This window comes from Odontesthes bonariensis, chromosome 8 (assembly GCF_027942865.1).
Source record: "Odontesthes bonariensis isolate fOdoBon6 chromosome 8, fOdoBon6.hap1, whole genome shotgun sequence".
NCBI classification, from domain to species: domain Eukaryota; kingdom Metazoa; phylum Chordata; class Actinopteri; order Atheriniformes; family Atherinopsidae; genus Odontesthes; species Odontesthes bonariensis.
The window spans coordinates 29,766,809-29,910,987 of record NC_134513.1 but is presented as its reverse complement, the minus strand read 5'-3'; the positions used below and the strand labels follow the sequence as shown (position 1 = coordinate 29,910,987).

General features: G+C 43.9%; 22 non-coding genes across 22 annotated transcripts; 20 read left to right on the top strand and 2 right to left on the bottom strand.

The window, feature by feature from the left end:
* Positions 1-6,510: 6,510 nt before the first annotated feature.
* trnag-gcc (transfer RNA glycine (anticodon GCC)) lies at positions 6,511-6,582 on the bottom strand. Its single transcript has one exon. It is a non-coding gene; the product is annotated as a tRNA-Gly (tRNA).
* Positions 6,583-6,864: 282 nt separating this feature from the next.
* On the top strand, positions 6,865-6,936 carry trnae-cuc (transfer RNA glutamic acid (anticodon CUC)). Its single transcript has one exon. It is a non-coding gene; the product is annotated as a tRNA-Glu (tRNA).
* Positions 6,937-7,696: 760 nt separating this feature from the next.
* Positions 7,697-7,768, bottom strand: trnag-gcc (transfer RNA glycine (anticodon GCC)). The gene has a single exon. It is a non-coding gene; the product is annotated as a tRNA-Gly (tRNA).
* Positions 7,769-12,506: 4,738 nt separating this feature from the next.
* On the top strand, positions 12,507-12,579 carry trnam-cau (transfer RNA methionine (anticodon CAU)). The gene has a single exon. It is a non-coding gene; the product is annotated as a tRNA-Met (tRNA).
* A 3,419-nt stretch (positions 12,580-15,998) lies between these two features.
* Positions 15,999-16,071, top strand: trnam-cau (transfer RNA methionine (anticodon CAU)). The gene has a single exon. It is a non-coding gene; the product is annotated as a tRNA-Met (tRNA).
* Positions 16,072-25,663: 9,592 nt separating this feature from the next.
* On the top strand, positions 25,664-25,736 carry trnam-cau (transfer RNA methionine (anticodon CAU)). Its single transcript has one exon. It is a non-coding gene; the product is annotated as a tRNA-Met (tRNA).
* Positions 25,737-26,307: 571 nt separating this feature from the next.
* Positions 26,308-26,380, top strand: trnam-cau (transfer RNA methionine (anticodon CAU)). The gene has a single exon. It is a non-coding gene; the product is annotated as a tRNA-Met (tRNA).
* A 10,537-nt stretch (positions 26,381-36,917) lies between these two features.
* Positions 36,918-37,006, top strand: trnay-gua (transfer RNA tyrosine (anticodon GUA)). Its single transcript is given in 2 exon segments — positions 36,918-36,954; positions 36,971-37,006. It is a non-coding gene; the product is annotated as a tRNA-Tyr (tRNA).
* A 1,266-nt stretch (positions 37,007-38,272) lies between these two features.
* trnay-gua (transfer RNA tyrosine (anticodon GUA)) lies at positions 38,273-38,361 on the top strand. Its single transcript is given in 2 exon segments — positions 38,273-38,309; positions 38,326-38,361. It is a non-coding gene; the product is annotated as a tRNA-Tyr (tRNA).
* Positions 38,362-39,652: 1,291 nt separating this feature from the next.
* trnay-gua (transfer RNA tyrosine (anticodon GUA)) lies at positions 39,653-39,741 on the top strand. Its single transcript is given in 2 exon segments — positions 39,653-39,689; positions 39,706-39,741. It is a non-coding gene; the product is annotated as a tRNA-Tyr (tRNA).
* Positions 39,742-41,005: 1,264 nt separating this feature from the next.
* trnay-gua (transfer RNA tyrosine (anticodon GUA)) lies at positions 41,006-41,094 on the top strand. Its single transcript is given in 2 exon segments — positions 41,006-41,042; positions 41,059-41,094. It is a non-coding gene; the product is annotated as a tRNA-Tyr (tRNA).
* Positions 41,095-50,064: 8,970 nt separating this feature from the next.
* On the top strand, positions 50,065-50,137 carry trnar-ucg (transfer RNA arginine (anticodon UCG)). The gene has a single exon. It is a non-coding gene; the product is annotated as a tRNA-Arg (tRNA).
* A 503-nt stretch (positions 50,138-50,640) lies between these two features.
* On the top strand, positions 50,641-50,714 carry trnai-aau (transfer RNA isoleucine (anticodon AAU)). The gene has a single exon. It is a non-coding gene; the product is annotated as a tRNA-Ile (tRNA).
* Positions 50,715-72,882: 22,168 nt separating this feature from the next.
* trnal-uag (transfer RNA leucine (anticodon UAG)) lies at positions 72,883-72,964 on the top strand. Its single transcript has one exon. It is a non-coding gene; the product is annotated as a tRNA-Leu (tRNA).
* Positions 72,965-74,322: 1,358 nt separating this feature from the next.
* On the top strand, positions 74,323-74,404 carry trnal-uag (transfer RNA leucine (anticodon UAG)). The gene has a single exon. It is a non-coding gene; the product is annotated as a tRNA-Leu (tRNA).
* Positions 74,405-75,422: 1,018 nt separating this feature from the next.
* On the top strand, positions 75,423-75,494 carry trnam-cau (transfer RNA methionine (anticodon CAU)). The gene has a single exon. It is a non-coding gene; the product is annotated as a tRNA-Met (tRNA).
* Positions 75,495-75,762: 268 nt separating this feature from the next.
* trnal-uag (transfer RNA leucine (anticodon UAG)) lies at positions 75,763-75,844 on the top strand. Its single transcript has one exon. It is a non-coding gene; the product is annotated as a tRNA-Leu (tRNA).
* A 1,018-nt stretch (positions 75,845-76,862) lies between these two features.
* Positions 76,863-76,934, top strand: trnam-cau (transfer RNA methionine (anticodon CAU)). The gene has a single exon. It is a non-coding gene; the product is annotated as a tRNA-Met (tRNA).
* A 268-nt stretch (positions 76,935-77,202) lies between these two features.
* On the top strand, positions 77,203-77,284 carry trnal-uag (transfer RNA leucine (anticodon UAG)). Its single transcript has one exon. It is a non-coding gene; the product is annotated as a tRNA-Leu (tRNA).
* Positions 77,285-79,735: 2,451 nt separating this feature from the next.
* Positions 79,736-79,807, top strand: trnam-cau (transfer RNA methionine (anticodon CAU)). Its single transcript has one exon. It is a non-coding gene; the product is annotated as a tRNA-Met (tRNA).
* Positions 79,808-81,175: 1,368 nt separating this feature from the next.
* trnam-cau (transfer RNA methionine (anticodon CAU)) lies at positions 81,176-81,247 on the top strand. The gene has a single exon. It is a non-coding gene; the product is annotated as a tRNA-Met (tRNA).
* Positions 81,248-81,515: 268 nt separating this feature from the next.
* On the top strand, positions 81,516-81,597 carry trnal-uag (transfer RNA leucine (anticodon UAG)). The gene has a single exon. It is a non-coding gene; the product is annotated as a tRNA-Leu (tRNA).
* Positions 81,598-144,179: the final 62,582 nt, after the last annotated feature.

Genomic DNA, 144,179 nt, shown 5'->3' with positions numbered 1-144,179 from the left:
AAAGGAAAAACCCACACAGTCACATGTGAAAGTGCTCCTAAATATGACAGATTTTAAGCCTTTACTTTGAAATAACTGGCCTCTCTGTTCCATAATCACTTGTATCACAGTGGTGGACTTTTGGTGGAGGACATGGGCGTCAATTGGGTATGGCAAGGTATGGCGGCTGCCACACCTTGGCTCCAGGGCAAAATGTAAATGTTCGTTTTTCTTTTTTTTTAATTAATTCATGGAATTACTCTGTGTCAATTTGAATTGATTGTTTTGTTATTTAATACATATAGATGAACTACAAATGAAATTCTGAAAAACACAATCAATTGATCTAAGTATCATCTTCCCTTTTGAAATGTGGTATCTCCCAGCCCCCCCCCCCCCCCCCCCCCCCCTCCCTCCCACGAGATGACGGAGCCTGGAGGTCAAAGCTGATGTTATTAGCGGGATGTTGTTTGCTAATTAATGTAAAATATGAAAAGAAAGCAGAAAACTTTAGATTTATTTATCACCAAAAAAAAGGGCAGGTGATGATGGGTCCAATGTTGCCCCAGCGGCGGAGAAAGGAGGACCAGGTAGTGAAGGCGGGACTGGCTGTTAACGAGGCTGTCCACTTCAGCACCTCCGCCGCTAATGCTAATGCTAACAGGGAGACGGAGACGAGTCCATTGTTATGTTAGCGGCTATGTGAGTGAGACTTATGCTGCGTGTACACCAAGAGCGACCTACGCTACCTGGTAGCGGAGGTAGCTGAAGAAGCTTCGCTTGAGAATTTGCTTTGGTAGCTTTGGTAGCTCGTGACGTCACATTTAGAATGTTCAATTCTTAAAGGCCCCGCGGCTGTGCAGCACCCCCGCGAGAAAAAAACATGAGGAAAGAGAGGGCAGGGACACGAATAAACGTGTTGTTATTTACAATTTGTTATACAAGATATACATCACGTTACAAATTATGTAAAACTACATTAGGTACACCTGAGAAGAGCAGGAATAGCAGAGGCAGCTGTGAAAATAAACTAAATTTGAAATAAAACTTAATTGCAGTGAGAAAGGTATGCGTGGGGTTACTACACTATTGTATTGAAGCACTCGACATGGCAATTGCAACAGTCTCAGGATTAAACGACTATTGTTTGGATAGGGACCAAAGTTTACACGTTTGTTTCCGCGAACCCCGCGGATTGTCGGACCCCTACAATCTGTGGATTGTCATTGGTTTTCGCCGAACCGCGTCATAGCTCATTACCATAAAGTTAGCTTGAGTTTAATCGCTTGAATCCGCTCTGGTCGCTCAGGTAGCTTCGCCACTGGAGAATCCGCTCTGGTAGCCCAGGTAGCTCACCCTCCATAGAGAAATAATGATTTCCGGCGCTCAGGTAGCGTAGGTCGCTCTTGGTGACACGCAGCATTAGGGTTGCCACCCGTCCCTTGAAATACGGAATCGTCCCTTATTTGGCAACAAAATGTTGCGTCCCGTATTGAACCAATACGGGACGCGATTTGTTCCGTATTTTCACAAATGTCCAATACACTTGTCTGTCCCACACGCATCCACACAAAGCCCCACTTCCCCGGCTGCGCACCTCTGTGAGCCTGGCACCACCTACCGTTATTTTAACTTTAAGTTACAGTCAGGGAGGAAAACTGTTAAAATCTTACGATCCTGGTATGTTAAATTAATAATCATATCTCGCTACTTTCGTGAAGTTCTCGTTTGGTTGGACAGACATTACGTAAAGAAAGCATACGACACAATCTGTGATTATAACATATATATAGATATATGAACTATTTATTAAAATGATATGACCAAAACATGAACCTTTAAAACAAACAGGAGATGCATTGAATATGGGTGATTATATAAAACACTTAGTGAATGGAAAATAAAATATGGGGAATAGAGAGATACTGGATGTTTTCAAATAGTTTGGGTTGGCTGACTATTTGACGCTAAATACTGACATTTCGGATTAATTTATCATTCTGTGAAAGCCTCGAGACATCCATCAAACCCACTTTAAGGTGAAAACGGGTCGGTCTTACTGTGCTGAAGTTCTGCTTAGTCAGCTCGGAACACGGCAGCGGCCACGCGGGGTCCGAGGGGATTTCTCTTCCGCTCTCTGGGCCTTCCTGGTTGTGGTGGCTGACTTTAGCGGACTTCTCAGTTGCTTCTTTTCACCGGGAAACGGGAACGATGGTGCCGAGGGCTGTGGTTAGATGATCGAATCTTCTGAGTGTCAGTGGGTCCGTTGCTTCTCTGATGAAGTGAACTTAAGTTCACAGAAGATTAATAAAAGGTTGCTTGGAGTTGGCTTTCTGGGTAGGAAAACTTCATTCTGTTCTTATCTTTGTTCGGGTCTTTCTTTCTCGTCTCCGGGGTCTCACTGGGTTCTGGAGGGTCTCCTCCGGTCGTCCGCTGCATCGTTATCCTCACGTCCTTCCGCTCTCTCCTGAGATTATGGGAAAACTCCCAAACTCTGGTGAGCTCTTCTCTCCTTCTCAAATCATCTCCAAAACTCTCTGAGCAGCTGTTCTCTGCTCAAATCTCCTTCTGAAACTCTGGTTGGAACTCTTCTGGAACAAGAGGCAAGAGGCAAGAAGCAAGAGAGAGCGAGTTTTTCGCGGGCTCCGGGTTTTGACTCTCGGAGGCAGGGCCTGACGTAAGCTTACACTACTTTTTCAGCCAATGATATGCTTGAACTGTGTGCATGTCTGCCTGGGTGTCTGTGTAAGATGATCTGTTTTTATATGGGGATTTCTGGATGAGACAAAGAAACTCTTATTTCTCCATTACTCTGTCTCATAGAACATTTATCTCGGTGATTCTGAAAACACCACATCTTGTTAAGATATGCAGATTAAAGATATACATAGACTTGTAATATAAAGACATCAAAATAACACACAACGTAATTGATGATTATGACTTTCAAAATTCAGATGAATATCTATGAAATCGTGACATATGAATAGTGAACCACACAATGTTAATTATCTGTGTTAACAATGGGGATACCAAACAAATACCAAATAGATACCGAAGGGACATCGTTAGAAGTTAAAAGTTGCATATATCTTGTCCATTTTACTGAGTCCTCTGGGATTTAAATGTTCAACTAATCAACACTGCAGACCACTAGGGGGCAATGTGGTTCCATCAGGCAGGTTGGGCATTTTCCACCAAAATCAGTTCTTTGTCAATATTTAAGCCAGAATCGTACAAATTGTCTCTATATGCGTCTTGTGATCAAGCTGGAAACCTGAAAGAAATTGTAAACGGTTATCAAACACATTTAATATAGTTTTAAAATTCGACTAAAAGTGAGTCTTAGTGAAGTCTTCTCAGTTCGTATGTAGCCATCGGTTTGCTGGTGAAAAGGGGTGTTAAAGTGTCAACTTTTGAGTTATGGTCCAGATAAGATAGTAAGTGTCCCACTTTTCCAAGAGTGAGTTCTTTGTTTGTTAGAGCTTATTCCAATTTATGGCAAGTGTCTGTTGCTTATTTTTCACTCCCAAAAGCTCTTAAGGGTGTTGTAAATTAGGCAGTTTTCTGTCTCTCTTTCCTTTGTGGAAAGAAAATGAAGATCTGGTTTATATCCACATACGTAAACATCCCCCACAGGAATGTTGGTTTTGTCAAAGTTTCTTAATCCACACGGCACTGTGACTGCTACATGAGTATGCTGAGGTGATGAAGACAATGATGAAAATCAAAAATTTTCTTGTCAGCATTGCAGGCTCAGGGAATTTCTCAGAGGTTGATGCAAACTCTGATCTTTTGCTCCACAACAATGTGAGATGGCTCAGCAAAGGCAGGGTGCTAGAGCGATTTTTGGTCAATTAAACGTGAAGTAACAGCTTTCTTGGAACAACTGGAAAGTCAGAAAGCAGCCAACTTTTCTGTCTTTCTAAATGACGAGAAAAACATGGATATCATAGCTTTTTTGGCTGATATCATGTCACACCTGAATGGGCTTAATTTGCAGCTGCAGGGAAAGATCAATTCCATTTGTGATCTGATGACAGCTGTCCGCTCATTTCAATGAAACTTCAGGGGCCTCATGTACAAAGACTTGCGTGGATTTCCTACTGAAACATGGCGTACGCTCAAACCCAAATGCCCTCCAACGTCGGATGTATGAATCTGTGCGCACGCATCAATCCAAGCACATTTCGTTTGTACATCCCAATCAACGTGGAATTGAGCGCACATGTCGGAGCACCCAACTCCTCCCTGTCCACGCCCCTACTTAAATACTCAAATCATATTTAAAGGGATAGTTCGGGATATTTGACATGAATCTGTATGGCATCATCATAACCAGTGTCGTGCATTCAAACTGACTTACCCCCGACAGTGTCCTGTGAGCCGAGTTCTTGTCCAGTGTTGGTCAAGGCGAAAGTAGTCCGGCTTGTTTGCTGGGGTCAAGAAATTAGCGCGTTTTTCTTCCCAAAACAGTACGTGTGCTAAAGAGTGATTTATTTTATCACAAAAACCGAAGCCGGCAAAAGTAACTCCTCGTTATCACATGGGCCCTATACTGTCTCTCTCATTGTGTATCACTGCGCACGTCATTCTGACCGCGAGCTGTGCGCAGAGTCTTGCTGTTCTTTGGCAGTGCTCAGCAGGTAGTTCTACCTAGACCAGCAACGCAAACGAGCTAGCTCTAGAGATAAGTCTATCGGCTTTTACTCGCTTTGTAAACACCCCCTCGTTATGGTCAACGCAAACACCCATACCATTCCAAAAAAAAGTATCCAGCCTCATCAACTGGTAAAATATTGCATTTTATTAAAGCACTAAAAATTCATGGCAACAAGGGTAGCCTATACATTAGGCCTGGTGAACTCATGCGTGTGATGTGTCCCACGTCAGCTGCATCAGTCGAAAGTAATCACTAACAAAACTAATTAAGAATTAACTAGGCTACATGCTGCGCGGAGGTAGCTGCAATAACAGCATCGTCGAAAATAACTCAAAACTCAGAAAAATAACTATGCGTACATTACTACTCGGCGGCAGCTGGCTTAACAGCATTTAAAAAAATTAGGCTATATAGAGAACAGAATGTTGCTGGGCTGAACTTGTTGGCCACACCTCCATCGAGGGTCTCTGTGGATGACGAGCACAGACAGACAGACAGACAGTGGACATTAAACCAGAGGTGCCATAATATCATAAACCACGTCTCATTCTCAGCCTCCTCATGGAATGAGCCTACACGCAGGAGAAGGACTCGCGTGCCGCACGCGAGTCCTGAGTCTTAACTTTATTTTTGTTTAACCTTTTTTTTTTACTATTTTATTATGTTTATCGATGCATTTGTAATGGATGAAAAACTAGCAGAGAACAGTCGAGTCTAAGCATAGGCTACATAAGTAAACCGCGCTGTCTCGCATTACGGAGTAGCTACAGATCTCAATAGCAACTTTGTAGCGGTAGACCGGAGCAATGGCTCAGTTGGTAAGAGACGTGCTTCCGTTGCTTGAGTCGGAACGTTTGTGTTTTGAGACGTGTGTTGAAATCCCGATCGGAGGAGACTGTACAATAGGTTTTCATGAAATATATTTTTGTTAGCTCCCCACCATCTCGCAATGCACATTCAGCAGGGGGTGCAGCCGCACCCCCTGCACCCCTAGTTCCCACGGCTATGCTCTACCGTGTGCACAGCTTTCAGGTCCCTGATGGTCTAGTGGCTACGATTCGGTGTGCTCACCGCCGTGGCCGGGGTTCGATTCCCGGTCAGGGAATGAGGTAATCAGGTTTTGGCACTGTGAGTAGCGTAAACCAAAGACATTACTGCTGTTGTTTTTCCAATGACATGAATAGAATGTCAATTTAATCGAGCCCTGTCACAAATTCAATAGGACGTTGGTTTGTAACGAGTCATCCTATGCGCACTACTTGATTTGAAATAACACTTTACAGCCAGCAGATTTACTACTTCTTTTTAGAGAAGGGCTCGCTTAACTCTTTCCAGCAGCTCTAGGACCGTTGTGGCTTTTAAATACTAAAAGAATGATCAAGTTTTTCTGATACTTTGATGTGTAACACGGTGCTTAATAACATTTTGAGCTGCAAAGAGTAATGCCATTTGTCATTAAATGACATGGGCATCCACGAATGATACGGAAAAAGAGAAATTTCATGGTCTATTGTTGGACAAAATGTTTTTGTCCGCGGAATTGGAGCATTTGGTGATCTGGCAGGTGCTGGCCGTCCGTTGGTCCTTCCGTCTTGGATCGAGTTTGAGGGAGGCCCGTTTTTTGTGTCGTATGGCACTGTGGAATCTAATCTTCCCCACTTGCTTTGTAGAGGAGGAACTTAGAATGCACATGAGAAAACAGACCATCACTTTAACTGAAGAGTCATAGCAAGAAATGCTTCCTTGGTTGAAGAGTTGCTAGAGTGCATTAGCTTGAGACTGTGTTTTCCCTACAAGCCACCCATTGTCTGAACAGAGGTGGAGATAGCAAGGTACATTTGAAAGCTGATTATACAAGGAGCAGAGAATGCATTGGCCGGGAATCGAACCCGGGTCAACTGCTTGGCAAGCAGCTATTCTCTCCACTATACCACCAATGCCCTGACAGACCATTATTTAGTCATCTATCAACTGTTTTTCTTGCAGGGCTATGACACACTCACTCTTACTCAGGAATCTTTCTATTTCTCCCTGAAATAAGAGAGAAGTCTAAAGCGTGAAAATTGTGCTTGCTTGGATTCATTCTCCAGATACGCACAATTGCTTTCATCTAAGGCTAAAATGTTCACAACATCAGTACAATGCACTATGCCAATTAATTTGCCAGTCAGGAATGAGTTTACCACAGTCTTGCAACCTGTACCGTGTGCACTGCTCTCGGGTCCCTGATGGTCTAGTGGCTAGGATTCGGCGCTCTCACCGCCGCGGCCTGGGTTCGATTCCCGGTCAGGGAATGAGGGAACCAGGTTTTGGCACTGTGAGTAGCGTAAATCAAAGACATTACTGCTGTTGTTTTCCAATGACATGACAAGAATTTCAATTTAATCGAGCCCTGTCACAAATTCAATAGGACGTTGGTTTGTAACGAGTCATCCTATGCGCACCACTTGATTTGAAATAACACTTTACAGCCAGCAGATTTACTACTTCTCTTTAGAGAAGGGCTCGCTTAACTCTTTCCAGCAGCTCTAGGACCGTTGTGGCTTTTAAATACTAAAAGAATGATCAAGTTTTTCTGATACTTTGATGTGTAACACGGTGCTTAATAACATTTTGAGCAGCAAAGACAAATGCTATTTGTCATTAAATGACATGGGCATCCACGAATGATACGGAAAAAGAGAAATTTCATGGTCTATTGTCGGACAAAATGTTTTTGTCCGCGGACTTGGAGTATTTGGTGATCTGGCAGGTGCTGGCCGTCCGTCCGTCCGTCCGTCTTGGATTGAGTTTGAGGGAGGCCCGTTTTTTGTCGTACGGCACTGTGGAATCTAATCTTCCCCACTTGCTTTGTAGAGGAGGAACTTAGAATGCACATGAGAAAACAGACCATCACTTTAACTGAAGAGTCATAGCAAGAAATGCTTCCTTGGTTGAAGAGTTGCTAGAGTGCATTAGCTTGAGACTGTGTTTTCTCTACAAGCCACCCATTGTCTGAGCAGAGGTAGAGATAGCAAGATACATTTGAGAGATGATTATACAAGGAGCAGAGAATGCACTGGCCGGGAATCGAACCCGGGTCAACTGCTTGGCAAGCAGCTATTCTCTCCACTATACCACCAATGCCCTGACAGACCATTATTTAGTCATCTATCAACTGTTTTTCTTGCAGGGCTATGACACACTCACTCTTACTCAGGAATCTTTCTATTTCTCCCTGAAATAAGAGAGAAGTCTAAAGCGTGAAACTTGTGCTTGCTTGGATTCATTCTCCAAATGCGCACAATTGCTTTCATCTAAGGCTAAAATGTTCACAACTTCAGTACAATGCACTATCCCAATTAATTTGCCAGTCAGGAATGAGTTTACCACAGTCTTGCAACCTGTACCATGTGCACTGCTTTCGGGTCCCTGATGGTCTAGTGGCTAGGATTCGGCGCTCTCACCGCCTCGGCCCTGGTTCAATTCCCGGTCAGGGAATGAGGGAACCAGGTTTTGGCACTGTGAGTAGCGTAAACCAAAGACATTTCTGCTGTTGTTTTCCAATGACATGACTAGAATGTCAATTTAATCGAGCCCTGTCACAAATTCAATAGGACGTTGGTTTGTAAGGAGTCATCCTATGCGCACCACTTGATTTGAAATAACACTTTACAGCCAGCAGATTTACTACTTCTCTTTAGAGAAGGGCTCGCTTAACTCTTTCCAGCAGCTCTAGGACCATTGTGGCTTTTAAAAACTAAAAGAATGATCAAGTTTTTCTGATACTTTGATGTGTAACACGGTGCTTAATAACATTTTGAGCTGCAAAGAGTAATGCCATTTGTCATTAAATGACATGGGCATCCACGAATGATACGGAAAAAGAGAAATTTCATGGTCTATTGTCGTACAAAATGTTTTTGTCCGCGGACTTGGGGCATTTGGCGATCTGGTATGGGGGAAATTTTGGGTAAAAAAAATGTATATAAATATGAACGATTTTATAAATGTATATATAATTAATATAAAAATGTGATCGAGATATATGTGAGTAAAAATGAATATAAATATGAACGAATTTAAAAATGTATATATATTTAATGTAAATACAAAAATGTGACACACAAATAAATGTATATATGTATATAAATATACATACATTTGTAAATATATTTTCGAGATTTTAAAATAAATATGCTTGACTTTGTGTGTGCAGTCTGGCAGTTTGCATTTGTGGATCCATTTTTTGCATTTGTGGATCCATTGTTTGCTCTCGTGTCCATGGCGTAATTTTGACACATTCGTACCGTGCTGCGAGTTGCACAAACAAATGCATGCTGATTTGAATGTGAACAGCGGCACAGCCCTCTAATCACGGAGCATCCACCAGATGGCAGTTTGCAAGGCACAGGGCAATGGCAGTGCCTCGCAGTCCAAGACAGAGGCTTTGGACGATCAATATGGAGTCGACAAGTGGAACAACTGGATGGGTATGACTAGCAGTTTAATCATTTATGACTTTTCCTAAATCCCTTTGGCTAGGCAGAATGAAAGGTAAACTGTATTAAAGGGGCACTAGGTAGCATTTTCACCTAAATTTATAGCCTTCAGGAGTTTACCAATGGTTAACCAAGTCAATAGTAAGCGAATGAAGTCTGTCTCGCTCCCAACAGGGGTCTGTATGCTGAGAATCCCATATGTAACTTCTGCAGGACCGACCCACTTCTGAAGTCTCGCGATGCGCGAGAAGAGTCGTTTGTGTTTACGGCACTTAGCTAGGTACTGTCTGCTAGTTGTAGTTTTGTAGCTTATTAGCAGTCATTTGCGAGCGGTGAAAGCGTTTGGGTCATGGCTGAGCCACCGAGGAAGACGCCGAGAACCGATGACTTAAAGTGATGGTTCAGAGTATATTCACCCTAGGGTCATTTGAACCGTGACATCCAGCCAAGTAGCCCATCCGAAGTTTTTCCGATATTGGCTGAACATCAGCCGAGTGACTGAGTTATTCCTGATAGCTTAGTACAAGCGCTGACGGACTCTGGCAGTATCTCCAAAATTACCACACTAAAATCACATGCCATGACACAAAACTTCTACAGTAGCACAAATATGGTCTGTACTCACAAAACGATGCATTTGGAAGTTTGTACATAGTCCAGGAGTTTATTATTATCAACACAAGCATAATAGCTTCTCTGCTGCTAAAGCTGCGTCGACGTCGCTTCCTTGATCTGGGAGCTTCAAAGTAAGATGAGGGTTCATCTACTACTGTAGACAACAAAGCAAGGCTGCTCAAATTCTCCATTGATAAAATAAATTCACAACTCTACAACATACAAATTCATAAAAATTCATGTAGAATATAGCATATACTTTGTTGTCTACAGTAGTAGACAGTTGTTTTTATGAGAGATATTACAATTGTATTGTAACTGGTAATCTTGCTGTATAGCACCTCCTACTTTTCGGTTCAAGTTTGACATAGATCAGCAGCAGTTCACTCAAGTCTCATCACGCAAAAATACAGAACGCTTGTATCTTCCGACATGAGGGGGCAGTCAAGCTAGACACCACGCCCACTGCCAAGAAAAGCCAGACACAGTCTCTGTGGCGCAATTGGTTAGTGCGATTGGCTGTTAACCGAAAGGTTGGTGGTTCAAGCCCACCCAGGGATGCTCAGACGTATGCATATTACGTGAGTTAACGCAAACATTCTGCTGCCAAAACGCTCTCCTTACGCATTATACACGCTCCTTGGCAAAATATTTCTCCAAGGGTGACAACAATATTACTGGGCATGTATTGTTGTAATGTTTTAAATACTTGAACGCAGTTTTTCTAGAGAAGATAATTGCTTTGTATTTGGGAGTATCGTCCATTGACTCTTTTGGGCTTTCACATGCGCGAGCATACAAACAACAGGTAAGTGACATGCTGTTTATAAAGTTGTTTTGTAACGTCCCCATGCCAGTAATGTGAGAACCATGCATATGGTTTTGATGGTAAGGCTTGTGACTTTATTGTCGGATGGTTTATAAAGTGGTGTGACGTTTCTGCAGTGTGCAAGTTGTTGTTTTACGTGGAAGGGTTAGCACTGAGCCACCACGTATTAGCCTCGCATGACAGGCTGCGCAAACAGCGCAATCTCCGCACAGGGAGCGCCGATTTGCACCTGTGTGTGTCCTACTATCAGTATTTGACAACCTCTAGCAATGGGATTGCGCTTCAAATGCCCCGGAGTTCCCCTTTAAGTGCAGTGTAATGCATGACTCAACCTGGAGGCTCCTCTGTCTTTTGTCAAAATTGCACAAGCAAAGTTAAAAAAGAACCTTTTTGTCATATTGCTATGAAAGTCACACACAAAACAAAAAAAATTTCAAAAAGCCTGAGAGACCTAATGAGGGAACCTGGGAAAAAATTTGACATCAAACCTCTTTCTTTAACAAGTCAGACCAGGAAGTTATTGACTACTTGTTGTGTGCTACTTTACTTGTTACCTACTCAGCAGATATCAACCTTATGACAAACATAAAGAAATCGAACACACACTCTGATGATGGGGTGAGAGGTGGTAATGATCGAGGCCACGCCCACAGGTAACTACAGCAAGTCTCTGTGGCGCAAGCGGCCAGCGGGTTCGGCTGTTAACTGAAAGGTTGGTGGTTCGGGCCCACCCAGGGGCGAGTGTGTGCACCAACAAATCTACCGGTGAGCTACAGGTTGTAGGTTGGGTAGCAAATCAAAAGATGTACTGGGTAATACCATCGCTCTTTTACGCTAGTCGTCCATTGTTCCGTCAACGCAAGCCGTATCCAACGCATTCAGTTAATTTTCAATGAAATCCGGCCGATCGTTGTCGCCGTGCTCGCAAAGCATGCTGGGATTCTGGCACAGCGAGCTGGGGACCTGCGGCACCTCAAAAAGTTGGGCTCGCTCGAAGTTTATGCAAATTTGCCACAGCAGACGTAGTGCGCTACCCAATGACAGTAGATCATGTATTTTTTTTTCCCTTTGTTTATTCACCACTGAACATTTCGGGTATTGCTCATGTCATTGCTATTGCGGGCAAAATGAACAGCAGCAGTGGCCAGAATGGCTGTGCTAAAACGATTGTAGGCGAATAAAAACACCTAAAACATCAGGCAATTGTGAGCATCTCCACTTTTGCAGTAAAGTAATGACCATCAAGGAATAGAGGTTCAATCCAGTGCATCAAATTCTTTCATGGGCAGAGGTGGAGTAGTGGATTAAACGTTATCAATAATTGTGATAGGCATTCATTTCAACAAAGGAACCAAATCACACCCATGGCCATGTTTTCACAAGGTGTCTTGTTCATGTTTCATTTTCAAATCAGAGAAAAGGTGCAGGGACAGGTGATGCAGCGAGAAGGAGATCTCCTGTGTCGCTGCAGCAGCACAATAGCAGCTCTCCTCACTCGCAGATCCACATCCATGGTGCAATATGAAATAATGTTCCATTGCTGACGATTAATACACATTAATTTCCCTCCGAAACTCCGAAACTTCGGTTGATTGAAATCACAAGTTATTTACTCTACCCCGTTAGAGCGTTAGCGTTAGAGATGCCTTGCAATCAGATATTTGTCGCCTTTCAGTTTCTGCTTCCTTTATTATCTACTTAAACTTGTCATGTCAGACACATTTTTCTTCGGTTTTGCCGTTCTCGCCCCCCATAGGTGTCACAGGGGGCTACAGATTAGAAGATCTTATTTCCTACCATCCACTTATTTGATTGCCATGCAATCCATGTGAGCTGGGCAAGTGGGCATCACATACCTTTAGCAAAGTCTGCAGGACCAATGAATGGGTGTGGGAAAGTGAGCCTAGGGTGACAATACATGCATATTTCTGTTTTGCAGGCCTCGTTGGCGCAGTAGGCAGCGCGTCAGTCTCATAATCTGAAGGTCGTGAGTTCAACCCTCACACGGGGCAGTTGATTTGATGGGGTCTTTATAGCACTTCACCTCAGTTACAGCTGGAAACTTGCTGGGCACAAGTGGCTCCGATTGCTCTCTGCTGCAGAAAGCCCACTCGGAAGCTCACTCACTACAAAGTGTGGAAAGTGTCAAACGCAACTTACGGGCATTCGAACCATCTCTCTTTTAGAAAAGCAAGTTGCACCCTGGCCAAGACCCATGACAAAGGATAGGAAGTTCATCACGCTGACATAATAGAATACGCTGTGTGACAAAAGCACCTTTGCAGACTCTCCTTGTCTTGACATAGACTGACATGGGACAATTCAGTCAAGTTTATCCCACGTGAGACTATCTCTTTCGCAACTTTCCATAAACTTTCAAAATGAGAATGAAAGCTAGATAAAGAAACTTGTGAGTTGATTGTTTAACCTCAAGTCCAGACAACAGGGGCCTCATGTACAAAGACTTGCGTGGATTTCCTACTGAAACTTGGCGTACGGCCAAACCAAAATGACCTCCAACGTCGGATGTACGAATCTGTGCGCACGCATCAATCCAAGCACATTTCGTTTGTACATCCCAATCAACGTGGAATTGAGCGCACATGTGGGAGCACCCAACTCCTCCCTGTCCACGCCCCTACTTAAATACGCAAATCATATTTAAATGAGCCCTGCACCTGCGATTACCCTCTCTGCACATCAGAAAACAAAGAAAATAAGCATGAGTAAGACGGGAAAAAAAAAAACTATACTGAAAGTGAATTGGAAGTGCTACTGTCCAAAGTGGAGGCGCGCAAAAATGTACTGTTTGGCACGCTCTCATCCGGCATAAGCAGCAGACGGAAGAGGAGTGGGTGGGAGAGCGTGTGCCAGGCGGTGAATGCTGTGGGGTCTGAGAGCCGCACACCTGCAGAGATAAAAAAAAAGTGGTCCGACATAAAGGTGGATGTTAAGAGGAGACTGGCTGTCCACCGCCGAAGTGTGGCCAAAACAGGTGGAGGGCCAGGAGTGGAGGTGCCCACCGTGTTCGAACAGCGCGTCGGCGCAATTATGGGTGACACTGCTGTCTCAGGGGTGGTCGGAGCACATGTGGGTGACTCCGATAACCCCCAAGGTAAATACCTGTATATTTCAGTATATTTCAACTTTACAAAAAAATGTATTTATACAGTAGCCTGTCCAGGTTCATCTGTAAATGCTGCATGAGGTTGGAAATCTGTTAAATTCAAGCATTCCCTCATATCAAAGACTTGAACTCATGTTTGATTACTCAATTTATTTTTTGGAACAGGAGAGGACACGGAGTTGCAGCCATGTGCCACAGGCTCCAGTGGCTCATCTGACGTGCCCAGCGTCTCCGTCGCCAGTACAGCACAACCACCACCAGCTGCTGCAGTCCTCCCGACCGGTCGCGTCCTCACCCGTGCTGTCCTTGAATCACAAGAGGAGATTGTGAGGGCAATAGGCGGCATAAATGATCGTTTAGATCGACTCATTGGCGTCCTCACAGACATGGGGGAAATCAATAAAATCATTGTCGAAGTAGTGAATTTTGCGTTGCCTCTTTTACATAGTTTCAATCAAATGTTGTCGGGCCCGAATGGCCTCCTGGGTAGGACACACATTAATGGGCCCATCTTCTGGTTCGTCTGGTGGGGGGATATGCTGCTCTGGCAGTGGTATGGTGTGCCACATTGTGGAGGACATCGCACGCCATCACAATGCGGCACACCTTCTCAGGACTGTAAAGCAGCATACCCCCAGTCCTGTCCAGGCAACGCCACCGTCCCTTCAGCAGACCAATAGCCCTCTCAACGACTGACCTACTGCGGGAATGGAGGTCATTGTACCTCCGCTCTTGGTCGGTCTGAGGGTTGGTGAGAGGGGTCATCAGCCAGGTTTTGAGTGGATACCCACGGTCACCTGGGTCAATTGAAAGTAGACAAAGTTGACTGAATATACAGATTCCATTCGTTATTCTACTTGCATATGGATCACATACTATTTTTGCGCATAAGTGCGCCGGGGAAAAGGTGAGGCTGCTTTTACGCACGGGGTTATTAACATAAGTGCTGTGCACAGACTTTGCACTGTGACACAGATGATCAGGAGTCACGATCTTGCGCTGTAGTTTAACCACACACACCAAAAAAATTAACCTTAACCAACGATTAGTACTGATGCTGTGAAGACTGGATATAAATTAGAGGCGCACATGCTCAATGCACGTCACGGGGAATAATAGTCGGACAAAATTTACAGGAATAAAGGTACTTACCAAGTAGCCACCCATCGCGCACAGTGCCACCTTGTAGTCTGTCCCCAACAATGCTGTTACTCAAAATGTATGAGTCGTGCGTTGAACCAGGCCACCTCGCCACAATGTTTGTCAATTGCATTTGCGCATCACATATGATTTGTACATTTATTGAATGATATTGCTTCCTGTTTACGTAGACAAATTCATCGTGCGATGGCGCTTTTATAGCAACATGTGTGCAGTCGACAGCTCCGATTACATTTGGAAAACCGGCTCTCGCTGCAAATTACGCTTTAATGTTGGCCTGTTCAACTGCATTGTATGGGAATTTAATATACCTGGCTGATATACGGATGATTCCGTCCCACACTGCTGGCATGGCTCGGCTCAGGGTTGACTGGCACAGTCCCGATCGGTCGGCCAGCTCCCTCTGGAATGCCCCAGTTGCCAGAAACCCCAAGGTGGTCATCACCTGTATGGGCACAGGCAGTGCATGGCTCCTTGCTGTGTTGCGCTCCAACTCCGGCCGGAGCTCTGCGCATAGTTCGAGGATGATTGCCCTCGGGAACCTGAAACGGCTGATGAGCCAGTTGTCCTCATGTAACAGCAGGTCCTCTCTGTCTTTAAAGACACGCTCTCTCCTTATTGCACCATTTGCCAGGTCCTCGAGTAATGCCAAAGCAGCCATTGTTTTTTATGGTATGCATTGCACCACTTTGCGCATGATTTTATATCCACTCGTGTAATTGCAATTGAATTGTTAATCAGTGTTAATTGTTCATGTTTCTCAAATGTGCACATCACTGTCTGAGGACTAATTGTTTTCACATTTATTTATTATAACAGTTTCCCAACATCACCTTAGGTGTCGCCAAAGAATCAACAGCTGCAGAAACGTGCGTACGCCAGCCCTGAAGCTGCCGTGAGGCACCGCACATTTCCACGGTCATTTCGTTCTTGATACATCTGATCGTTGACGTGAAAAGGTGCGTACGCCACTATTTTGTGCGTATGCACGCTTTGTACATGAGGCCCCAGGTCTTTTGAACAAGTAGGTACGTGCTCAACAGGCCATGTCATCACATACCTTTAGCAAAGTCTGCAGGACCAATGAATGGGTGTGGGAACGTGAGCCTAGGCTGACAATGCATGCATATTTTTGACTTTCAAGCCTCGTTGGCGCAGTAGGCAGCGCGTCAGTCTCATAATCTGAAGGTCGTGAGTTCAACTCTCACACGGGGCAGTTGTTTTGATGGGGTCTTTATAGCACTTCACCTCAGTTACAGCTGGAAACTTGCTGGGCACAAGTGGCTCCGATTGCTCTCTGTTGGAGCTGCAGAAAGCCCACTCGGAAGCTCAGTCACTCCAAAGTGTGGAAGGTGTCAAACACAAGTTATGGGGATTCGAACTATCTCTCTTTTTGAAAAGCATTGCAATCAGATCTTTGTCGCCTGGTGTCAAACCCAAGTTATGGGGATTCGAACCATCGCTCTTTTAGAGATGCCTTGCAATCAGATATTTGTCGCCTTTCAGTTTCTCCTTCCTTTATTATCTACTTAAACTTGTCAAGTCAGACACATTTTTCTTGGGTTTTGCCGTTCTCGCCCCCCATAGGTGTCACAGGGGGCTACAGGTTAGAAGATCTTATTTCCTACCATCCACTTATTTGATTGCCATGCAATCCATGTGAGCTGGGCAAGTGGGCATCACATACCTTTAGCAAAGTCTGCAGGACCAATGAATGGGTGTGGGAACGTGAGCCTAGGCTGACAATACATGCATGTTTATGGTTTTCAGGCCTCTGAAGTTCGTGACTTCGACCCTCACACGGGGCAGGTGTTTTGATGTGTTTATAGCATTTCACCTCAGTTACAGCTGGAAACTTGCTGGGCACAAGTGGCTCCTATTGCTCTCTGTTGGGGCTGCAGAAAGCCCACTCGGAAGCTCAGTCACTCCAAAGTGTGGAAGGTGTCAAACGCAACTTATGGGGATTCAAACCATTTCTCTTTTAGAAAAGCAAGTTGCACCCTGACCAAGACTCATGACAAAGGATAGGAAGTTCATCACACTAACATAATAGAATACGCTGTGTGACAAAAGCACCTTTGCAGACTCTCCTTCTCTTGACATAGACTGACATGGGACAATTCAGTCAAGTTTATCCCATGTGAAACTACCTCTTTTGTAACTTTCCATAAACTTTCAAAATGAGAATGAAAGCTAGATAAAGAAACTTGTTAGTTGATTGTTTAACCTCAAGTCCAGACAACAGGGGCCTCATGTACAAAGACTTGCGTGGATTTCCTACTGACATTACGGTCATTTTGCAGACGCTTTTAACCAAAGCGACTTACAATAAGTGCGTTCAACATCGGTAGGCAAAAGAACTTCAGGTCACAAGAAATCATAAGTGCATTTCCTTCTAATACCAAACAGCTAAGAGCAAAACTAGTGCTAGAGTAAGTGCGATAACCAACCAGCCTCTCACCAACTGCACACCAGTCACAGCGGGGTGGGGATGCAAACCCTGGTTCGGGTAGGGGAAGAAATAAAAGAGGTAAGAAAAGCAGGTCTGGGATGCAAACCCTGGTTCGGGTAGGGGAAGACATAAAAGAGGTAAGAAAAGCAGGAATGGGATGCAAACCCTGGTTCGGGTAGGGGGTAATGAAAATATAGAGGGTGCCAGTGGTGGAGGAAACAATAAGTGCGTAAGGAACTAGGACGGCGCAGATGCTGTCCTAAGAGGGCGGATCAGGGTAGTTTTTCCTGAAGAGGTGGGTTTTCAGCCAACGGCGAAAGATGGGCAGCGACTCAGCTGTCCTGATATCTGTCGGGAGATCGTTCCACCATCGGGGGCCAGAACAGAGAAAAGCCGTGACCGTGTCGATCGTGCGCAGGGACCCCTGAGTGACGGGGCAGCCAGGCGCCTGGTGGCTGCAGAGCGAAGTGGTCGGGCGGGGGTGTAGGGCTTGACCATAGCCTGGAGGTATGAAGGAGCTGTTCCTTCCACTACTGAAACATGGCGTACGCTCAAACCAAAATGCCCTCCAACGTCGGATGTACGAATCTGTGCGCACGCATGTATCCAAGCACATTTCGTTTGTACATCCCAATCAACGTGGAATTGAGCGCACATGTCGGAGAACCCGACTCCTCCCTGTCCACGCCCCTACTTAAATACGCAAATCACATTTAAATGAGCTCTGAACCTGCGATTCCCCTCTGTGTACGATCAGAAAATAAAGAAAAAAGAATGAATAAGTCGGGAAAAAAGAACTTCACGGAAAGCTAGATGTCGGTGCTACTTACTGAAGTGAAGGCCTGCTAAAATGTGTTCTTCGGCACGCTGTCCTCCTCCGGCATGAGCAGCAAACTAAGAGGAGTGGGTGGGAGAGCCTGAGGCTGTCAATGCTGGGGGGTCTGAGAAGCCTCACAAGCAGAGGTGAAGAAAAAGTGGTCCGACATTAAGGTGGAGGTGAAGCGGAGACTGGCTGCCCACCACTGCAGTGTGGCCAAAACAGGCGGGTGGGGGGGGTGACCGACTCTGTTTTGAGAGTCGGCGCAACAATGGGTGACACTGCTCTCTCATGGGGTGGTGGGAGCTCATGTGGGTGACTCTGATTATCCTGAAGTCTAAGAATAAAACCAATTTATAACACCCCCAAGCTAAATACCAATGTTTTTGTGTAACTCACAACAACGTGTTCATACAGTAACGTGCAGAAGTGCGCCGGGGAAAAGGTGAGGCTGATTGAGACATTTCACACTTTACGCACGGGGTTATTTACATTTGCCCACAGAGACGATCAGGGGCTTGTTAGAAAGATCTTAAACTGAAGTTTAACCAGCAAAAAACAGCAAGAAACTAACTTTAACCACCGACTAATATATATAATATAATAATGATGCTGTGAAGACGGGATAGAAACTGGGGGCGCACATACTCAATGCGCGTCACTTGAATAATATTAGGATCATTACAAGAATAAAGTTACTCACCAAGAAGCCAGCCATCACACACAGTGCCACCCTGTAAGTCTGTTCCCAACAATGCTGTTACTCAGAATGTATGAATCGTGCGTTGAACCAGGCCACCTCGCCACAATGTTGGTTAATTGCATTTACGCATCACATATGAATGAAAATGTTTCCTGTTAACATACAAATTCATCATGTGATTGCGCTTTTATAGCAATGTGTGTGCAGTCGATAGCTCCGATTACAAAACCGGCTGTCGCTTCAAATTGAGCTTTAATGTTGGCCTGTTGGGAATTTGATATACGTGGCTGAGATGCGGATAATTCTGTCCCACACGGCTAGCATGGCTCGGCTGGCACAGTCCCAGTTGGTTGGCCACCTGCCCCTGGAATGCTCCGGTTGGAACCCCAGTGTGCACATCACCTGTGAGCACAGGCAGCGCATGGCTCCTCGCTGTGTTGAGCTCCAACGCCGGCTGCAGCCCTGCGCAGAGTTCCAGGAGGATTTCCCTCAAAACGGCTAATGAGTCAGTCGCCATCATATGCCAGCTAATACTCTCTGTTGTAGTGAACACACGCTCTCTTCGAATTGCACCATTTGCAAAGTCTTCTAATACTTTTAAAGCAGCCATTGTTTTTAATGGTATGCATTGCACCACTTTGCGCTGCTTTTATATCCACTCATGTAAATGGAGACACATGGGTGTACTAATTGTTTATCAGTATTAATTGTTCATGTGTCTCAAATGTGCACATCACTGTCTGAGGACTAATTGTTTTCACATTTATTTATTATAACAGTTTCCCAACATCACCTTAGGTGTCGCCAAAGAATCAACAGCTGCAGAAACGTGCGTACGCCAGCCCTGAAGCTGCCGTGACGCACCGCACATTTCCACGGTCTTTTCGTTCTTGATACATCTGATCGTTGACGTGAAAAGGGGCGTACGCCACTATTTTGTGCGTACGCACGCTTTGTACATGAGGCCCCAGGTCTTTTGAACAAGTAGCTACGTGCTCAACAGGCCATGTCATCACATACCTTTAGCAAAGTCTGCAGGACCAATGAATGGGTGTGGGAAAGTGAGCCTAGGCTGACAATACATGCATATTGTGATGGTAAATTTGATGTCTGCTAATCACTTGTCTTTTAAAAGACACCTTGTTGTAGACCCAATGTCTGCAGACCATGTGTCTGTGGATTAACACATTGACAATAATCATTCAAATGACCATTGTCTCCGGATTCTGCATCTCCCCAAAGTGCGAGACTTTCCCCCAGGGGGGGTGTGGCAAGGAGACAGTTGGAGAATACACACGGTGTGTTCTTTCAGGTGTCACCTGAAAGTCCAAACCCTCCTCTTTCTGTATAAATGCTTCTGATTTCCTTTGTTCTGGGTCTCTTCTTACCACGAACGCTGACTGGTGAGGATTGACCTCTTTTGCAGAAGAAAATAAACACGTGGCCGGCCGGCACAAACATTGAAAGTCTATATTTCACTTCTCATCAGATGTAATAGGATGGTAAGCAAAATCTTAATAGGGAGTTAAGACAATAATTTCCACGACAGTTTTGGCGTTGTCGGCAGGACTCATGCGCAATCGTCCGGGGCAAAGACACGGGAAGCGATTGGCCGTCCTGAATTATATAATTCAGCCTCTGAACGTCTGTTTAGTTTTTAAGACGGGAGGGCTAACTGTGTATTTGTCCTGAATCGTTGCCGCTGAAATCCAACGAACATAGATCAGCGAAAAACCATCTGGTGAGTACTGAAATATTGACTTCTAAATTATTATTTCAAATTTGGGTTTTAGCATTTCCATTTCTCATGATGCAGGTGGCAAAGTTTTTTGCTGCTTGTAAACTTAAGAAGACGAAGCAGAGGACGTTAATATGTTGTAAATGTTTGTCTAACGTAGTTTTTTGCTGCTTGTAAACTTAAGAAGACGAAGCAGAGGACGTTAAAATGTTGTAAATGTTTGTCTAACGTAGTTTTTTGCTGCTTGTGAACTTAAGAAAAACGAAGCAGAGGAATGTTAAATGTTGTAAATGTTTTTATAATGTAGTTTTTTGCTGCTTGTGAACTTAAGAAAAACGAAGCAGAAGAGTGAATGTGTAATGGTGAATGTGTTTGTTTGTAGTTTTTTGCTGCTTGTAAACTTAAGGAAATCGAAGCAGAGAAGAGTTAAAGAATAATCAGTCGTACGACGCTTCCTAGTGGGGTGGGGAGCAAGGTCTCCGTTTGAGGATGGCGCAGCCTCCGGGGGAGCCACTTGTTGACGTTATGAGAAAGGAAATGTGGGGAAAAAGGTTAAAATATCTAAATGGTTGGGTTCCCAATAGGGGGTCCCTTAGTTTCAAAGTTAGAAGAAAAACTGAAGAAAAGGAAACGGGAAATAATAAGACAGAACAAAATTCAAAGAGATTGTTTACAAAGGACAGAGGCAGAGACACGAGGTGAGAGATATACACAGATACAGATTCCATTTAAATGCGAAGGAGTTGAAACCAATGGCGGCTGGATTCTAATCTCAACGCACCAACTCCTTCACACACCTCGTCTACCACACCCTGAACATGACTTTTGCTAACCAATGGAAATTGCAAACTTTAACATGCTTCTGAGTTTTGTTTCAGCCAAGAAAAGCAAACGACTTTAAGACACCAGAGGACCTGGAACGCATTCCTTATGTGCCACCTGATGATGAAGGCTGGTTAAAGGAGAAGTTTGACAAATTCGCATTGAAACACATTTATTGGACACAACATAAATGTGCTGCACTAGTCTCATTCAGGCCCACACATCCCACAGGAAAAACACACATCAGATAGTTGGGAAGATTTAAGCCCCGTTATGAAATCATGTAAGCGTGCAGCCGATTAGCAAGAAAATCTGATCAATCTGGTTTGTTTCTCACCTACACTGCAGTGGTACAAAAAAAAAAATAAAAAAAAAGAGAAAAAGAGACATCTGTGTGCACACCCAAAGGAAAATCCAGCTGGTAACTAAAAGCACTTCTAAAAAACTTTTGTTGTTTGTCCAAAGAAAACACTGTACTCAAATAGCCTTACAGGAGGTCTTCAAGTCACTGTGGACTGTCGGTAAGTATGATGTTTTTCAAAGTTTGTGAAAATGTTATCATCACTCCAAAATCAGACTTTAAACTTTGTAATTCAGTTAAACAAGAAGCCATCGATGGAAAACCACCATTCTTTGAGTCTCTTAAGACAGCAGGAGTCATTGTCTCAGATGATGATTCTCCAAAACACACACCTTTATTTCCTGATAAGAAGATAGAAGAGATAAAAAAATCAGCCAACACAGTGGTGTGTTTTTCAGGGTCTGCAAGCAGGTAATGCAGCCAATTAATACAATATTTGTATCAATGGTCAACTTTTTCATACATCTAATTTGAGGCTCCAGGTTTACACAGGAAGCTAATTCTGGTTTGCTTTCAACTTCAGCACACGAGGCCATAAATTCACACGTCTGTTTCAAGAATACTGTGAAAGCCAATGAAGCGCTCAGACAGTCTTGAATCCTTTGTTTTCTCTCCAGACACTACTTCGTTACAATATGCTGATGACCTAAAGATTTGCATCCCACTTTGCAGGTCTATTCTGATGTTGATATTCTATTCTCACACTAACAACTCAGATCCTGTCTCTTTCAGGAAATGCAGGCGAGGATGCCGCTGGCTGCAAACAGAGCGACATTCCAACACACTGATTTTGTATCAATTCCTGTTACCATTTCCAACTTTCTTACAGCAACACAGCCCTTCGCCACACCACAGGAAAAGACGCTCCAGTGCCACACAGAAAAGGAAGCTGTGTGATGTGGACCTGACGATAAATCTTTCCTGCCTGAACATTTCTTTCCTCACTTGGCATAAGTGACACATGGGTTGAACCATGTGTCAAAAGGGGGGAAGAATAATGCTATAACCCAACATTGTTTTCACTAAAGGATTTTCAGATTTTCTTCAAGTTTCATCAATCATGAATGGTTTGTGCAACGCATAACAGGTAAAACAAAACGATCACACCCACTCACCCACCACAGACAGACCATTTGAACACCTGACGATAGATTTAATAATTGCTTAGTAATAGATCGACATGTGGTCGAACTGAATTGAAGTATTCCCAGCAAAATACCAAAAGAGGCTCTGCTAACAGAGATTATTCCCAGCTCACTTTGTCAATTCTGTAATAACCCAAATTAATACATTTCTTGCTATTAACCTCAAACAACATTGTTTATAACACCCTGCCAGAAAATGACACTCTAAAATCAAATTAGCGTAGTGTTGTGAGGAAACAGGACTGCCATGGACAAAAGCCTATTGTCCTTATGCATATTAGAATAAGGAAAACATTTAACATACACATAAGACCTTTTACAATTCTTTTACACACGGAGTCTGTAACCAGACCACTCCATTCCACTCACACAAGGAAATATGTTAAAATATTGCAAAACTTATTCTGTCTCTCTGTGTCAGCAGGTAAAATCACCACCAGCTTCCACTTCACGCCATGACTTCCAGCCTGACGACTGAGTGGGGGTGGAGGGCCTGAGAAGGAAGCACCGGCATTCCAAATGGTAACGAGATCCATCCCAGGGCCTTATGATGACGCATACCGCTGTGAAGATGGCAGAGAAACGACGCGGGTTCACGCCAACCACTGAAGGAAGATCCCCGAGCCAACGGAGGAGCCAAGCTGCCAACCGGAACGACAGAGGAGGAGCAGACGACACAAGAACGAACGACGAGGAGGAACAACACGAGGACGAATGGTGCAAGGACGCACAGACGCCAGAGAGGACGACGCAAGGAATCAACTCAATAAACGCCAACTAGACGTGTTTCAACAAACTACACCATGGCACGTATTGGTGTGGAATTAAATATCCAAGCTCGGGTATACACAAACAACTCAGTTTTAGTCAATGGGTCACCCGACCCACATGGCTCCCAACTTAACATGCTGTTAGATTTTAAGACGGTCAAGCGGACCTCTGGAACTGAAGACAACCATTCTGATGAATATGAGAACATTACCAACATATGCAAGATGCCATTCAACCCCCACCAGCAGTGAATGACTTTCTAGGCTAAAATCTTAGAGCCAAGGATGGCCATCACGGTTTTTAATAATAATTTTCTTTTTGCTCTGCATCTTAATTCCATGCGTGTTAAAATGGCTGTTTGATGTGCTCATAACAAAGATGATTTACTCCTCCATGTATGTTCATGTGTATGCCAATAATGCCGACCAAAATTCAACCTCTGTTCACATTCCTGACACCAAATCAGACTCTGTTGATAACATTTTGTAAATGTTTATTTTTATTTTCTTTGTTTTGCTTTGTGTTGGTTTGGTTTTGCTTGTTTGTTTTTATATTCCCATTATTACTTTCTCTCTTGTAGACAACCGCCAGGATGATATATTTTTCAATCTGTGTGAATTAGTGATAATCAGATACTTAAGTGGTGACTATTTTTAATTTTGTTCCCTTTCATTTTTTTTTTTTAATTCCTTTTTATTTTTCTTTAAGGTTGTTTTGTTTTCTGTTAGTGATTAGTTCTACTCAATTGAAAGAAAGTGGTTGATGATTTCTAATTTTTATCTTTTTAAAATTCTATTTTGATATTGTTTTCCCTTATTTTTTTTACATTATTTCATTTTATTCTTTTTATTTTTTCTTAAGTTTGTCTCCTATCAGTGATTAATTGAATCAAAAGAGGGGAATGTGATGGTAAATTTGATGTCTGCTAACCACTTGTCTTTTAAAAGACACCTTGTTGTAGACCCAATGTCTGCAGACCATGTGTCTGTGGATTAACACATTGACAATAATCATTCAAATGACCATTGTCTCCGGATTCTGCATCTCCCCAAAGTGCGAGACTTTCCCCCAGGGGGGGTGTGGCAAGGAGACAGTTGGAGAATACACACGGTGTGTTCTTTCAGGTGTCACCTGAAAGTCCAAACCCTCCTCTTTCTGTATAAATGCTTCTGATTTCCTTTGTTCTGGGTCTCTTCTTACCACGAACGCTGACTGGTGAGGATTGACCTCTTTTGCAGAAGAAAATAAACACGTGGCCGGCCGGCACAAACATTGAAAGTCTATATTTCACTTCTCATCAGATGTAATAGGATGGTAAGCAAAATCTTAATAGGGAGTTAAGACAATAATTTCCACGACAATATTTATGTTTTGTAGGCCTCTTTGGCGCAGTAGGCAGAGCGTCAGTCTCATAATCTAAAGGTCGTGAGTTCGACCCTCACATGGTGCAGTTGTTTTGATGTGTTTATAGCACTTCACCTCAGTTACAGCTGGAAACTTGCTGGGCACAGGTGCCTCCGATTATTCTCTGTTGGAGCTGCAGAAAGCCCACTCGGAAACTCAGTCATTCCAAAGTGTGGAGGTGTCAAACACAAGTTATGGGGTTTCGAACCATCTCTTTTTTTTAAAGCATTGCAATTAGATCTTTGTCGCCTTGTGTCAAAGCCAAGTTATGGGGATTCGAACCATCGCTCTTTTAGAGATGCCTTGCAATCAGATATTTGTTGCCTTTCAGTTTCTCCTTCCTTTATTATCTACTTAAACTTGTCATGTCAGACACATTTTTCTTGGGTTTTGCCGTTCTCGCCCCCCATAGGTGTCACAGGGGGCTACAGATTAGAAGATCTTATTTCCTACCATCCACTTATTTGATTGCCATGCAATCCATGTGAGCTGGGCAAGTGGGCATCACACACCTTTAGCAAAGTCTGCAGGACCAATGAATGGGTGTGGGAAAGTGAGCCTAGGCTGACAATACATGCATGTTTATGTTTTGCAGGCCTCGTTGGCGCAGTAGGCAGTGCGTCAGTCTCATAATCTGAAGGCCGTGAGTTCGACCCTCACACGGGGCAGTTGTTTTGATGTGGTCTTTATAGCGCTTCACCTCATTTACAGCTGGAAACTTGCTGGGCAGAAGTGGCTCCGATTGCTCTCTGTTGGGGCTGCAGAAAGCCCACTCGGAAGCTCAGTCACTCCAAAGTGTGGAAGGTGTCAAACACAAGTTATGGGCATTCGAACCATCTCTCTTTTAGAAAAGCAAGTTGCACCCTGGCCAAGACCCATGACAAAGGATAGGAAGTTCATCACGCTAACATAATAGAATACGCTGTGTGACAAAAGCACCTTTGCAGACTCTCCTTGTCTTGACATAGACTGACATGGGACAATTCAGTCAAGTTTATCCCATGTGAGACTATCTCTTTAGCAACTTTCCATAAACTTTCAAAATGAGAATGAAAGCCAGATAAAGAAACTTGTGAGTTGATTGTTTAACCTCAAGTCCAGACAATAGGTCTTTTGAACAAGTAGCTACGTGCTCAACAGGCCATGTCATCACATATTTTAGCAAAGTCTGCAGGTCCAATGAATGGGTGTGGGAAAGTGAGCCTAGGTTGACAATGCATGCATAGTTATGTTTTGCAGGCCTCGTTGGCGCAGTAGGCAGCGCGTCAGTCTCATAATCTGAAGGTCGTGAGTTCGACCCTCATACGGGGCAGGTGTTTTGATGTGTTTAAAGCACTTCACCTCAGTTACAGCTGGAAACTTGGCTCCGATTGCTCTCTGTTGGAGCTGCAGAAAGCCCACTCGGAAGCTCAGTCACTCCAAAGTGTGGAAGGTGTCAAACACAAGTTATGGGGTTTCGAACCATCTCTTTTTTTTAAAAGCATTGCAATCAGATCTTTTGTCGCCTTGTGTCAAAGCCAAGTTATGGGGATTCGAACCATCGCTCTTTTAGAGATGCCTTGCAATCAGATATTTGTCGTCTTTCAGTTTCTCCTTCTTTTATTATCTACTTAAACTTGTCATGTCAGACACATTTTTCTTCGGTTTTGCCGTTCTCGCCCCCCATAGATGTCACAGGGGGCTGCAGATTAGAAGATCTTATTTCCTACCATCCACTTATTTGATTGCCATGCAATCCATGTGAGCTGGGCAAGTGGCTATCACATACCTTTAGCAACGTCTGCAGGACCAATGAATGGGTGTGGGAAAGTGAGCCTAGACTGACAATACATGCATGTTTATGATTTTTAAGCCTTGTTGGCGCTACCTCGCTCACGTTAGTCTAAATCTCACCTCCAATAGGCTTTGCACTTCTCCATTCTCACATTGAACGGTTTAGCCAATGTCGCACCAACTCGCAATGAACCGAGCCTATCATTGTGTGAGCACTACAAGTCAAAATGTTTAGATGTTTTGTCACTATGGCATAGGACTACCTAACAGAATACAATAGTGTATAAAACTGAAGGAAAAAAGTTTCACAGTAAGAGTAGCCTCAAAGCACACACAATACACTCATACCAACCATTTTTATTCACACAAATACTGTGAAGTACGTAACTTCCATACAGTATAGTATTGTAGAAGGAAAAGAAAAATATACATAGCACACATATACTGTAATATAAACACAAACAAAAAACAAGCAAAATTTTGTGGCTATGAATGATGACATGATCTATAATTATGGCCCGAATTTCATCTGGGACAGCACGGTGTCTTCGTGCTCCTCGGCCTCTTCCCCCTATTCCACCACTGCGCATCCTCACTCCTCCTTTTCTTCTTCTTCTTCTTCTGCTGGTGAGAGGAGTGTGAGTGGAAGAGCTGAGAGAAAGGCTGAGAGAAAAAGTGTTTTTTGTGATCTTTATTCTCTATCCTTGGTTTTCTTTGTTTCAATGTTTCATTAGTTGTGTCTTTCTGAGTACTTTGTCTTGTGTGTTGTGAGTTTATTTTCGTTTTTTTTGTCGCGTTTGTTGGGTGTGCTTCCCAGCACTGCTATGAAGCCGCAATGGCGTCGGGCGGCTTCTCCGCGCTGTCCAGGAAGCACGGCATCAGGGTTGGTGCCGGCTCCCTTTGCAGCGTGGAGGAGGTGGCGCTGGCTGTCGGCCAGGTGATCGGGCACAGCTCTGTCAAATCTGCTGCCCGCATGAACAAGGCTGTGGTTATATTTGTGGCGAAGGTGGAGCAGGTTAAGGTGCTGGTAGAAACGGGAGTCACAGTGAACGGGATCTTCAAGCCGGTGATGCCGCTGACGCAGCCGGCTTCGAAGATCGTCCTGTCCAACGTGCCCCCGTTTATTAGTGACGAGTTCCTGATAAAGGAACTCTCCAGGCACGGGAAGGTGGTTTCCCCGCTGAGGAAGGTGCTGTCGGGGTGTAAATCCCCGCTGCTGACGCATGTGGTGTCTCATCGCAGACAGCCGCTCATGATCCTCAATGACAAGTCGGGGGAATTAAACTTGAGGTTTATTGTGCGTGTGGAAGGGTTCTATTACACACTGTTTGCCACTTCCTCCACAATGAAGTGCTTTGGCTGTGGCATAGAGGGCCACCTGATTAAAGTTGTCCCGGCCGAGCCGCTCCGGCGGGTTCCAGCGGAGCCGCGGCTGCCGAACAGCCCGCTCCTGGTGCCGCGGGGCGGGGGGGTGATGCTCCCGCCTCCGGCTCTGATGGAGCCGCGGCTGAGCGTCCGGGTGGGCAGACACAGAGCGAGCAGGGGGAAAGGGAGAAGGGTGAAGTTAGAGGTGAGGTAAGTGAAACAGGTAAGGTAAGTGGGACAGGTAAGGTGTGTGAAACAGGTAAGGTGTGTGAGACAGGTGGGACAGGTAAGGTAAATGAGACAGGTAAGGTAAGTGAGACAGGTGGGACAGGTAAAGTGTGTGAGACAGGTAAGGTGTGTGAGACAGGTGGGACAGGTAAGGTAAATGAGACAGGTAAGGTAAGTGAGACAGGTGGGACAGGTAAAGTGTGTGAGACAGGTAAGGTAAGTGAGACAGGTAAGGTAAGTGAGACAGGTGGGACAGGTAAGGTAAATGAGACAGGTAAGGTAAGTGAGACAGGTGGGACAGGTAAGGTAAATGGGACAGGTGAGGTAAGTGGGACAGGTAAGGTGTGTGGGACAGGTGAGGCGAGTGTCCTCCCTGCAGCGTGTACAGGTACTTTAGCTGCTGAAGCTGGACTCATGGAGACCTGTGAGTCTGGGGAGAACTCTGTTCCTGAAAAGCGTTGCAGCAAGCGCAAAAATGTGGTGAAGGTTGTGGGGGGCTGTAAAACCGGCAGGCTGGAGGCTGGAGTGAGCGACGCAGGCAGCAGCAACAGCGAGGGCGGTGTGTCTGACTGCAGCGAGCTGTCCCTCAGTCAGACAACCGTCAGTCGGGAAGGTGACCTGTATCCTGCTGAGGTGTTCCAGACCTTCCTGCAGCAGACCAAGGGCATGAAGGGCCTGCGTCTAGAGCAGCGTTTTCCAGATCTGCTTAAATTTTACGTTTCAGCGAGACACCTTATTCAACAAAAGGCTACCTCAGGTCTCACTGATCGGGAAATTTACAGGCTCAGAAAACAAATGATCAAAGTGAGAAGTCAAATCGGACTTTAACGATGAGGGTTTTAGAACTGGTTTTACTTCTCCATTTTACTGTCTTTGGTTTTAACATCTCTTTTACCATGAACATTTTAAGAATGGGGACGTTAAACGTTAACGGAGCCAGGGAGGCCAGAAAAAGGGCTCTGGTTTTTGACACAGCACGGAGAAAAAAGCTAGATGTGCTGTTTTTACAGGAAATCCACAGCGATGGCAGCAACGAGGCAGACTGGAACAGGGAGTGGGAAGGTGAAGTGTTTTTAAGCCATCACAGCACTCAGAGTGCAGGAGTAGGCTTCATCTTCTCCAGAACATTCCCTCCGTTGTCTCTGGAGGTCGAGCACATTGTACAAGGGAGGTGCCTTTTAATCAAAGCAAAGTTTGAACACCACACACTGTTTTTTGTAAATATATATGCTCCGACCAATGGTCCAGGGAGGGAGAGCTTTTTTAATCAGGTCAACGACGGACTGAACTGCTGTGGCTCGGAGGACTTTTTATTTCTTGGGGGGGGATTTTAACTGTACTGGAGACGCGGTTTGAGACCGTAACCATGCAGAGCCTTATCCAGCCTCCCAGCTCGCTCTGAGGCGGCTGGTCTGCTCCCACGGCCTGGTGGATGTGTGGAGAAGGACGCACACAGACTGCAGGCAGTACACATGGTCCCACCTGACAGACAGTAAGATCTCCTCAGCCAGGCTTGATCGCTTTTATTGTTTTAAACATCATTTTAATGTTTTTAAGGGCTGTACGATCATGCCAGTCGGTTTTACTGACCACTCTTTGGTTTTATGTCATGTTGTTCTAAAGAATGTTTTACCCAGGAGTGCGTACTGGCATTTTAATTCAGCGCTGACGTTTGATAAAGGTTTTAAAGAAGCTTTAAGTTATTTTTGGGCCATTTTTAGACTTAGGAAAGGTGATTTTACGTGTCTCAGGCAGTGGTGGGACCATGGACTGAGATAAAACTCTTGTACCAGCAGTATACTCTCAATGTTACACGGGATGCCAGTCGATCTATACAGGACCTGGAGACTGCGATCGTGGAACTGGAGACAGTTGCCACTTCCACAGGAAATCGAGGATGTATTGAAGTCCTCAAATCTAAAAAGATGGCTCTGGCCAACCTGCTGGACACAAAGGTGCAGGGTGCACTGGTCCGATCCCGGTTCCTAAACATCTCCGAGATGGATGCTCCCTCTAGCTACTTCTTCGGCCTGGAGAAGAAGCGAGGTCAGGCCAAGGTAATCCACTCTCTGCTCTCCGACACAGGGCAGGAACTCACTGACACCGCAGACATCAGACAGCGAGCTGTGGATTTTTACGCATCCCTCTATGCGAGTGCATACGAGGAGAATGACGCCCTGTTTGAGGAGTTCTGTGGTGAGCTGAGGAGACCAGCGCACAGCTGGAGCAGCCCTTACAGCTGGTGGAGCTGCAGGCTGCTCTGCAGGGCATGCAGGGACGGAGGGCCCCCGGCATCGACCGTCTGACTGTCGAGTTTTATAAGGCCTTCTGGCACATTTTAGCACCCGATGTTTTAGCGGTTTTTAACGAGAGCTTGGCTTCGGGTTCCCTGCCACTGTCCTGTCGCAGGGCTGCTGTCACCCTCCTGCCAAAGAAAGGCAACCTTCAGGAGATAAAGAACTGGCGCCCTGTGTCGCTCCTGTGCACGGATTATAAAATCCTGTCCAAGGCCTTGGCGAACAGGCTGAGGAATGCTATGGAGCAGGTCATCCACCGGGATCAGACCTATTGTGTACCTGGCAGGTCTATGGTAGACAATGTCTACCTGATTCGGGATGTTTTGGAGGTCTCCAGCTCATTGGGCACTGATACTGGTCTCATTTCGTAGACCAGGAAAAGGCTTTTGACCGCGTTGAGCACAACTTCCTCTGGAAAACCATGGAGAGGTTTGGGTTCAGCGCTGGTTTTGTAGCCAAGATCCGGGTGTTATACTGTAACATTGAGAGTATGCTGAAGTTCAACGGCAGTCTGTGTGCTACTTTCAGGGTGCATAGAGGCATCCGGCAGGGCTGTGCTCTGTCTGGGATGCTCTATGCACTCTCCCTGGAGCCCCTCCTCTGTAGGATTCGCACACGCATAGATGGCCTGCTTTTACCTGGTTTTAAACAGAGCATTGTGTTGTCTGCCTACGCAGATGACGTCATTGTTTTGATCGGATCCCAGAAAGAAGTAGATCTTTTAGTTGAACTAGCCGCTTCCTTTAACACTCTGTCCGCAGCGAGGGTGAACTGGAGGAAGAGTGAAGCCCTTGCTGTGGGCAGATGGTGTGATGGCCTCCCAGTTCTCCCTCAGCACCTGCAATGGAGCAGAGAGGGGCTGAAGTACCTTGGCGTCTTCCTCGGGTATGAGAAGATGACCAGGAGAAACTGGGAGGGCGTCACAGAAAAGGTTGTAGGCAAACTACAAAAATGGACATGGCTGCTCCCCCAGATGTCTTACAGGGGTAGAGTGCTGGTGCTGAACAACCTAGTAGCATCTCTGCTGTGGCACCGCCTGGCCTGCGTGGACCCGCCGTCAGGTTTGCTGGCTCAGGTCCAAGCAAAACTTATTGACTTTTTTTTGGAATGGCCGGCATTGGGTGCCACAGGGGGTGCTGTTTTTATCGAGAGAGGAGGGGGGCCAGGGCCTCATCCACCTGGCCAGCAGGGCCTCCACTTTCAGGCTTCAGTTTGTCCAAAGGTTTTTAACAGGTCCGGCGGACTTGGTGTGGAGAGAAGTGGCCGGCTGCATTTTTAAACGTGCGGGTGACCTGGGACTGGATGCTGTTCTGTTTTTAACCAATTGCACTTTATTAAATTTAAACGGGTTGCCTCCTTTTTATCACAGTGTTTTTAAGTCATGGGTCCTTTTTAAACTTGACTCGCGACAAAGCTCTGCCTCCCTGTTCTGGCTGCTGCAGGAGCCACTGGTGCACGGGGCCCGTCTGGACGTGTCCAGCGGAGCTACGCCTGGACTGGGAACAGCGCTGTGCAGGAGAAAGGTTCTGGTGTTCCAGCAGCTGGTGGACACTGCGGGGCCGGCGCTGACGGACTCGCAGGCCGTGGGCTCTCTCCTCGGCATCAGGTCCGCCAGTGTGGCAGAGCAGGTACTGGAGCTCTGGAGGCGGAGGCTCTCTGGCAAGGAGAAAGGCCTCCTCCAGGACTACAGCAGAGGGGTGGAGCCGGACCATGGGGACCCTTTTCCTGGGGTCAACGTGAGTCCCCAGCTTGGGGAACTCAGTGGGCCTCTACTCGGGGACCCCGGGAGCATCAACTTCTGCACGGCTGGAAGGAGGACTCTCTACCACCTCTGTGTGACAGTGCTCAACAGGAGGGGGCTCTGCGACAGGGAGCCCACCGTGTGGACCGGCAGGTTGGGAGCCGATGGAGCCGGTCCACAGTGGCGAGTTCTCTACAAGCCTCCCATAAAGAAACGGACTTCCGACCTCCAGTGGAGGATTTTACATGGTGCCATCGCCTCCAATGCTTTTATCTCTGTTTTAAACCCGGCTGTGTCTAACCAGTGCCGCTTTCTGTCTCCTTCGGGAGACGGTTTATCACGTTTTTAGCAAGTGTCAGAGACTCACAGTGCTCTTCACTCTTTTAACCACAGTGTTTAACCTGTTTAATGAGTCTTTTAGCATCACACGTTTTATCTATGGCGCAGGATATAAAAAAACAGACAAACAGAAGTTTCAGCTTTTAAATTTTATCTTGGGTGAAGCTAAGTTGGCTATTTATGTTTCCAGAAAGAACAAAGTGAAGGACAAAGCGGGTCAGGAGGCGGCCTCTGTGTGGTGCTGCAACCTCAGGTGCAGACTGAGGCTGGAGTTTAGCTTTTACAAACTCACAGACGATCTCCAACGTTTTAAAAGCATCTGGTGTTTTAATGATATTCTTTGTTCCATTGATGATAATAATGAACTGCAGTTTACACTTTTTCTTGAACACTAATTTATCCTGTTTTACAGATTGACACAGTGTGATGTATTATGTTAAAATGTGAATAAATGTTTTGGTAAAAATAAAAAAAAATCTTCTGGCGAGAGGAGTGTGAGTGGAAGAGCTGAGAGAAAGGCTAATTGTGAAAGTGGTTTTTCTAACCTTTGTTCACTATCCTTGTCTTCTCTGTTGAATGTTTCATTAGTTGTGTTTGTTCTGGTACTTTGTGTAGTGTTGTAAGGTTAATTTCGAGGTTTTTTTCGCAATTGTTTGGTGCGCTTCCCGGCCGCAATGGCGTCTGGCGGCTTCTCCATGCTGTCCCGGAAGCACGGCATCAGAGTTGGTTCCGGCTCTCCGTGCAGCGTGGAGGAAGTAGCACTGGCCGTGGGGCTGGTTATCGGGCACGGGTCGGTAAAGTCCGCTGCCCGCATGACCAGCGCGGTGGTTTTGTTTTTAGCGAAGGTGGAGCAGGTGCACAGCCTGGTGGAGGCGGGCATCACGGTCAATGGGCAGTTTGAGCCGGTGATGCCGCTGACGCAGCCGGCTACGTGCCTCCTTTTATTAGCGATGAGTTCCTCATTAAAGAACTGTCGAAGCACGGTAAGGTGGTATCTCCCATCAGAAAGGTGCTGTCGGGATGCAAGTCCCCGCTGCTGAGACACGTGGTGTGGTGTTCATGATCCTCAACAACCGGAATGAGGATCTTGACTATCGCTTCCGTGTCCGTGCGGATGAGTTTGAATATATTTTGTTTGCGACATTGTCCACCGTGAAATGTTTCGGTTGTGGTGAGGAGGGACATTTAATTAAGGCCTGTCCCGGCCGCGCTGAGCCGGCTGCACCCGCAGAGCGGCGGGCGGCGGCCATTACCGCCACCCGCCGCTCAGCGGGGCTGCGGGTGGCGGCCGCCGCGGGGCCGGGGGCTTCTGCGGGGTCGTGGGCGGCGGTCGCTGCTGACCGGTTGGCCTGTCTGGACCCTCCACCTGGACTGCTGGCCCAGATTCAGGCCAAGATGGTCACCTTTTTCTGGGATAGGTTTCATTGGGGGCCTCAGTCTGTTTTGTTTTTATCCAGAGACGAGGGGGGCCAGGGCCTGGTCCACCTGGCCAGTAAGACAGCCACCTTCAGACTCCGGTTCTTTCAGAGGTACCTGACTGGACCGAAGGATCTGGTGTGGAGGGACGTGGCCAGCTGCATACTCAGGCGTGTTAACGCTGGATGCTGCTCTGTTTTTACCGATTTTAATTCTCTAAAGTTAAGTGTGTTGCCTCCTTTTTATCGTGGTGCTTTTAAGTCCTGGGCGCTGTTCCACACTCGAAGAAGTGATAAGTGTAACTCTCTGCACTGGATGTTATAGGAGCCTTTGATCTGTGGTGCCAGGCTGGACGTCTGCTGCAGTGCTGTGCCCGGTCTGCAGGGGGCGCTCTGCAGGTCAAAGGTCATCTACCTGCATCAGCAGGTGAGTGTTGCAGGTCCAGCACTCACGGACAGCCGAGCTCTGGGCTCCGTTCTGGGGGTGCGCTCCCTCCGCCTGGTGGAGAGGTGCCTGGAGCTGTGGAGGGCGAGGCTGACGGAGAAGGAGAGGGGCAGGGGAGAGGCGGAACCTGACCCCAGGGACCCGTACCCAGACATCCACCTGAGGCCTGGGTTGGCAGAGCTGAGCGGGCCTCTGCTGACGTCCTGCAGTGCGGTGAAGCTGAGCCTGCACTCGGCAGATAAGAAGGCACTGTACATATCCTATGTTAAAGCCATCCAACAGAAGGGCCTGTGCGACAGGGCAGAGTGTGTGTGGACCGGGAGGCTGGGTGGGCTGAGCCCACAATGGAGGGTCCTGTACAAACCACCTCTGAAAAAGAGAACAGGGGATCTCCAGTGGCGACTTCTACATGGCGCCATCGCGACAAACGCCTTTTTATCTAAGTTTAGTCCCAGTGTTATCAATGTCTGTCCTTTCTGTAACCTGCCCGAAACCCTCTTCCACGTTTTCACTGAGTGCAGCAGATTAACAAGTTTCTTTAGTGTTCTCACTCATGTTTTTGGTTTGTTTGATGTTCTTTTTACTGCACCCATCTTTATTTGTGGAGATAAGTATTGTAAAACACAAAAGGGAAAGTGTACACTCCTTAATTTTTTAGTTGGGGAAGCTAAGTTGTCCATTTATTTAACTCGCAGAGACAAGCTGAAGGGTGAGCCGACCCTTGCCCCGGAAACTCTGTGGAAGTTCCATGTGAAGGCCAGGTTAAAACTGGAGTTTTGTTTCCACAGGCTCACCGGGAACCTGGATGTTTTTGTACAGCAGTGGGCTAACAAAGAGCTTTTGTGCCGAGTAGCTCACGGAAAATTATGATTTGCATCCTTTTTGAATTACTTTGTTGCCTTCGCTGTCGTTGACAATGTTATTTGCATCCTTTTTGACCTGATTTATTGACTGAGCTGCCGTTACCGCTGTGGCTTTCAGTAATTAAATGTAAATAAAGTTGTGTTTTTAAAAATAAAAAAAAACAATCTTCTTGGGTTATTATGGAGGTTGGCAGCTTAACGAAAAAGGTGCATTACCGCCACCTGCTGGACTGGGGTGTGGATGCAAGAGAGCCTACTCTAAAGCCTGGTTTATAGTCGGTAACGCAAGACGCAAAGCAAGACGCAAGAAGAAACGCAAGCCCTTGCGCGGTTGCAAGCCCCCCATTGCGAGCTTGCGTGTGTCACCTCAATTTTCTAAACTTCACGCAAGAAAAGACGCAAGCCTACTACTTGTAAACGACATACTCATCGATCAGACAGCATGCAGAGCATTTACACACAGTGCACTTCACTCCTGCCCGAGCCGAAATCAGCCAGCCTGAAAAGCTGATTTCGCTTAAGCTATAAACTCTGTAAATATATAACTTTAGCAACATTTGAAACATTTTCAGGCGAGAAAGTAGTCGTTTAGACCCCCAAGGTGTTGAAAATCTGACAAAATACCGGCTATTTACAAGAAGAAGAAGCATGAATCCACTCGAAGAGGTCCTGGCGGTAAATTTCCTTTCATCATAGTAGGCTTGTCATTGAAAAAAGCCGCTACTCCACCTACTGTCCTGGTGGTGAATCGCCACGCAGCACACGCAAGCGCCGGCAAAGCTAAATGAAGTATAAACGTCTCGAGCCATTAACATACGCGCAAGAAGAAAGCGCAAGGGCAGTTAAAAGAAGCATAACTCAGCCTTAATGCTAGACTGGGGCTGCACGCTTTTTGGACTTCAAGAAGGCCCACGATCTTTTTTTTTTTTGTCCCGCCCACTTCAAATAAAACCGTGATTGGTCAATTTTCCCATCACTCTCCAAACCAAAATACATAGCTTGGCCTTCCCCGAGATGCGTGAAGTCCTAACCAATTAATGAGCCGGTTAATCTTGCTTCGATAGAGATGGACGATTCTGATTGGATAGTATGTTTCAGGACAGTAACCCTTTCATTGCCGATGTGAATTTGACTGTAAACTTAACTTTGGAACATAGATTAGCGAGAATGTGGTATTAAATGTATTAAATTAATTGAGAGTGATTGAGTTTTTTTTATGTATACATACATTATTATTTAATACTAATATGTTTTTGTTCTGAATTTTTTAAGGCCTTCTCTGAAGGCGTAGAAGGCCCTGAGGGTTCCCCTCTGATGATACGCATCTTAAGCCTGGTTACATACATCCATACAGGATTCATGAAAAGGATGTTGGCTTTGCTCCCTTCGATAGCTCAGTTGGTAGAGCGGAGGACTGTAGGTGCCCAACAACAGTTATCCTTAGGTTGCTGGTTCAATTCCGGCTCGAAGGATGTGCCAAGCTTTGGTGCACAGAGGCTCTTTTGGCCAACTCCGTCAATCCTTTCAAAGCTTTTGGAATATGCTGTTTTACGAAAGCCTGTACCACTCACTATCAGATCTGCTAAGGGCTAGTGGTGCAATGTATATTGCGTCTGACTACGGATCAGAAGATTCTAGGTTCAACTCCTGACTAGCTCGGCACGCTGGTTTTAGTGTCTCACTTCTCCCACTGCTATAGAACAGGATCGCTTTAAACCTTCTACTCCCTGGGTATCCCAGCTCACTTACGCCCCAAAGATACCTCACAGTGTGTCGTCTTGCAACACATGTGGCTGACCCCACGCCGTAAGGAAAGCTCGTCTTCCTCTTTATCTCTGCTGTCAATGATTTTGCTCCAAACACACAAAAAAAAACATGCCTGCCAGCCACATGCCGCAGAGCTACATATGCTATCCTTGGGATACAAAGGTGTTTCGGATCACATCAAAGCCACACACGACAACAACCCACAGCCGGCCGTGATTGTATAGTGGTTAGTACTCTGTGTTGTGGTCGCGGCAACCCCCCGACCTAATTTGTTTGCCTCGCTGAAAAAAGATTCCACTTTCAACTCACATTTCTTAAACTTAAAAAAAAAAAAAATTTGTCTACAGGCCTCTGTCCCGTATCAAAGGTCTTAAAGAATCAAACAGCACAAATGCAGAAGGTCTGCCCATTTAAAGAGCATAAAAGGGGTCAAAGTATCAAACAGGCCCCAATGAGAAATAGTGCCTTTTTAATGAGTCGCCAAGGCCGCATATGCTATGTGTTTTTTAGCTCTTCTAAAGGGAGGGTTTTCGCACACCGCCACACCCAAAGTATAAACATCCTAACAACAGAAGATGAAAATCGTGTGCCAAATGAATGGATGGATAGACCTGACAAAGAAAGAACCAAACAAAAAGGCTGGACTTTTGCGCTGGACAATGTGAGGGTATATTGAGGATCAACATCTGTGTTGGACTATGTGGAGACTTTCCCAGATAGATGCCAGATATGTTTTTGTAACGACTAAATGCATGATAGAAACTGAGGCTGATTTGATCTGAAACGCATCTGAAACTGATGGTTTCTCATCACTTTTTGTGTTTATTTAACTGATAAACAGGCCCAAGCCCCTGGCTCCCTTCCATAACTCATTTGGTACAGCAGAGAACTGCAGGTGTCCCATGATACGCATCTTAAGCCTGGTTACATGCATTCATACAGGATTCATGAAAAGGATGTTGGCTTTTCTCCCTTCGATAGCTCAGTTGGTAGAGCGGAGGACTGTAGGTGCCCAACAACAGTTATCCTTAGGTCGCTGGTTCAATTCCGCCTCGAAGGATGTGCCAAGCTTTTGTGCACAAAGGCTCTTTTGGCCAACTCCGTCAATCCTTTCAAAGCTTTTGAAATATGCTGTTTTACGAAAGACTTTTCCACTCTCTATGGAAATTGCTAAGGGCTAGTGGCGCAATGGATAAAGCGTCTGACTACTGATCAGAAAATTCTAGGTTCAACTCCTGGCTAGCTCGGCACTCTGGTTTTAGTCTCTCACTTCTCCCACTGCTATAGAACAGGATCGCTTTAAACCTTCTACTCCCTGGGTATCCCAGCTCACTTACGCCCCAAAGATACCTCACAGTGTGTCGTCTTGCAACACATGTGGCTGACCCCACACCGTAAGGAAAGCTCGTCTTCCTCTTTATCTCTGCTGTCAATGATTTTACTCCAAACACAAAAAAAAACATGCCTGCCAGCCACATGCCGCAGAGCTACATATGCTATCCTTGGGATACGAAGGTGTTGCGGATCACATCAAAGCCACACATGACAAAAACCCACAACCGGCCGTGATCGTATAGTGGTTAGTACTCTGCGTTGTGGTCGCAGCAACCCAGGTTCGAATCTGGGTCAAGGCAACCCCCCGACCGAATTTGTTTGCATCGCTGAAAAAAGATCCCACTTTCAACTTAGATTTCTTAAACTTTAAAAAAACAAATTTTTGTCTACAGGCCTCTGTCCCGTATCAAAGGTCTGAAAGAATCAAATAGCACAAATGCAGAAGGTCTGCCCATTTAAAGAGCATAAAAGGGGTCAAAGTATCAAACAGGCCCCAATGAGAAATAGTGCCTTTTTAATGAGTCGCCAAGGCCGCATATGTTCTGTGTTTTTTAGCTATTCTAAAGGGAGGGTTTTCACACACCGCCACACCCAAAGTATAAACATCCTAACAACAGAAGATGAAAATCGTGTGACAAATGAATGGATGGATAGACCTGACAAAAAAAGAACCTAAAAAGAAGGCTGGACTTTTGCGCTGGACAACGTGAGGGTATATTTAGGATCAACATTTGTGTTGGACGATGTGGAGACTTTCCCAGATAGATGCCAGATATTTTGTTGTAACGACTAAATGCATGATAGAAACTGGGGCTGAATTGATCTGAAACGCATCTGAAACTGATGGTTTCTCATCACTTTTTGTGTTTATTTAACTGATAAACAGGCCAAAGCCCCTGGCTCCCTTCCATAACTCATTTGGTACAGCAGAGAACTGCAGGTGTCCCATGATACGCATCTTAAGCCTGGTTACATGCAATCATACAGGATTCATGAAAAGGATGCTGGCTTTGCTCCCTTCGATAGCTCAGTTGGTAGAGCGGAGGACTGTAGGTGCCCAGCAACAGTTATCCTTAGGTCGCTGGTTCAATTCCGGCTTGAAGGATGTGCCAAGCTTTTGTATACAGAGGCTCTTTTGGCCAACTCCGTCAATCCTTTCAAAGCTTTTGAAATATGCTGTTTTACGAAAGACTGTTCCACTCTCTATGGAAATTGCTAAGGGCTAGTGACGCAATGGATAACAGGTCTGACTACGGATCAGAAGATTCTAGGTTCAACTCCTGGCTAGCTCGGCATGCTGGTTTTAGTCTCTCACTTCTCCCACTGCTATAGAACAGGATCGCTTTAAACCTTCTACTCCCTGGGTATCCCAGCTCACTTACGCCCCAAAGATACCTCACAGTGTGTCGTCTTGCAACACATGTGGCTGACCCCACACCGTAAGGAAAGCTCGTCTTCCTCATTATCTCTGCTGTCAATGATTTTGCTCCAAACACAAAAAAAAACATAACTGCCAGCCACATGCCGCAGAGCTACATATGCAATCCTTGGGATACGAAGGTGTTTCGGATCACATCAAAGCCACACACGACAAAAACCCACAACCGGCCGTGATCGTATAGTGGTTAGTACTCTGCGTTGTGGTCGCGGCAATCCCCCGACCTAATTTGTTTGCCTCGCTGAAAAAAGATCCCACTTTCAACTTAGATTTCTTAAACTTTTAAAAAAATAATTTTGTCTACAGGCCTCTGTCCTGTATCAAAGGTCTGAAAGAATCAAACAGCACAAATGCAGAAGGTCTGCCCATTTAAAGAGCATAAAAGGGGTCAAAGTATCAAACAGGCCCCAATGAGAAATAGTGCCTTTTTAATGAGTCGCCAAGGCCGCATATGTTCTGTGTTTTTCAGCTCTTCTAAAGGGAGGGTTTTCACACACCGCCACACCCAAAGTATAAACATCCTAACAACAGAAGATGAAAATCGTGTGCCAAAAGAATGGATGGATAGACCTGACAAAAAAAGAACCAAAACAAAAAGGCTGGACTTTTGCGCTGGACAATGTGAGGGTATATTGAGGATCAACATCTGTGTTGGACGATGTGGAGACTTTCCCAGATAGATGCCAGATATGTTTTTGTAACGACTAAATGCATGATAGAAACTGGGGCTGATTTGATCTGAAACGCATCTGAAACTGATGGTTTCTCATCACTTTTTGTGTTTATTTAACTGATAAACAGGCCCAAGCCCCTGGCTCCCTTCCATAACTCATTTGGTACAGCAGAGAACTGCAGGTGTCCCATGATACACACCTTAAGCCTGGTTACATGCATTCATACGGGATTCATGAAAAGAATGTTGGCTTTGCTCCCTTCGATAGCTCAGTTGGTAGAGAGGAGGACTGTAGGTGCCCAACAACAGTTATCCTTAGGTCGCTGGTTCAATTCCGGCTCGAAGGATGTGCCAAGCTTTTGTGCACAGAGGCTCTTTTGGCCAACTCCGTCAATCCTTTCAAAGCTTTTGGAATATGCTGTTTTACGAAAGACTGTTCCACTCTCTATTGAGCTTGCTAAGGGCTAGTGGCGCAATGGATGAGGCGTCTGACTACAGATCAGAAGATTCTAGGTTCAACTCCTGACTAGCTCGACACGCTGGTTTTAGTCTCTCACTTCTCCCACTGCTTTAGAACAGGAGCGCTTTAAACCTTCTACTCCCTGGGTATCCCAGCTCACTTACGCCCAAAGATACCTCACAGTGTGTCGTCTTGCAACACATGTGGCTGACCCCACACCTTAAGGAAAGCTCGTCTTCCTCTTTATCTCTGTTGTCAATGATTTTGCTACAAACACAAAAAAAAACATGCCTGCCAGCCACATGCCGCAGAGCTACATATGCTATCCTTGGGATACCAAGGTGTTTCGGATCACATCAAAGCCACACACGACAAAAACCCACAACCGGCAGTGATAGTATAGTGGTTAGTACTCTGCGTTGTGGTCGCAGCAACCACGGTTCAAATCAGGGTCACAGCAACCCCCCAACCGAATTTGTTTGCATCGCTGAAAAAAGATCCCACTTTCAACTTAGATTTTTTAAACTTTTAAAAAAAAAATTTTGTCTACAGGCCTCAGTCCCGTATCAAAGGTCTGAAAGAATCAAACAGCACAAATGCAGAAGGTCTGCCCATTTAAAGAGCATAAAAGGGGTCAAAGTATCAAACAGGCCCCAATGAGAAATAGTGCCTTTTTAATGAGTCGCCAAGGCCGCATATGTTCTGTGTTTTTTAGCTCTTCTAACGGGAGGGTTTTCACACACCGCCACACCCAAAGTATAAACATCCTAACAACAGAAGATGAAAATCGTGTGCCAAATGAATGGGTGGATAGACCTGACAAAAAAAGAACCAAACAAAAAGGCTGGACTTTTGCGCTGGACAATGTGAGGGTATATTGAGGATCAACATCTGTGTTGGACGATGTGGAGACTTTCCCAGATAGATGCCAGATATGTTTTTGTAACGACTAAATGCATGATAGAAACTGGGGCTGATTTGATCTGAAACGCATCTGAAACTGATGGTTTCTCATCACTTTTTGTGTTTATTTAACTGATAAACAGGCCCAAGCCCCTGGCTCCCTTCCATAACTCATTTGGTACAGCAGAGAACTGCAGGTGTCCCATGATACGCATCTTAAGCCTGGTTACATGCATTCATACAGGATTCATGAAAAGGATGTGGGCTTTGCTCCCTTCGATAGCTCAGTTGGTAGAGAGGAGGACTGTAGGTGCCCAACAACAGTTATCCTTAGGTTGCTGGTTCAATTTTGGCTCGAAGGATGTGCTAAGCTTTTGTATACAGAGGCTCTTTTGGCCAACTGTGCTACTTGACCAGTGGATGGAGGAGATGAAGAGGAAGAGGGCAGAAAAAAAATGTACTCATTCTTTTCATTGACTGTTATTGTGTGTGTGTGTGTGTGTGTGTGTGTGTGTGCGTGCGTGCGTGCGTGCGTGAGTGCGTGCGTGTGTGTGCGTGCGTGTGTGCGCTTGTGTGTGTGTGTGTGTGTGTGTGTGTGTGTGTGTGTGTGACATTCCTATTATCCCAAAGGTGAGTGCTGACACTTCCATTTAAAGTGGGCATCTCCTCATAATTATCTTCTCTAAATCAAGCTTGGCTCAAAGAAAGGTCATATTAGATGGATTTATTAACATTATCAATGTTAAACCTCCAGTCAATGACTAGATACTGAAAGCTCCAAAAGTTTGCAGCCATGTTGTTAAAGGACAGAAGATTTTATTTCGAAGCATCAGCAATCACCCTTACTCCACCGCAGAAGCACCTGCAGTCAATCAGTTCATTAAGCACTGATTGGTTGCAGGTTGAAATAAATACCAAATCACTGCTGGGTACACATGCAGAGCAGGTAGCTTTAGGGGAGTTAGGCTACGGTTTCTTTGACTGGACTGTAGGCGCACAGAAATGACTTGTGGCCTTGGTTTGGGGTAAGTGTTTGCGGCCATGTTTAGAAGTGATGAGTTGTCTTTCTTTTAACTGTAGTGTCTTATTTTCTGTGCAGGGTCTTGCTGGTTTTAGCTCAAGCAGAGCATGTATGTTGTCTATGGGCTTCAGAAGGTGAGCACAACACATTTAACCTGCTACTGTAACTCCCTACAAAAGTAGACTGCTGTCTCTTTCTGTCCTACAGCACAGAGCTCCCTAAATGGCAACAAATTTGCTGGCTTTACTCAACAAGCTGGCAGACTACGACATGTTGGTGTCTATCCCCAGAATCAAGTCAGACAAGTAATGGTTTCTCCACGCTCTGTCCAGAGTAGTAGCCTCGACACACAAGCTGCAGCCAAAAGAGGTTCTCGCCAAGGACTTTCAGCTAGTAGCTATACACAAGCTCCTTCACAGCCAGCCCAGAGTACAGTGAGAATACAGAGCAGCTTGGTGTCAAAACCTAACTGGCAAAGCCCATATTCAAACGGGGTTAATGCTCAAACTGTGCCAAAGCAGTCGTTTCCACTTTCTGCTGCTATCTCAAGTGGATCTTCTGTGAGTCAGCGCAGTCAGAACCAGAAGGACCTCCGTCAGAAAAGAATTCAGCCAGTCCAGCAGGGTACACCGCGTACCAACAAGTATCTATCCAGCAGCCCTACATCTGTTCGTAGTCCTGGGAAAGGCTTCTCCAGTTTGTCTTCTGCTAAAGTTCCTCATGGTCAGCTGAGCTCATCCTCCACACTATTCAGCCCAGTTGGTGCTGCACCACCAGGAAGCTCTGTGAGGATCCAGACATATGCTCGTGCCCCTGCAAGAAAGGTGTCTTTAGGCCGTAGAGCTGACAAACCAAAGCCCAGAGGCTTCTCTTCTCAGGTTTGGATGGGAGAACTGCACATGAGCCAGCCACATTCTGGGACTGGTGCAAAAACCCAAGGAAGCTACAGATCCCGCTCTGCTTCCACTGTGCAGAACCCCAGCAGCAGGTTCTCAGTTCAGGGAGCTCACAAACTCCCTGTTCCCAGGAGGAGCAGCACAGTGGGAGCTTCTGCTCCAGGCTTTGCCCCGGTCTCCACCTACGAGATCCCTCAAAGCTTCGGTGGTGCAACTATAAGACGGCTGAGAGAACCTGCTGACCAGAACAAAGTGAAGGTCCAAAAGCCGCAGCAGATGGTGCAATACAAGCCACAGCTCCCAGGTTTTAATCCAGAATCCAAATGGAACAGGGTCAGCCAGCGCCACAGAATAACTCTGTAGTTTCTGTTCAGTGACCAACCCATTTGTATCTGTCATTCTAATGGTTCAAGAAATCCCCTTGTATACATTTATTTTAAATGGATAAGAATAAAATTTAAATTTTATATTCTAAATCCTGCCTCGAGTCTTGACTCTCCCTCCTGGTCATGTACTGTGACAAATCTCCTCATTACACTTTGTATGCTGTACTATGTGCCCTGTGACTGCCTCCATGCAAGCATTGTAAAACATCCTATCCATAGCGTGCTATACAGTCGGAGGGCTAAACTGTAGTGATGGCAAAACGAGGCTTTTTGAAGCATTGAACCATTGTGTCAAAGTGGTTCACTACTCGAAGCTTCATTCAATTCCCTTGGGTGACATCTACTGGCGTAGCAATTGTTGCACCATATGAAGCCCTGCCAATGTGATGCATATAATAACACGTATGTAGGGGTTTGTAATACCTCATTAAAGATTGATTAATTTACCCATGAAATAATAATTTGCCCTCTCCGGGTCGGGAATGAGATCCTGCCTCAAGTATCTCGAGGTCTTGTTCACGAGTGAGGGACAAATGGAGCGGGAGGTTGACAGGCGGATCGGTGCGCCATCAGCTGAGCCAGAAAGCGAAGCTCTCGATTTACCGGTCAATCTGTGTTCCTCCCCTCACCTGTGGGTAGTGACCGAAAGAACGAGATCGCCAATACAAGCGGCCGAAATGAGTTTCCTCCGCAGGGTGTCTGGGCTCTCCCTTTAAGGCTGAGTTATACCTCTTTTAACTGCCCTTGCGCTTGCGTCTTGCGCTTGTGTTAATGGCTCGAGACGTTTATGCTTCAATTTGCTTTGCCGGCGGTTGCGCGTGCTGCGTGGCGATTCCCCGCCAGGACCGTAGGTGGATAGGGAGAAGCTCGGTCATCCGGGAGGGGCTCGGAGTAGAACCGCTGCTCCTCCGAATCCAGAGGAGTCAGATGAGGTGGCTCGGGCATCTGGTTAGGATGCCTCCTGGACGCTTGGTGAGACACGTCCCACTGGGAGGAGACCCCGGGGAAGACCCCGGACACGTTGGATCTCTGGCAGGGGAACGCCTCGGGGTCCCCCCAGAAGAGCTGGAGGAAGTGGCCGGGGACAGGGACGTCTGGGTCTCTTTGCTCAAGCTGCTGCCCCCGCGACCCGATCCCCGGACCAGCGGAAGATGGATGGATGGATGGAATAATAATTTAAAAACAATGTGAAAATGTTTGGTTTGTCATTCATATTTTCTTTGGGAGTGTGCTTGGTGTAATAAAGAGGGTGCTTGTGTTACTTCAGGTGTTTTTATTCAAGAAAAGTAGTTTTTGCACAGTAGAAGGACTCAAACGGTTTCTTTTTTTTTTTTTGTCAATTTCTCCAGCTTTGGAAAATACTCTGTCACAGGGAACAGAGGAGGCTGGTGTGCTGAAGGAACTGTTTGGGTCGAAATATTCCCACACTTTAGAACGCTTCCTCGATGGTTGCTCCATGAGAGAATAATCCAAAACTCCGAATATCAAAAAACGTGAGCTGTTCGTAACGTATAATACGTGTAGAACGGGGACATGAACCGGGGTTTCAGCCATCTTGAATACACTGAATCGCGGCAAATGTTCAAAGCTCCGCTATCAACTCGAAGCAGTCAGCTGACTCGGTCTGAATGAAGCAGTGAAGTGGTTCAAACGTCATCAGTGACGTCACATGAAGCAAGCTCCGGCCCACTGCTTCACTATAACTACCCCGTCGAGTTTGAAGCGTGCTTCGGAGCTTCGGTGTTGGAGGTAACATCACTACTATCTACCTGACCTGTTTGGCTTCCATGCATGATTCCTGTTTGTTCCATGTTCCTCGACCCTTCCCAAGTTAAGTATTTATTCCATGCCATGCTTAGTTCTTTGTTTATTTTTCCACAGTTAAAGTGATAGTCCAGAGTAGATTCAACCTGGGGTCATTTGAACCGTGATATCCAGCCAAGTAGCCCACCCGCAGTTTTTTCGATATTGGCTGAACATCAGCTGAGTTACTGAGTTATCCCGAATAGCTTCGTACAAGGGTTAATGGATCCTGGTCCGTATCTCCAAAATTACCACACTAAAATCACATGCCATGACACCAAACTTCTACAGTAGTACAAATATGGTCTCTACTCACAAAACGAGGAGTTTATTATTATCAACACAAGCCTGATAGCTTCTCTGCAGCTAAAGCTGCGTCGACGTCACTTCAGGGAGCTTCAAAGTAAGATGAGGGTTGATCTACTACTGTAGACAACAAAGTATATGCTATATTCTACATGTTTTTTTTATGAATTTTTATGTTGTAGAGTTGTGAAATTATTTTATCAATGGAGAAATTGAGCAGCCTTGCTTTGTTGTCTACAGTAGTAGATCAACCCTCATCTTACTTTGAAGCTCCCAGCTCCCTGAAGTGACGTCGACGCAGCTTCACTGTGAAAAGCTTATGTCATAGCCCAACTCGGGCTCTGAGAACCTCAGGAAGGGGTCTCCTGCTGGTGCCCAGAGTCAGAACTAAACAAGGTGAGGCTGCGTTTCAGTTTTATGCTCCTAAAATCTGTAACAGTCTTCCAGAAGATGTGAGACAGGCCTCAACTCTGACAATGTTTAAATCCAGGCTGAAAACAGTTCTATTTAGCTGTGCATATGACACCTGAAAGTATTTTATCTGCACTCTTCACTTTTTTTTTAAATCAACTAATGATTATTTTAATGGATTTTTAATTATTATTATTTTTTATTTTATTTTTTAATGATTTTATTGCCTTCTTGTGATTTTATGTAGCTGTGAAGCACTTTGAATTGCCCTGTGTATGAATTGTGCTCTATAAATAAACTTGCCTTGCCTTAATAGAAATTAAAACATCATTTGTCTTCCTATTATCATTTTTGACCATATAGGATCATTTTCATATTTTACAGTGATTATAGTATTTAATTTCTTTAACAGATCATTTCCAGCATTGTTCCAAATGAGGGGCAGAGGAAAGAGGCCTTTGCCACGTATTACAATTCCAGTTGGCAAACAACTGGAATTGAATTTCTGTCTGTTACCAGAAACAACAGACAGAACTCCAAAAGATGATTCCAGGCTCCTCAGGGCAGGACTTGGAAAACGCACCATAAGCATTAATGACAATGCTGACCACACAGGTATTACATTTGTATATTTTTTAGCTAAAACATACATGAGTAAAATTCCATGGTGTTCTGCTCACTTTTTGGCACCAGACAAGGTATTGCAATGTTATCATAATGTTTGGAAAGATACATGTTTAGTTAACTATACTATGTAAACTTCAGGAATGCATCATAACAAAAATATATTCTTTTCATTAATTATAAATACCTTTTGCCACTTTGTGTGGCATAAGAATCTGATTTGGCCCATGCATGAGCTAAATTGTGTATGTCCAAAATTGGGAGAAAAGCAGGGAGAGTAAGCACAAAAAAAACTTATGATTTTCATGTCTATCTGAATGTAGATTGCCAGAGCCCTGACTGAAACATACCCCAAAATGAGGGAACTGACGGGAGGTTGGCTGCTATATAAAGCAGGAGCTATGGAATATTTCTGTATTAATGGTTTATTAATGTATTGTAATGTAATGTGTGCTCACTGATACACCCAGCAGTTTGGAAATACAGGGCACAGAGAGGTCGATTTCAATCAAATGCTGGAGGTGGTCTTTGGAAATAACCAACTTTGGACACCCCCATTCTCCAGCAGTCCTGTCCACTACAACTGCTTTTCTTCTCCCATCTAATTCAGTGCTGATGAGGGTGTGCAGCTGGAAAAGACCTTCAAATACCTAAAAGAAGGAAGAACATTTTCATTTGTCAGTGGACCTTATTCATCAAAGTGGTGTAACATTAAATACAATAGTTTTATATCTTTGGCATCTAACTTCTATCTGTGGACTGATTGGAACGTGTGAACAAGATACATAAATGTCTGAATTGGCTGTAAATATTAGACCAACCTGGGGGCTTTCCATGACTATTGCAGGTTTTATCAAAACCTAGGAACCCTGCAGAATAACCAAGCCACATCGCACAAACACCATTTAACTTAGCTCCTGTGTGAAGTCTACGTGAGCAGAGAGTGACATAATCAGAGTCATTTCACTCATGCAGATGAACTCGAGATAGTCCAGGTCCAAGGGCAGTCGCTGCAATGCCTGCTCCAACCTGGACTGCAGTCGGTCCAGAATATGCCTGCCCACCATCACGTCCTGCCATAGAGAAATTGAAGAGGTTATCATTTATACATCCCCCATAAGCAAGTGTATAATACATTCTGTGCAATTTATGAACTCCAAAAATATACAGATGTAGCCTATCTATCATAAAATCTAAACATTAGCAACACCAAATAGACTCCTGTGGGAGTATCCATCACAAAAGGTACGCTGCCTGTCAGGTAGGGATATAACGGTCAAATCTTGTAAATATAACTCTGCAGAGTGATAAAAAGTCATTTTGAGACCAAAAAGAAATATCCAGTATCCAAATGTCTTTATAAGCCTTAATGTAAGCCAGATATAAATCACCATCTATCCAACAACGATAAACACATAAACACAGATAAAAAAAATAACATAATTTGATGATTATAGTCAACACACGATCGTCATTATCGTCTCACATATATGAGCCACATACCAGTGTTTCTTCATTCCGGTCCTCGGGACCCACTGCCCTGCATGTTTTATGTTCCCTGCTCCAACACACCTGATTCAAATGAATGGCTCCTTATCAGGCCACTGCTGAGCTTGATGGCGAGCTGATCATTTGAATCAGGTGTGGTGAGTGGAGGAGGGAAACATCGAAACACTGAGCTACGCTTTTCAAATTGAACAGACTGTGCGCGCTCCCGCGTGCCGGAAATCAATTTCTGGTAGCAATCAACTTTTGGCACGGCACCTGTCATTTCACATCGTTAGGCCTACATGACCGCTTATATGACGACGTTGAGAAACTTTTGCTACATCGTGAAATTGCCGATATCTTTAATTAACTTACCTGAGCAGAAGCGTTTGACTCCATCCTGTTTTTCCTCCATCAGTACCAACGTGTGCCCACTGAGTGTCGTTGGCCGGCAGAAATTGCTGCTCCTTGATTGGATGGTTGGTTGGCGCGTGGGTGGGCACCGGGTTGATTGGCAAGTCAGTAAGTAACGTGCTGATTGGCTATTCACTCAGGCGTCAAAACAGGGTCAAAATTCGAACTCGTAACTTGAGTTTTGTAAACTTGTAACTTCAGGGTCGTACTTGACGGTGAGAAATTTGTGTGTCCGTCGGATTTAGTTTAACACGTGCTTATCACCCTGATCCAAGAGGGTGAGCCTAATCACCACAGAGTGGAAGATGATTTCAGCCCTTATGCATTCACAATCTCATTCATTTAGTCACCACTCATAAGGAATGACCAGAGGTGAGCGTTGGAAGGAAGATCGACTGGTAGAACGAGCTCCTCCAGTCGTGGTCAAAATGGTCTGATCCCTAAACTCTTCCACTTGAGGCAGCAACTGGTTCTAAGCAAGGAGAGGGCCCTCGACCCTTTTCCAACTGAGGATCAGAGCCTCAGACTTGGAGGTACAATTTTATTCCTGGCTGTTTCAGACTTGGCAGCAGACCACCCCTGTACCGGCCAGATGACTCAGGTGAGACCATGTGGCCTAATGGACAAGGCGTCTGACTTCGGATCAGAAGATTGAGGGTTTGAGTCCCTTCGTGGTTGTCTTGTTTAGTTGTATGCTGTCATTACTGTACAGATATCAAGAGCACTGTACTAAGTACTAACCAAATAAACACATGGTGAAAGCTGGTAAGTACTTTGCTAGTTGTACTCCATGTCAGAAATCCTCTGAATGGCATGCCATTAAAGTCGGAGGATTTTACCAGTCTGTTACTGGTAAAAAAATCCAAAGTTAAGCTGATGATTGCGCAGTGATCTTGGCTTCCCCATATTGCCAATACTCAAGCGATACAAAAGAAGAGAGACTTGAATGAGTAAGTTTTATTACGTCGAGTCATTGTAGCATATAACAAATGATAAAATAATTGCATTGAAAGCATTTTTTGAAGAACTAAAAGTCTTTCAACTCACCTGCTGATAATATCCAAATCCGCAAAACCAAAGGCAAGCTGTATAGAATGTTTGTGTGACTTAAATAGGTAACAGAGAAAACACTGAGAGCACTTATTCTTGAAAAAATTTGCTTATAGGGCTACTCAAAAATTGGCCGATTAGCTCAGCTGGTCAGAGCATGGTGCTAATAAAGCCAAGGTCATGGGTTCAATCCCCATACTGGCCAAAGCTTTACCAACAACAGCACATGTGTAGGCGCCCTTCCATAACACATGACTTTTAAAGATATATCAATATATTTGATGCTGCTTGTCCTGGACCGGATCACAGGGGAAGCGGTGTGTGAGCAGACATCCCTCGCCCCTCTTCTCACAGGACATAATCTACACCTCTTATCGGGTGGACACAGAGAGATACCAATGCAAGACCAGCAATATGGGATCAAATAAGGGTCAGAAAGATTTTGTACTTGTACAATGATGTTCACGTGTAACAAAGTTTTGAAGTTGTAAAAACATTTTGAGCATGTGTAACAAAGTTTTGAAGTTGTAAAAACATTTTGTGCATGTGTAACAAAGTTTTGAAGTTTTAAAAATAGTTTGTGTATGTGTAAGAAAGTTTTGAAGTTGTAAAAATAGTTTGTGTATGTGTAAGAAAGTTTTGAAGTTTTAAAAATAGTTTGTGTATGTGTAAGAAAGTTTTGAAGTTGTAAAAATAGTTTGTGTATGTGTAACAAAGTTTTGAAGTTGTAAAAATAGTTTGTGTATGTGTAACAAAGTTTTGAAGTTGTAAAAACATTTTTTGCATGTGTAAAACTAAATCCGACGGACACACAAATTTCCCACCTTCAAGTACGACCCTGAAGTTACAAGTTTACAAAAACTCAAGTTACGAGTACGAATTTTGACCCTGTTTTGACGCCTGAGTAAATAGCCAATCAGCACGTTGCTTACTGACTTGCCAATCAACCCGGTGCCCACCCACGCGCCAACCAACCATCAAATACAGGAGCAGCAATTTCTGCCGGCCGGGATCTGAGCGCCAACGACACTCAGTGGGCACACGTTGGTACTGATTAGTGATGCTCCGATCGATCGGCTGCCGATCATGATCGGCCGATAATGCCCAAAAATAGCCTGATCGGCGATCGGAAAAATATGCTGATCAAAATGCCGATCACGTGACGTAAATTACTAGCAACCACTTTCTAATGTGGTACGGGACGTGTGTACAGAACCGAACAGGCAAAACCTCTACAGTGCATCTCGACAACATGACCTCTCCTGTCTGGAATTTCTTCAAAGTGTGTCAGAAAGATGTGAAACTTACTGCGGTCACGCCATCTGCGTTTCGGAGAGGCACGGTCGCACTAGCTACACTTGAAAATCGAGTGCCCGTTTCCATCGGGTCGTACGGTAAAGCGTGTGAGCGATTTATGGTGCATTTAAGTGCACCCCGTAAACTCAGAAATCTATATCGAAGTTGATTTTCATTTGTTGGAATACATACACCTGTCATAACTTGGTTGTTTTTTTACTACATTCTTTTTAATGATTAAAACAAAATGATAGAACAAAATTATTGAAGCATATTCAGAATCAAACTAATTTCTGCATAGTCAGATTTGAAAACTTCCTTTAGAACCAAATCAAAATGTTCTCTGCCGACTCCACCAGATTCTTCTTCTACATGTCCCCAGCTACCTCTGGCGGTTTAATTTCTATAAATGGTGCACTCTCTGCTAGATGAAAGGCATGGAAATGTCCGATTCCTTCCGTGATCGGCAGTGATCGGCAATCGGGCAGATCATGATTTTGGTGATCGGTCCAAAAAATGCTGATCGGAGCATCACTAGTACTGATGGAGGAAAAACAGGATGGAGTCAAACGCTTCTGCTCAGGTAAGTTAATTAAAGATATCGGCAATTTCACGATGTTGCAAAAGTTTCTCAATGTCGTCATATAAGCGGTCATATAGGCCTAACGTGAAATGACAGGTGCCGTGTCAAAAGTTGATTGCTGCCAGAAATTGATTTCTGGTACGCGGGAGCGCGCACAGTCTGTTCAATTTGAAAAGCGTAGCTCAGTGTTTCGATGTTTCCCTCCTCCACTCACCACACCTGATTCAAATGATCAGCTCGCCATCAAGCTCAGCAGTGGCCTGATAAGAAGCCATTCATTTGAATCAGGTGTGTTGGAGAAGGGAACATAAAACATGCAGGGCAGTGGGTCCCGAGGACCGGAAGGAAGAAACACTGGTATGTGGCTCATATATGTGAGACGATAATGACGATCGTGTGTTGACTATAATCATCAAATGATGTTGTTTTTTTAATCTGTGTTTATGTGTTTATCGTTGTTGGATAGATGGTGATTTATATCTGGCTTACATTAAGGCTTATAAAGACATTTGGATACTGGATATTTCTTTATGGTCTCAAAATGATTTTTTATCACTCTGCAGAGTAATATTTACAAGATTTGACCGTTATATCCCTACCTGACAGGCAGCGTACCTTTTGTGATGGATACTCCCACAGGAGTCTATTTGGTGTTGCTAATGTTTAGATTTTATGATAGCTAGGCTAGCCCCCCCATGAGCTGTCACCTTACCGTGGTGGGGGGGTTTGCGTGCCCCACTGAGTCTGGGAGCTATGTTGTCCGAGGCTTTAAGCCCCTGGTAGGGTCACCCATGGCAAACAGATCCTAGATGAGGGACCAGACAAAGAACAGCTCACAAGAACCCCCTATGATGTTTAAGAAAAATGGACACCGTGTACCCTTGCCCGGACGTGGGTTACCGGGGCCTCCCCCTGGAGCCAGGCCCAGGGGTGGGGTTCGCTGGCGAGCGCCTGGTGGCCGGGTCTGTGCCCGTGGGGCTCGGTCGGGCACAGCCCGAAGAAACTACACGGGTCCCCCTTCTGACGGGCTCACCACCTGTGGGAGGGGCCAAGGGGGTCGGGTGCTTTGTGAGCTGGGCGGCAGCCGAAGGCGGAGACCTTGGCGGTCTGATCCTCGGCTACTGAAGCTGGCTCTTGGGACGTGGAACGTCACCTCTCTGCTGGGGAAGGAGCCTGAGCGGTTCCGGCTAGATATAGTCGGACTCACCTCGACGCATGGCTTGGGCTCCGGAACCAGCCTCCTCGAGAGGGGTTGGACTCTCTTCCACTCTGGAGTTGCCCGCGGTGAGAGGCGTAGAGCAGGTGTGGGCATACTTATTGCCCCCCGGCTGTGCGCCTGTACATTGGGGTTTACCCCGGTAGACGAGAGGGTAGCCTCCCTCCGCCTTAGGGTAGGGGGATGGGTCCTGACTGTTGTTTTTGCTTATGCACCGAACAGCAGTTCAGAGTACCCACACTTTTTGGAGTCCCTGGAGGAGGCACTGGAGAGTGCTCCTCCGGGAGACTCCCTCGTCTTGCTGGGGGACTTCAATGCTCACGTGGGCAATGACAGTGAGACCTGGAGGGGCGTGATTGGGAGGAACGGCCCCCCCGATCTGAATCAGAGTGGTGTTTTGTTGTTGGACTTCTGTGCTCGTCACGGACTGTCCATAACGAACACCATGTTCAGGCATAAGGGTGTCCATATGTGCACTTGGCACCAGGACACCCTAGGCCGCAGCTCGATGATCGACTTTGTGGTCGTATCGTCGGACTTGCGGCCGTATGTGAAGAGAGGGGCGGAGCTGTCAACTGATCACCACCTGGTGGTGAGTTGGCTCCGCTGGTGGGGGAGGAAGCCGGTCAGACCTGGCAGGCCCAAACGTATTGTGAGGGTCTGTTGGGAACAGCTGGCGGAATCCCCTGTAAGGAGGAGTTTCAACTCCCACCTCCGGCAGAGTTTCAGCCATGTCCCGGGGGAGGTGGGGGACATTGAGCCCGAATGGGCCATGTTCCGTGCCTCCATTGTTGAGGCGGCCGACCGGAGCTGTGGCCGTAAGGTGGTCGGTGCCTGTCGTGGCGGCAACCCCCGAAACCGCTGGTGGATACCAGTGGTGAGGGAAGCCGTCAAGCTGAAGAAGGAGTCCTATCGGGCCTTTTTGGCCAGTGGGACTCTGGAAGCAGCTGATTGGTACCGACAGGCCAAGCGGAACGCGGCCTCGGCGGTTGCTGAGGCAAAAACTCGGGCTTGGGAGGAGTTCGGGGAGGCCATGGAGAACGACTTCCGGACGGCCTCGAAGAGATTCTAGTCCACCATCCGGCAGCTCAGGGGGGGAAGCGGTGCACCGTCAACACGTGTATGGTGAGAGCGGGGCTCTGCTGACCTCAACTAGGGACGTCGTGAGTCGGTGGGGGGAATACTCCTCAATCCTACCGACACGCCTTCCGATGTGGAAGCAGATTTGGGGAGCTCGGGACGTGGGGCCTCCCATTTCTGGGGCTGAGGTTGCCGAGGTGGTTAAAAAACTCCTCGGTGGCAAGGCCCCAGGGGTGGATGAGGTCCGTCCTGAGTTCCTCAAGGCTCTGGATGTTGTAGGGCTGTCTTGGTTGACACGCCTCTGCAGCATCGTGTTGACATCGGGGGCAATGCCTCTGGACTGGCAGATCGGGGTGGTGGTCCCCCTCTTTAAAAAGGGGGACCGGAGGGTGTGTTCCAACTATAGGGGGATCACACTCCTCAGCCTCCCTGGTAAGGTCTTTTCGGGGGTACTGGAGAGGAGGATCCGCCGGATAGTCAAATCTCGGATTCAGGAGGTGCAGTGTGGTTTTCGTCCTGGTCGTGGAACAGTGGACCAGCTCTATACCCTCGGCAGGATCCTGGAGGGTGCATGGGAGTTCGCCCAACCGGTCTAAATGTGTTTTGTGGACTTGGAGAAGGCGTTCGACCGTGTCCCTCAGGGACTCTTGTGGGGGGTGCTCCGGGAGTATGGAGTGCCGGACTCCTTGATATGGGCTGTTCGGTCTCTGTATGACCGGTGTCAGAGTTTGGTCCGCATTGCCGGCAGTAAGTCGGACATGTTTCCTGTGAGGGTTGGACTCCGTCAGGGCTGCCCTTTGTCACCGATTCTGTTCATAATTTTTATGGACAGAATTTCTAGGCGCAGCCAAGGCGTTGAGGGGGTCCGTTTTGGCGACCTCAGAATCGGGTCTCTGGTTTTTGCGGACAATGCGGTTCTGTTGGCGTTGTCGGGCCGTGACCTTCAGCTCTCACTGGAGCGGTTCACAGCCGAGTGTGAAGCGGCTGGGATGAGAATCAGCACCTCCAAATCTGGTCCTCAGCCGGAAAAGGGTGGAATGCTCTCTCCGGGTCGGGAATGAGATCCTTCCCCAAGTGGAGGAGTTCAAGTATCTCGGGGTCTTGTTCACGAGTGAGGGACGAATGGAGCAGGAGATTGACAGACGGATCGGTGCGGCGTCTGCAGTGATGTGGGCTCTGCACCGGCCTGTCGTGGTGAAGAAGGAGCTGAGCCAGAAGGCGAAGCTCTCGATTTACCGGTCAATCTATGTTCCTACCCTCACCTATGGTCACGAGCTGTGGGTAGTGACCGAAAGAACGAGATCGCGAATACAAGCGGCCGAAATGAGTTTCCTCCGCAGGGTGTCTGGGCTCTCCCTTAGAGATAGGGTGAGAAGCTCGGTCATCCGGGAGGGGCTCGGAGTAGAACCGCTGCTCCTCCGCATCGAGAGGAGTCAGATGAGGTGGCTCAGGCATCTGGTGAGACTGCCTCCTGGACGCCTCCCTAGTGAGGTGTTCCGGGCCCGTCCCACTGGGAAGAGGCCCCAGGGAAGACCCAGGACACGTTGGAGAGACTATGTTTCTCGGCTGGCCTGGGAACGCCTCGGGGTCCCCCCAGAAGAGCTGGAGGAAGTGGCCGGGGACAGGGACGTCTGGGCTTCTCTGCTCAAGCTGCTGCCCCCGCGACCCGATCCCCGGAAAAGCGGAAGATAATGGATGGATGGATGGATGATAGCTAGGCTACATCTGTATATTTTTGGAATTCATAAATTGCACAGAATGTATTATACACTTGCTTATGGGGGAGGTATAAATGATAACCTCTTCAATTCCTCTATGGCAGGACGTGATGGTGGGCAGGCATATTCCAGGCAGGCATATTCTGGACCGACTGCAGTCCAGGTTGGAGCAGGCATTGCAGCGACTGCCCTTGGACCTGGACTATCTCGAGTTCATATGCAGGGTTTAAATTGGGGCGGAGCGCTCCAGAGCGCAGCTCCGCCTCCTCACTTCGGACGGACCGGCAAACGGAGCTCCGCTCCGCCTGCTCCAGTGTTCATATTGTAATGACTCCACGGAGGCTCTGAGACCGGCGATTGCCGAACTGCTCTTTATTAAGTTTTACACTAGCAGTACAATCACAGAACACGGGTGACTCTCAGTCCTGCTCCGCAACCCAACCCCAGGAGAGCACCAAACCTGCACACAGACTTGCCCACGCCCACTCCTCTCCCCAATCACCAGCCCACACCTGAGTGACATGACCTGCGGTCCAGTGATTGACAGGGAGAGGAGGAAACATTTTTTTAATGTGATTAAATTCATTTTTCAAGTCTTCTAAAAAATATTACAATTGTCAGGAAGGTTTGTCAATAATTACGCTGAAAATAAAAGCAAGTTTAGGTGAATTACAGCACTGTGCATGTTGCCGGCGTCAGGCCTAGGGGTACCTGGGCCGGTGACAACTTGCTGCACCACAATCTGTGATACAGAATTGAAGAGACACACACGTTCGTCTGCTGTTAACTTCACGACGGAAGGATTTATTCTTCCTCCGTGTGTAAACCAAAACAGGAATTCTTTGTGCATTACATTGCCTCTTAAGAGAATCAATTCAAACAATAACTCTTAATGCAGGTTACTAGGACCTATTCAACACATTCCCATTAGTTGATAATAATCAGAAAACACATTCAATTAACACACACTTACATATAACCCGCTTTTGTTCTGGTTATATCCCTTTAACAAAAATCAAACATTCCCATTTGTTCATAAAGAACAGATATTCACTTTAGCTTCAACTCTTAACAACACAATTCAAACTACATCTGCTCCTTGAACAATGCTATTTTCTATTTTACATAACACACGTTGTTCAATCATTTTACTGCAAAAAACACTTACAAGGAAATGCTTTCTGGCCTGAAAAATACATATATATATACTGAATTAATTGTATTTAGTTAGTCCACAGTGTTTTTGGAGTTAGCTTATCTCACACATTACTCCATACTCCAGCAGTCCACTATCATTAGCAAGTTAGCATGCTGCCTTTTCTCTCTATTTTCCGACGATCGTCTAACAAAACATTTCTCTGACCGACGTGCGCCAACAACCACATTAGGTGCACGTTCCACTCTTAAATTGTAGCGTGTGCACTACATACAAGACATCTACTAACCTGTGATACAGAATTGAAGAGACACACACGTTCGTCTGCTGTTAACTTCACGACGGAAGGATTTATTCTTCCTCCGTGTGTGTAATGGTACAATTCTATACCCGTCAAGTGCAATGCGCCCTCTGGCGGCTCAATTGAGAATTGGATCTACCATCCAATCTTGTATCAAAATGAAACTTATCTTTAGCCACTGCTTATGACACAATAAAAAATGATATGGGTGTCTGTTTCCCACAGTTTAACCCTTTACACTCTCCCCTGTTTTTTTGAATGTCTCAAGACATTTGCTATTTGTTAAGAGGTGTACTTGAGTATGTGACTGGTCAATATGCTTGGGTGAAGCAGTTGTAACAGAAAGGGTGTGGATGTGAGAAGGATGGAAGAAGAACAGCACTATGATAACTTGACATAGGGTTGCTTGTCAGTACTGAGTGTGCCCCTGCATTCCATTGCTGGTATGATGGCTGTCCTAGCGTGCCATAAGTGAACATCTCTCTTGGCCTGGCTGTCCGTTGGGATCTTCTGACCCCCTCCGCCTGCACTTCGTATCCTTCCTCTCCCACTACACTGTTCTCCAGTAATCTGTCCTGCTGCTCTTCCTCCGTTACCACATATTCAAGAGCTTCATCCTGTGCCTGTGGTATAATGTCCTCCTTGTCCTCAGTGTCTGTTACTTGTCTGAGAGTGGGGTGAAACTCATTGGCTTCGGCACTTAGTTTTCGCTCAGTCTGAGGATAGTGTGTGGTCTGGTTTTGCTTTGTCCGTAGAGGTCTCACTAACCTGTAGCATGGGATCTGCTGGTAAGTGTACTCCTCATCTGCACAGTCTGTGTCTTCTTCATGAGTGTTGATGACTGTCTGTTTCTGTTTCCCTGATTGTACCTTCGCTCTCTGATCTTGTGCAGGAAATGTTCCTTCCAGGGGCAGTTCATTCACTGGCAAGAGGAGATTCCTGTGGAGCACCCGCAATGTTTTAGGTCCCCTCTCGGGTTGCACTTTGTAAACTGGTCCCTGATCAACTCTTTCCACCACACGGTGCACTACCTGCTCCCAGTAAGCCCTCAACTTGCCAGGCCCGCCTCTCTCGGACAAGTTTCTCACCAGCACTCTGTCGCCTGGCTGGAGCACCCCACCCCTGACTGCTCTGTCATACAGTTTCTTGCCTTTTGCTGAAGATTTTTCACTATTGTTTGCTGCAATTTCATATGCAGAACGCATCCTCTTTGCCCACTTCTGTGCAAATGTTTGTCGATCGGGTGGGTCTCTCTCTCTTTTGGGTGGGAACAGTAAGTCAACAGGTAAGCGTGGAGATCGCCCATATAGGAGGAAGAATGGGGAAAAACCGGTGGCATCATGCCTTGTGCAGTTGTAGGCGTGCACGATATGTGGAAGGTGATCTTTCCACTGACTCTTTTTTTCCTCTTCCAGGGTACGCATCATCTGAAGGAGTGTGCGATTCAGCCTCTCCACTGGGTTACCCTGCGGGTGGTATGGTGTAGTTCGTGAGTGACCAATACCAGCCAGTTGCTGTAATCTGTTGAACAGACTGTTCTCAAATTCCTTCCCCTGATCGTGGTGAAGCTTCTCAGGATATCCAAAACGTGGAATGAAGTCTTGGAATATCTTTTCAGCTGCTGTTTTTCCTGATTTATTCCTTGTTGGGTACGCTTGAGCGAAGCGTGTGAAGTGGTCAACCAATACCAGAATGTATTCGTAGCCCTGACTTTGCTCCAGATGGAGGTAATCGATGCACACCAACTCGAACGGGCTGCTTGTGGAGATGTGTCCCATGGGCGCTTTCTGTGGGAGATTTGGACGTTTCTGTTTAATGCAGGTACATTTTGTGTTAACATAGTCCTCTATATCATGCTGCATGTTGGGCCAATAAAACCTCTCACGTGTGAGATGGGTCACTTTCTCTGCACCAACATGCCCCATGTCATTGTGCAGGGTCTTTAACACCATGGGTTTCAACTTCTCCGGGAGGACAAGCTGCTTGTGTGTTTCAGTCTGTCGGTAGAGAATGCCCTCATCCACCTCTAACTTATTCCACTCGTACAGCAATCTCCTTGTCTCTTTCCTCATGTTTCTTTTGTCTGTTTCGTTGGGAGTCCAGTTTTGAAGTTTTAAGGAAACAACTTCTTTGATAGCTGGGTCCTCTTGCTGTGCTACACAGATGTTTTCTGGTGTAACACTGGAGATACTCTGAGATGGTACAACATCTATAGTCACATCTTCAAGCTGTAAGGCTGCAACCCAAGGCACATCATTGTCTTGTACTGCTTTGCTGCCTTGCCAGACTGCAGACACAATCTCAGGCGACATGGTCTCGGTGTGTTCCTTCATGCCGTCCTGAAATACCACAGGGTACCTTGACAGAGTATCAGCATCTGCGTTCATCTTCCCTGGTCTGTACTTAATGTCAAAGTGAAAGTCGGCCAGCTCTCCCACCCATCTGTGTCCGACAGCATTTAGTCTGGCAGTGCTGAGGACATAAGTCAAGGGGTTGTTATCTGTATATACTGTAAATGTTGGGGCATAATACAAGTGGTCTCGAAACTTGTCACAGATAGCCCACTTGAGAGCTAAGAACTCAAGTTTACCGGAGTGAAGGTGGTAATTTCTCTCGGCAGGAGTTAGAGTTCTTGACCCATACCCGATGACTCGCAACTTGTTATCCTGGTGCTGATATAACACTGCTCCTAAACCTTCGTTGGACGCATCTGTGTGCAGTATGAATGGGAGGTCAAAGTTCGGGTAAGCTAGGATGGGTGGATTAGTCAGCATGTCTACAAACTTGGCTACAACATCCCTGTGTTCAGCTCTCCATGTGATGGGTGTTTTTGATGGAAGCTGCCCCTTTTCTCCCTTCTTAGCCCTACTTTCACTTTTGCTGGTCTGCTTCTGTGTGTTCCGTTCATCAGTTTCTATGGGTTTCTGCAACAGTTCAAACAGAGGTTTAGCCAGCCGAGAGAAGTCTTGGATGAAGGAGCGGTAGTACCCGAGAAACCCCAGCAGTGACTTAAGATCTCCAACTGTGCGAGGCTCTCTCTCTTTAAGTGCCATCACTGCTGCCAAATCCTGTGGGTCAATCTTGACTCCTTCTCCAGAGACCAGGCGGCCAAGGTAGCGAACCTCTCTTTTAAACAACTCACACTTGGCTGGTCTCAGTTTGATGCCATGTTCTCTCATGCGGCCGAGGACTTGCCTGAGATGGTGTATATGATCCTCAAAAGACACTGAGTAACATAGTACATCATCGAGGTATGGAGCACAGCACTCGTCTCGAACACCTTCCAGCACACCCTCAATACACCTCTGGAAAGCAGCAGGTGCATTTGTCAAGCCGAATGGAATTCGTATCCATTCATACAACCCCCACGGTGTACTGAAAGCTGTGAGGTGTCTGGATTCCTCACTCACAAACCCTTGATGGTAAGCGCTACCTTGATCCAGTATGGAAAACCAGGTATTACCTCCCAAGCTGTCAAGCAGGTCTTGGATTCGTGGCAATGGATGACGATCTGGAACAGTCTTTCGGTTCAGCCCCCTGAAATCCACACACAGTCTGAGACTCTGATCTTTTTTTCGAACACAAACCACTGGAGAGGAATATGAGGACACAGATTTACAAATCCAACCTCTGTCTAGGAGATTCTGTACATACTCTTTCACCTCCTTATACAAGGGTTTGGGTATCGAGTTATAGCACTTTTGGACAGGGTTGTCATCTGTAACCTTGATCTTTAGTTGTAAGCTAGGTATACAGCCTATGTCTCCTTCTTCTCTTGCAAACACATCAGATTCCTCAAAAAGCATCTGGCGCACAATCTCCTGCTGTTGCTGATCAAGATGTTCTAAATTGACAGAAGGGTGCCATTTTTCTTGTGCGTCAGACTGTCCTGAGTTGCTTGTGCCCTTGCTGGTGTTGCTGGTTGATCCAACCTGTGCGGTGCACAGGTACGTTTCACTGTCTGACTTTGCTGGCTGCTGGGAAGGTGAACAGAGTTTTACTGGTCTGCTATCAGTGATTTCTTCAATGCAGCCTAAAACTGTTCTTGGTGGCAGGAAGATGTCATGCTTGGTGTAGTTGCTGACTGGAATCTTTACAGTTTTTGAGGCACCCGGGGGTAAATCAACTAGTGCAGGAAAAAGCTCTAGCCCTTCTGGTAAGACACTTTCAAGTGTAGGTTCAAACAGCATTGTTCCTCTCTGTTGCCACGATCTGACACGACACTTCACGTCACATATTTGGCCACATGGAACTGTGAAACCTCTCTTTCCTACCCTCGTGATGTCATTTACCAGTTTTTCTTGAACTGGAACCTCGCTGATGACAGAGACAATGGTTTTGGCTGTGCCTTGATGCAGCTTTAATGTCTCTGCCAGCAAGTCACTTAAGCTGGCACTTCCTGGCTTCTCAAGACTCTCAAGGATGATTTCCTCTATCACATTGAATCCCAGCAGTGAACCACTAACGCAGCTCTGACTCACTAGCATTGGTACATCAATGGCTACTTGACCATGTCTCCCACTCTTGATTTCCACTTGGATTTCAACCCACCCCTCAAAAGGTACATCTGTCCCATTGGCTGCAGTGATTCTGAGTGGATCATCTGGCAACAGATCTTCGAGCGGCCGGATTTTGACATCTGGTAAATGTTTTTTTAACCAGGATTTTTCCAGTATAGTGACCTGAGCTCCACTAACTAGCAACATGTCAGTTTGCACAGCGTTGAGATAGCAAGAAACCATACACTTTTTGCCTATCAGTTTTGCTAAACGATTTCCCTTTCTTACTCTGTGTTTCAATGTTGTATGGTTCTTTGTTGTATTCAAAGAGTCAACGCTAGTTACCCTGACAGGGGACTCTGGTTCCTGTGCGGTCACTGGTGGTCCCTCCCCAGTGGCCCCATCACGTTTCCCGTAGGCTTTGTCTTTGACAGGCAGCCGACAGCTCGGTGCCCTTCCTGGCCACACTTGAAACAATGGTTGCAGCTTGCTGCCCCTTGTGCTATACATGGCTTGCATTTTCCCCTTGTGAGAGGTTTGAATGGCTGCACAGTATTTACTGAGTTGGCATGTGGTGACTCTGCAGTGTTGGTCAGAGCCTTCCCAATAGTTTTCGCTAAGGCTGAAACATGTGCTGTCAGTTCAGATATAGCTGTGCGGTTCGCCTGGACTTCAGCTTGAGTTTGAAGGACGCTGGCATGGACTTCAGTAGGAGGTTGGGCTACATATCGTTTCTCCCCTTCCTGTGTGGTATTGACGGTGAATGTTTTGGTTTTGTGTGGCTGACCTAGGCGTGCCTGTCTCTCAACCTCTTCACTAACTGACTGTGTCATTACCTCTAAGATAAAATCATCAGTTACACTTGGGTTGGCGATAAGAGGTTTAAGATCTCGCCTAAGATATGCAGATTTTTCACTTATTCCCTGATACAGAGTGTGAAGAAATACTCCATGTACAAGTTTACTATCATACTTGAACTCTGAGCTACTTTGTTGCGAAGCAAACAGTACTCTCTGCTTTAGTCCCATTAACCTGTACATGAACTGTTGTGGACTTTCTTTGTCTTGCTGTTTTGTATTGCTAAGCTCCTGAAATAACTCTGCACTACTCTTGTCTCGTAAGTGTGATCGGAGAAAACGCTTGAGCTCAGCTACTGTTAACCCATCTTTGGTCGTCAGCATGTCTCTAAAAGTACCAGGCTTGATTATCTTGAAGACAGTACGAATTACCTCTGCCTCTGTGAAATTCTCAGATAGCCCTTCATCAATCTGTCTACACAATGAGCGATAGCTAACCTCAGAACCTGAGTCAGAAATCTGTCCACTGTGTATCTTGTATTCTCTACGAGGTAGTAATGCTGTGACATCTGTCAGTTTTACAAGACCAGTTACCTGATTAGCAACCACTGGTGTTGGTGCCGTTACTGGTACTACCACTTCTGATTCAGTCTCTGACACTGAATCACCATCTCCCTTATCAGGTGCTTGGCCATGTCCCTCATCTGTCGACGTTAATAGCAGTTCATTAATGAGGTCATTGAAGACGAGCAGGCGAGACATCCCATGGTCCTCTAGACTCCTCAGTTGTTTACTTCTCAAAAAGTCAACAATAAAGTCAAAGAGTTCCACCTCGGTCGATTCCTCACCTGGCAAATCTTCTTCCACCTCATCTTGGCACGATACTGCAAGCTTGTAGAGTAGATTTCTGTTGGCAGAACTGGTCAACTGATGAAGGTGTTGCTGGATATCCCATCGCAGTTCTCGTAAAGCTGTCATCTCTGGATCTGAAGTAAGACACTTTGTTCGGCTGTGATACAGAATATCAGGATCACACTGATCTGGGATGATGAGCGCTGGTCCACCAGGAGGCGCTTATCCCGGACGAGCCCCCAAATGTTGCCGGCGTCAGGCCTAGGGGTACCTGGGCCGGTGACAACTTGCTGCACCACAATCTGTGATACAGAATTGAAGAGACACACACGTTCGTCTGCTGTTAACTTCACGACGGAAGGATTTATTCTTCCTCCGTGTGTAAACCAAAACAGGAATTCTTTGTGCATTACATTGCCTCTTAAGAGAATCAATTCAAACAATAACTCTTAATGCAGGTTACTAGGACCTATTCAACACATTCCCATTAGTTGATAATAATCAGAAAACACATTCAATTAACACACACTTACATATAACCCGCTTTTGTTCTGGTTATATCCCTTTAACAAAAATCAAACATTCCCATTTGTTCATAAAGAACAGATATTCACTTTAGCTTCAACTCTTAACAACACAATTCAAACTACATCTGCTCCTTGAACAATGCTATTTTCTATTTTACATAACACACGTTGTTCAATCATTTTACTGCAAAAAACACTTACAAGGAAATGCTTTCTGGCCTGAAAAATACATATATATATACTGAATTAATTGTATTTAGTTAGTCCACAGTGTTTTTGGAGTTAGCTTATCTCACACATTACTCCATACTCCAGCAGTCCACTATCATTAGCAAGTTAGCATGCTGCCTTTTCTCTCTATTTTCCGACGATCGTCTAACAAAACATTTCTCTGACCGACGTGCGCCAACAACCACATTAGGTGCACGTTCCACTCTTAAATTGTGGCGTGTGCACTACATACAAGACATCTACTAACCTGTGATACAGAATTGAAGAGACACACACGTTCGTCTGCTGTTAACTTCACGACGGAAGGATTTATTCTTCCTCCGTGTGTGTAATGGTACAATTCTATACCCGTCAAGTGCAATGCGCCCTCTGGCGGCTCAATTGAGAATTGCATCTACCATCCAATCTTGTATCAAAATGAAACTTATCTTTAGCCACTGCTTATGACACAATAAAAAATGATATGGGTGTCTGTTTCCCACAGTTTAACCCTTTACATGCACATGTGCAGAGCCATTGCATCACAGTTAGCATTACTGTATTCAATCCAGCCAGGCAGGCAGTGCAACATGCGCGTCCGAGATTTTCTCATCAAGTCGTGTCATTCTGAGTGAAACGAGTTTGCAGTTGGTAGCTGTCTGTGCTGTATCTTCGTGCTAGTTAAATATCACATCAGAATGTTTAAAAAAAAAGGGTTGGCTAACTGGCAACGTAGCTTTGCGTATGGAAACTAGCAAACGTCTCTCTTGCTAGTGAGACAACCACCAGCCTGGATAGCGTGCTCGACTCCCAATCCTATGAGTTTGGCCAAAGTTATAAGGTCGCTAAACTTCGTTATTCGTTACAAATTAGTAATTCTAATGGAAAGGATGAGTGGTAGCCTACTTCAGCACACATGGTAAAGGGGTAAATGGCAGTGTTGGTAGGGTAGGCTTTTGAAAGACTTTTTTATTTTTTTTGCTTCGTTTGTTAATAACATCAGATGGATTCAGTGCCACAATGTCTTTAGGTAGCTCAATTCTTTTTCATTCTGTACTGTAGCTCATGTTGATTTTAACTACATTCAAGAAAGTTAACTTTCTGTTCAGACGCTGTAACTCTGACAATGAAGCGGACACTGAGGGACTTTTTCAGTGGGTATGTTTAGGTCATTTTGGCAAAAAAAAACAACAAAAAAAACGGCCATATTTAATACATTGGATTATAAATTCCTAAAACCTGTTTAGAATTGGTAACCATCATATTGTATGCATTTAACAGTAGCACTGTCAGGAGCAGCAAAGGAGTAAGTGCAGGCCCAGCTGCTAAAAATGTCTATTTCTAAAAATTCAAAATGGTAGACATGGAGAAGATTAATTTTTTCATGTATGAAAAGTGCAATTTTCCCAGTCATAATAAATACTTAGAATCTGATGGTGGTGGTGGTAAGTATTTGTGAAAAAGGTAAAAATTGTGAAAGGGCAGCATGAATTCTGGAAAGAAACTGCTAAAAATATTACACGGTGCACCTTTAAAGTTGTGTTATTGTTGTGATATGAGCATATGAGATAAATAACTAATAAAGAACACATGATGTGAATTAACGGTGTGTTAGTAGCAGTGTATTCACATAGTAGAAATGTTTCGCGACATTGACCACTGCGAGTGAAGGGCTCCCCCACTTTACAAAAGCCAATTTAAACACTGTTCATATGCATGAGTGAAATGACTCTGACTATGTCACTCTCTGCTCACGTAGACTTCACACAGGAGGTAAGTTAAATGGTGTTTGTGCGATGTGGCTTGGTTATTCTGCAGGGTTCCTAGGTTTTGATAAAACCTGCAATAGTTATGGAAAGCCCCCAGATTGGTCTAATATTTACAGCCAATTCAGACATTTATGTATCTTGTTCACATGTTCCAATCAGTCCACAGACAGAAGTTAGATGCCAAAGATAAAAAACTATTGTATTCTTGGATTTAATGTTACACCACTTTGATAAATAAGGTCCACTGACTGCAGTGACAAATAAAAATGTTCTTCCTTCTTTCTTTTAGGTATTTGAAGGTCTTCTCCAGCTGCACACCCTCATCAGCACTGAATTAGATGGGAGAAGAAAAGCAGTTGTAGTGGACAGGACTGCTGGAGAAAGGGGGTGTCCAAAGTTGGTTATTTCCAAAGACCACCTCCAGCATTTGATTGAAATCGACCTCTCTGTCCCCTGTATTTCCAAACTGCTGGGTGTATCAGTGTAAAAAGAATTCACCGGGTTGATAGTCTAGGAATACTACAGAGAATGACAAGCCTCGGATGTGTTGTGAGAAGGACCTACAATGTCGCAGGTCCTCTGTCACTCGTACATATAGATACCAACCACAAGTTGAATAGGTAAGTTGACAGCAAAGGACATCACATGGACATTATATATTTACATATCGATTTCAAAAATGGTCTATGGCATACATTCTCCAGATTTCTGGATTCTACTGGTGTAATGGACCACGATGTACAGTAGCTGCATTAAACAATTGATACATTTTTATTTTACAGATATGGTGTGTTAATGTTTGGTGGAATAGATGGCTTTTCAAGAAAGGTCAGTGTCCCCATGGAGATTAAAGTGTGTGATATAATATTCAATGTAATTTCCTTAAAGCTATACTTACCTTTCTGGCATTTTTACACTTTTCTTTTGTAATCTTAAAATGCTCCTAATAAGCTTATGGCACACTAAAATGTAAAAGCAATTTTACAATCCACCATATGTTGAAACTCGTCAATATTCAATTCTCATATATTTCTGATAGAAGTCCGACCAATCATTTTATTCGGACCGAATAAAATGATTTGCCGAGCTTCCTGCCTGTCATCCGTCCCCACGTCCCTCCCCGTTTCACTCGCTCTGCTCATGGTGCGTTCAAGTTGTACTCGGGAGTCGGGTACACGCAAACTACAAAGCAGGCCGTGCTAACATACAGCCTGGTAGATCACAAGTTGTTTATATTCGGACAAGGCGAGCGCGAGAATAGCTTTGGTGGACGCGGTAACTGGAACACTGATAACTCGGCTGTGACGTCATTCCCAGCTTCCCAATATTTCATTCATTTATTGTTTTTATATTATCGTAGTTAATGTTTAATAATGTATATCTGTGGTGTTTATGTTTTCCAAATCCTCACAAAGATCATGTACCTGCATGCTGCCAATAACAATAAGGCATCAACAGCCCAAGATTTCTTCCTTCAGGCTGTAGAGACACATGGTTTTCCATCCAGGTAACATGCTATGTCTTGTTTTGAGGTTGCTCTTTATGTTTACATTAGATTTTTTGAAAATTTTAAAAGAAATGTAAAGTTGCCTTTACAAAATTGTTGACCCACTGACATAATTACAATATTATATGTTTGTTTTTACAGTGATCTGCTATTCAAGGATGTTTCAGTCTTATAATATAAGCATCTTTATGTATTAATAAAATCCTTTACAACTAGTGTCCCCTCCAGGATTCTCTCACTCTCGCTCTCTTCTCTCCCTTTATTGGCAAATTGTTCTGTATTATTATGGTCTCTCTATGGTTTGCATGTCCAGGGTCAGAGGAGACCAAGGTGTCTCAAACGTGGACATTGCCAGACTTATGTACGAAGTTCGGGGCTGTGACAGGGGAAGCTTCATCTCTGGGAAAAGTGTGCATAACCAAAGGTAATATGAATATGTATGTATGTAGTGTGTGTGCTTATAGGTTCTGTCTATTTCTATGATTATATTTGTACATGTAACAACATCTATATAACATCTGTCCGTCCTGGGTGAGGGATCCCTCCTCTGTCTCTCACCCCGAGGTTTCTCTTGTTTTTCCTTGTCAGTAGCCTTCTTGCAGTTTTTCCTCAGTCGATGTGAGGGTCTAAGGGCAGAGGATGTTGTCATGATATTGTGTGAAGCCCTTTAAGACAAACTATTCATAAAAACAGGCTGTACAAATAAAATTGCCTTGCCTTATATGAATTACAATAATTGTAGAATTAAAGTCTTTATGTTGAAATGGCACAATAATTACAGAATTGCAGTTTCAATTTGGTATCAAAATACTGTGATTTAAAAGTCCCTGCTGAAACAATACCTAAATGTTATTTTTATCATTTAATAAACTGCATCCTAAAGGTGTTATGGTATAGACTGCACATTTTTAATCTTTGATTTTCTGCCAGGATCGAGCACTTGTGGTGCGATGTGTGGAACGGCGTGTCAAGCGTTTATTATGATCTGCTCCACACTCTTGAGGAGGATGGCCTGCTTGACCCAGCCAATTGCACGCAGCTTTTCTGTGCCCAGTACGTCTTTTTGCCCCGCATTCAGCAGGATCTGGAGACCTTCACAGATGGGTGGAATAACCACTCAATCCGAACAGAGGGGAACCTCAGTCCTAACCAGCTGTGGGAAATTGGGACGATTCAGGACCCTGTCAGCCCTCCTGACAATGTTGAGATAAAGGGAAAACTTATATTTTATTTACCAATGTTGTGGACAACAGCTATAACAATTTTTGTACTGTTTTAGGTGCCCCATCTTCCAGACGTGGCAATGACAGACATGGGTCAAACTGGAGTGCAGGTGCCTGAACTGTTATGTCCCTTGAGTATGCAAGAACTGGAACGATTGGATGAACTGTTCAATCCAACTGCACCTTCCTCGTGTTTTGGGGCAGACATATATACTGCAGTAGTAAACTATGTAGAGAGCATTCATGAACTACGACAGGAACCATAAGGGAAGGTTGAGACACTGTTTTGCAGAGAATCTTATCTGTGTACAGTGCCCATAGCCTGGGACCTGTAACACAAACTATCATTACTTCCCCTTCAATGCACATTCTAGCAAATCACTTTACATCCTAATGCACATCTGGCTTTAACAATCCAAAAAAATCATACGAACAATAAATAATTCATTCAAACTTCACATTACCACTATCACCATAGAGTGTTTCTCCTGATGATGTCACCAAGGTTATAAAAGTAGGCAGTATGGAGTGCTTCCTCCTTTTGTTCTTGGGCCACAAATTAAACAAATAATGTAAATGCCAAAAAAACCTGGGATAGTATGTGTCTACACATTACAGAAAGATGGAATAAAATAATGGAATAAAGGGACACTTGTTGTGGCTCTCACCCACATTGTCTTTTTTCAATTCAGTATTTTCTGAGTTTGAGAGTGATAAAAAGAGAACAAAAGTATGTGAAAAAAAATGAGATCTTTTAATAGGGCACCATTTGCAGCTATAAACCTTACATCAGAGAACCTGTTACACAAAAAAACAACTTAGAACAGTATTTTCTGAATTTGAGTGATAAAAAGAGAACACTAAAATATGGGGGGAAAGAAAAAACATTTTCCAACGTGTGCCCACTGAGTGTTGTTGGCACTCAGATCCCGGCCGGCAGAAATTGCTGCTCCTTGATTGGATGGTTGGTTGGTGCGTAGGTGGGCACCGGGTTGATTGGCAAGTCAGTAAGCAACATGCTGATTGGCTATTCACTCAGGCGTCAAAACAGGGTCAAAATTCACACATGCACAAAATGTTTTTACAACTTCAAAACTTTGTTACACATACACAAACTATTTTTACAACTTCAAAACTTTGTTACACATGCACACAATGTTTTTACAACTTCAAAACTTTGTTACACATACACAAACTATTTTTACAACTTCAAAACTTTGTTACACATGCACACAATGTTTTTACAACTTCAAAACTCTGTTACACATGCACAAAATGTTTTTACAACTTCAAAACTTTGTTACACATTCACAAAATGTTTTTACATAGCCACAAAATATTTTTACAACTTCAAAACTTTATTACACATGTGAACATCATTGTACAAGTACAAAATCTTTCTGACCCTTATTTGATCCCATACAGGTTGCTTCGGTCAAAAGCCCTTTCCCGTTTACTATGGTGTTAAGTGCAAACCAAGACCTTATAATCAACAATGTGCCTTTTGCTAATGATTCTGTCCTGCCCAAAGCACTGTAGAAGGTTGTGACAACACAGCTAGTTGAGCTTTGGTCAGAAGATTCTCATGCAACAAGTGTCTTGGCTGTTGTTTAAGAGGGCTCTTGAGGAAAACAAAGACCGCTCGGCCATCCTGACTGTTAAAAGGGATGTTTGACGATACTGTCGGTGGGCCCAGGCATGATTCCAGCGAATATGTGGGTCTGCGTTGTGTTGGTGTTGAAGGGGAACATTGACGAGGCATGCAGCTTCATGGAAGACTCTCCTTCTGAGTGATGGGACTGTGATAGCAATGTTCCTGCACCTTGAAACGGGACACGAAAATCTTATTTCACTCATTGGCGATAGTTGTCTTTTCATCTGACGACTGTATCCACTAAACAGAAATTCCTCGTTGGTATAATGGACAGTATCTCTGCCTGTCACACGGAAGATCGGGGGTCGATTCCCCGACGGTGAGGGCTTGGTCTTTTATCAACTGCCTGCCATCAAGTGATGATCGCTTTGATACTCTCACCCATCTTCGGCCTAAATGTCAATAGCCCCCTTCAAATAGCCTAACATGAGGCCAGGTTGCTTCGGTCAAAAGCCCTTTCCCGTATACTATAGTGTTAAGTGCAAACCAAGACCTTATAATCAAGAATGTGCCTTTTGCTAATGATTCTGTCCTGCCAAAAGCACTGTAGAAGGTTGTGACAACACAGCTAGTTGAGCTGTGGTCAGAAGATTCTCATGCAACAAGTGTCTTGGCTGTTTTTTAAGAGGGCTCTTGAGGTAAACAAATAGTAGGCATAGCATTTGGAAGCAAGAACTCTTCTGAGGTAAAGCGGCCGCAATAATCTTTAAACTAGATGATGCAGTGCCAGAATAGCAATACAACATGGTATTGCTAAGCAAGGAGTAAAATTGTAGGAGTAATAGTTCTCTAGGAGAAGTCTGGAATATCAGAAGTGGGATTTGAACCCACACCTCTGGGGGAGACAGCATCCTTAATGCAGCGCCTTAGACCACTCGGCCATCCTGACCACTAAAAAGGATATTTGACGATACTGTCAGCGGGCCCAGGCATCATTCCAGCGAATATGTGGGTCTGCGTTGTGTTGGTGTTGAAGGGGAACATTGACGAGGCATGCAGCTTCATGGAAGACTCTCCTTCTGAGTGATGGGACTGTGATAGCAATTTTCCTGCACCTTGAAATGGGACACGGAAATCTGATTTTACTCCTTGGCGATAGTTGTCTTTTCATCTGACGACTGTATCCGCCACATAGAAATTCGTCGTTAGTATAATGGACAGTATCTCTGCCTGTCACGCGGAAAACCCAGAGGTCGATGGATCGAAGCCATTCTCTGCTAGTAGATCATCTTGTTAAGTTCCACCAGTTTATACTATTCTCTTGCTATGCTCTCTTCTGTAAAGATTTCATGGCGTTAGATGAAGAGCACAAGAAATATATATAGGTGTTGCACAGTGGCAAGACTACAACTGGTACTCATCAGTTGTTATTCTGATTTAGAAAAGTTTGATCTTACAGGGTCTCCTGACAACTGTTGATTACAATCCTTAAAGCTGCCGTCGGCTGGTTTTCAAAGTTCCGAGTCTAAAGTCGAACTGATACAACTTTCAGGTCCCTCCCCCAACCTCAACCAAGCTCCAAACCGCCCCCCAAACCCCTCCCCCTCTGTGGACGAGGTTGTGCACGTATGTTCACACCAGTGTGAGCGCAAACAAGCTGGGGCAGACTCAAGCTCAGCATGGAAGACATGGTTGGTGACTGTTCTGCTCAGATCTGACCGGGAGAACTTTCTTGCGCGTGAGAGGGGGGCGGGCTCGATAGCAGCTTGTGCACAAGCTGTGATTGACAGGTAGCGATTCCTCTCTCCTAACGTGATTGGTTAAAAACAGCCGGGAGCGCTCGATTTTTGAAAGCACGATTACAGGCTTTAGAGGGAGCTACAGAATTTGGGATTTTTCCTAAACAGCCTATTTAATATTCTACTTACAGAATCCCATGACAGTTCAAGCTAATATGACTAAAAAAAAATTTGTTGACGGCACCTTTCAGTTCAGTCCGTCTTTTAAAGGTGATGCTCCCTTGTAGTTGGCTCAAAGATATCTTTGGTAGTGTGGCAGAGTGGTCTAAGGTGCTGGATTTAGGCTCCAGTCTCTGTGGAGGCGTGGGTTCAAATCCCACCACTGCCAATATGGCTGCTTTCTTGGTGGCAGTTTCACAATCAAAAGTACAAATCAGTTTAAAAAAAACATCGCCATGAAGAAGATGGAACTCACAGGAAATCATACACATGTGCTGGTCCTTTGGGGAGGTAACCCATATGTCAAGTCCACTTCCACTTTCATCCTCTGATAAGGTTCAAACATGAATCCCAAATCTTTTTAGGTGCCCCTTTTAGTCTTAATGTGTGACGACAGAAAGAAAGCTCATTTTACCCAGTCTAACCTGTTACTGACATTTTGAAGACCTTCAGTTTCTTCTACTGCCAGAGACACAGGGGACCTTGGTCAGAAATAATTTTTATATGTGGAACTACAGAGAGTCCTTAATAAAGCTTATACGTTAATATCACACACAACTAAAGAGTCCCTTCAGGGTCACAGAATAAACAGTGAAACAGCACATGCAAAAAAAATGGATGTTACCACTGTGACATTGGCAGCTGGCTGGCAAGCTATCTTTTCCAAGGCTCATGTTTGTTTTTGGCCGTTACTCTTTGGGGTTTTGTAAATGCAGGTCATGGATATGGCTGAGGACAGCGAGATGCTATGCGTGGTCAGTCAGTAGGTCTAACATTTGTACACTATGACTCAGAGGGCAAACCATTAATTCTGCACTGTTTAAAGCCTTGATGCAATGAATCCTAAGAAAATCATCCCAGTGGAGATGTAATGTTGGGGCTACTAGCCATAGAGACCAAAGTCATTTGAAGTAGCAGATTTTAAACTTCTGTATATCTACTAATGAGGTGGCCTGTTAACATAGTGGTGTAAAGGGATTGAACTGAAAACGGCCTGAAGACGCCATTGAAAGTACTGCGGTGACTGCTAATGTTGTGATGGTAACTTGGAGGTTCCTAGATTTCCAAAACCTTAACCAAGACACATGGAAGCTGAGTTGCACAGCGCTTGTTCCGAGGTGCTTTAAATCCTCAAATGTATCTCCCAACACAATTTCCTGTCTTACGTCTACAGACTGAGAAGCAAAAGCAGAGTGGCGCAGCGGAAGCGTGCTGGGCCCATAACCCAGAGGTCGAGGAATCGAAACCATCCTCTGCTAGTCGATCATCTTGTTGAGTTCCACCACTTTATACTCTTCTCTTCCTATGCTCTCTTCTGTAAAGATTTCATGGCGTTAGATGAAGAGCACAAGAAATATCTATGGGTGTTGCACAGTGGCAAGACTACAACTGGTACTCATCAGTTGTTATTCTGAGTTAGAAAAGTTTCATCTTACAGGGTCTACTGACAACTGTTGATTACAATCCTTCAGTTCAGTCCAACTTTTAAAGGCAATGTTCCCTTGTAGTTGGCTCAAAGATAACTTTGGTAGTGTGGCAGAGTGGTCTAAGGTGCTGGATTTAGGCTCCAGTCTCTGTGGAGGCATGGGTTCAAATCCCACCACTGCCAATATGGCTGCTTTCTTGGTGGCAGTTTCACAATCAAAAGTACAAATCAGTTTAAAAAAAACATCGCCATGAAGAAGATGGAACTCACAGGAAATCATACACATGTGCTGGTCCTTTGGGGAGGTAACCCATATGTCAAGTCCACTTCCACTTTCATCCTCTGATAAGGTTCAAACATGAATCCCAAATCTTTTTAGGTGCCCCTTTCAGTCTTAATGTGTGACGACAGAAAGAAAGCTCATTTTACCCAGTCTAACCTGTTACTGACATTTTGAAGAACTTCAGTTTCTTCTACTGCCAGAGATAAAGGGGACCTTGGTCAGAAATAATTTTTATATGTGGAACTACAGAGAGTCCTTAATAAAGCTTATACGTTAATATCACACACAACTAAAGAGTCCCTTCAGGGTCACAGAATAAACAGTGAAACAGCACATGCAAAAAAAATGGATGTTACCACTGTGACATTGGCAGCTGGCTGGCAAGCTATCTTTTCCAAGGCTCATGTTTGTTTTTGGCCGTTACTCTTTGGGGTTTTGTAAATGCAGGTCATGGATATGGCTGAGGACAGCGAGATGCTATGCGTGGTCAGTCAGTAGGTCTAACATTTGTACACTATGACTCAGAGGGCAAACCATTAATTCTGCACTGTTTAAAGCCTTGATGCAATGAATCCTAAGAAAATCATCCCAGTGGAGATGTAATGTTGGGGCTACTAGCCATAGAGACCAAAGTCATTTGAAGTAGCAGATTTTAAACTTCTGTATATCTACTAATGAGGTGGCCTGTTAACATAGTGGTGTAAAGGGATTGAACTGAAAACGGCCTGAAGACGCCATTGAAAGTACTGCGGTGACTGCTAATGTTGTGATGGTAACTTGGAGGTTCCTAGATTTCCAAAACCTTAACCAAGACACATGGAAGCTGAGTTGCACAGCGCTTGTTCCGAGGTGCTTTAAATCCTCAAATGTATCATCCAACACAATTTCCTGTCTTACGTCTACAGACTGAGATGCAAAAGCAGAGTGGCGCAGCGGAAGCGTGCTGGGCCCATAACCCAGAGGTTGATGGATCGAAACCATCCTCTGCTAGTAGATCATCTTGTTGAGTTCCACCAGTTAATACTCTTCTCTTCCTATGCTCTCTTCTGTAAAGATTTCATGGCGTTAGATGAAGAGCACAAGAAATATCTATGGGTGTTGCACAGTGGCAAGACTACAACTGGTACTCATCAGTTGTTATTCTGAGTTAGAAAACTTTCATCTTACAGGGTCTACTGACAACTGTTGATTACAATCCTTCAGTTCAGTCCAACTTTTAAAGGTGACGCTCCCTTGTAGTTGGCTCAAAGATATCTTTGGTAGTGTGGCAGAGTGGTCTAAGGTGCTGGATTTAGGCTCCAGTCTCTGTGGAGGCGTGGGTTCAAATCCCACCACTGCCAATATGGCTGCTTTCTTGGTGGCAGTTTCACAATCAAAAGTACAAATCAGTTTAAAAAAAACATCGCCATGAAGAAGATGGAACTCACAGGAAATCATACACATGTGCTGGTCCTTTGGGGAGGTAACCCATATGTCAAGTCCACTTCCACTTTCATCCTCTGATAAGGTTCAAACATGAATCCCAAATCTTTTTAGGTGCCCCTTTCAGTCTTAATGTGTGACGACAGAAAGAAAGCTCATTTTACCCAGTCTAACCTGTTACTGACATTTTGAAGAACTTCAGTTTCTTCTACTGCCAGAGATAAAGGGGACCTTGGTCAGAAATAATTTTTATATGTGGAACTACAGAGAGTCCTTAATAAAGCTTATACGTTAATATCACACACAACTAAAGAGTCCCTTCAGGGTCACAGAATAAACAGTGAAACAGCACATGCAAAAAAAATGGATGTTACCACTGTGACATTGGCAGCTGGCTGGCAAGCTATGTTTTCCAAGGCTCATGTTTGTTTTTGGCCGTTACTCTTTGGGGTTTTGTAAATGCAGGTCATGGATATGGCTGAGGACAGCGAGATGCTATGCGTGGTCAGTCAGTAGGTCTAACATTTGTACACTATGACTCAGAGGGCAAACCATTAATTCTGCACTGTTTAAAGCCTTGATGCAATTAATCCTAAGAAAATCATCCCAGTGGAGATGTAATGTTGGGGCTACTAGCCATAGAGACCAAAGTCATTTGAAGTAGCAGATTTTAAACTTCTGTATATCTACTAATGAGGTGGCCTGTTAACATAGTGGTGTAAAGGGATTGAACTGAAAACGGCCTGAAGACGCCATTGAAAGTACTGCGGTGACTGCTAATGTTGTGATGGTAACTTGGAGGTTCCTAGATTTCCAAAACCTTAACCAAGACACATGGAAGCTGAGTTGCACAGCGCTTGTTCCGAGGTGCTTTAAATCCTCAAATGTATCATCCAACACAATTTCCTGTCTTACATCTACAGACTGAGATGCAAAAGCAGAGTGGCGCAGCGGAAGCGTGCTGGGCCCATAACCCAGAGGTTGATGGATCGAAACCATCCTCTGCTAGTCGATCATCTTGTTGAGTTCCACCAGTTTATACTCTTCTCTTCCTATGCTCTTTTCTGTAAAGATTTCATGGCGTTAGATGAAGAGCACAAGAAATATCTATGGGTGTTGCACAGTGGCAAGACTACAACTGGTACTCATCAGTTGTTATTCTGAGTTAGAAAAGTTTCATCTTACAGGGTCTACTGACAACTGTTGATTACAATCCTTCAGTTCAGTCCAACTTTTAAAGGCAATGTTCCCTTGTAGTTGGCTCAAAGATAACTTTGGTAGTGTGGCCGAGTGGTCTAAGGCGCTGGATTTAGGCTCCAGTCTCTGTGGAGGCGTGGGTTCAAATCCCACCACTGCCAATATGGCTGCTTTCTTGGTGGCAGTTTCACAATCAAAAGTACAAATCAGTTTAAAAAAAACATCGCCATGAAGAAGATGGAACTCACAGGAAATCATACACATGTGCTGGTCCTTTGGGGAGGTAACCCATATGTCAAGTCCACTTCCACTTTCATCCTCTGATAAGGTTCAAACATGAATCCCAAATCTATTTAGGTCCCCCTTTCAGTCTTAATGTGTGACGACAGAAAGAAAGCTCATTTTACCCAGTCTAACCTGTTACTGACATTTTGAAGAACTTCAGTTTCTTCTACTGCCAGAGATAAAGGGGACCTTGGTCAGAAATAATTTTTATATGTGGAACTACAGAGAGTCCTTAATAAAGCTTATACGTTAATATCACACACAACTAAAGAGTCCCTTCAGGGTCACAGAATAAACAGTGAAACAGCACATGCAAAAAAAATGGATGTTACCACTGTGACATTGGCAGCTGGCTGGCAAGCTATCTTTTCCAAGGCTCATGTTTGTTTTTGGCCGTTACTCTTTGGGGTTTTGTAAATGCAGGTCATGGATATGGCTGAGGACAGCGAGATGCTATGCGTGGTCAGTCAGTAGGTCTAACATTTGTACACTATGACTCAGAGGGCAAACCATTAATTCTGCTCTGTTTAAAGCCTTGATGCAATGAATCCTAAGAAAATCATCCCAGTGGAGATGTAATGTTGGGGCTACTAGCCATAGAGACCAAAGTCATTTGAAGTAGCAGATTTTAAACTTCTGTATATCTACTAATGAGGTGGCCTGTTAACATAGTGGTGTAAAGGGATTGAACTGAAAACGGCCTGAAGACGCCATTGAAAGTACTGCGGTGACTGCTAATGTTGTGATGGTAACTTGGAGGTTCCTAGATTTCCAAAACCTTAACCAAGACACATGGAAGCTGAGTTGCACAGCGCTTGTTCCGAGGTGCTTTAAATCCTCAAATGTATCATCCAACACAATTTCCTGTCTTACGTCTACAGGCTGAGATGCAAAAGCACAGTGGCGCAGCGGAAGCGTGCTGGGCCCATAACCCAGAGGTCGATGGATGGAAACAATCCTCTGCTAGTCGATCATCTTGTTGAGTTCCACCAGTTTATACTCTTCTCTTCCTATGCTCTCTTCTGTAAAGATTTCATGGCGTTAGATGAAGAGCACAAGAAATATCTATGGGTGTTGCACAGTGGCAAGACTACAACTGGTACTCATCAGTTGTTATTCTGAGTTAGAAAAGTTTCATCTTACAGGGTCTACTGACAACTGTTGATTACAATCCTTCAGTTCAGTCCAACTTTTAAAGGTGACGCTCCCTTGTAGTTGGCTCAAAGATATCTTTGGTAGTGTGGCAGAGTGGTCTAAGGTGCTGGAGTTAGGCTCTGTGGAGGCGTGGGTTCAAATCCCACCACTGCCAATATGGCTACTTTCTTGGTGGCAGTTTCACAATCAAAAGTACAAATCAGTTTAAAAAAACCATCGCCATGAAGAAGATGGAACTCACAGGAAATCATACACATGTGCTGGTCCTTTGGGGAGGTAACCCATATGTCAAGTCCACTTCCACTTTCATCCTCTGATAAGGTTCAAACATGAATCCCAAATCTATTTAGGTCCCCCTTTCAGTCTTAATGTGTGACGACAGAAAGAAAGCTCATTTTACCCAGTCTGACCTGTTACTGACATTTTGAAGGACTTCAGTTTCTTCTACTGCCAGAGATAAAGGGGACCTTGGTCAGAAATAATTTTTATATGTGGAACTACAGAGAGTCCTTAATAAAGCTTATACGTTAATGTCACACACAACTAAAGAGTCCCTTCAGGGTCACAGAATAAACAGTGAAACAGCACATGCAAAAAAAATGGATGTTACCACTGTGACATTGGCAGCTGGCTGGCAAGCTATCTTTTCCAAGGCTCATGTTTGTTTTTGGCCGTTACTCTTTGGGGTTTTGTAAATGCAGGTCATGGATATGGCTGAGGACAGCGAGATGCTATGCGCGGTCAGTCAGTAGGTCTAACATTTGTACACTATGACTCAGAGGGCAAACCATTAATTCTGCACTGTTTAAAGCCTTGATGCAATGAATCCTAAGAAAATCATCCCAGTGGAGATGTAATGTTGGGGATACTAGCCATAGAGACCAAAGTCATTTGAAGTAGCAGATTTTAAACTTCTGTATATCTACTAATGAGGTGGCCTGTTAACATAGTGGTGTAAAGGGATTGAACTGAAAACGGCCTGAAGACGACATTGAAAGTACTGCGGTGACTGCTAATGTTGTGATGATAACTTGGAGGTTCCTAGAGTTCCAAAACCTTAACCAAGACACATGGAAGCTGAGTTGCACAGCGCTTGTTCCGAGGTGCTTTAAATCCTCAAATATATCATCCAACACAATTTCCTGTCTTACGTCTACAGACTGAGATGCAAAAGCAGAGTGGCGCAGCGGAAGCGTGCTGGGCCCATAACCCAGAGGTCGATGGATCGAAACCATCCTCTGCTAGTCGATCATCTTGTTGAGTTCCACCAGTTTATACTCTTCTCTTCCTATGCTCTCTTTTGTAAAGATTTCATGGCGTTAGATGAAGAGCACAAGAAATATCTATGGGTGTTGCACAGTGGCAAGACTACAACTGGTACTCATCAGTTGTTATTCTGAGTTAGAAAAGTTTCATCTTACAGGGTCTACTGACAACTGTTGATTACAATCCTTCAGTTCAGTCCAACTTTTAAAGGTGATGTTCCCTTGTAGTTGGCTCAAAGATATCTTTTGTAGTGTGGCCAAGTGGTCTAAGGCGCTGGATTTAGGCTCCACTCTTTGTGGAGGCGTGGGTTCAAATCCCACCACTGCCAATATGGCTGCTTTCTTGGTGGCAGTTTCACAATCAAAAGTACAAATCAGTTTAAAAAAAACATCGCCATGAAGAAGATGGAACTCACAGGAAATCATACACTTGTGCTGGTCCTTTGGGGAGGTAACCCATATGTCAAGTCCACTTCCACTTTCATCCTCTGATAAGGTTCAAACATGAATCCCAAATCTATTTAGGTCCCCCTTTCAGTCTTAATGTGTGACGACAGAAAGAAAGCTCATTTTACCCAGTCTGACCTGTTACTGACATTTTGAAGGACTTCAGTTTCTTCTACTGCCAGAAATAAAGGGGACCTTGGTCAGAAATAATTTTTATATGTGGAACTACAGAGAGTCCTTAATAAAGCTTATACGTTAATGTCACACACAACTAAAGAGTCCCTTCAGGGTCACAGAATAAACAGTGAAACAGCACATGCAAAAAAAATGGATGTTACCACTGTGACATTGGCAGCTGGCTGGCAAGCTATCTTTTCCAAGGCTCATGTTTGTTTTTGGCCGTTACTCTTTGGGGTTTTGTAAATGCAGGTCATGGATATGGCTGAGGACAGCGAGATGCTATGCGCGGTCAGTCAGTAGGTCTAACATTTGTACACTATGACTCAGAGGGCAAACCATTAATTCTGCACTGTTTAAAGCCTTGATGCAATTAATCCTAAGAAAATCATCCCAGTGGAGATGTAATGTTGGGGCTACTAGCCATAGAGACCAAAGTCATTTGAAGTAGCAGATTTTAAACTTCTGTATATCTACTAATGAGGTGGCCTGTTAACATAATGGTGTAAAGGGATTGAACTGAAAACGGCCTGAAGACGCCATTGAAAGTACTGCGGTGACTGCTAATGTTGTGATGGTAACTTGGAGGTTCCTAGATTTCCAAAACCTTAACCAAGACACATGGAAGCTGAGTTGCACAGCGCTTGTTCCGAGGTGCTTTAAATCCTCTAAAACATCATCCAACACAATTTCCTGTCTTACGTCTACAGACTGAGGTGCAAGAGCAGAGTGGCGCAGCGGAAGCGTGCTGGGCCCATAACCCAGAGGTCGATGGATCGAAACCATCCTCTGCTAGTCGACCATCTTGTTGAGTTCCACCAGTTTACACTATTCTCTTCCTATGCTCTCTTCTGTAAAGATTTCATGGCGTTAGATGAAGAGCACAAGAAATATCTATGGGTGTTGCACAGTGGCAAGACTACAACTGGTACTCATCAGTTGTTATTCTGAGTTAGAAAACTTTCATCTTACAGGGTCTACTGACAACTGTTGATTACAATCCTTCAGTTCAGTCCAACTTTTAAAGGTGATGCTCCCTTGTAGTTGGCTTAAAGATATCTTTGGTAGTGTGGCCGAGTGGTCTAAGGTGCTGGATTTAGGCTCCAGTCTCTGTGGAGGTGTGGGTTCAAATCCCACCACTGCCAATATGGCTGCTTTCTTGGTGGCAGTTTCACAATCAAAAGTACAAATCAGTTTTAAAAAAACATCGCCATGAAGAAGATGGAACTCACAGGAAATTATACACATGTGCTGGTCCTTTGGGGAGGTAACCCATATGTCAAGTCCACTTCCACTTTCATCCTCTGATAAGGTTCAAACATGAATCCCAAATCTTTCTAGGTGCCCCTTTCAGTCTTAATGTGTGACAACAGAAAGAAAGCTCATTTTACCCAGTCTAACCTGTTACTGACATTTTGAATAACTTCAGTTTCTTCTACTGCCAGAGATAAAGGGGACCTTGGTCAGAAATAATTTTTATATTGTTAGATTCGGTTCTTTTAGTAGGAGGCTCAAGAACGGACCGAAGTAATTCAAGTGAAAATGAAGTGTTTATTGATATGGCAATAGGTGCAGTATTTCAGCGCTGGTCTCAGTATGACAAAACTCTCGCAGGAATCCGTCAGACAGAGCTCCCCATTTCCGGTTACCATTTGTATATATGTCTCTTAGTTTCACACGGTGGATCCCTTGTTGATCCAATTTGATTGGATCACCATACTAACCCAAATACTGTCTCTGAGTAATCCAAATAATGTGTGTGTGAATCTGCCCTTGCTTTCCCAGGCTTTCCTAATTGTTTTGCCTTTCTACTCCTGGATCACTTTAGGTCATATGGAAAAGTACTGAGACTTACTTCATTCATAATGTCTAAGAACAAAGCCAATTTTAACAATCCCCCTTTTGAAGTGATTTTATCATTTCAACTAATTCAGTCAAATAACTGCAGTAGGACTGTATTGTGTCACATCTCTATTAGCAGTAGCAAGACTTTAGCAGCCACCCCCCAAACTGCAAGAGCCACTTACCTTTTGAGATGTAGCACAACCAGTTAGGAGATATCTGTCATCCCCCTTTTGATGTGACTTCATATATTATTATGTAAGCTCATGTGTAAGCTGTTCTTCTTTGCAATTAAAAGCAGCAAGCAAATCTTCATTGCACAGGCATGGAAATAGTAAACATAATTCTAATGCTTAAGCTACACCTTCAAATCCGGACTATTCCATCATTTTACTCGGAACAGAAACTCTTTCCGAGATGGTTAAGACCTTCATAAGTCACTGATTATAACTCTGCAAATAAGCACATTTAGAAAATAATTGTGATGCGTTAGCAAAACCTTCTATATCAGGAGTGTTAATCAAGATTCTAGAAATAGAGACTCTTTTCTAGTAAGTTTAAAACCTTCCCCACTCAACTGATAATAACTCCGCAAATGAGCACATTTCTTAATAGATTATATGTAGAAAATAATAATTTGCTATATGTATTGTGTGTATGTGGCCCCGAACCCATTGTCTGTGTGGACTCTTTGTTCATTATGGCCTAAAACCTTATGTGGCTAGCAAGGACTTGCCCCCTCATAAGTACCATAACAACACAACACTGATTTATCAACAAATTTCACATCATTTCTATTCTACTGACACTCAAACATTGCATAAGGCAATTAACATTACCAGCAGGTTCGTCCACCGTTTGCAGCGAATAGGAGCGAAAACCCGATGTATCCGGGAAAAATTCACCTATGGCCCCAGTTCCACTTGGCGACCGACCAACTTATTACCGTTCTAAGTCTAAGGTCCCGCTCCAAACAGCCGAGTCACCCCACTGGTAATTGACATTCTGAAAATGATTCATTATCAGCCTTTAAGAGGAATCAGCTAAACCCTTTAAAAAGTGAAACACAACAAATATAAATTTAACCAAGGCTCGACCATATGAGTATATTAGCCTCTTGAACACTTATGATTAACTTTTCTTTTAAATGATATATCTTTCTTAGATGACCACATGACGAGTCGTGTGGTCTCTTGTGGTGCAATCCTGTCGGTGCTCGGTTCTCCTCTTGGCTGAACGTCTGTTCAGTACTCTGATCCGGAACTAATCTTGGAAGGAGAGGTCACCAGTACATCACTTCCCTGAGGGATATTCAGCATCCCCTCCCTAACTAATTTTCTTTTGTGACAATTTTGTTGTGTAGTTCTCCACCATCATCTTGGCATGATGGGAAAGGCCTCCCAGATCTCAAACTTATGAGTCCTCCGGCCGTACGTCCTGTAGTGGTTCTGAATCTGTGGAATAATATTAGGGAATCTCGCAGCGCAGTAGTGCAAAATGTCATTTGCACTATATTTTTATACTTAGGGTATCTCTCTTTGATAGGTTCAATTTCAATGCCCAATTCATTCTTTATTTATTTATTTTTCATATGGACCCCAAACCAAAACAAAATCAAAATAAACAAAACAAAACAAAAGAAAATCAAAGAAATAACAAAATAAACAGAACCCAAAACAAAACAACTGGCCAGTTGGTATAACCCTTGCTTTAAGGAACTAGAATAGTCATCAACCTGCTGTGCAGCCTTAATGAGAAATGCAGTACCATCTCCTTATTTTGCTGTTTAAAAAATTCAAATTATCTAGGGAACACATCGTCACGATCAACATCAACACAGTTGGTATAATCCTTCTTTATAGGACAACACCAGAATTCTCACCAAGTTGCTGTCCAGCATTCATGAGATCTTCTGTATTATCCACTTATTCTGCTGTGGAAAAATCATCAGACAGTTTTGGGATCATAACAACACACACACAAAAAACAAACAACACTCAACACCAGACACCACAGGTTAGAACAACAGATGACAACAAATGACAAACACATGACAAACATATGACAAACATATATTGCATTTCTGGGTTTGCTCAAGCAACCCTCATGTTTTCATTGGGGCCTAAGTATACAAACAGTGGTCTTCATATTATGAGTTTGATCCATGTGTTCCTCTTCCAGGTCCGGGAAGTCTTAATGCAAAAGAAGATACAAACGCACACAAACTTCTTGGGAAAATTTGAGAATTTTTAGTAAACCATGATTAATTGTTAATTAATTGCCGAACTGCTCCGCTGCAGTTTTGTCCTCCTGTGATTGTTGTTTGCTGCAGGACAGAAAAATATTGTGGTTAGATTTAATCTTGGGAGCAGCACAGCATCAAGAAAGCAGACATTTTTCCAATGACGAACTGATTAAGTTGTTTAGGATAAATATTGTCTGTCCTCTCTTAATTCAGGTCAGATCGTTAAAAATAAACTTTCAGTATAGTATCAGTTTAGTATTACTCGTTAGTTAGTACTCATGTTGTTTAATTCTTGCCAGTGGCTGTTTCGTGATGCTGAGCGGTACACAGATAGTTCAGGATCAGCATTAAGTTTTTTCCGGTTCTAATTGAATCAGAAACACCTCATGTGGTACCAACGGTGTGACATCAGAGTTGTTCCTAACCATAACATGTTTCCATACAGATATTAAAAGCCTAGTTTAATTTTATTTCTTTATTTATCCTAATTCATCCTTTATTTTTCTTTGAGGATCACATTGTGGTCCCTGTTTCCAGTATGTGTGGCATGTGTGTGTGTGTGCGTGGCTGTATATGTGAGTGTGCATGTGTCTGTATGTGGCCTTGGGTGTCACTGCTTCGTTTGATCTGAAATATTGTCTTGGATGAGAAGCGCTATGTAAAGTGCCATATAAATAACGTCTGATTGATTGATCGATTTAGTGTAGTAGATTAAAACTTTCTGGTCATCTCTAATGGAACGTCTTCCGATGACCCAAAACACCTGATTACAGAACATTTCATTCATCCCATTCATATCCTTTTTCTTTCAACCACAGGCACTGACTCAGCACAGTTTGAATTTCCATCACGCCACCTATTGGCGTCCTTCTCCTTCTCCCTCAGGTAGCCCTTGTCCCCCAAGCAGTTAGTGCCCCCTTTGGGAACTCCTCAGCCCCCACTCACCATGGCTGTCGCTTGGCAACCGAACCTTTTTCCCACATTAACACAAGTCCTCATAGTGTCCCAAAAAAGCTATGGACAGGGTATTTTCTCCCCGTCCAGGCCTCATGTGGGACAACCTGAAAACATTTATATATAGGTCATATATTATATATCATATAAAATAGTAGGTTAAATAATGCATAATAGGGATAGCTTCAGCCAAATTAAGTCCGTGTCTGCATAGATCGTTATTTTGGCTAACCAAGTTGCACTCTGCTCACTGTTTTTAAATGCGCCATAAAAACAAACCTTGACTTGTCTTGTTATGGCTCAGTCTTTGCTGCAGCTGTCCTTTCTGTATTCTTCCAATGAATTTAACTCTATTTGCTTTTTTTTTTTTTTTTTTGTTAAGGGAGCATATTAATTGTTTCTTAGATCTGCTGCAGTTAAATAGTTAAATGATTTAGTTAAATAGTCAAATAGTTTAGTTTGAATCTAAATATTGGTGATAACTTTGACTATTGAATTGGTGACCTGAGGCAGGAAATTCCGAGCAGCTAAAATTTTAAAGTCAAGTTAATATCTCCTAATAAGAATAAAGGCTAAGCCTCAATAAATTTAATATGATATCAAATTGTTTGACATATGACCGTCTGGCCGCGATATTAAATCCTAAATCCTGTTTTTTCCTTTTAACTTATGTCATTTGGTCTGACTGCCTGCTCTAGGTCCTGTTTCAGGTGGAATCATTGAATTTCACTTTGTAGAACATTTTTTCAGATTATATTTTAATTAAAGGAGCAAATCTCCTAAACACTCTGCTTGTGTATTTGACTTTAGCTCTTTAAGAGAGATGTTAAATCCTATTTCAGCAACAATTTGTATGAATGTCTCAAACAATGTTCTTCCTGGATTTTATTGTTTTTTATCTCATCTCTGTGATTTTTTCATTGTAAAGCTGTTTTCAGTTTATCTACAGACTTTGGTGTCTTTCCTAATCATATGCATTTTAAAATAGATGGATGAATCAATCCTATTTGCTCTAATACAAACTTAAACCTCTATTATAAGCAGTATATCATTATAAACTCAGGCCAATGATCACCCAGAGTCTGTTTGGATTGTTGTCACTCATGGCTGAATGAGAGAGAAAGAAAAGACAATCTTAGGGTGTGCGCATTTATGATAAAGAGAACAACTATAAAATTAACTTGAGAATATTATGGCTCAAAAAGCGTTTGAGGCTTTTCATTATTCATTATTCATTATTCCTGTAATGCTGCTGCACAGCTGATCTTTAGTTAGTAACCTCAGGCCTCAGGTCAAGCCTCCAAATCTGTTAATTTTTTCTTTATATTTGTGTTATTAGTGTGTTGATGCTGAAACAAAATTATTAACTTTTGTCAAACTTTGGGATCAAATATATCATATATCAATACTATTCTTTCTGTAATATGCATGGCTTGATTCTTATTCTCTCGTTTGTTTTGATTCACCGGGCAAGAGGATGAAAGAAGAAATGAACAATCAAAAGCAATAAAGTCCCACCAACATGCAACAGGTGTTGACAGAGTGACAAAGTGTGGAAGAACTCTCTAATGAGTCGATCACACACACGCTCGGCCACCAACCAATATTCAGCCGGTCAAGAAACAAGTCACTACAACACAACGAGTCACCCGTCGTTAGTTCTGTGCCTCCCTATTGGGGCATTTGACGGGAGCCTGGGGCATCATACGCAGAATCCTGATGCGGGCCCTGTTGGGTAGCCTGTTGAGAAGCAACTGCCGCCCCAGGAGCACTGTGGGGGTATTTATTACACTTATATGGTCGCGTCCCATCTCCTGATTGCACTGAGTAGGGAACCTCGCGACAGTCAGAGGCCCAATGGCCATATCGTTTGCAGAGATAACACATGTCATTTTTTCTACTGTTGAAGTGTCGCCTGGGTTTTCCTCTTCTATTAGTTCTAACCGGAGGTCCGTTCTGTTCTGGGTATGACCCATACGAAGAAGCTGGATATTGTGGTTGTACAGCACGAGGAGGAGTCTGCTGAGACATCTGTTTAATTTTAGCCTTGTTTTGATTTACTTTGTCCCTCATGTGTTTAAGCTGTAATTTTGTCACTTGTGTCTGCAGGGAAATTAATTCTGCTTTTTCTTGTTCCCGTTCTTCGATTTCATTATCAATATATTGGGTGACATGGGCCGCCCACAAGTCATACGTTAAGTTTGTTAATCCAACCAGTTTTCTCAACATATTTTGTCCAGAGGGAAAAAGTGATGCTTCCACCGCTTCCCTAAACTGACGGGTGTCAGTGCATGCATGAATATTACCATTATTTTGAGGGCGGGGTAGATCGTAATTTTCTGATTGGTTAATTTGATTTATTCCCTTACCAAGTGTTTGTCTGTGCAGCAAAGCTGTTAAGTCATGCACTAATGGATCAACATTTGTTACAGATGGTGTTGCGTACGATCGCGTATCCAGTGATCCGAATGTGTAATCTGAAGCTCTGGAGGCGGGTGCTTCCAATATAGTACTGGTGGTTAAATGTGTACTGTTTTGCGCTGTTACATTTAGGTAATCTTCTGCCTGGGCTTGGCTGTCCGAGTCCGCTGGAAAGGGTGCAGTTTGCAGTAAGCCATTTTTATTTACTACTATTTTGCTCCTTACACTAGGGTCACACAGACCGCCTGCAGCTGTGGGCGTTGTTTGAGGCATCTGCTTTTGTGTGGCATCCAATAGCATGCCAGCTTCAGCATAAGGGGGAGGAGAATGCAGAAACGATTCGCTCCTGTGCTTCTCATTCGGATCTGTGCTCTGAGGTGTCTTAAGCTCCTCATTCTCATGGCTCACTGGAGAAGATTTTTTCTCTGTGTTACTTTGTCCTACAAGTGCAGTGGACCGTGTTTGAAGTGAAAATTGTAATTCCCCGAGAAAACATTCACAATCTGCTAGAAAAATTGAGGCTTTTGTTAATTCTCTGTCTGCTCTGCCTCTCTGCATTATCCCCGCTCCCTGACATTGCTGTTCTGCCTGTCCCTTACTGATCTTCGCTTGCTTTGCAAAAACTGCCAACATTATAGACTTAGGCGGAACATCTGCCAGTGATCCAAACATTCCCCTAGTCTGCATCTCTGTGGCCCAATCCACAAACCTATTTGTTGCTCGTTTTTCGTCACTCATCGACACCTTTTTCTTCCATCTTTCTAACGTGTCAACGAGCACCGACCCCAGCGAGTCGGATTTGCATTTTTTCCAGTCGTCAATCAATTTTTGTGACATCTTCAAAAGTTATACCCGTGTTAATCAAAGTATATGGAAGGCGTAATAGCCCAAATGCTGAAAGTAGTGAAGAAACTTCTACGCAGAACGCTGTGTTCTGTGCGCTCCACCTCTCGGGGTTACCCCACTTTTCAAAGCATCTGTTTATTCCAAAACTTTGGGTCACACCATAAAAATACTGATTTCCCCAAACAAAGCGACCCGTATAAGCACGCGCAGCCACTTGTTCTCCCCCTTTTTGTCTATGCCAACCCCAATATTGAACAGGAACCACTCGAGATCTGCTGGCGCAGTCAAATATCTTCGAGCGGCGAACCCCACCCCACAGTTGCATGAAAATTAAAAAATCTGACCCTGTGTCATTCAAGTATAAATTGACTCTTGTCAACCCGACTATATTTCGGTTTTACAGACTTCTTCGACCCCCGGAAGTTTCAATCCCACGTTCTAACCCTCGTCAGAGGAGAGACTTTCCGGTTCGGAATCCCAATTAGTTGACCCATTCAAGATGGGCTTTTATAAACTACTTCGTATCACTTACAAACAGTGCACGGACAAAACATTTTTGAAGACAAGCTCCACAACTGGGATATTCATTTATAAAATGAATCTAACTTGTCTTAATTTCCGAATTGACTTGACATGACACTTATTTACTTTCCCTGTGTTTATGTGTTTTTATACTCGACGTGTCACCATTCAATTCAAATAGACAGACAGTACATTAACACTCAAATTATCATGACCAGAGGACAACTCAATTCAGACAACTTAATTTAGGTTATTCAATATGCAGAAATCTTAAATTTAGACATTAATTGGTGTTCTGCTCACCTTTTTTCTGGCGCCTGATTGTCTGAAAAAAGCTGTCCCTCCTATCACCTCGAGGCGTCCTCCCTCGGACGGGGGTCGGTCGCACGGAACGGTGGTCCTTCAGCCTTCGAACCTCGTGTCACGGCACCATTTTGTTAGATTCGGTTCTTTTAGTAGGAGGCTCAAGAACGGACCGAAGTAATTCAAGTGAAAATGAAGTGTTTATTGGTAGTCACATATCAAAGCATATCAGCGCCGGGCTCAGTGGAACAGAGCTCCCGCAGGAAGTCTGTCAGACTGGCCCTGATTTCCGGTTATCATCTGTATATACGTCTCATAGTTTCCCACGGTGGATCCCTTGTTGATCAAATGTGATTGGATATGCATACTAACCCAAATAATATGTGTGTGTGAATCTGCCCTTGCTTTCCCAGGCTTTCCTAATTGTTTTGTCTTTCTACTCCTGGATCACTTTAGGTCATAATGGAAAAGTACTGAGACTTATTTCATTCATAATGTCTAAGAACAAAACCAATTTTAACACTATTGACCTGAAATGAGATGCAAAAGTGGTCACCTCACAAAACAGCAAATCTCCATTAAGTCAATTATTTAGATGTTGAAAAGGTGATAGGAATAGCCTCAACTTAAAGGATAAGACCGGTTTTTTGACATTGGGCCCTTGATTTCACATTATAACATGATGTTCTACTCACCCCTGCTTGTTGTTGAACATTTGGAGCTGTTCCGAAGATATTCGAGAGGCGTCTGGCTGCTCTCTTGAGATATTCGGCCATGAAACGGTTTCCTATGGGCAAGCTTATACAGGCACAAACTATGCTGTTTATAATTTATTAATTACTCTACACTAGCACTGATAACGTGGAGGTGCGTCGCTTACTTAGAAAAATCCGGGTTACTAATTTTGAATTTTAGCCGAATGAATAAATAGGCAGCAGGTCTGTGGGCTGTCTGTGGTAGTAGCACGACGATGACGTCAGTAACACCCACTTTACGACAAAAAAATAAAAATTACAATAACCCGGATTTTTTTAAGTAAGCGACACACCTCCACGTTATCAGTGCTAGTGTAGAGTAATTAATAAATTATAAACAGCATAGTTTGTGCCTGTATAAGCTTGCCCATAGGAAACCGTTTCATGGCCGAATATCTCAAGAGAGCAGCCAGACGCCTCTCGAAAATCTTCGGAACAGCTCCAAATGACCAACAACAAGCAGGGGTGAGTAGAACATCATGTTATAATGTGAAATCAAGGGCCCATTGTCAAAAAAACCGGTCTTATCCTTTAATATGGTTATGGCTCTATTTGCTCAATTGTGTATAGCCTGTTATCAATAAATGTGTCCCTCTAGACCCCATAGCGGCCGTTGCCGGCCGTTCTTTATTCTCCCATAGCGGCCGCCGCCGGCCGGCATGAAAATACACTACGGGAAAATTATGTTGCTGAACTGTAAATACACACTTCACTAGTTCACAACAGCTTAATGAACATATTGTTGTATTAAAATATATATGTTTGTATTCAATTATTTCGAGATATTGTCATGTTTTTGAGGGATTTCTCTTGGCCGCAGTTGAGACTGATATGAGAGCGGAGGTTCTGCGTTTGGGCGCAGCTTCACTAGCCAGCTAATTGTGCTATCTACTGTAGTTATGTTTGATATTGGTTCGCAGTGTGCCAAGTATTACTTTTTAGCTACCAGCTTCGTTCATTATCACTCGATTACCTCAGCCACTCAATTCAATAAAATCAAGATCAAGAAAATGACAGCTCCGAAAAGACCGCGGATGTTTACCTGGCAATTTGCACCGGTTCGCAATTGTCCGACTCGGATTTCAGTGACACTAACCTAAGTTGTAAATGTGATTTTGATAGATATACAAGCTAAATTTGAGACGTAGTGGCCAACCTTGTCACCTACAGCCGTTTTGATTAGCCATGCTAACTCCAGCTGATTTATCTTTATTTATTTGGGAGTTTGCCGGTCAGTGTCCTTCAACAGAGCATACTACAGACTACACCTAAACTAAGAGATAATAAAGCACAGATGATGATGATCATTACCTTATCTGTTGGTTACCATTGAAGATCCCGAAATAGTAGTAATATTAGTAGTAATGTCCAAATCCAAGTCCTTCCTTATTGTAGCGATGTAATCCAGTGACAGTGCTAGCAAGAGCAACTCGAAACGCTGAACTCCGGAGAGGAAATGTCTAACGAAACTGTAGATTTTTTGTAAAGTCTAACTCCTTGTTTGCTACTGGTAATCTAACTACCTCCCCGGTATACTCTAAGTAGCCTACACGTATTTCCCGGTTTATGTAAGGTGCTTAACATTTCAAGTGATGTCGTGCCTGATTATAATGCGAGAATTTCAAACCGGACCTGTCACCATCATTCGTCCACCGAGTGATAGCCCCAGCATTTAGGTTGCCAGAGTTAGACTACGATCAACTCGATCTTATAAATGTAATTGTGCAAACGTATTTGAAATACTTAATACATTTTGTGGAAAATTGTTTGTGGTAGTCTTGTCATGGTACTGTAGTGAAGTTCTGAAGTGGGCCCAAACTTTTTTTCTCTAAGGAAGGTTACCAAATAGATGTCCCTATTTCTCTGCATTACTATTGTCTATAATAATGATAATAATAATAATAATAATAATAATAATAATAATAATAATAATGATAATAATAATAATAACAATAATAACTTAGTTTTATATAGCGCTTTTCAAGATACCCAAGGTCGCTTTAAATTACATGTAGGCATGTGTGTAAATGTGTGTGTGTATGGCAGCGGGTGAGGGGAGAAATTGTCCGCATCGCTGAGATTGAATGACTGATGGCGCAAGTCAAAGTGTCTAACTTCTGAAGGCCTATCATATGCCGTGTGTTGCTAACTGAACAAATTTGAATCCAAAACAAACACCTCAATCACCTGAGATTTTGATATGTTATGCAAAATAATACTTAAATATGCCTACAGTACTATAACTATCCATTTCAAGTTAGAAAGAGGAGTTAATTTTTGTCTCAAAATATCCTTTTTGAAACAGTTCAATGGTCGTCTGTGGAATACATGAATGAATAATTCCTAATGGATCACATATCATTTGAAAGAGCCATTTCCAATCTTTAAATAGAAATAAACTTACAATGAACACTTGTCATTAGTTTTCAAGTTATTCTTGGTTATTTTAAATGTTTCTCAAATTGCCCATTTCTTTCGGAATTCTCAGGATTCTGGATCATTGTTGTAAAATTTTGTTGGGGTCTAGTGGGTTATGCATTTCAAGTAGGCCTAGCTTAGGCCTAAGTTCTGTAGAAAAAACATAAATTTAGAAATGTAGGCCTACTGTTATTTGCGCATGGTTGGGACAGGAGAAGAATTATTCTAAAAATCACTTGTATGCACGAATAAACAACTTGACGTCTTCTTTCTTTGCGTAATTTATTCTGGCTCACTGCAGTTTTGAAGTGTATCCAGTAGTAGTACATCCAAAGTAAGCATCCATTACAATTGTCCATTGAACGCAAATTAAACATGACATATGTTTATCATGCACAGGCAGAGCGCAGCGGTCAAAACTGTATGTGTTCCCCTCTGTCAGGCAACACCTGCCACCTGAACAAAGGTTCCCCCATATATTGGTGTGATCCCAATTACATTGCGGTGCCACCCAGTGGACAGTTACAACATGACATGAAACAAAGGAAAACTGGCTCTTACAGATTAATTAATAAATAACAACTTAACATGTAACATTGAACATTTAACATATAGAAAAAAGATCGAAATAGAATGAAGACATTAATAATAGTAACAATAGTAATAATGGGCTAATATTTAATAGTAATATGTAAATAATAATAGGCCTATATAAACTCCTGACAACCCATTGATCAATATGTTGGATGTAGCCAGCCTCGAAATGTGCTCGTTGATTTATAAACAATGAAATGTGAAATCAAGCTGAAATGGTGCGTCCCTTATAGGAGGACTGACACCCATGCAAGAGTGTTGTAGGATTTACCACAGTTGACTTACCGCATAGGCTTAGGCATAGTACTTTTGTGTCACTAACGTGCTCTGTCTTCATTTCTGTTTAGTTTATTCACAGAAACCTGATCTGAAATGGTTGATTTGATGCCCTTTCTACCGATGTAGGCCTAGCCGATAGGAAACTGTGCCTGTATCAAAGCCCAAAACTATGTGTCAGTAAAAACATGCTAGCTGTTTTATTTTTCCTGTGATAACAAAGTGGCCATGAAAGAAATACCTTGGCCTAGGCATATACGTTGTTTCAACAATTAGGTGAATTATCCGCCTATGGAAAAAGCTCGACATGCAGAGAAATTTTGTCTTTTCAACTTTGATGGCCGGAGACTTCCCATTTACGCTACTGCATTGCGTGACGTCATCCTCATGTTGTTTTTTTCCTTTGTTTTCATTATTCTTTGATATGAAAGAGCACATTTTGAGGGTGGCAACATCCAGAATATTGCCTTGCATACCGTCAGGAGGTTATATTTGCAAAGTCAAGTTGCCTAGTAGGCCTACCTATTTTCTTACACCGTTTCCTTAAAGTATTAATTATTAGACCATGTACTCAATTACATGGCATGCTCATTTTGAAGTAGCAAATTAACGAACAATTACCTGAAACAGTTATTGTTAGAAAGTTAGTAGGCATATGTACCAATTTTGCCACTCTGATTTTGCCTCCAAAGTGATTCCTCTTTTCACATTTGTTTGTGTCCATTCATTTTCACAGACATACTAAGAACATAATCTTTCCATTTTGATATAGACTACAGGACTTTAGGCCAGGTGGTAGGCCTCAGCCCTACAGGAGAGGCGCCAGGGCACGCAGGCCCCGCCAGATTACATTCAAGGTGTCAGTACTGCGAAGTGCTGATGTCACAATGTAGAGGACAAGGCATGGTAGGTGGATTCATTGTTCTTTTTATTTTACTGTGTAATTCAGTTTCCCAAATTGGGGGGTCTTGACCCCTGGGGGGTTCGCGGAGATACTGAAGGGGGGACACAGACAGAATTGACTTTTTACAAAAACGGGGTAAAACACAGGCTAATAGTTAACATAACTTCATAAATTAGTAACATACTCACTTATGGAGCCAATACATGTTTTTACTTTTCCTGTGAATACCAAATTAGAATTCAGTAATATTAATGGACAAATAATTTTGGTGTGTAGAATATGGGGGGTGGTTTGCAAAAATATTCTTCGGTCCAAAGGGGGGTACAAGCAGAAAAAGTTTAGGAACCACTGGTGTAATTTGTTTTAAAATGTGGGTTTGCAACGTGTCACACTCTTATAAATTTGGTTTGAAAGCATCCACCATGAATGCAAAAATGTAATGCTTTGGCCTGGTTAGGTACAGTAAGTGGGCTTAAGATCAAAGAGTTGCAGATTTGAATCCCACCCTAACCTCTCCCTAAACCTCCATTCATGGCTGAAGTGTCCTTGGGCAAGGCACCAAACCCCACACTGCTCCAGGGACTGTAACTAATACCCTGTAAATAACTGTAAGTTGCTTTGAATAAAAGCCTCAGCTAAGTGCAGCATAATTTAATTTTAGAAATTAGGCTCTGAGCAGTATTACCTCTTGTCTCCTACAACAACATATTTTCTAATGTTCTTAGATGCCACAGCGCCCATCAGGGTGGTAGTGCCCCTGGACCTGACTGCAGAGCAGTTTGACCAGGTGCTACGGGACACTGTCACGGAAGTACCTGCTCAGTACCAGCTGTGCAGGATGAATGGGCAGCAGCAGGTGGAGCCACTGCAGGAGGCAACTCCTGCTGACATACACCGTCTCCGCAGCCTGCACAGGTCCAACCTGTATATCAGGCCAAAGGTCAGCTAATATTTTATACATTGATGTGAGGGTGGGTGAGATGGCATGGCCACACAACAAAACATTGTTCTGAAGTTGGGGCCTGGTGATCATACATTTTTGTGTTTTGTTTGTGCTGATCAAATAATATTTGGTATAGACAGTAATGCTTGGAAATGTTTCATTCACTTTCCTTCAGAATTCCAATGCTGCCGAAGCAGTGAGGTAAGTGTTATCATTTTGCAGCCTATTTTTAAGTTAAGGTGTAACAAATCTTTTCAGCTGATATCTTATTCATGCAGCATCCCCTGACATAAATGGACTGACCATGTATGTATGAACATGTGTATGGCTACATATCTGATCCGACAGAGAGAATAGAGTCCTGTAGCCAGTTTGTCCCTCTTCACCAGCCTAGAGTGTGTACTGAATCGTGTGTGTACTGACTCGTACCTACAGTATTTAGGCATTGCTTTTCTCATGTTAGGTTCTGCACAGTTCAGACTGCGTAGTGAAGTAGGGACCTCCCTAATGTAAAGTATATCCTATTATGGACATACTGCCATTTGCCATTCTGCGTTCTTTTCTGTTTTTTATAGAGGTGACCCAGTCTTTGCTACCACCGCCACCCAGGCCACCACCGCCACCCAGGTCGCTGCCACCACCGCCACCACTGCCACCCAGGTTGCTGCCACCACCGCCACCCAGGCCACCACAGCCACCCAGGCCACCACTGCCACCCAGGTCGCTGCCACCACCGCCACCCAGGCCACCACCGCCACCACTGCCACCCAGGTTGCTGCCACCACCGCCACCCAGGCCACCACAGCCACCCAGGCCACCACTGCCACCCAGGTCGCTGCCACCACCGCCACCCAGGTCGCTGCCACCACCGCCACCCAGGCCACCACTGCCACCTAGGTCGCTGCCACCACTGCCACCCAGGTCACCACCGCCACCACTGCCACCCAGGTCGCTGCCACCACCGCCACCACTGCCACCCAGGTCGCTGCCACCACTGCCACCCAGGTCACCACCGCCACCACTGCCACCCAGGTCGCTGCCACCATCGCCACCCAGGCCACCACTGCCACCCAGGTCGCTGCCGCTGCCGCCGCCACCACCCAGCCAGGGGGCACTGCCACCTCCAGCGAACCCACGCCCTCCACCCAGGAGATAAGGTAAAGGGTCTATTAGCGACTGATCAAACAAACTTTCAGTTGCCGAGCAGCTGAGCAGGGGAAGTAATGAGCCCGTCGCGCTGTCTGTTCAAAAGAGTGTAATCCATCGGATTGGATCCCGGATCTTTGGGACACGAAATCTGTGTCAGTTTCACAAATTTAGCCAAAATTCTGTGCCCCTGGTCACGGAAGTATATTGCGTGATGGACTCACGGATGTGCTTTCTATATTCCCATTATTTCTATATAAACATGTTGTAGGAGCCATAATTATTTTCTTTATATTTTTTGTTTTCATTATGGTACACTTTATGGTTATTGGTTCACTTTGATTTGTGTTTTGGTTTATTGGTCATTATTGGACATGGGTGTGACATTGGGCGTGTGTGGTGCGCAATTGGAAGCCTTTAATTAGCCCTACCTGGCACCTGTGCGCGAGTTCAGTTTGGCGTGGGGTGAGTACGGGGGAAGGCTATCCTTTTGCGCACCGCAACGCATCGCAATTCTCGCATCGCACTGCTCCTTTGGCTCAACGTGTGTGCTCTACCTTGCAATTGGAAAGGACTATTGAAGTCTAAATTAAATGGAGAGCAATAAACGGAAGAAACCGGAATGAGTGTGTGGACATTATATCATTGAGTGCGCCTAAGACAACTGATTTCCCTCTGCTTAGCCCACAGCAGCGCTGAACGAATAGGTGTTGGATTTAGCCGCAATACATGTTTTTGAGAAATACCTTTTCCAGTTGGTTGATAGGCTGTCAAATTCATGTAATAAACGAAATAATAATAGTTATGCCCAGACCAAAACAATCCCTAACCCTAACCAAATCCTTAGAAAACACAACTGTGGAAACAAGGAGCTGTGGGAATATAAAAAAAGGAGTTCCATTATTTGTTTGAAACATTCCACACATTTCTCTCCAGTTCCCAAACAAAGACCAATATCCAAGGGTGACACCACTGTTGGATCTTGCTCATTTGGAACTGTGGGGGTTTTGTTTTAATTTTTGGGATATTCATTGTTCAGTGCACTTTTTGTGACACCCCCCCCCCCCCCCCCCCCCCTGCACTTTTGTTATTAATTTCAAACCCCAGGTTCTTAAAGGTGATATAGAATGGTTGAATGGGGCATTAATCCTTGTTCTGTGATGTGATATGTAGCCCAAAAAAAATTGGTTGGGTCTGTAATGGCTCAGAACCTCCCTAAAAGGCTCTCTGAAACAGCTATGTTACTATGCTGGGTTTAGAATGCGTCTTTTTCCCTTATTGGCGTCGTTTCAGAGCTTATCTGGCAACCTCATTATGAAATGCAGGTAGGTGTTGGCGCTATTCGGTTGCCGTTGCTTGATTGGCTGCCCTTGCTCTCACTGAAAACAGAGCTATAGAGTAATACACTGACTGGAAAGAAAGCTCATCAGAATCAGAATTTGTTTTATTGCCATTGTTAGTGAACAGTGTTCACTAACTAGGAATTTGCTGCGGCGTAAGGTGCAAACATGTAACATAGGACATAATAATAAAAAATAAAGAATACAAATATATGAATATAAAATGTACAAGGTGTGTACAACAATACACAGTATCCAATATACAGAGCAACAACAGTGCAGCTTCATTAGTGCAATTTTAATGATGGTAAAGTGACTGGGGCAGGTTATGAGGTGATTATGAAGTGTTCATAAGTCCAACTGCAAGGGGGAAAAACTGTTTTTGTGACGGGAGGTTCTGGTCCGAAGGGACCGAAGCCTCCTGCCCGAGGGGAGTGGTGCAAATAGAGAAGGGTCAGCTGTGATCCGACCTGCTCGCCCCATAGTCCTGGAGACGTGCAGCCGATCACCTTCTCAGCGGAGCGCACACCTCGCTGCAGTCTGTGTCTGTTCCTGACGGCACTGACCATCTACTGAGCTGCTCGGAATCGTGCAAGCTTTGTGAAACTGTACTCCGTGAAATAAGCAGACCAAAGGAAAAGTCGGCGGTTGTATGTACTGGGGATGCTGTTAAAAATAAATAAAAGCCATTGATCGCAAACATTGCTTTCCGGGGGAAGAATATGTAACAATCGTAGTCCGCTTTCACAGCCTTGGAAGGCTCACCTGTTCCTGTTTCTCGGCGAAGGGGAGTGTCTGAAACGGAGTGGCTTTGGACTTGGGTGCGGGGGGGGGGATTGCTGAAAAACATTCTGGGGGATATTCAAAAAAGGGGAGAACTTGAAACAGAGGTTCTGACACTTGCTGGCACTTCGTGTGTACTCCCCAAAGCAGGGATACTCAGAACTAACACCAAAAACGTGAAAAAGACGATTTTGATTCTCTATCCCCTTTAATAAACCCCTGCCCTTTCACGGACCTCGTTTTGTGTCCAGCATTTGAGTGCCCATCTGTGAAACCCTAAGGCTGGGCGTCCACTATTCCGGCACGTCAACGTAACTCGCCGGATTGGATGCCTAGTCTCGCCGTGTTGCTGCTGCAGTGGGCGTGTACAGAGGGGCGTGTATACGAAGTTGTAGATAGAACATACGGGCTCCGGGGGAAAGTAAATAACTTGTGATTTTAACCAACCGAAGTTTCTCCCTCTAAAAATTTGAGTTTTAGAGGGAAATGAATGTGTATAAATCGTCAGCAATGGAACATTATTTCGTATTTCACCATGGCTGTGGATCTGCGAGCGAGGAGAGCTGCTGTGCTGCTGCTGCTGAGCCGACACAGGAGATCACCTCATTTTTGGGTGCATCCCATCAACGCTGCCCGGGAGGAGTATGGGGAGTATCACCGGCTGGTGATGGAGCTTCGGCTGCACCCCGACGTCTTCCAGATGTACTTTCGCCTCTCCGTCGAGCTCTTTGATGAGCTCCTGGCGCGAGTGGGGCCCAGAATTACCAGGCGAAACACCCAGTTTCGTAGGTCAATTGGGCCCGCTCAGCGACTTGCTATTTGCCTCCGGTAAGATTCTACATTCCAATTCTATAATAATTCAATTAAAAACATTTTTTTTGTGATTTTACATCATGCTCAAACCATCTAGTCTTTGATATTTGCACAAAAACATTGGCTTTGTGTTGTAAGACTGGACAATTGTACTCTGTCAGGTCAGCATAATCAATGTTATTATAGCTCAGCCTGAATATGGTAAATTTGTGCAATGTGTTTTAATGTAGTTGTAATGTGTGTTCTTGTTAACATTGTAAAGTGGAACTAACATTAACGAAAGTATTGTTTTTCACAGATATCTTGCAACAGGAGATTCATTCTCCACCATAGCGTTCAGCTACCGAGTGGGCAACTGCACTGTGGGGAGAGTGGTGAGAGAGGTGGCATCTGTCATCTGGGATGTCCTGGTGCCAGACTACATGCCCAAACCATCGTCCGAAGACTGGCGTGCCATTGCGGAGGGGTTTGGCCAACGCTGGAACTTCCCCAACTGCGTGGGCTCGGTGGATGGGAAGCATGTTGTCCTCAAGGCACCTGACAACTCTGGGTCCTTGTATTTCAATTACAAGGGAGCCCACTCCATCGTCCTCTTGGCTGTGGTGGATGCCGACTACCTGTTCAGGGTAGTAGACGTCGGGGGATATGGCAGGACCAGTGACGGTGGGTCTCTGTGGGCATCAGCATTCGGTGAGGGTCTCCGTGATGGCAGCCTGGGCCTTCCTGAGGATGCCGTCATACCAGGGTCGGAGCAGCGTGGACCAATGCCCTTTGTTTTTGTCGGAGATGAGGCCTTTCCCCTGCGCCGGAACCTGATGCGGCCCTTCCCAGGCAGTCACCTTCCTGGTGAGAGGAGGGTGTTCAACTACCGCCTCAGTCGTGCCAGGTTAGTGGTGGAGTGTGCTTTTGGCATCTTGTCCTCACAGTGGAGAATGTACAGACGTGTGATGGGTGTCAACCCCACCACTGCTGAGACATGTGTCAAAGCCACCTGCGTGCTCCACAACTACCTGCGTGTCGAGACACTGAGGAGGGAGCAGAGGGCACCTGAACCACACCAGTCAACAGAGGACCCTGATGACTGCCTGCAGCACTGTGCCAGGATGGGGAGCAATAATGCGACTCGGGAGGCGATGAGGGTCCGAAACAGCTTCGTCTCCTATTTCAGCGAGGAGGGTGCTGTTCCCTGGCAGATCCAGCCATGATCCTGCTTCATCCAGCAAACAACGGCTCTTTTAAGAGCCACTCCATTAATCAGTTAACAGCTGAATTCCAAGTTGCACAAGCACTACACATCAACATCCATGATTCATGAATAAAACACTGTTCTTCTCACTGATGTAACACCTTCACAGAAAATACTTTTACCCTTATACATTTTTAAACTTTGAAGGTGACAGTGTTTTCTATAGAGGGGTCACATCAGTGAGAATAAGAGTGTTTTTATGAAACATGGATATTATATAATATTATGTCCAAGTGTCTTCAATAAAAAAACATTTTTATTCTAACTTTTTTGACTCCTCTACAGAAAATTATTTTCTCTACAGGGGCACATAACACACTGACATTATGTTTGATACGATATAATATCCATGTCTCATCAAAAAAATAAGTTTCTTATTCTGACTGACGTAACCCCTCTACAGAAAACCATTTCACCCCTTCAAAGGGCACTTAAGAGTTTTCTGTACAGGGGTTACATATGTGAGAATAACAATGTTTTTATGGGTGAAACATGATTATTACTTCCCTCCCCTTCTTTATTTGCAATGGCCATCTAAATATCAATACTATAATATAAATAGCTAATATATGTATGTGACTGGAAACATGTTGGCCTACTGCATTACCATAAGTCACTGCAGGTTCGTTGTGTTGGCATACTGATAGGCTGCATACACTGCTTTAGGTTAAAAAGGCTGCTTTTCAGGGATTTACAGTATGCATGTGGTGCTTTATATCTTAAATAAAAGTGCTACCATTTAATCAGACTGCATTTTAAATCAAAATTGTTCCTAGGCTCAGTGTAATATGGCATAAAATTATTATTATTATCTCTTTATATTATTTTATGTATTTTTAATGCTTCTTGCACTCCCTGCTGCAATGCTTTTATTTTATGTAAAGTACTTTGAACTGTTTGTACATGAAATGTGCTATACAAATAAATTTGATTTGATTTGATTTAAAATGGCATAGGAAGAATTGTGATTGAAAATTCACATTTGATTTGGTTTGAATGGTTGAATAATGAACCTGATTTTGATTAAGTGATAGGAGTATGTCTGTCTTGTGCAGTGATACACAACTTAACATGTTGTACAGACTTCTGATGGAAAATATGATTTGTTTTCCATCTGTCTTGAAAAAAACCACACAGGTTTAAAAACACAACATATTTATTAAACTATTAACAATTGAACAATGCCCATAACCCCACACAGCTTTGTAAAAAAATAATAATTATAATATAACAAAAATATCAGAAAGTGTAATGAAAAATATAAATAACTCAATATGAACTAATGAACTGAACCCCCCCCCCCCCCCTACTCATTCTCCTCGCTTCTCCCCGCTTGCTCTGCTTCAAATAAAATTTTATGGATATGAAATTTTACTTCGGCCTTCTTAGGCCGAGGTAGGCGCCTCATGGTGGGCAGCAGGCTCCGAAAAAAGAGCTCATCCTCATCCGAGGATGACAGTGCTGGCAGTGGTGGTGGTGGTGTTTGTAGTGGTTGCTGCAGGGCCTGCAGCACGGACCGCTCAAACGGGCTGAAGGCGCCCCTCCTTTTTCTAGCCACAGTTGTAGATGTGGTGGCAGGGGTAGATGGGGATGAGGGTACAGTGGTGGCAGGGGTGGATGGGGATGAGGCTACAGTGGTGGCAGGGGTGGATGGGGATGAGGCTACAGTGGTGGCAGGGGCGGATGGGGATGAGGCTACAGTGGTGGCAGGGGTGGATGGGGATGAGGCTACAGTGGTGGCAGGGGCAGGGCAGTGACCCTCTGTGGTGCCGGGGAGGTTCTCCTCTATCTCCTCCTCCTCATCATCATCCTCCTGTGCTTCCTCCCTGGGTGGCAGGGTGGTGGAGGTCGAGGGAGACGCCATGGGTTGTGCTCTCCTCGGCAGATTGGACGAGGTCTCCCTCGTCTCAATGAATTGTGCCAGGAAGCACATAATTTTGCTGTATTTCCAGGGCCTGTGTGAGGAGGCCCCAGAACCACTCCTCTGTCTCTCCTTCTCCTTCTTTCTCTCCTTTACATATGTGTCCCTGAGTGAGCGCCACCTGTCCCTGCACCTTTTCTCTGATTAAAAAATGAAGCATGAAAAAGACATCTTGTGAAAACATGGTCATGGGTGTGATTTGGTTCTTTTGTTGAAATGAATGCCTTTCACAATTATTGATAACGTTTCATCCACTACTCCACCTCTGCCCATGAAATAATTTGATGCACTGGATTGAACCTCTCATTACTTTACTGCAAAAGTGGAGATGCTCACACAATTGCCTGATGTTTTAGGTGTGTTTATTCGCCTACAATCGTTTTAGCACAGCTATTCTGGCCACTGCTGGGGTTAATTTTGCCAGCAATAGCAATGACATGAGCAATACCCGAAACGTTCAGGGGTGAATAAACAAAGGGAAAAAAAACTGAGTGATGCCCTTCATTTATTTAATTAATTATTTTACTATGCATAATATAACATAGCTCATCACCACGAAGACAACCAGGGGAATGACCTAGCCATTTACATTAGCATACATTACTGGCCATGATGTTTGCAAGGTGTTCATGTAATTTTGTACAGTTCACACAGATGTCAACCCACCAGGGACACCAACAATCTCCGCCACCTTCCGCCACGCCTCGTCCTTGATGTTTGTATCCCTGTATGACGGCAGAGATAGATCAAAAATAACGGGGAACCCGCTTACCGCAGTAATTAAAAGCTCCTCCATCTTTTTCTTTTTTTTTCCCCGCTATGCTTTCTTCACGACAAACCTATCATGACACGCCTACATGATCTACTGTCATTGGGTAACGCATTCCGTCTGCCGTGGCAAATTTGCATAAACTTCAGCCGAGCCCAACTTTTTGACGTGCCGCAGGTCCGCCGCTCGCCGTGCCGGAATCCCAGCATGCTTTGCGAGCACGGCGACAACGATCGGCCGGATTTCATTGAAAATGAATTGAATGCGTTGGATACGGCTTGACGTGCCGGAATAGTGGACGCCTAGCGTAACAGCCACACCTAAAGTAGCACTGTGTAGGATGGTGGCCAGAATAGGTATTGCAACTATGCTGCTCATTGAAACTGTGCTGCCCATTGTCAAAATATTTTCATGAATATTTACTAAATATGAAACCAATATATACTAGTATGGCCAAAGTACAGTAAGTTTGGCAGCTAAAAATTTCTATTTCTGGAAATTCAAAGTGGTGGACATGGAGAAGATCCACCTTTTCATGTATGAAAAGTGCAATTTTCCCAGTCATAATGAATAGTTAAAATTTGATGTTGGTGGTAAGAATTCATGAAAAAGGTCCCATTTGTGAGTAGGCCGCATGAATTTCGGAAAGAAACTGCTAAAACCTTAACCTTTAATTACGGCTATGGCTTGAAATTGAACATTGCCTGTGGTTGCCATGGATTTAATGTGCTGTTTTCTGTTCTGTTGCATAGCATTGAATCCTTCATGCTTTGGGAGGATGGGGACAATGAGGAGCCGGTGATGCTCGCCTCACCATCTCAGAGTCCTAGCTCAAACGTAAGCATTTTTAACCGCCATCTCTTTTTCCTCTTGGTTGAACCTGTTTTTATTCTATTTTTTCTCATTTCGGTGTAATGCAGTCATCAATTTTCTTGTCTGGAACAGGACGAGAAGGATCTTCAAAGGTTGCTGCAGGACTTCCAGGGCATGAACTTGGACAGGCAGAACAGTATAATTGTAGTGGCACAGAGACGGCGCATCCTAAAAAGTGCCTGCCTGGCGCTTAGCAGGAATTATTTTGAATGGCACAAAGAGCCAAAAATCGAATTCATCGGCGAAATGGGTGATGACGATGGGGGCCAAAGAAGGGAGTTTTTCCGGTAAGACACTGATATGAGCTGGATGTAGGCAGTGCTGTAGTCGACTTTTTTATTGTAGGTATACTGTATATTTGGGCAGCCATAGATAGTTCCCAAACTAGGAGTCGGGCTGCAAAGGCAATGGATTATTTCCGAGGTGGGCGGAGGCATTGTGAACATGTGGGGGGGGACGGACTAAGAGCAGTTTCCTGCGTTCTACTGCATTTCAGGGTGAATCTTAATCTCATGACAAGGATTTAACATGGCCACCCTTGCGTGCCACCATCTTGGTATGTGGTGTTTTTCACACTATCAGCATATTGCCAATTGATGTTCATGCAAATAGCGTTAGCCCTTCATAAAGTTACTATTGAATTTGAGACGTTCATCACTATAGACAGGGATGGTCCATGAAACATCTAGTATTCTATATCTTTGCCCCATGACTATGAAGTCCAAAAGGGCATTATTAGGGCATACAAGGACTTAAGCCTGATTTATACTCGGAAACCAGGTCGTCTGCGTGTGTGTCGCAGTTAACGCAGACACGCACCCCCCCTACGCAGACACTCTGGTGCACCTCCTCAAAATTGTAACTCACCGCAGACATCGCCGCAGGGAGGAGAGAAAGGAGGCCTCTGATTGGTCAACTCTACATCCGCTCTACACTATGCGTATTTCCGGTTTGCTAACCGGCTGACGCTAACCGTGCTAACCGTGACGATTCTTTCGCCTCTCTGCCAGCTCCAGTAGTAGTAATATTTCTTCTATTTCTCGATCGATCAGCTGCATCTCAATCAAAGTGCGCATTCGTCCAGTCGCCATTGTTGTTGAATGACCTCCGTAACCGTAACACCCACAATCCTAGCTTTTTCGTGATTGTTCCTCTTGCGTTGTGGCGTGGGATTAACATAGCGCAGACAGCGCTTCAAGGCATAAATCAAAAATAACTGCGTCGTGTCTGCGACAAGCTCACTGCGACACACTGCTGCGAAGTATACACGAGCCTTTAACAATATATTAAAAAAAATAAAAATAAGAAAAATAACATTGGCAAAGGGCCTAGTGCTATAAAAAAATGCATAGCACAGCTAAAAAGATAGGCTACTTCCTATATTTACAAGGTGCTGGAAGATGTTCGTGTTATTTAAATTATGAAAAAGACATAGGTCATTTAGTCATATTTTTGCAACAGAACAATGAATTTTAAGTGGTTTTAAAAAACAATTAGAACATTTAGGTGAGTATGCTGAAATCCCCGATCTTTTCTGGTGGGTATACTGTATATGCAGGGTATGAAATTAAGAAAATATTTTGGCGGCAATTTTGGCCCCCACAGTCCAAAAAGTGGGGGCATTTTCAAAATGTTTGGGGCCATCAAAAAAATAAAATTAGATCTTCAAGTTATTTTTAGATTTAAATGCACAACGTCATCATTACTTTGCCGTCTGCCAACCCAAATAAATGTAAAGCTTGCCATTTCTTTTACAGAGAAAAGTGGGGAAGTAGTAGCTACAGACAGAAAACAGAAGACAGCCGTAAGCAAACTAATGCAGGCTTTATTTACCTAGTCCTTGAAGGCATATTTATATTCATAGCAACAGCATATTCAAGTTTAACTCATAAAAACACATAAATTCGCTTTGCTTTTTGCGCATTTTCACAAAATACGCTCTTAAATTCGATACAACTTGGATGGAAACACAACTACTCCCGCCGCTCGCTTAATAATCGTTCATTTACATCCTATCAGGAGAATAAAGAGACACGACGTTAAATTAATGAAATAAAAATTGTAGTTTAATGTCACATTATAATAATGTACAATTATTTGTTTCAAAATCTTTGGGGCAATTTTGGCCCCTCGAGAATTATTTTTGGGGGCATTTTAGGCTAAATTGAGGGCCAAATGGCCCGTGGCCCACACTAATTTCTGACGCTGTGTATATGCCTGCGTTTAACATAGACTACACCACTGGATGTAGGCAAAGTAACTTGTACAGTGACTTTGAACTCAATGCCTTAACCCATTTAAGCCTAAAGCCCCTGCAAAAAATGCCTGCTGAATGCCTAAGCCCTTTTTAGGAAAAGGTGCCCTCAGCCTATAAAAAAAAAACTAAATATGTCAGCCTCCAAAGCACATAAAAACATGAAATAAGTTGCATTTAAAAGGACCCTCATCTTGCATTAGAATGCGTTCATTCAGCTCTCACATACCCACATTTTAAATAAAAAAACTCAAATCTCAAGAGCCTGAATGCAGCGTCTATGTCGCTCCAGCCGCCTAGATCAATGCAGCAATATGTAGCATCAGGATTAAATGGGTTAAGTCATGAATTCAGTTGTTAGTCTTTGGAATGTTTGTTTTGAGGATTCAAGGCAGGCAGTGTTCAAAAACAAATAATGTTTCTGTATTTCTCCTCACAGGTTGCTCATGAGGGAGGTCCAAACTATGGACATTTTTGAGGGAAGTCCTGAAGAATAATTTTTCTCGTATAATCTTGGGGCACTGGCGGCGAACCGTTTTTACACCGCCGGTAAACTGACCGCCTGGTCCCTGGCTCACAATGGGCCAGGCCCAAGGTCCCTGAACAGGCTCCTGTTTCTTTTGATGTGTGGCGAGACCCCAGACCTGTCCGAGTTGGACATCACTGTCCTCCTGGATGAGCACCAGGGGGATAAATTTGCTGAGGTATTTGTTTGTGGCTGAGTACACGAGTATGCCATTCATCAGCACATTTATTTGCTTAAAGGTGATAGAGAATGGTTGAATGGGGCATTAATCCTTGTCTGTGATGTGATATGTAGCCCAAAAAAAAAATCGGTTGGGTCTGTAATGGCTCAGAACCTCCCTAAAAGGCTCTCTGAAACAGCTATGTTACTATGCTGGGTTTAGAATGCGTCTTTTTCCCTTATTGGCGTAGTTTCAGAGCTTATCTGGCAACCTCATTATGAAATGCAGGTAGGTGTTGGCGCTATTCGGTTACCGATGCTTGATTGGCTGCCCTTGCTCTCACTGAAAACAGAGCTATAGAGTAATACACCGACTGAAAAGAAAGCTCATCAGAATCAGAATTCGTTTTATTGCCATTGTTAGTGAACAGTGTTCACTAACTAGGAATTTGCTGCGGCGTAAGGTTCAAACATGTAACATAGGATATAATAATAAAAAATAAAGAATACAAATATATGAATATAAAATGTACTAGGTGTGTACAACAATACACAGTATCCAATATACAGAGCAACAACAGTGCAGCTTCATTAGTACAATTTTAATGATGGTAAAGTGACTGGGGCAGGTTATGAGGTGATTATGAAGTGTTCATAAGTCCAACTGCAAGGGGGAAAAACTGTTTTTGTGACGGGAGGTTCTGGTCCGAAGGGACCGAAGCCTCCTGCCCGAGGGGAGTTGTGCAAATAGAGAAGGGTCAGCTGTGATCCGACCTGCTCGCCCCATAGTCCTGGAGACGTGCAGCCGATCACCTTCTCAGCGGAGCGCACAGCTCGCTGCAGTCTGTGTCTGTCCCTGTCGGAACTGACCATGAGCTGCTCGGAATCATGCAAGGTTTGTGAAACTGTACTCCGTGAAATGCGCAGCGCAAAGGAAAAGTCGGCGTTTGTATGTACTGGGGATGCTGTTAAAAATAAATAAAAGCCATTGATCGCGTACATTGCTTTCCGGGGGAAGAATATGTAACAATCATAGTCCGCTTTCACAGCCTGGGGAGGCACACCTGTTCCTGTTTCTTGCCGAAGGGGCGTGCTGAAAAAGTGACATCACTTTTTCACAAAAACGGATTGTGGGATATTCTGGGGGGTATTCAAAAAAGGGGAGTACTTGAAACAGGGGTTCTGAAACTTGCTGGCACTTCGTGTGTACTCAGCACTAACACTAAAAAGGTGAAAAAGAAGATTTTGATTCTCTATCCCCTTTAAGTAAGAAAACAAAGCCAGTTTTTTTTCAAGATTTCCTTTTCTTTTACCAATTCAAACAGTTGAAACGGTGCACTGTGTCAAACGATGTGGAGAGGGTCAAGGAGGGACTGGCCGAGTGGGTGGCCGATTGTGGCGTCCCCACAATCTACACGGCCACCAACCAGGAGCTACCCACCATATTGAAACAAGTTACTGCCCACTTCGCATTCCACCGGTAAGATTGAAATTGAACTATATTGTTTGTCCTCCACCTCTGTCATAACTCAGCATTGAGTGTTACTACTAGCCAAGACTATACAAATACAAGTAAACAACCACATTGGATGTCCACCCATCTTAGTGTCATGGATAGATAAATAACTGATGTAGATGGGGGGATTGACATTGTTTGAATAACGATAGGATGTTTTTATTAAGACGTAAATCCATATCTCCATCAGTAAAGCGAGTCATATGAGTCTCAATCTAGCACTACGAAATAATTTAAAGTTTAACCATCAGCACTTGTACTTGGACTTGTAGGTGAATGGTGGATGGGCTTGGGAGAAATGAATTGGGTACACAGCATCAGTAGTGTTCCTAGAGGCTAGAGTTTCTCAACAGGGGCTCTACAGCCCCCACCTCCCAGACTCATGAGGTCCAGGGGGTGTTGGGAGGCTTATGATGAGGTCCTGAAAAAAAAAGTTGAGTACCAAAGATCTAGGCCATGGGTGTTTCATAATACTAATTAAAGATTTGTGACACAAACATTTGTAATGTTTCCGATTCTAATGTATTTGGACTTTTTTTGTATCAATAACAATGTATGCTGTATTTCTGTATTAAGTGTTTTGAATCATCATGTCAGGCAAACAGGAAATACACAGACATACTAGAATACATACATTTTTGATGAGACAGTGGAGATAAACAGGACACAAGTGTCGCATCAAAAATCTGATGAATAAATCTTGAGTGTGTGCCGCAGTTGAGGCAGAGGCTTAATTGAGAAGCTGTTTGACATTTGTTGGCTGCTGGCTTCATCCCTTTACCCAAGCAGTTATGCTGGCGTTCATTGGTTTTTGTGGAGTCAACAGTGCTGATTGGGCGAGACAGTTGAGGCAGGTTCCAGAAAACACTGAATGAGGTGTCTTGTGCGAGCACATAAGCTTAGTGGAATTGTAGGTGGATGGTGGACTTGAGGGAGAACTGAATTGCAGGTACGCATCATCAGTAGTGTTCCTCTGGGTCATGTGGCCCTTAACACTATACCCTCTCAAGAGGCGGCCAGCTGCAGGGTGATCAATCCTCAGCTTGTGTCCCAAGCCCAATTAGCCATCAAAGTTAATTTTTTTGGCAGACATCACAGGGGACTATTTTCAGGCCTACGCTGGCTGGCGGCATACCTCCTACTGGGGGGCCCAACTGGGGTCGTTCCTATTCAGCCCAAGCCACTTGCTATTCTTTTCAGCTGCCTCTGAAGCGTGACTTTGACAGTTGTACGCAGGGTCTGACCTCTAACTCCTGAGTCCCTCAGAAGTTTTGTGGTCGTGATCATGAGGATGATGTGTCATGACAAAAAACTGTCCAGTGCATTTTCTTTCTTTTGTAATTTATTTCCTTCCCTAATTTCCTTTCCTTCCCTTCTTTTGTGAGTGTGTGTATGTGGATGTGATTGTTTATGTCACTACAACATTAATGTATACATGAAACTTGGAGTACTGTTTAGTCTGACATGGAGATTAGACAAATAAGCCAAAAACTGTATCGGAATGGAAGCCGTTGCAGCTTGACCCAGAGAAAATGTCAATGGTTTTGTAATGGCACAATTTAAGTTTCTAAGATCATTTCAATTATTTTACTATTTCCTCTAGGTGAAAGAAACTGTCTTGGGATCATAATTCTATCATAAGAATAACATATTAATATGTTGAATTTTAGTTTCAGGTGGACAGTGGGAAAGAGTAACTTTTGGGAAGGAGCTACATGTGTCTTGTTAACCCTAATCATAAACAAGTAATCTAAGGGCAGTGTTTCTTGCAGTTCTTGATGGTGAAGCACGTCTATGGAATAGCAAAATGTTCTTTGTTGTATGTCAGTATGCATGAATGTAATAAGTTTGACATTCATAACAGAACACACAGGATTTTCAGCTAACAAACGCACAGCTTTAAGGTAAAGGTGGAATGGCAAAAATAAAATAAAAAGTTAATGGTGAAAATGCATCTGTTTCAGAGTTTCCAGCATGGTCCAACAGTACACACAAGGACTGAATTCGTGTGGGGCACTGTGGACATTGATATCCCGGAACTGGAGGCAGTTCCTCCCTGTTTTTACAAGCACAGGGGAGAAACTGTCAAGAATAAAAATCAGGGCAATGTTCAGGCCCAATATGAGTGAAGAAATGACCATGAGGAGGCAGCAGGAGGAGGACACTCTGTACGCCTTCGAGCAGTGGCCGGTGGCAATAGAAGGTAGGTGCCCACACATTTGCAACTGTTGGAACTGTCTGAAACCATGACCTATCCTTCAGATGCAAGAAAAAAGTTTTTTAAAATAAGCTATTGCCCTAGCCACATGCAATACAGGAATTGTATAGAGGCAGTCATGGCCTAATGATTATGGAGGTGGTCTTAAGATCAGAGGGTTGCAGATTCAAATCCCACCCTCACCCCTGCCTACACCTCCATCCAAGCCCCACATTGCTCAAGGGACTGTAACCAATACTCTGTAAAATAACTGTAAGTCGCTTTGGATAAAAAGCATCAGCAAAGTGAAATGCAATAATGTGATAATAATAATTGTGCAGGTAACAAGGTGTTTGACCTGTCATTAGAATGTATCTTAAAACTGTAGACAAGCATGGTATCAGCAGAGTTTAACACAAAATAAAGCCACATTTCTTCCTCGTTTCAAGGTTGGCTGTTAACCATGGGTTCTTCTGGCTATGTAGCTACACTTTGTGTCCTTAGATGAAATAACCTGCTATTAAATTCTCCACAGAGAAAGAGACGGACATCACCTTTGAAGACTTAAGGGTTTTTGCCACTGGGGCAGACCATGTGCCAAGCCTGGGCTTTGAGTCTGAGCCCAACATCGATTTGTTTTATATGAAGCCTGGGGTGAGGAGGCTGCCATATACATCAACTTGCAGCCTCACAATATTTCTACCAAGGGCTATTGATGTAGATGAGCTGGCTGCAATGCTGGAACTGGCCCTGAAGGGGTCGTTGGGCTTTGGCAAAATGTAGTCACTCACACACTGGCACATGCATCCCCCGCCCTCTCATGGCCCGTAATTGCTGCAGCTGCAGCCATACCGTCGCCTGCTAACCCCCAAACACACACGCTCTCTCTCTCTCTCTCTCTCTCTCGCGCACGCACGCACACACGCACACATAATACACAAAATACATACACATACATCTTTTTTTCTTGGTCAGTTTGTTGCTAATCACAGGTTTTTATTTCTTTTCTTCTTTTTAATGTCCATTTTATTATTTGAGACGGTGGGGATATTCATTGATTGTTGTGTGTGTGTGTGTGTAGTATATGTTCTATATTTTTGTTGACCATGTTCTTAAATTTTAATATTGTTATATTATTCTCTGTAACCTTTGTCAATACAAACATTGAATTCAATTGAATTGAGTGAGTGAGTGATTTGCTTGCAACAAAAGACATAGTGATATTCTAACTTGGCAGTTGACTTTGGTAGGCTACTCAATATGCAGAAGTGTGAAGTAGGCTAATTCAGGCCTTGTCCACACGTAGCCGGGTATTTTTAAAACCGAATGTTTCCCCCCCTCCGTTTATAAAAAAATCTGTATCCACATTACCTCGTTTTCGAAAAAAACACCTTCCACACATAACCGAACATCTGCGTTTTCACCTGTCTTGACAACCCAAATGCATTTGCTGTTTTGCGCAATCTGCCCTCGTCAGCTAAATAATAAAGTGTGCACGCCACTTTTTTGAGCACACGGACAGGTGATCGCATGACTGCCCCTCGATATGAGGACGTAATAATTCCGACAGCGACAGGAGTGAGGAGTACGACTTGGGCGTGTAAAATCAAGGCAGTAAACAGTGCCTGCACAATAATAACCACCACAGTTCTCAAGACATCCGTGCTTCTTCAGTAAACAAAGGTCGCACTTTAGACTTTTAAGCAGATTTGTTGTTGTTTTGGCGCATATTGTGACGTTCGAAAACGCAAATCTCCGGTTATCTCTGTCTACACGCAGCTGCATAAACGGAGTTTTCAAAAATCTTCACTTTGCCCGGAGTTTTTAAAAACATTCGTTTACGGTGCGTTTTTATGCGTTTTCATGTGGATGACAGGTCCAAACGTAGAAAAATATATTCGTTTTAGCAGATACCCGGCTATGTGTGGATGGGGCCTCAGATGGCCCTCTGAGGAACAGAGGGAGGCAGGGGGGGCACTACAACAACAGACCAGGGTGGACTATTAAGGGTTAATTGTTTAATATGTTGCTGTGTACACATTAAGTACCAACCTTTCAAATTTTAGACTAGAAAATGGATCAAATGCATCTGATTTTCCTAGCATAGCGCACTGTTGCCATGGAATACTGGGTTAGCATAGAACACTGGAACGAGAATGTTTTTAAGAGTTGGTTAGTGCGTGGGGGAAAACATCTTCATGATTTCCCCTGCAATTCGAGTTATAACAACATTTGGCTAAATTCAGTATAACCTCCACACCTCAGGACTCTGCAGCAAAACTAACATTACTGATGAGCCTACTTTTTGCACATGACCAAACGACTGGACCTTAATAAGACACTTTCTGCTTCTTTACAGTTAATTCGCAGTTAAATTGATGTTTGTACACAAATGTTGTATGTCTGTTCTTTGCACAATGTGTCATGTGTAATGAGGGTTGTTGCTGCAATGGTAATTAAAGTGCATCTGGAGTCTAAGACCTTTTCAGAGACTTTGAGGCAGTTCTCACCACCTTGACATTTTCAAGTATTTCAACTAACTGTAAACATCTATGCAAAAGTGACATATGGTTGTATTCTGAAAAGCCTAACAAAAAACAATACGAAGTATTGAGTGAAATGAATGTTAAACAAACAAGAAAAGGTTAAACTAACAAAGAAAAGGTTAAACTAACAAAGAAAAGGTTTATCTACAAACATGAAAATAAAAAGACTTCATACAGAATACCAAAGAAGGATATGCAACTGTTTGAGGAACAATTGAAAGTGTTAGATTGGTGTGATTTTAAACATGATGACAGGCCTCTAAATGATAAGTGCACACTCTTCTTAAGCATTATTGGAGGTGTGAAAGATAAATTCATGAAGAAATGTACACATGGGCGTAAAGAATCTAATTTACCATGGTTAAATGAAGAATTATGGAGCCTAATGAGGAAAAGGGATCATGCACTTAAAACTGCCCTAAAAAGTAAATTGGACAGTGATTACAGGACATTTAAAGGTCTGAGGAATAAAGTAATAAGTATGCTCCGTAAATCTAAAGCAAACTATTTTATTGGCCTTATTAAGCAGGCAAGAGGAAATGGTCAAAAAATATGGAAATACCTAAATACAATGTCAAGGAAAGAAACAAAAGGAAACCACCTAGTAGAGTTAAACATAAATGGGAATATCTCAAGAGATGACAGTGAAATTGCACTGGCTTTTAACACCTTTTTTAAGGAGTCTGTTGAACAATTAGCAACAACTTTTGGTCATCGGAATGTACTTATCTCCCCACCTAACTACGAACACCCAGTTTTTAATCTCCAAGAAATAAATGAAGAAGAGATAAATAAAATTGTAATTAATCTTAAAGGGTCTAAGACTCGAGACATATATGGTTTTGACTCCTCCATGTTTAAGAATAATGCACATGCACTCTGCAAACCCATTACACACCTGGTAAATATGTCCATCAATCAGTGTCTGTTTCCTGATGTATGGAAAAAAGCTGTGATTATACCTATTTTTAAAGCTGGGGAGACTACTGACGTGGCAAACTACAGGCCTATAAGTATACTCCCTATCATCTCCAAGGTGGTTGAGAGGGTTGTTACACAACAACTCACCAACCATCTTAGTCTGTGCCACGTTCCACTGCATGCAATGCAATTTGGGTTCAGGGCAAATCACTCCACAGATACTGCTCTTTGCTACTTTGTGGAAGAATTGAAATCTAAGCTAGATAAGGGTGGGGTGGTTGCAGCAATTTTCCTGGATTTGAAAAAAGCCTTTGACACTGTAAACCATAATGTTTTAGTTTCTAAACTGTCATCACACAACATCTCTGCTGACACGATTAAATGGTTTACATCATACCTATCAAGAAGGAAGAATTGCACCAGAATAAATGATGTACTCTCCACTGAAAATACCTGTTCGATAGGGGTGCCCCAGGGCTCTATCCTGGGCCCTCTATTGTTCAGTATATATATAAATGATCTCCCCTTAGTGTGTCCTGATGTTAACATTCAAATTTATGCTGATGACACAGTGTTATATGCACATGCAAAATCTAAACAGCAAGCAGCAGACAAACTGAATGGAGCATTGAGTAAAATAGCTGACTGGCTAGATTACTCTTGTCTGACACTGAATACATCAAAAACTGTTTGTATGTACTTCTCTTCACGTAAAAACAAGAGTCAAGAGCCAGACATATTTGTTAAAGGTGAAAGGCTCAATGTAGTAGATGATTTTAAATATTTAGGGGTCATTGTTGACTCTCATTTAACTTTTAAAAAACATATTAAAAAGGTAAATGGTCGAGTGAAAAGGAATCTTCTAAATTTTAAGGTAATTAGGAATCAGATGACAACAGAGGCAGTTAAACTTTATTTTCATGCTATGATTTTAACGCATATCTCATATTGCTTAACCACCTGGTCTCAAGCAAATACAACTGCCATGTCACTGATCTACAAATCTTACAAACAGGCACTGAAAATCCTGGACAAAAAATCTAACACTTACCATCACTGTACTATCATACAGAAGTATGGTTTATTTAGTCTAGACTATTTTATTTCTTTTTCAAACTGCTGTCTATTTTTTAAAATTATAAATGGTCTTGCTCCCCCTCCCCTTAAGCAATTTGTGAGTCTGCGCAGACCCACAACTAATACAATAGCTACAAGAGCATCATCTAGAGGGGACTGCATAAGTGGGTTCAGAAAATCCACTTTTGGACAAAGTGCCTTCTCAGTAAAAACATCAGGGCTGTGGAATAGCATCCCTGTTAGTATCAGGGAAAGCACCACACTTAGTACTTTTAAATCAGGTCTTAAGAAGTGGCTAAAAGCAGGGCAGCACTGTGGACATTTTTAGTCATTGATTTTGTGTACTTGTGTTTATCATATATCATGTTTTTTTGGTTTGTTAGTTTATTTTTAAATTGTGTTTGCCTACTTGTCATGCAATATACTGTAGGCCTATTCTGCACATAGTCTCACCCAATATTGTGTTTTGTCGTTATATTTTGTATTATTATTATTTTAATCTTTTTTAAACATCAATTCCTGTCCAGGGACTACAGATGAAAATTAGCCTTGTGGCTATAATCTGGCTCAATTGTATGTTGTGCACTGTCCCTGTTAAATAAACATTAAATAAATAAATAAGTTTTATTTAAATTGAGGGTAAACACAACTGTACACAAAAACAGGTTTTAGAGGTCTTCAAACAGTGCAAGAAGGCAAGGCAATTTTATTTGTATAGCTTATTTCATACACAGGTGCAATTCAATGTGCTTCCAAAAAAAATAAAAGTAAAAAAAACGGAAACAAGGAAGAATTAGAGTCAAAGAAAATTAAATCAATAAATAATTAGAATAAAATAAAATTAATAATAATTAAAAACATCTAATTTAGAGCTGCTAGGGGAAGGCATGAGAACAGCTTCTTCTTGAGTGTAGATTTAAAGCTATCAATAGTGCATTCTTTCCATCATCTGGAAGCTGGTTCCAAAGCTTTGCAGCATAGGCTGCTAGTTACCTTTGTTTCCTTTGGAATCATTAAAGGGATTCAAATCTACTATACTACATTAAGCTATCAGCTCACACAAATGAGTGCTGTTCTACATGCAGCTGAGAAGGTGGGGCGGAGGGAGTGAGAAAGACTATTAATACTGTAAATATAAATAAATATTATTTTTCTGGTTCAGTTCCTTCAGCATTATGAACTACATGTATACAGAAACACAGGCTAAGTTTAGTCATTGGTATTTTTACATGTTTCTGATGGGCATTGAATTACAGTTTTTTACGATTGAATAAACACTAAAATCAAAAGTATTACACAATTATCAAAAGCTTACACTCAACGAGCAAAACTCGGCCCAGATTTGCACCACTATAAGCACAAAGTCAGTTCACACTTTTTGCAAAACAATACACACAGTGATTTGAAAAACACTAAACACGCTTGTATGCATTCGACACAGAAGTGTATCAAGATGTCACTTCCTTGCAATTCTAAAGCACTGACTGTCAAATGACCACACCTATGTGCCAATTGGTTAAACACAGCCATCAGGTGTGCAAACACAAGATTGCTTAATTGTAGACACACCAATCAGGTTTAAGCACTATAAATATGCAGCAAGTGAGTTCACCTATCTTTTACCAAAATGCAAGGAAGAGGAAGAGTGAGGGTGAGAGGAGGAATCGCAGGAGGAGAAGGAGGCCGAGGCCGTGCCAGAGGTAGAGGTAGAGGCGGAGGTGGAGGTCGAGGAAGAGGAAGAGGAGGAGGAAGAGGTGGAGGAGGAGGAGGTGAAGCGGAAAGAAGAAGAGGACCAAATTTAACCAATGAAATTCGCGCAACTCTTGTGGACCATGCTGTAAACCATGGTTTGACGATGAGGTAGGCTGGACTGAGAGTCCAGCCAAATCTCAGCAGATACACCGTGGCATCTGTCATAAGGGCTTTCAGACAAGAAAACAAGTAAGAAATAACCGGTTTACAGCTGTTATTGTATGCACCATATCAGCACTTTTGATATGTTTGGTGTGACATTTTACAGTAGGTTACATGTATTTTGCTCTACATAGGATTGAGGGGCAAGTGCAACGAGGAGGAAGGGCTCCCATTTTTACACCACTGCAGGAGAGAGAGATTGTGAGCATGGTTTTGGCAAATGATGCCATCAGGCTTTGTGAAATCCAGGCCAACATTCTTGGAGACCAAACCATCTTTCAGAACGTGAATCAGGTCTCTCTGTCCACTATACCACGCATCCTTAAGACACATCAGGTTCAAATGAAGCAGATCTATCGAGTACCTTTTGAAAGGAACTCGGAGAGGGTTAAACAGCTTCGGCATGAGTATGTGGAGGTATGTATTGTTCACTTTAGCACTCTGATGTTGCATACTGCACACATAACCTTTTTACATGTAAATGTACCGTACACTAAATCTATGCTGAACTACACAATCTTGTCTTTCACTGTATTTTAGAGAGTTTTACAAATGGATGCTGAGACAATTCCACATGAGTTCATCTATATTGACGAGGCAGGGTTCAACCTCTCAAAGGTGAGAAGGAGAGGAAGAAATATAATTGGCCAGAGGGCAATTTTCAGTGTGCCGGGGCAATGAGGGGGTAACATCACCCTGTGCGCTGCAATTACCCAGAATGGGGTCCTCCACCGTCATACCAACATGGGTCCCTACAAAACACCCCACATCCTCAAATTTCTAACAGATTACCCAACCTCATAGCCGCACAACAGATGCAATACATTGTCACCTGGGACAATGTTTCATTCCACCGCTCTGCTCTGGTTCAGAACTGGTTTCAGCAACATCAACAGTTCACAGTCTTATTCCTGCCACCGTATTCTCCTTTTTTGAACCCAATTGAGGAGTTTTTCTCGGCATGGCGGTGGAGGGTTTATGATCTGCACCCCCAGGCATTCAGGCCATGGAGGAGGCCTGTGACCTGATTGACGCCACAGACATACAGGGATGGATTCGGCATTCAAGACGATTATTTCCACGCTGTCTTGGAAATGATAATATTGCATGCGACGTTGATGAAATTCTCTGGCCGGATCCAGCGAAGAGATGACCAGTAGTGATTTCTGTACTGTGTTTTCTTTCTTTTTTTTTTTTTTTTTTGTACAGGATACAATTTTATGTTTGTCAGAAGCATGGAAAATGGGGCATGTTTTTTGTTTTGTTTTTTATGTCTCTGTTGACTAAATTCAGTATATGGAGAAATAAATTACATTTTCATCAGTCTGCAGCATTGGTCTTGTGTCGTGTCTAATGCATACAAGTGTGTTTAGTGTTCACTGTGTATTGTTTTGCAAAAAGTGTGAGCTGACATTGTGTTTATAGTTGTGCAAATCTGGGCGAGGTTTTGCAAATTCACTGTGTACTTCACCTATACTACTCTATTCACTCAGAAGCAGAATTAGCCAAAAGTGTTTAAGGTTTTCAACAACAGTGTGTAACTTTTGCAAAGTCATATGCAACGTGTGTGTTTCATATGGTAACAAAATATGGTTTTGATAAATGAGCGTATAGTTTTTACAAGAGTGTTTCATTTTGCAAAGGATCCAAGGTGTTTTGCAAATTGGGTTTGTGGTTGTGATAATTGTGTGTAGGTTTTGCAAAACAAAACACAACGCTCAAAATTGTGTTTAAGCAATCGAGAAAAACTGTAATTTGAAGCTGAATAAAACATGATAGTCAAGCTGTAACATCTCCTGGATAATGGTAAGTTCAGTGTGGCTACTCCTTATAGAATAGATAGGACCGTTAACAGGAACAGATGGATATGAAAAACAAAACATTTTTGTCCAATACCACATCAAAACTAGATAAAGCTTAATTTGATGGGGGGTGCATAATTGAAATGTATGGAGCCACTGCTCCTGATTGATTACAGATAACACAACTCATGTAAGCAAAAGTTCACACGGGATTCGAAGGTGCTATTTTTTAGAGGCATGTTGAAACATGGTCGCTGGCTTTCGGCCAAGGGATAGCCTAAAAAAAAACTTAAGAAACGGGCTTGGTTAGAGACAAGTGAGAGTATGAGGGGAAAACTTGAAATTGCCACTACGGGATTCGAACCTGCACTGACGCAAACGGTTTGCTTGCTAAGCAGTCTCTATAACCACTGAGCCACCACATTGTTGTGTGTACAGAAACCACTCCAAGTATCAACTCCAACGCACAAAACATTAGTCAGCAATGTATGTCGATGAAAAACACTTTTACACGAACAAATGCATGGAAATGGATTCAAAATAACAGCGAAGTGCATGTGTAGGAGTTGTGTTGCTAAAATTAAAGCTTTGTGAAACGACAATGCAGTGAACTTTGGCAACATTGCCACAGAGATCTGTGCAGAGTTTTCCACAAAGCAGATCTGTGCTGAACTATCTTGGTCTGGCTGGCTTGATCAGCGATTGGCCGCAACCACGTCAAATGCATTGGCTGTCGGAAAAGAAGGAAGGACATTATCATCATATTAGGAAAACGCACGTCTTGAACGCGCGTATTGTCAGGTCAACACGTCGTTACCTAGACAACGCGCGTCAGGAACTATCATTGAGGAACGTAAAAAGCGGCATTTGTTGGTGAAAGACGGCGAAAAAAACGGGCGTAATTTGGGGAAACGGGCGCTTTTAGCGGGTGATTTTCAATCTTAACGCGATGCTTAGATGCGCAATATGGCACTGTAGGCTTGCCATAGACATAAACGTACTGTGTATGTGTAATGTTTTGCACTTAGGAAAGATAACAGTTGAATATAAGAATATTTCACTAATGTTTGTAAATGCACAGTGCAGCTTGTGTTAATATTATGTTATTGCTGTAATAATACAGTTTGTTGTCCATATTAAGGTTACACTACTTAGATATGTGTATTGCATTGAGATTTTGGCAACTAATATAAAGTTGTAATTTAGTCTTAATCATATATGTTGTACCATTTTATTTGATGCTTTGTTGCTAAAAATATTGTTCTTGTGAAAAATTACATTACAACACTGGACGTGACGACAGTAACACCGTGTCTTGTGTCTGTTCTTCACTATTCCCCTTTCAAGAAAGGGGAGGTAACACAGCCACATGCAAAGGTGAAGAAGGAATGCGTGAAGGGTAGTGCAGTCTTTAAATAAGGAGTGAACAGGTAAACTCAATTGGGTAAATCAGGGAGCAATTGAAGTTCAAAAGAATAGCTTATTAGTGGAACGAGAAAAAGAAAGTATACAATATCGGAAGATACGTGGCCAAGGTGTTTTAAATGAAGAATTCCTTGAGGTACAATGGGACCTATGCCTATCACCTATATGCCGTGTGGGTGCAGGTTTTTGTTCTTATATTTAGATCAAATAGACATAAGTCAGACGGTTCCATGACCTACAGTTCCACAGTGGATAATGCCTGTTGCAAGAGTAGATTTGTCATTATTAGAAAAGAAGAATAAATATAATTTTTAGTATGCCCACACGGCATATAGGTGATAGGGATAGGTCCCATTGTACCTCAATTTAATATTAAAGTAGGGAAAAAGGTAAGTGATGGGATATCGATCTACTGGAGCAATGCTCGTGGCACTTTTAGAAGTTCAGTGGATAGAAGGTAGAGGTTAACTGTAGGTAATGGAACCGTCTGACTTATGTCTATTTGATCTAAATATAAGAACAAAAACCTGCACCCACGCGGCCCTTTCATGGATGAGTTTGACACACCTGCGCTAAGGACAACCTTTGGTGCGCAAATGGTCACTTAAGAGGGTCTAAGTACAGCACTTATTGGAATTGAAGGAATTCTTAATTTAAAACACCTTGGCCACGTATCTTCCGATATTGTATACTTTCTTTTTCTCGTACCACTAATAAGCTATTCTTTTGAACTTCAATTGCTCCCCGATTTACCCAATTGAGTTTACCTGTTCACTCCTTATTTAAAGACTGCACTACCCTTCACGCATTCCTTCTTCACCTTTGCATGTGGCTGCAGTGCAGGTAAGCGCTTCTTTGTTCATTCATATGGAATCGTGTTTCTTTACTATGTACATTTAAATCTGATTTCCTTTATAATCTAAGGTAAAACTGAGAAGAGACATGGCAACGCCAGCGAAACAGTCACGGGTCGAAATCCAGGAAGACATTGGGTACATCCATGATGTTTCTTCAATCAAAATCTCAAAAAAGAATACCCAGTATTTAACTGCTATAGTGCAATCTGGGCAGGTGTACCATCACTTGGTATGCTTCAAGTTAGATAAACGGGAGGACTTCAGTCGAGCGTCGTTGGCCAAGACGTGTCTGAGGTTCATGTCTGTCCGTAAAAGCAGAAGTAAGTGTTTTGGCAAGGGTGGTTTAAAAAAAAAAATATATATATATTTTTTATGGTTTTTAGCGACATGAAGACTAATATTATTGTTTGTCTACTTAGGCCAGACTGACCCCAATGATTCGACATCATTTATATAGAGAGCAGCAGTCACACCGTGGTGGAATCTGCGTTTCCCTGGAGGCAGCGTCACAGCAAAGTCTCCACACCAAAGAGGAAAAACCAAAAAGTAAGTGCAGCAGTCACGCAAAAGCAACACTTCCTGGCTCAGACTAAGAGGTTGAGGCCAAAGTCGTGTTTATTTGGTTTGCTTTGTTTTTTACAGTTGGATGTTGTAGAGGTGAAAATTCTTCCGGACGTTGGCACGTCCAAAAACATCAAGTTAGAAGGTGTGGAGCTGGAGCTGCGGGGGCTGGAGCTGCGGGGGCTGGAGCTGCGGGGGCTGGAGCTGCGGGGGCTGGAGGTGTGGAGCTGGAGCTGCGGGGGCTGGAGGTGCGGGGGCTGGAGCTGCGGGGGCTGGAGGTGTGGAGCTGGAGCTGCGGGGGCTGGAGGTGCGGGGGCTGGAGCTGCGGGGGCTGGAGGTGTGGAGCTGGAGCTGCGGGGGCTGGAGGTGTGGAGCTGGAGCTGCGGGGGCTGGAGCTGCGGGGGCTGGAGGTGCGGGGGCTGGAGCTGCGGGGGCTGGAGCTGCGGGGGCTGGAGGTGTGGAGCTGGAGCTGCGGGGGCTGGAGGTGTGGAGGTGGAGCTTCGGGGGCTGGAGGTGTGGAGGTGGAGCTGCGGGGGCTGGAGCTGCGGGGGCTGGAGGTGTGGAGGTGGAGCTGCGGGGGCTGGAGGTGCGGGGGCTGGAGGTGTGGAGGTGGAGCTGCGGGGGCTGGAGCTGCGGGGGCTGGAGGTGGAGCTGCGGGGGCTGGAGCTGCGGGGGCTGGAGGTGGAGCTGCGGGGGCTGGAGGTGGAGCTGCGGGGGCTGGAGGTGTGGAGCTGGAGCTGCGTAGCCTGATTAACATAGACTTTCAAATCTCTTCGAGATTCTGGTCTGACCAAGACCATAACGAATACGATTCGAAATGGCCTGGTCAACCCGCCTCCCTCGGGTTGCTACTGGTTAAGGCCAGAAAAGGCTGTGCCTAAGCTTAAGCCAATCACACCACTCTTTCCTCTGACGTATGATTTAGCTACCAGCGGGGCTAACTGGTAGATTAAACTCTTACCAAAGCCAGTAGGGAGCAAGGCGAAAACGTCTTTCCTGTCAAGAAATGATTCAAGGGCTGTTCTTTGCTCGATTTTTTACGAGAATCTCCCGTCGAACACTTTCATTACAGCATCTACAGCAGTGTCAAAAGCTTGACGCTGCTCCATGTTTATATTGAATGAAGCGCTTCCGTGTACAATCCATGGGTTGAGTGGCAGTTCAACCACGTCACTACCTTGAACACGCCTCTACCCTGGGCCGTTGCCGCTGCTCAAAGTTGATTGCTTCCCGAAAAAGTGGGTGGAGTTCCCATTTTTTCGGGAACTCGAATCCACCTGAATGAGCAGTTTGCCTGAGTAAGTGTAGCAGAGCCGAAGGTGTTGCGTCACTGCGAGGGCGGAGCCTGAGTAGGAGCTGCGGGAGCTGGAGGTGCGGGGGCTGGAGCTGCGGGAGCTGGAGGTGCGGGGGCTGGGGCTGGAGCTGCGGGAGCTGGAGCTGCGGGAGCTGGAGGTGCGGGAGCTGGAGGTGCGGGAGCTGGAGGTGCGGGAGCTGGAGGTGCGGGGGCTGGGGCTGGAGCTGCGGGAGCTGGAGCTGCGGGAGCTGGAGCTGCGGGAGCTGGAGGTGTGGAGCTGGAGGTGCGGGGGCTGGAGCTGCGGGAGCTGGAGGTGTGGAGCTGGAGGTGCGGGAGCTGGAGGTGCGGGGGCTGGGGCTGGAGCTGCGGGAGCTGGAGCTGCGGGAGCTGGAGCTGCGGGAGCTGGAGGTGCAGGAGCTGGAGCTGCGGGAGCTGGAGCTGCGGGAGCTGGAGCTGCGGGAGCTGGAGGTGCGGGAGCTGGAGCTGCGGGAGCTGGAGCTGCGGGAGCTGGAGGTGTGGAGCTGGAGGTGCGGGGGCTGGAGCTGAAAAATTCAAAAAAACAGATTGATCGGTTTGCTCCGTTTGTGCTGGTTTGTGCCGTTAAATTTTCATTTGTGCTGCTTTGGTTTCTGAGATATTAAAGATTATTTTTTAGGTCATCCAAAGGTCACCATCCCCCCATCTTGCTCCAAAACAAACCAGAGTGGTCTACTTTTTTAGTGCTCCGTTTGTGCCATTAAAACTGGCATTTGTGCTGCTTTCGTCTCCGAGTTACGTTTCACTTTCAGTTGATCACATGATTTCACTATATTGATCAGGAGGCAATGAATTCACTAATTAATTAATTAAGAAAAAGAAGAAGCATGAATCTCATAGATATAATATATTATGTCCAGGGCTCTAAATTAACTTTTTTGATCACCAGCCAATGTGGCTAGTAAGTTTCTGAAGTTCCAGCCAATCAGAATTTCCACTAGCCACATATTTTTCCATGCAAAAAAGACAGATGAGAGCCACTGAATTAATTTGATAAATTTATTAACTAAAGCTTTAAATTCATTTTACAGTGAAATTGGGAATGTATATCCAATTAAAATAATTAGAATAATTAAACTTCTGTACATACAAAACTTATTCTAACATTTCATTACTCCTCAACCCTCACATACTATTCAGGGTCACATTTTTTGTACATAAAAAAATAAAAAAATAACTTTAAAACTGATTTATATTCATGTGAACCCTGAATCTACAAAAATGGAAATATTTAACAACTTTCTAACCATGTTTTAGTGCAGATAATGCACAAAATTAAACACAAACTATGTGCAGAGACTAATTATAAGGGGGATACTGTGAAATGCTTAAACATCGTCCGAGCTCTCTGAACTGTCTTCGGATCCATCTAAATCAGTTTTCTCACAAAGTGTGGCCGGCGTGTGCGCAAACTGTCACCATGCCAGATTCAATATATTCAAAATATCATCCTTCTCCCCTCCTTTGGCAGGCATATCTTTTCTCTTCACGGCCGGCTGTCCCAACCATCGCCACATTTTGTTCGTGTTTGCGTCTGTATTTGTACCAATAACACGCTGTCAAATAATGCTCCCCCTTCTCAATGCATTCATTCACAATGATGGAGCAGAGTCACCTAAATAAAGACAGAAGTGTCCCAAATACAAAAATCAAATAGTGAATGACACCCCATTCGTGCATGTTAACCTAACTGCTTGTTAATACGATAAGTGTTTTATTACTTTGCTTGTCTTCCAAAAGAGAAAATAATCAGACGCAGGGTAGCAAAACATTATGGGCGTGAAAACGAAACTTAGAAAATCGGCTCGGCGCATGCACAAAGTAGTAATTCTCGACAAGTAGGAGAAATCGACTGAACACCGGCGTCTATCGTATTTCCAAACCAAGAGTGACCCACTCCCCTAGAACGGCAGCCTCGGCAGATGCGTTCCCATAGAAACTGCGCTCGCGCGTCCCGTGCATAGACTATATAATAATTTCACATCCCGCGAAATAGATGGTAAAGTTCCTCATTTATCATCGGCCAAGCCGACTAGTGAGTTTTTTTTTAATACACGCCAAAAATAACTTTCACCCGCATTTGGCGGGTGTTAATTTAGAGACCTGATTATGTCTATATAATATATTATGTCTATGATGAATCCACTCGAAGAGAGACTTGCCGAAGAGGTCCTGGCGGTGAATTTCCTTTCATCATAGTAGGCTTGTCCTTGAAAAAAAAACGCTACTCCACCTACTGTCCTGGCGGTGAATCGCCACGCAGCACACGCAAGCGTCGGCAAAGCAAAATGAAGCATAAACGTCTCGAGCCATTAGTCGCTTTCGGACAGACCGTTCTAAGAAAGTAGTTATCAGAACTACCCTCCTCGAATTTCGTTCTGATAACTATCCTTCCCCAGCGGAACTGTTTCAGTCTGCATTCGCACATGAGTTGGGACCTGATAGGGACTGATGCGCCGCGCGCAGCCGTCTGCTTCAGTGACGTGTTAGCCGTTTAGCTACATTCAAACACAAAACAAAACGGTAAAAGTAAGGAGAGTAGAAAAAACACCACCAAGAAGCTAATATGGAGAGCGGGGAGGCCACTGTGTTTATGGTCTGCATGATGGTGATATTAATCATGGACAATCACATCAGGCGTCTAATATCGAGGCTGGAAAAGCTCACAGAGAGAGTCAGGAGATACTTTTTCATTTCATGCAGGAAGAAAGGAGAGCAGAGCGCTGCAGACAAATGAGACAAAGTGTAAGTTAACTTATTAAACACCCGCTGGTTGTGTCTGTGTCGTATGAGGAAACATTTCAGCCGTGATAGCATGACATGGGGCGTAGCTACCGACCACCACACACCTCTGTCAGATTCGTTCTATAGAACCATGAAAAGACCCGACCTCGGAGAAGGAGCTAAATAGTTATAGGAACTAAGGGAGAAAGCCCCGAGTTGCTGTATGTCCGAACACGGGAGAAAACGGCCCCGCGGATTAAAAGGTTATTAGAACTGCCAAAGGTTCCTACAGTCCGAAAGCGGCTATTAACACAAGCGCAAGGGCAGTTAAAAGAAGTATAACTCACTCAGCCTTAAGAGGTTGAGGCCAAAGTCGTGCTTATTTGGTTTGCTTTGTTTTTTACAGTTGGATGTTGTAGAGGTGAAAATTCTTCCGGACGTTGGCACGTCCAAAAACATCAAGTTTGGAGCTGCGGGAGCTGGAGCTGCGGGGGCTGGAGGTGCGGGGGCTGGAGGTGCGGGGGCTGGAGGTGCGGGGGCTGGGGCTGCGGGGGCTGGAGGTGCGGGGGCTGGAGCTGCGGGGGCTGGAGCTGCGGGGGCTGGAGGTGTGCGACCCAACGGGCCAAAGCACACTGACGGTGTGGGAAGGACTCATTGACTTGGTACATTTGGGTAAAAGTTACCAGGTGACGAACCTGGCGACTCGCTGCTTCAACAGCCGGGTCACGTTGACCACCACTCCGTCTTCCACCATCAAGGAAATCCAGAACGTGAAGGAGCCGCAGAACTTGCAGCAGCCGGTGACACCTGACGACAAGAACCTGGAAGGGGAAGTCGTCGCTGTTCAGATCAGAGCGAAGCAGCGATGCCGACGTTGCCATGCAACACAGGACAACTCCCCCTCAAGAAATATGACTTATAGGTAGGGCTGGGCGATATCTCGATATTTTAATATATATCGAGATATTTCTAAACGAGATATAACACGGGACAATATCGCTTGTATCGATATAGTTAATTTTGCGTTATAATGACAATACATAGGCCGCAAGTTCGCACCTATTTCTCCTCTCCCTCTCCCTCCCTGTGTCCCTTAACACACCTTGTACGCTCCGCCTCCTCCTCCCCTCTGTGACCACAAGCCCCCCCCCCCACTCTCACCTATACTCAGCGACAACATGGAGGGAGAGCCCGCTGCCGAAGAGGAGTTGGTCAGTAGGAGAAAAAACAATGGCTCGATAATTTGGAGATGGTTTGGATTTAAAGTGGCAGACGACCAGCAACAAAATGTTTTCTGTAAAGAATGTCGAAAACCTGTTGCAACTAAAGGCTCGAGCACGACAAATCTCTTCCACCACTTAAAACAGCGCCATAAAGTGCAGTATGAGGAGTGTGTCAAAATACGTGCTGCAACTGAGGCCACGAAGCCTCAGACTTCTCAGTCTTCTGCCCCGAAACAAACCCTGTTGGAAGTTTCATTGACCCATGCTGTACCTTATGAAAGAACGAGTGACAAGTGGCGTGATATTACCAAAGCCGTGGCTTTCCATATTGCTAAAGACATGGTCCCCATATCAACAGTGGAGCAGACCGGCTTTGTACAGCTGCTAAAAACATTGAGTCCAAGATACCAATTGCCCAGTCGCAACTACTTCGCAAGAGAGGCGCTACCCAAAATGTACACGGATGTTAGAGCCAGTCTTACTGCCCGGCTTGCAAAAGTGTCTCACTACGCGCTGACCACCGACATGTGGTCCAGCAGGACCTGCGAACCTTACATGAGTGTGACGGTGCACTTCATGGAAGACTGGGAAATGAAGAGTGTCTGTCTTCAGACCAGCTACTTTCCGCAAGATCACACAGGGGAGCATATTGCCGAAGCCCTGCAGGAGGCTCTAAAAAGCTGGAATCTCAACTCAACGGGACTAGTCGCTGTGACGACGGACAACGCGAGTAATGTTGTCAAAGCGCTGCAACTGACAAAATGGCCAAGGATGCAATGTTTTGGTCACAGACTTCATCTAGCCATTGGTGAGTGTAGTATTTAATTAATCGATTAAAATAAAAAAATATATGACAGGCAAAATTCTCAGTGAAACACTGTGTGTGTGTGTGTGTGTGTTTAAGTCTTGTTTATGTATTCTGTGTTAGGGTTACACAGAACTTACAATTATACACTTTGGACAATAGTATCTAATAAATTCCATAACTGTCTGTAATCATACACAAATAATTCATAATTAATGATAATAATTAATAACTGTACAGCACTTTGGTTGGTTTGGTTGACTGTTTTTAAGATGTGCTCTACAACTAAACTTTGACCTGACTTATAAATAAATAATTAGTGATTTTAAAAAGTGTTTTTCAATTGTGTGTGTTATAGGACACAGTATGGATGATGCTCGCATCACACGAGCCATTTCTCTCTGTAAGAGAATAGTCAGCAGCTTCTCTTACAGCTGGAAAAAGAGAAGAGAACTGGGTGAAGCGCAAATACAGCTGGGTCTACCAGGTCACCAGCTCATCACTGAGTCAGCCACACGCTGGGGATCAAGATTACAGATGATTAAGAGGATCCTGGAGCAGGAAAGAGCATTTTCTAAAGTCTTGTCTGCTGACAAGAAAACCAGACCACTTGTCCCCAAATGGCAGGACATAGAGCTCAAGAAAGCTCTGAAACCCCTTCAAGACTTCACAGATGCTCTCTCAGGAGAGGAGTATGTCACCCTGTCATATGTCAGACCTGTGCTCCACCTGTCAACAACAGTCTCCTGGCACCTGAAGAGGGAGATACTGAGCTGTGCAAGTCAATCAAGTCCTGCATTGTGGATTACCTCAACAGCAAATATGCTGACCCATCCACCAGTGACCTGTTGGACATCGCCTCCATACTGGATCCCTGCTTCAAGGCTAGGTACATCTCAGGTGAAAAACTTGATGCACTGAAGCATAAAATCATCACAGAGGTGGAGTCTTTGCCTTGTGACCAGGCCAGCGGTTTGTCTGAGCTGCCTGAGCCAGCTGTGACTGAGCCTGCAGACCAAGGGGAGGCAGCAGTGGCTGTGCCACCCACAGCTAAAAAGAAGAAATCTCTGGCGAGTTTCTTTGAGCACAGCACACCTGCTGCAACAAGCACTGCACACACACGGAAGGACGCAGTAGAAGCTGAGCTTTCGAGCTACTTGTTGTCAGTTTGTGTAGAGAGTGATGCTGACCCTCTGAAATGGTGGAAGAGTCATGAAGTTAACTTCACAGCATTGAGCCGCCTGGCAAAGAAGTACCTTTGTGTGCCAGCCACCAGCTCCCCTTCAGAAAGGGTGTTTAGTTGCAGTGGGAACATTGGAACTTGCCACAGGGCATCCCTAAAACCTGACAGTGTTGACAGGTTAGTTTTCTGGCACAAAATCTGTAACTTGTACAGAAGTTGGTTTGTTACTTTTTGTTTTCATTTGTTTTTGCTCTTGTTATTTGTACACAGAGATACCCTGTCTATTTAAGTGTTTGAAATGTGCACAAAGAGATGCACTTAAGGTTCTGTTTACATTAATAAAGGTGCCTATGTGACATTTGACACGTGGCTTAAACTTATAATTGACTGTTTGTTTGTTTTTTAAAGGGTTTGCCTCTGGGGAAAAAATATTCTAATATGCTATAATCCTTTGGGGTAAATCCCAATTACGGCACAGAAAAAATATCGATATATATCGAGTATCGCCATTCAGCTAAAAAATATCGAGATATGACTTTTAGTCCATATCGCCCAGCCCTAATGTGGATCACATACTATTTTTGCGCATAAGCAGCAGCCTCACCTTTTACGCACGGGGTTATTAAAGGATAAGACCGTTTTTTTGACATTGGGCCCTTGATTTCACATTATAACATGATGTTCTACTCACCCCTGCTTGTTGTTGAACATTTGGAGCTGTTCCGAAGATATTCGAGAGGCGTCTGGCTGCTCTCTTGAGATATTCGGCCATGAAACGGTTTCCTATGGGCAAGCTTATACAGGCACAAACTATGCTGTTTATAATTTATTAATTACTGTACACTAGCACTGATAACGTGGAGGTGCGTCGCTTACTTAAAAAAATCCGGGTTACTGTAATTTTGATTTTTTTGTCGTAAAGTGGGTGTTACTGACGTCCTCGTCGTGCTACTGCCACAGACAGCCCACAGACCTGCTGCCTATTTATTCATTCGGCTAAAATTCAAAATTACAGTAACCCGGATTTTTTTAAGTAAGCGACGCACCTCCACGTTATCAGTGCTAATGTACAGTAATTAATAAATTATAAACAGCATAGTTTGTGCCTGTATAAGCTTGCCCATAGGAAACCGTTTCATGGCCGAATATCTCAAGAGAGCAGCCAGACGCCTCGCGAATATCTTCGGAACAGCTCCAAATGACCAACAACAAGCAGGGGTGAGTAGAACATCATGTTATAATGTGAAATCAAGGGCCCAATGTCAAAAAACCGGTCTTATCCTTTAACATGAGTACTTTGCACACAGATGATCAGGAGTCACGATCTTGCGCTGTAGTTTAACCACAAAAAAACAAATGAACCTTAACCAACGATTAGTACCGATGCTGTGATTCGGACAAAATTTACAGGAATAAAGTTGCTTACCAAGTAGCCACCCATCGCGCACAGTGCCAGCTTGCAGTCTGTCCCCAACAATGCTGTTACTCAGAATGTATGAGTCGTGCGTTGAACCAGGCCACCTCGCCACAATGTTAGTCAATTGCATTTGCGCATCACATATGATTTGTACATTTATTGAATGATATTGCTTCCTGTTGACGTACACAAATTCATCGTGCGATGGCGCTTTTATAGCAACATGTGTGCAGTCGATAGCTCCGATTACATTTGGAAAACCGTGTCAAGCTGCAAATTGCGCTTTAATGTTGGCCTGTTCAACTGCATTGTATGGGAAATTAATATAACTGGCTGATATACGGATGATTCCGTCCCACACGGCTGGCATGGCTCGGCTCAGGGTCGACTGGCACAGTCCCAATCGGTCGGCCAGCTCCCTCTGGAATGCCCCAGTTGCCAGAAACCCCAAGGTGGTCATCACCTGTATGGGCACAGGCAGCGCATGGCTCCTTGCTGTGTTGCGCTCCAACTCCGGCCGCAGCTCTGCGCACAGTTCCAGGATGATTGCCCTCGGGAACCTGAAACGGTTGATGAGCCAGCAGGTCCTCTCTGTCTTTAAAGACACGCTCTCTCCTTATTGCACTATTTGCAAGGTCTTCAAGTAATGCCAAAGCAGCCATTGTTTTTTATGGTGTGCATTGCAGCACTTTGCGCTGCTTTTATATCTACTCGTGTAATTGCAGACACATGGGTGTGTTAATTGTTAATCAGTGTTAATTGTTCATGTTTCTCAGATGTGCACGTCACTCAGTCTGAGGACTAATTGTGTTCACATTTATTTAATATAACAGTTTCCCAACATCACCTTAGGTGTCGCCAAAGAATCAACAGCTGCAGAAACGTGCGTCCGCCAGCCCTGAAGCTGCCGTGAGGCACCGCACATTTCCACGGTCTTTTCGTTCTTGATACATCTGATTGTTGACCTGAAAAGGTGCGTACGCCACTATTTTGTGCGTACGCACGCTTTGTACATGAGGCCCCTGGACTCTTCCCCACAGTGACACCCGGTTCCGGAGAAGCCTGTCTCCAGTTCTTGCCGATTTACATTATTTCATAATAAACATTATTTTTCCTACCTGGTCTCCTGAGTGTGTTCTGCATTTGGGCTAAATCTCGGCCCAGCATCATGACAGTGGGTGAGAGCGGGAGAGAGCTACTGGACACACTGATGGGTGAGACGCCTAAGGCAGCATGGAAGATCGCAGATATCATTAAGAAATTTGAGGAACACTGTATGCCTACCGTGAATGAAACTGTAGAACGTTTGCGGTTCTTTTCGAGAAACCAAGGCCCTAGTGAAACCATAGACTGCTATGCGACCGAATTAAAAGTGTTGGCGAAAACATGTAACTTTGGGACGCTACGTGACTCGTTGATTCGTGACAGAATCGTGTGTGGTAGCAACAATGCTAGCATGAGGGAGCGGCTGCTGCGGGAGGACAAACTGACACTCGAGTCCTGCATCCAGTTGTGCCGTGCAGTGGAGTTTTCGCGGGAAAATGTCAAAACAATCTCCGGACTCAAAGTGCCATTGAACAAATGCCAAGCCCAACTGATATGAAAGCTGTGCAGAGACTGTTAGGCATGGTGAATTACCTAGCAAAGTTCTGCCCTCACCTCTCTGACCACTGTCAGCCACTGAGAGAACTGACACACAAAGACTGTGAATGGAGGTGGTCAGAGCAACATGAGGAGTACGGTGTCCATTTTAGGACATCCTCAGATGTCAGGTGTCAGACATCAGACGAAAAGGCATCAGGTCTCAGGAAAACTAATGTCAAGTTTACGGAATTACACATTCATTTCTCAGACATCAGATGAAAAGGACTCAGGTGTCAGAAAAAACGGAGTCAGACAAAAAAGTCTCAGATGAAAAGTTATCAGAAACTGAACAATATCATGCGTCATGAAAATGCGACCGCTGCACAACGTAGCCTGAGCGCGGGGGAAAGACGGTGATACAGAACGGTGAGTTTAATATTATGCTTAATACGTTTATTCTGTCAGTGGCATGTTATATTTGGCGCTTGGTTAGATGTAGAAATTATAACTAAAGGTAGAAAATGATCCAATGTTATACACATTTTAGGCAATCGATGTATGTAACTTAGCTAACTTCACGCCGTTAAGTAACATTAGCAACTGTAAGGCATATAGTGTGCTAGGTGCTATATACTGTACAATAATTCGTTTTTCGTTGGACTATGGTGCGTTCATAGGCTAGTGCGTTCAAGGAGCTAGGGAAAAGTGGTTAAAACATTTTTCCACCGCAAAAGTCCTGAACGTCACCTGGAACATGATTTCTTACTTTTACTATCAGTTTCCCAGTTGTACACGTATCTACCAGTAAGAAACCTGCAGTCATCACTGGGAATATTACCATTATTCCCAAAACCCATAACACAAATGTGCTATGCCATGATGGAATACCATAATACCATTTAATGAAATAGCAGGTAGTTACAACATGTAACGGCACATTTCTCTAAATAAGTTAAGATAACATATCTCATCAAATTAATTCAACAACGCTGCAGTTATTGTCCCCTGGGGATTACATTTCAAGTACCTGTCTATCTTTATGTGTGTTTATTATTGTTGTGCAATGGTAATGTTAGCTTGAGCAATGAATAACAAATGTAAATTAATTCAGGGTTTTCTTTAATTCATCTATATTTTCTGTGACCCTCAGACAATGGACAGAGTTAGAGAGTACGATAACTTGAAACAACAAGTTGAAAATGGTAAGTTTTAGGGTGTCATTTTCAGTTACATTGTCGATTCAGATAAATAAAGGCCGGTCCCCAAATTGCCTATATCATACCCCTCATACTGGATCACAGTACCAATCCTCAGCACATTCATGCGCATCTTTATCTTTAGTGTATGTTCTTTTTAGTCATGTTGATTTGTTGATTTGCTTTGTATCATCCTGTTTACATTGTAGTCTGTGTTGTGTGTGGTGTCTTAAGCTGCTGGGACCTTGAATTTCCCCTCGGGGATCAATAAAGTATTTGTCTGTCTGTCTGTCTGTCTGTATGTATGTCTGTCTCTTTTACCCATCACCCTAGAAAGGCAGACAAATTTTTAATGTTTTGCAAATATTTTGACATTTATTTTCTAGGAGATCTGACTCAACAAGGTTTTGACACACGAGTGAAAAAGCTTCTTGTGGCAAAGGAAACTGGTAGGCTAGGCTCCAGTATTGCTGCACATTTTCAGTATTAACATCAGATGTTCATAGTATAATGTCATATATAATAGCCAACATTTGAAGATTGCATATGAAATTTGATTTGAGTAAATCTTTGATTTCACTGAGTACTTATGTGTGCCTTGTGTTATACCATCACCATTTCTATTGTAGGCCAGAGTGAAGGGAGTGACTCTGGTTCCAGTTCTAGCAAGGATTATTTGAGTAAGCAAGCTCCATATTATGTGTATTCACAATGATATGAGAGAGATGTTGTGTTGCTTGAATTAGGCACAGTTGCTCAAATAAATATCTGTGTTCATTTCAGCTGCAGCTGAGGCTTTTGCGAAAGCAAAGCATCTTGTACAGTCGCCAGCTGTCAAGAAGACGCAACATCCACTTGCATTTAAGCCAAAGCCGTCACTTCTAAAGGTTAGCCAGTTAATTCGCAGTATACAAATTTAAGGTTTGCCTAAAATTGCACATTGCCTGCTTTAGAGGCCACTGTTCCCACCAAGTTTGACCTATAATGAAATGCTTGACCTCTTTGGAAAGCTAAGACTCAGTAGCTTCAGTAGAGACAATCAGAATAACTGTGTGATCTACTGACACAGGGCTACAGAGGCTAGAATATAGCCTCCTGGCGGATTACAAGCATCCCTGATCTGACCACATATCAGTCCTCTAAGTCAAACCAAGTGACCGAGAAACACAACTGAGCCCTAGCACCAGGTATTGTGAATCTGGGTTCAAAAGTAGATCAATATAGCATGAAATATGAGCACTGTAGACCATTATTTGCCAAGGTATGCTCATGCGTTTTTTTAAAATTCCCTATGGAAACTCCCCATTGGACTTTTGGATATCCAAAATGCATACTGGCAGTCAAATGCTTACTGCACATGAACCCCTTTGTAGAGAAGCATAACATTAGTCTAAAATTAAAGGTAACACTCTGAGGTTTCTTGTTGACTATTTGGAATTTTATGTCAGGTGTTCTGATATAGAATGACTTAACAAAATATGGAATAATTACACAAAAGTCTCTAATTTTGCATTTACTTTGTTGGTTCAGTGGTTGTGTATGAGAGAGACTACACATCTGCACAGCTAAAATCAAAAGCAGAGGAAGGGGAGGAGGGCATTTTTGATTAAATTTAATTAAGACATACTATGATTAATCGGACAATGTAAAGCACAATACAGATTGTACATAAATAATTGATTGGGGGAGGTGGTGGTGGTGGTGGTGGGGGGGGGGGGGGGGGGGGGGCTGTGAATGAACTGGTTAGAAAAGTCTGACCCTAAATAAACACAATATTGCATCAAGAAACAAAATATGGCTCAGTGAAAAGTTTTTCGTTAAATAAATTGTATTTCTTTTTTTTAAACTTAGGTAAAAATGGCCCCATGGAGTGGAGGCCAAGGACTACAAAGCGGTCTGGAAAGTACCATAAAATAATTTTGGACGAGCTCCCTCCCCGTGCTCTCCTGCGGGGGGAAGAGACTTACGATGACCTGGTCAAAATAGGACAAGAAATGTTCTGGCCTGACAAGCTAAATGAACAAAATGAATTCACCCTTTGCCATGTTGATGGCACTCGGTGGGGCAAGGGGGAATTCTGCTCTATATTTGATATGTATTAATTTAACATGTATTTTTGAAAAAAAAAAATTTTTTTAAAAATTAAAAATCTTCAGCTACTCTGATTTTTCTGCCAGCGTTTTTTCCGTAGACCTGACTCAACTATTTCTGACAGTGTTTTTTCTGAGACCTGACTCCTTTGAGATGTTTTTCTGAGGTTTGATGCAGTTTTATCTGAGGATGACAGAGGTTTTTCTGAGTTTGACACCTGACATCTGAGGATGTCCTAAAATGGACACTGTACGTATGCCTATATAAGGGAGGTGCTGGCGTGGGGCAGAGCAGCTGCTGCTGCGTTCAATTGTTTCCCTTTAAACACAACACAGTTCTTTAATTAGCAGGTTTTTTTAAATTTTTTTTTTATAATTAAATTGAAAAATTAAAGTGCGCGAGCACGGCCGTGTCCGAGGTAATTATACGGTCATTGGCCTGAAGCCCGGCCCTCGGGCTGTCGGGCCCCTCTGGCCTAGGGCCCCAGTGCAGGACTCTACCTTGTTACCTCCAAGCACTTCTTGAATTCTTTCTGGGACTCTCCTAGTGGGTCAAGGAAGAGGGTCCTTCTCTCAAGTGGAAAAATGACCTAAGGATTTAAAGGTAATGCCCATAGAAGTATTTTTCATTTATAAAATAAATTCACAAGTGCCAAAATTTATAAAAACCTTAATGAACAACAATCACTGGTTTTAATGGAAGATTTCTTGTTGACAGCAATTCCATTGATGTCTTCATTATTATTTAGTTAAATTATTAAAGTTGTTTTTTGTTTCTCACACAATTACATAGACAGACATGTGTTACCCTTAAACACGAAATAGAAATGTATTTAAACAAAGCTTTTGCCTTCCTCCCACTAGCATCCAGTGGTGACTTTCATTAAAAAATCCCCACAATTAGCCTGTATTTCTCCTGATCTATCTGAAAAAAAAAAAAACATGACACAGTCAGGTTTGAAAATTAATTAAAACACAGCTGATGTAACTTCGAACTAGGGATTCACCGAAATGAAAATTCTTGGCCAAAACCGAAAACCGAAAATGAGGAATCCAAGGCCGAAAACCGAAACACCAAAATAAATTATTATTCCAATTATTAGTACCATTGCATTTATGGCAATGACTGTGTGCTAACCTCACTAAAAATCAAGGCATTGCAATTCAAAGAATAAATAAATCACGAAATTATGAAAATATTTATTTAGCACTGACATTACAACAATGCACAATATAAAATAAAATAAAATGTTTAACTTGACCACACTCATGTGTACATTAAATAATAATGTACAGGCCTGTAACTGACTGGCCTGCTGAAAGATTGTAAAGTTAAATAAGTGCTGTTCCGCCGTGTACTCACGTCTTGTTGGAACCGTTTTATTGGTGTTCCAAACTGATCTTACATAGACTGTAAGCGGGAATAGGCCAGCTGAGAATGTTTAAAGTGGCCAACAATTCTTCTGCCTATAGCCAATACGTCTTTTACGCTCCGCTGAGACAACACTCCCTCATACACAGCCAGATGTAGTGTGTGGGCCATGCACCGTATTCCTTTCAGCTGACTTTCTTCTATCGCTTTGTCATATTTCTTGCATTGTCACTGACTATGGCATGCACTTTAGATCGGTCGATATGCCAGGTGTCGAACATGTTGGAGAATGCATCAGAAATGGCTGCTGCTGTATGTGACCGTCTAAACTCTTGTGAATTGAGCAGAATCTTTTGCAGCTTGAAATGTGTGTCATCCACTGTGCAGTTAGACTGAGCATACTCGTGATGCTGACGTCTGAGCTCCATATGTCGGTCGTGAAACTGATTGCTGAAATATCAGATGCTATAAGCTCATGGACGTGAGTTGCAACAACATTGAACAGCTCAGGTAAACATACGTCTGAGAAATGTCGTCTGCTCGGTATGGCATAACGGGGCTCAATGTGCTCTATCAGCCTACGAAATCCCACGTCCTCTACGGCAGAGAACGGCTGATCATCTAAGGCAGTGTTTCCCAGCCTTTTTTGGCCTGAGTACCCCCTGAGCCTTCTTGTCACACCACGAGTAACCCTTCACACATACAACGCGTGCGATGATTCTCCAAAAGTAGAGCAACACAGTGGTTACTACATGAAAATCATTTTATTTAATATCCTTAACTTGAACATAAAATTCTCAGGCTTTCTCTCTTTTTTTTTAACCTCAGTTGAATTCAACATAAGAATAAAAAACATTTTCTTGAAATATAAATAATTGACCAAAATAGTATAAATACTAAATAAAAAATAATCTTCCTTGTTATCTAACTTAAACAAGTAACATTTCTCTTTTTTTTTAAGAATACATGAACATAACTCATTTCTCTCTCTTTTTAAGAATACCTTAACAGGCCTAACTCATGTAACATTCATCACAAAACTGGAGTCTCCTTCATAAACAGTCCTCCATAAAAGTGTGACGCCTTAATAAAAAACAAACAAACAAAAAAAAACTCCCTGTGCGCCACGTACCCCCTGCAGTACCTCCGCGTACCACTAGGGGTACGCGTACCCCAGTTGGAAAACACTGATCTAAGGCAATGAATTCCATAATTTTTTGTGTAATGCCCTTTGCCTTGGCACCATCACTGAAAAACTTTTTTGCCTTTTCAAAAACGTCCGCCACAGACGGAGTCGGCGTGCTCAGATTGACTTTCCGTGCCGTGTTCTTCTCATATTCTGAATGGGGATCTGGATGTTTAGATTTGAGGTGATAAATTAAACCCGACGTGGAGAAACTCTTTGAAGATGTACACCCTCTAGAAATTTCAGCTTTACATGATATGCAAATTGCTATCCGTTGGTCTTTCTCAGATACACTGAAATACGTCCACACCGCAGACATGTTGGCCCGAGTGCTGTTCACGGTTTTTGCTTGAGACATCACAACATTCTGTTTCGGCCTTGTTGTTTCGGTGATAAAAGTCTTTCGACCAAAGATTTTCGGTGGCCGAATTTTCGGTGCATCCCTACGTCGAACATCATTTTACTTTTACAAAGTCTTCCAAACAAACCTTTAACCTAGAACTTTTTTTGGTCCAAATGCGTGACAGCTCAAAGCTGTCAATTAGGAAGACTTGGTCCTTGTGCTTCTGGTTATAATTGCTGACCATCACATGAAGGTAGGCATTAATCACCTAAACAGAGTAATATTTTTAAAAGGGATATGTTTAATGACTAGCTTCTCTAAAGGATTATTTTAATTTTTTTTTTTTTAAACTTGTCAGGCAGGAGAGATACAGTGACAGAACTGCATTTCCTTCCATCCATCCATCCATCCTCTTCTGCTTTATCCGGGGTCAGGTCCCAGGTCAGCTCTTCTGGGGGAATCCCAAGGCATGAAAGAACCTGACTATTTCCTCCTCTTTCATGGTCATTGCAGGACTATTACCTATCTGGGGAGGATGAATCATGAAGTTGCCACAGAGACACACAGGACAAACAACCATTCACACACACATACCCAAGAGAGAACAACTGACCTAATAGACATTTTTTTCACCACCGGAAACTTGACTAACAATACATAAAATACAAATATACTGGAAGCATGTGACATGCATGCAGAGAGGCTCTGACTGGGATTTGAACCCAGGACCTTCACACTTCACTGAAACACAACAGTGCAATTAACTTTGCCTCTTTACAGGCTGGAAGTACAGTTCCTTGATTTTTTTTTTAAAACTCAGTTGTGACTGACTCTAAACAAAATCTTGCCCTCCATTTAACCATTTATCAACCAACATATTTTGATTCATTCTTCTGCAGCAATCGCTTACAATGATATATGTTTTGTTTGAATTTTGTCTTTATTTCAGTGTTAAATAGCTGTTTAAGCTATTGCCAACACAGCCATATTATAAAAAAAACCAATACAAACAGTAATAACATAAAATAAGTTACCTCACTCTCAAGCTCTTGACCAGGACCAATTCTGGCAAAATCCCAACAGAACATTTTGTGGGGTCCAATCTTTGACAGAATGATATGTGTGTCTTTGTGTGTTCCACTCCAAACTTTGTGTAACACTAAGAAAGATTTCATAAATAAATGTTTTAGACATGAATTAAGAAATATATCTAAAATATGACGCTAATTTAAACATTTCAGGCTTACATATTTCATCAAAAAAAATATAAAAAAATCAAAACAAACAGTCTAACACTTTGATGATGCAAGATAAAACTAAGTTCTTAACGAAATAGGACCTGTTGGGAGACTGGCATACGAGACCATAGCAGCTGAGGTGGTAGCAGCTGGAGGTGAGGTTGTAGGGGCTGGAGGTGAGGTTGTAGGGGCTGGAGGTGAGGTGGTAGCAGCTGGAGGTGAGGTGGTTGTAGCAGCTGGAGGGGAGGGGGTTGTAGCAGCTGGAGGGGAGGTTGTAGCAGCTGGAGGTGAGGTGGTTGTAGCAGCTGGAGCTGAGGTGGTTGTAGCAGCTGGAGGGGAGGTTGTAGCAGCTGGAGGTGAGGTGGTTGTAGCAGCTGGAGCTGAGGTGGTTGTAGCAGCTGGAGGGGAGGTTGTAGCAGCTGGAGGTGAGGTGGTTGTAGCAGCTGGAGGTGAGGTGGTTGTTATTTTATGTGGAACTCGTGGATTTTGTTCTTTGAAGTGTTTTAAGTGATCAGTACTGATATTTTTGTACACTGTCCCATTCTCTGCAAGAAGGTCAGCACTCTTTCCTTGAATGGATATGATTGTGAGGGGTCCAAGAAAGTTTGGCTCCAGCTTTCCCCCTTTTCGCTGCTGAGTCCTCACATTTTGTCTCAAAACGTTTTGGCCAACGCTGAATGTGATTTTTGTGCTGGCAGAACGTAGCGTTTTTTCCGTCTTGCTTTGGGATTTTGACACATTTTCCTTTACTATGTCTTTGATGAGATCAAGCTGCTTTATGCTTTCACTTACACTTTCTTCTTCCATTACTTCCTCCACGCTCTTGTCGATCTATAACAACAGAAACTTCAGACTTGAACTACATTGGCAAACCATATGTATTTTTAATACAATGTAAATCATACTTTTTTATGTTTCAAACCTGGTATTTTTCTGGGATCTCCATTGGGTAGCGGGCTTCCCTTCCAAACATCAAAAAGAATGGTGACAACTTTGTTGTCATCTGTTTTTTTGTTCAAAGTCCAAACATTACCGCATCAAGATATTCGTCCCATGTCTCGGGTTTAGAACCTACCAGTTTGCAAAGAGATCTGACAAAAACATGTTAATATTGACATTATGATATGATTTAGCTTGTGAAATTGGGACTATAATTGTAGATCAATAGCTAATTCCTGTCACTGTTACCTTTGGATAGTCCCATTCATTCTTTCAACCAGACCGTTAGTCTGGGGATTGTAGGGTGCACACAAACTTCTCTTTATGCCAAGGTTTTTCACAGACATTCTTGTTTATCTGTCACAACCATACACAATTCAGAAGTCAAAGAACTGCATGCCAAATTTGATAAAAAAAAAATAAATAAAGGGTGGAATGCTCTCTCCGGGTCGGGAATGAGATCCTTCCCCAAGTGGAGGAGTTCAAGTATCTCGGGGTCTTGTTCACGAGTGAGGGACGAATGGAGCAGGAGATTGACAGACGGATCGGTGCGGCGTCTGCAGTGATGCGGGCTCTGCACCGGCCCGTCGTGGTGAAGAAGGAGCTGAGCCAGAAGGCGAAGCTCTCGATTTACCGGTCAATCTATGTTCCTACCCTCACCTATGGTCACGAGCTGTGGGTAGTGACCGAAAGAACGAGATCGCGAATACAAGCGGCCGAAATGAGTTTCCTCCGCAGGGTGTCTGGGCTCTCCCTTAGAGATAGGGTGAGAAGCTCGGTCATCCGGGAGGGGCTCGGAGTAGAACCGCTGCTCCTCCGCATCGAGAGGAGATGAGGTGGCTCGGGCATCTGGTGAGAATGCCTCCTGGACGCCTCCCCGGTGAGGTGTTCCGGGCCCGTCCCACTGGGAGGAGGCCCCGGGGAAGACCCAGGACACGTTGGAGAGACTATGTTTCTCGGCTGGCCTGGGAACGCCTCGGGGTCCCCCCGGAGAAGCTGGAGGAAGTGGCCGGAGACAGGGACGTCTGGGTCTCTCTGCTCAAGCTGCTGCCCCCGCGACCCGATCCCCGGACCAGCGGAAGATAATGGATGGATGGATGGATGGAAAATAAATTAAAAAAATGATGAAATATAATTTTACCGCATTCACGAACTCTGTGCCTTGGTCAGTCAGAATTATTTTTGGTGCCTCAAATTGATAGGCAAACTTAAGAATCTGGTTTGTGACCTCGGCATTTTTTTAAGTTAAAGGGTACGCCTGTGTCCACTTTGTGTAATAGGCAAGGCAAGGCAAGGCAATTTTATTTATAGAGCACAATTCATACACAGGGCAATTCAAAGTGCTTTACAGCTACATAAAATCACAAGAAGGCAATAAAACCATTAAAAAGGAATAAAAAAATAAAAGAAAGAAATTAAAAAAGAAAGAATATTTAAAACCTATTAAAATAATCATTAAGTAATTAAAAAGTGAAGAGTGCAGATAAAATACTTTCAGGTGTCATATGCACAGCTAAATAGAACTGTTTTCAGCCTGGATTTAAACATTGTCAGAGTTGAGGCCTGTCTCACATCTTCTGGAAGACTGTTCCAGATTTTAGGGGCATAAAACTGAAACGCAGCCTCACCTTGTTTAGTCCTGACTCTGGGCACCAGCAGGAAACCCCTCCCAGAGGTTCTCAGAGCCCGAGTTGGTTCATATGGCTCTAACATGTCAGAGATGTACTTTGGCGCTTGACCGTGAAGAGACTTGTACACAAGCAGAGCTGTTTTAAAGTCTATTCTCTGAGCGACAGGAAGCCAGTGCAGAGACCTGAGCACTGGACTAATATGGTCGTATTTCCTGGTTCTAGTCAGGACTCGAGCAGCAGCGTTCTGGATGTACTGCAGCTGTCTTACAGCCCGTTTAGAGAGCCCAGTGAGCAGGCCGTTACAGTAGTCTAACCTGCTGGAGACAAACGCATGGATCAGTCTCTCTAAGTCTGGTTTAGGCACTATTCCTTTGAGTCTGGCAATGTTTTTTAGATGGTAAAAAGCTGCTGATGTTACAGATTTAATGTGGCTGTTAAAGTTCAGGTCTGAGTCCAATATTACCCCGAGATTTCTAACTTGGTAGTTAGGTTTTAGAGAGAGAGTCTCAAGGTGACTGATAACACTTTCTCTTTGTTTCTGAGGGCCACAGACAATGATTTCAGTTTTGTCTGAGTTTAGCTGGAGGAAATTGTTTTGCATCCACACACTGATCTGTGCGATGCAGCGACACAGTGTATCTACAGGCCCGTGTTCTCCTGCCGTCAGTGACACGTAGATCTGAGTGTCATCTGCATAATTGTGGTAGGACACATTATAGCTGCGTATTAGCTGGCCTAGTGGAAGCATGTACAGATTGAACAATACGGGTCCCAGGATTGACCCCTGGGGAACCCCACAGGTCATAGCCATTTGGTCTGAGACACAGTTACCAATTTCAACAAAATATTTCCTGTCCTCCAGATAGGACTTGAACCAGTTTAAAGCACGACCAGAGATTCCCGCCCAGTCTTCTAACCTCTGTAATAAGATCGCATGGTCAACTGTGTCAAAGGCAGCACTCAGGTCCAGCAGAACTAAGACTGTGACTCTACTTGCATCTGTGTTCAGGCGGATGTCATTTGTCACCTTGATCAGAGCTGTCTCAGTGCTGTGGTGGGGCCTAAAGCCTGATTGGAAAGTATCAAAAGCATTGTTAGACAGGAGAAAGTCACTAAGCTGTTGGTATACAACTTTTTCTAGGACTTTGCCTAAGAATGGCAGGTTTGATATGGGCCGGTAGTTGTTCAGTACTGTGGCATCAAGATTGCTCTTCTTTAGAAGAGGCTTAATGACAGCAGTTTTTAAGGCCTTTGGAAATGTTCCAGTCTGGAGTGAGATGTTGACTAGATGAGCAAGTTGTGGTAACAAACTGCTCAGCACAGACTTTAGGAATCTAGTGGGCAACTCATCAAGGCAGCACGTTGATGAACTCAGACTGCAGATGGTCTCTTCGACTGTTTTGTCAGTAACAGGTGTGAAATGTGTCAGCTCTAGGTGTCTAGCTGGCTGCAGAGTAGTTATTTGTGTTGTGGAAATTATTGCATAATAGTCTATCATTACACAGATATATTGGTTTCCATTTGTTGTTGTTTTTAGTTTCCCTATTAAGTCCATTCCTATCAGCTCAAAAGGTTCTGACACCTAAATGGAAAGAGACAAAATAAAGTATACACTAACAGATCGGATTTAAACATTTCATTCAGCATTGTGCTAAGGTTGTAAAAGTAGAGTAAGGCCCTATCCCAATTCACCCCTTGGCCCTACCCCTCACCCCTTCCCCTCCGTTTTGCGCGTTCACGTGAAGGGGTAGTGTTGTCCCAATGCTCTTCCAAAGCCCTTCCCCTTAGCCCTACCCC